This window comes from Notamacropus eugenii, chromosome 3 (genome assembly GCF_028372415.1).
Source record: "Notamacropus eugenii isolate mMacEug1 chromosome 3, mMacEug1.pri_v2, whole genome shotgun sequence".
Taxonomy (NCBI): Eukaryota; Metazoa; Chordata; class Mammalia; order Diprotodontia; family Macropodidae; genus Notamacropus; species Notamacropus eugenii.
Genome location: NC_092874.1, coordinates 149,380,595 through 149,524,773, shown reverse-complemented (window position 1 = coordinate 149,524,773; position 144,179 = coordinate 149,380,595). Strand labels below are relative to the sequence as shown.

The 144,179-nt window shown below is 37.2% G+C and overlaps 1 protein-coding gene and 1 long non-coding RNA gene across 2 annotated transcripts; one reads left to right on the top strand and one right to left on the bottom strand.

Moving 5' to 3' along the window:
- Positions 1-65,930: 65,930 nt before the first annotated feature.
- NAMPT (nicotinamide phosphoribosyltransferase) lies at positions 65,931-114,745 on the bottom strand. The gene is made up of 11 exons (XM_072653076.1): positions 114,401-114,745; positions 98,746-98,902; positions 96,346-96,449; positions 93,377-93,505; positions 87,965-88,123; positions 86,782-86,918; positions 78,577-78,802; positions 76,758-76,877; positions 72,631-72,771; positions 71,329-71,463; positions 65,931-68,850 (listed from the first exon to the last, which is right to left on the bottom strand). Exons 1-11 carry the CDS (start codon positions 114,743-114,745, stop codon positions 68,740-68,742), a joined length of 1,764 nt encoding a protein of 587 aa, XP_072509177.1. The 3' UTR covers positions 65,931-68,739.
- A 124-nt stretch (positions 114,746-114,869) lies between these two features.
- Positions 114,870-124,607, top strand: LOC140533414 (uncharacterized). The gene is made up of 2 exons (XR_011976912.1): positions 114,870-116,119; positions 116,495-124,607. It is a non-coding gene; the product is annotated as an uncharacterized lncRNA (long non-coding RNA).
- The last annotated feature ends 19,572 nt before the right edge of the window (positions 124,608-144,179 follow it).

The window sequence follows — 144,179 nt, the reverse complement described above, 5'->3', positions numbered from 1 at the left end:
GGAGATAGTTGCACTGTAATCTACCCTCATCCCACAGCATCTAGAGTGTCATATTCAGTTCAGTTCACTTCTCTCAGACTTAGTTTCCTCATCTGTAAGATGGGGATAACAAAAACATTTACCTCACAGGGCTGTTATGAGGATCAAATTAGATAATATTTATAAAGCATTTTACAAATCTTCAAGTATCATATGAATGTTAACTGATATGATTCTGGGAACCACATTTGAGGAATAGCTAGAGTGTCTCAGAACACGCCAGCTAAGATGGGAAAGGGCCTTGAGTTCATATCACGTAAAAATGAGTCGAAGGAACTGATGTTGTTCAGCCTAGAAAAGAGAAAGTGACAATTATATTTAAGGATTTTAAGGTCTGCCCTATAGGAAAGAGATTGGAATTGGTCTTCTAGGCTTGGGAAGATAGAATCAGCAGCAATAGCTGTCAGTTGCAGAGAGGAAAATTGGTTGGAGAAACTTTCAAAAGTGGAATGGCCTCCCTGGGAAGATAATAAAGACCTCCCTCACAGGAGGTCTTCTCAAAGCCTGAATGACCACTTGTAGGGAAAGGGCCTTACAACTCATATCCTGGAATTCTAAATCCCACTCCATTACCCTCCTTTGTCCAGTGCTATGCACACAACAGGCACTCAGGGGAAGATGTCAGCCTAAGAGGTATCTAAAGATGGGGTGGGGTGAGGAGATATGGGTTGGAATTCTGGCTCATTTGGGCACTAGGTGACTCAGGGAAGGTCCATTAACTAATTTGATTTCTTATCAGCTACATGAAGGAATTGGATTAAATGATCCTATGATAACCTAGCATTGAAGGAATCTTGGAAAGATGACAGTGACTTGGACGGGAAGGGAACATGAGCATCAATCTTCTACACACACACACACACACACACACACACACACACACACACACACACACACACCACGCACACCCATCTCATCTCAACCTCTCACCTGTTCATATTTACTCGAATATTGTTGCCCCTCCTTTGTTCTCCAAGAGGACCATGACATCAAGGAGGTGATACCATGACTTACAAGTGAATTGGATTTAAGTGAGATAGGGCTATGCAAAGTTATCAGCCTCACTTTCTCCTCTGGAGTCATCTGCGTCCAGTGGCAAGATACAGATCAGGATGACTAGAGATTCCTTTTTTAAGCTAAAACCTTGGCCTTTTAAGTTAAAGTCTTTAACGGGTCTCAGTTTGACTGAGGCAATACCCATTCAGTGATTAAGGTCTTAATCACTCTCCTGCACAATTAAGATAGAAGTTGAGGTGGAGACTCATTCTAGAAACTAAAATACCACCTTAACTATAGCACAAAGGTTGATAGCAACCATTTTCATAGCATACACTTTTTGATGTAACCATTGGGTCAAAGACTTCCTCCTGGGGTGGCAGCTAGGTGGCTCAGTGGATGGAGAACTGGCCTTAGAGACCAGAGGACCTCAGTTCAAATCTAGTCTCAGACACTTACTAGCTGGGTGACCCTGGGCAAGTCACTTAATTTGGATTGACTCAAAAGAAAAAAAAGAGACTTGTTCCTGACACTACCTTCTGGGGACTTCCCAGCTGTTCTGGCTCTTTTATCTAATGTTTTACATTACCCAGTAGTAGCACCAAGCTCAGAAGGCATCCAATATAAATCAGATTTTATTTAAATAGGTAAGGATGCTGAAAGGACTTGCCCTTGATTGCAGAGAGGGCTATGGCTACAGCTTCCTTCTGTCTGGCCCTCTTCTTGGCTTGGTGCTTTTCTCTGTTGGCTCCTCCCTATGTTGGTAGGTGCCCTGCTGTTTGGCTCGCCTTCTACAGATGCTCACTAATTACCGCCTCTTTCCACGAGCCGGTGCCAGCTCTCAAACAGTTGAACCATGAAGGACTTATGTAGATCCCAGTCTATAGTGTTACATGCCTTTCACAGACACTGCATCCCCAGGGCCAGAATGACTCCAGGCTATTTACTCCTTCTGTTCTTTTGCACCTGATCGCACAGTTCCATTCTGCAAACAAAGGGACTTTTCAGTTGCTGTGAGAAGTGCCTTTTACTCATCTTGCTTAACTGCATCTATTATTTTTTGTTTTTGTTGTTATATTTCCCCCCATTCCTGGCAGAGCCAGAATGAATCAGCTCCATTTATCTTTTTCCTCCCAGAGCATCTAGGCATTTCTTCCTTACTGGCATGTTGGCATCTCTCACTGGATCTTGGGGAGTTCAGAAGGCTACTTCATTTCCTCTTCCATTGATCTTCCCTTTCACTGATGTCTTTGTTAGGGATATTTGACCTGGATCATGCAAATTACTTTGGGGGATACTTCTTAAAACCCCTAGAAAAGAAGAAGATAGAGACAACCCTGCATCTGAGGAACCTAGGACAAATATCACTGCTGCCCCACAAAATTTAAATTTCTTCGAATATTATAGATCACTTGGTTGAGGCATTTGAAATGACATAAAGTGCAAATTAGGGGTTAACATGTTCATTTGTAAGTAGAATTAACATTAAGCATGCTCAAGGTAATCTGGGAAAATTATACTTAAGAGTTAATTTCTATGAAGTCTTTAGGAACAAAATGCTTTGTTTGGAGACCAGATGATTCATTTACAGAGTATTCTGGATGTTGACTTCAGTTCAGATTTCAGTTGATTTCAGAAGATATAGGATAGCTCCCCAAAACTGGGAATATTGTGAAATATATCCTTAAATCGTAAATAGTATTAAATTAGCATAATAATTAATTACTAATTAAACAACTTAATCAATTATTTAATTTAAAAATTAAATTAAAATATTAAATAATAATAGTAATTTAAATTACTAAAAAAAACCTTAAGGTTTTACACTCACTATTTCATCTAATACTATGAATATATTTTACTAATAATTCATTTTGTTATTTTTCTCTTTCATTCTGATAAAAAAGAAAAAAAGGTAAAGCCTCTAGAAATATAGAGGTGAGAGAGGGAATGAGGAAGAGAAAGAAGACCTCTGTGCTCCAGAGGAGGTAGATGAGAGTGGAAACCATCTGAAGTGGCAGCTGAGTCATAGGAAGAATAAAAATATGAATTTCACTTTCCTTCATTTTTCTTCAGCCTTGGCTATCTTGAGTTCTTCTTTTGGATCTGCTTCCAAACTCGACTCCAGAGAGAATGGAAGACTTCCAAGAAAGGAATACACTTTAAAATAGGTTCAAGACAGAGCAACCAGGTGATGTCAATACTGAGAAATCAATATTTCTTACAGGAAGTTGTACTTATTAGCTAATCATGATTGGAAGAGATGAGAAAAGTTTAAATTACTTTTAGACTTCATTTTTCCAGCTCTTCTTGTCCCTCCATTATCACCGAAAGGCAAAGAATGATTATATGAGTTTGACACACTCTGTTTCATTATTGAGTTGTGGTTAACACACACAGTGATTCAGCTGTTACAAGGAAAGAGAAGAGAGGCAATATAATGTATATAATAGAAAAGAATACATGTTCAGAAGAATTAGACATATGAATTGGACTAAAAGGGGCTAAGTACAGTGCAGCCAACCAGGAAGTCAAATCACATTATGAAATTAATGAAAATAAATTTGAAAGCCAAAACACAGCAATCCTAAACTGTCTTTCAAAAAATACATTAAAAAAGTTGGCAATGTTAGATTTAAACATGTCTGTAAGTTTCAGTTATTGGTGATGACAGAGATAGTGAGAAAGGTGGTGTGTGGAGTGTGAGGTGTGGGTGGGTGGGGCGTTCCTCTGAAAAGTCACAAGAAATATAGTAAAGGTAATATCTCATCCATTTATTTATCAGAAAACCTATTAAGTGCTTGCTATGTATAAGTCACCATGAAAAGCTGCTGGGGAAACAAAACTGAAAAATAGTAGTCATAGGATCATAGATACAGAGTTTAAAGAGAACTAGGTAGTCATCTAGTTCAATTCTCTTATTTTACATAAGAGGAGACTGAGACCCAGGGAAGTAATTTACCTGCCCAACATCACATAGGTAGTACATGGCAGAGATGGAATTGGAGTAGTAAGGGGATAAAATATTCACACAAATAAATGTTAAAAATCACTAAGAGAAACATGCACAAGAAGCCACCAATTCATGATGTGCCAAGGCCATCCGTGCTCACTTTTCTGGTTATTCTCTGAACTTTTTTACTGTGAACTTCCAGAGTTTAGTCTAAGAAAGACAAAGGGAATTAGATTGTTTGCAAGTTTATTTTTCTCAAAGCAGGAAGGGCCTGCATGCAGAGCTGCAGTCACAGCACAGCTCCTTTTGGGGTTAGGTTAGGGTTAGACCAATGTCACTCCATTATCATTTCACTCCTGGTTGAGAAAATACCTCTATACCAGGCCACTCCCAGCCTTGGGTTATCTAGACAAAAGAAACTGTCTCCACCAAGAATGAGTAGAACATATTTAGATCAAATTCCTTGCAAGCTTGGGTGTGGGCTGACGGGAAGAAGAAGGGTCAATCCAATCTCATTATCAGTAATGTTTCTCTGAAGAAAAATTGAACTTAAAAAGACAAGTCTTTAGAAGAAGGCAGGTGGGAAAACTCTGAACCTCCCCAAGATATTGGTTATTAGTAATCAGTTTGTTATAGTACTTTGGAAGGATTGCTGGGTTCAGCAATTGGAAACTGCAAGGACCTCAGGTAGGTTGAGCTTGAGAGATGCTCAGTTTGCCCCTTGATTGGCTGAGTCTGATCCCCAGATCAGTTTGGTCTCTGGATAGTAAAGAAGCTCAAGCAGATCAAGGTGGTCATTAAACCATTCTATTTTCACAATTTTCACACTACCTCCTTCCCAAGAGAACCCTTTATGCCTCTTCTTCATTCTCATCTCTCTTTTAAGGTGTTCACCATCGGAAAGTATACTTCTTGAGGGTAAAGGCTGTTTTGTTTGCTTGAATTAAATGTTCTATCTGTTTATCTAGCTAACTATCCCTCCATTTATCCTCAATCTATCCAAGGCCAAATGGAAGCATGAGTAATTCAAGAAGGATCTCATCCAACTCCAACTGTAGGGATTCATAGAGGGCCATCTCCAGTTGTCCTCATCTATATTTTATTGAGGACTCCTAAAAGAAGACGACCTTGTCTTTGAAAGTAATCCAGTCCCTGAATTTTCCCATATATTTCAGCAGCCTGGATCACTGGGGCCTCTGCCCAAGGCAACTGGCCCACCCCAGCCCAACTAGATCTCCTAATTAGCTTACTTGACATTCCTTTTATGGTCACTCTTGTCTCACAGCAAACAACTAGCATATTAATCCCTTCTAGATCACCTAATTAGCCTACTTGATGTCCTTTCACTCTTGTGTTTGGCCCACCTTGGACCACTTAGCACTCTTAAATCCTATCCTATCCTTGTCGCTGTCCTTTTTGTACATAAACATCAATCTCATCTTCATTAAGTTGCAGTTTCACTAGGAACCCTGCTGTCACTATTGGCCTTACAATAAACCTTGTCATTTGACTGGAAGATTGTTTGAGTAAGTAAATTCATTCCAGGCCTACACCGCCCTATATCCTGACATTTTGAGCTTCCCAGCAACCCCAAACCGCATCATTACCACTGGATCCAAATGGCTCTGAGTGACCTTGCACAGCTGTCCCTCACTTAAATCCATTTCACTTGCAAGTCATGGCATCATCATCTTCCTGAAGTCAAGGTGCTATTCAAGAATGAAGGACAAACATTAACAGGAGATCATGGAAGGTCGCATGGAGGAGGAAGGACTTGAACTAGGCCTAGAAGTGATGTGGATAGAAACAGTGCCCTAAGAGTTAAAAATAATATTAATCGACTTTGTGAAGCCCTTGGTGCCCTACAGTCTTACCTTACCACAACTTTTCCTTATCCTGGGCCATAACATTCCCTGTCCCCATCCCTCATCCTGGGGAATGGGATTTCCTTATCTTGTGTCATTCAGAGTCCTCACCCTGCGCCTTTATCTTGCAAGATTTTTTTATCTTGCAAGACTTACCCTGGATGTCTAATCCCTACAAAGAAACCCTAAAATCATTTTATATAAGTTTGACCCTTTTCCTATACTATCCTTTGTTTAGCTCCTTGCTAAATCTCAGGCCAGCTGCTTTTGCATCAATAAAGCTCCCAATGGCTACAGAGAAGGTCTAAGTGAATTCATTCACATTTTGAACCAGCTCTCCCCTCTCTCTCTTCAACAGAAGGAAGGAAGGGATTTCAATGAATGGAGATATAGAAGTATATTCTATAGATGAGAAGAAAGGACATGGGAAAAGGGCATAAGAGATGGAGGAATGGCCACTTGTCCACTATGACAGAAAGATAGAATGTGTACAGCTCTGTGTGTTCACCCTTCATTGCTGAAGAAGACCATGCCATCAGAGAAATAATGACATGACTTGCATTTGACTTTGTTTTGAGTGAGTGAGGGCTGTGCAGGTCACCAGCCTCACTTCTCCTCCAGAGCCATCTGAATACAGTGACTAGATAGTCTTCAGGATGACTGAAGATGACCCAGGAAGAGGCAATTGGGTTAAGTGACTTGCCCAAGGTCACACAGCTAGTGAGTGTCAAGTGTCTGAGGTGTGATTTGAACTCAGGTCCTCCTGACTCCTGCACTGGTGCTCTATCCACTGCACCACCACCTAGAGTAAAGCTGGAGTCAAAGCATGGTGGACTTTGTCTGTGGAAGAGTCTGTGTTTTGTATTGGAAAGTCACTGAAATTTTGTTTGTTTGTTAAGGAAGTGATCACATTTACAAATTGTTGTTCGGTCATTTTCAGTCACATCTGACTTTTTGTGACCCCTTTGGAGTATTCTTGACAAAGACATTGGAGTGGTTTGCCATTTTCTTCTCCTGGTCATTTTACAGGTGAAGAAACCGAGGCAAACAGGGTTAAGTGATTTGCTCAGGGTCATACAGCTAGTAGGTGTCTGAGGCCATATTTGAACTCAAGAAGATGGGTCTTCCTGTCTGCCACCTAGCTGCTTCTACTTAATAACTTAGGAAGACTCATTTGAAGGAAAGTTAGAGAGAGCAGAACCTAGAAACATGCAAAAGAAATAACCATTTTATGAAATGCCCAGGCTATCCATGTTCACTTCTCTCCTGATTCTCTGGACTTCTCTACCTTCTTCTCAACTGAACCCTTAGAGTCCTTCCTTCCCCTAGAAGTAGGTGGACCAGTCCTGAGACTTTTATAATGGTACAGGTGAGAGAAAAGGAGGATTGGTGGCAGTAGAATGGAAAACAGAAAGAAGGGGACAAGAATGGAGAAATGTTAGGGGGACAAGCAGCAGGATTTAGCAACTGTTTGGGGTACTTGAAGGACTTGACCTTGAAAATGATGCCAAGCTTTTGAGCCTGAGTGACTAGGAAAATGCAGTATTGGCAACAAAGAAGTTAGAAGAAGGGGTAGATTTTTGGGGGGGTGTGGAGAGGGATCAGTGGGATATCCCAGGTGAAGAGATCTGATAGGCATAGTATGATATTGTAAGAGAAGTGCTAAAGGAGGGGAAAGGAAATAAGCATTTATAAGGTACCTACTAATTGCCAAGAGTTTTACAAATATTTCATTTAATCATCACAACAATCCTGGGAGGTAGGTATTATTATTATCCCCATTTTACAGTTGAGGAAACTGAAGTAGAGCCTAATTGACTTGTCCAGGGTCACACAGCTAGTAAGTGTCTGAGGCTGGATTTGACCTTAGGTCTTCCTGATTTCAAGCCCAGTTCTCTATCCAATGAACCACCTAACTGCCTCAGAAAGAGCTGGAGTTAGCTATGAATGCAATGAACAACAGAAAGGATAAGAAGGCTATTGGACATCTCCACTTGAAAGTCTCATAGGCATCTCAAACTTAACATATCTGAGATGGAGCTCTTTATCCGTCTCCTGAAAACCTACTCATCTTAACTTCTGTTGTGGATACCACCATTCTTCTAGTGACCCAGACTCAATTTTTCCTTACCCTATATCTGATCAGTGCTAAATCTTATCTGTGTTATCTTCAAACATCTTACACATTCATCTCCTCTTATCTATTCAAAGGTCCACTACCTTTCTTTGTAATTTAGTATTTTATTTTTGCCCACTTATATGTAAAATGAATGTTTAACATTTTTTAAAAAAAATGTTGAGTTCTAAATTTTCTTCTTTCCTCCCTACCTCCCCTTTCCTATGAAGAAGTCAGGCAATTTGATATAGGTCATACATGTGTAGCCATGCAAAACATATCCATAATAGTCATGTTGTGAAAGAAAACTTAGAAAACTGCCCTCCCTTCTATCAAACCCTCTCCTCTCTCCCCTTCTCTTATCTCCTTTCCTTCCTATTTTCTTGTAGGGTAAGATAGATTTCTATATCCTATTGAGTGTATATGTTATTTCCTCTTTGAGCCAATTTTGATGAGAATAAGATTCATTGACTCCCCCTCACCTCCCTGCTCTTTTCTCCACTGTGAAGACTTTTTCTTGCCTCTTTCATGTGAGATATTTTGCTGCATTGTACTTCTCCCTTTTTCTTTCTCCCAGTATATTCCTCTCTCACCTCTTAATTTTATTTTATACATATACTCCTTCTAACTACTCAGATATTGAGAAAGGAAATATCATCTTCCCATGTAAGAATGTAAACAGTTTAACCTTATTAAGTCGCTTATGATTTCCCTTTTCTGTTTACCTTTTTATGCTTTGTTTGAATTTCATATCTAAAAGTCAAAATTTCTATTCAGTTCTGGTCTTTTCATCAAGAATACTTGAAAGTCTTCTATCTCACTGAATATCTTTTCCTTCCTGAAGGGTTATACTCAGCTCCCTTGCCCTCTAGAATATCATATTCCAAGTTCTCCCCTCCTTTAATGTAGAAGCTGCTAAATTTTGTACTATCCTGATTTACAGATTCATAATACTAACTGTTTCTGAGTGCTTGCAATATTTTCTCCTTGACCTGGGAACTCTGATATTTGGTTACAATATTCCTGGGAGCTTTCATTTTGGGATCTCTTTCAGACAGTGATTGCTGGATTCTTTCAATTTCAATTTTACCCTCTGATTTTAGAATCTCAGGGCAGTTTTCTTTAATCATCATCTTGACAGATGGTATCTGGGCTTTTTTTTGGATAAGGGTTTTTGGGTAGTCCAATAATTTTTAAATTCTCTCTCCCAGATCTATTTTCCAGGTAAGTTGTTTTTCTAATGAGATATTTTACTTTCTTTGTCTTCTATTTTTTCATTCTTTTGGCTTTGTTTTATTGTTGCTTGATTTCTCATAAAGTTATTAGCTTTCATTTGCTCCATTCTAATTTTCAAGAAATTATTTTCTTCAGTGAGCTTTTGGACCTCCTTTTCCATTTGGCCAGTTCTGCTTTCTAATGCAGTCTTCTCATTAACTTATTGGATGTCTTTTCCTTCTCCAATCATTCCTCTATATAGAGGCCAACATGATATTCCTAAAGCATAGGTCACTCCCCTTCTCAAGAAGTTTCTGTGGCTCTATATAAATAGAAATTTCAACCTGCCTTTCCAGACTGATTTTCTTTTTACTTCCCCTCATGCATTCTATGTTCTGTTCAATCTGGCTCATTTGCTGTTTCTCACACATAACATTCATTTCCTGGAAACTGTGCTTTTGCACTGTTTCCCATGCAAACATTTTTCTTATTTTTTTTAAAAGGAAACTTGGAGTCCTGGAAAAATTCTAGCATATTTTTTGCTTATGTTTAATTTGTGCTTTCTCTGGCTTTCTTTGGGGCTAGGAGCATACTGAAGGTTAGTGGATTAGCGGTAGATATGGCTAAAAGATAATAAATAAAATATATTTTTGAAAATGTACAGAAGAAAACAAAGTTACTCCTTGCTAGAAATATTGTTCTTCTTGATACTGGATTTTGAAAATCAAATAAAAGAGGAAGAGGAAAAATTGGGAGAAGTGAGAGTGATGCAAGAAAATCATGAAAAAAGAGTCAAAGTGCAGAAGATGACACACACATTGAGTAACTTTATTACTGTACTTGTAAATTATATATTTATGTATATGAGTATACACACATCTATTTTGTACATATGTATGAATATATACATGTACATGTGTGTGATGTGTATATGTGATGTGTGTGTGTGTGTATAGGAATATATTTATATGGCATCCCAAAAAGTCTTAATGTAGTTTAAAGCTAAAAGTTATGGCTTAAAACTATGTTAAGACTTTTGGGGCACCCTATATATGTATTTATGTACCTAATGGAGGGTAAGCATTTGGTTCTTTATCCCTCCCCACCCTGCAGCTGATGTAATTACAGAAATATGGTGATAGTAGCAATAACCAGATATTGATATGGTAATAAAGGAATAAGAATAGCTAGGATTTTTATAGCTCTTCCTAAGGTTTGCAAAGTGCTTTATAAATATTATCTCATTTTATCCTCATAACAACTAGGGGTGTCCCCCTTTTACCAGAAGTTAAATGACTTGTCCAGGGTGGCACAGCTGAGAAGTACCTGAAGTGGGATTTGAACTCAGGCCTTTCTGACTACAGGCTGAATGCTGTACCATTTAGCTGCTTCTGGGCAAAGACATGTCTAAGACTTAGTTCAACATAGTGCCTGGTACAAAAGTGCTTAATAAATGTACTATTTATCCATCTATCTATACGCCATTATCTTATATGAAGCGTGAAAATGTCTGATTGAATTGGGAAGGGCAACTTTTGGCCCGGAAAAGATTGTTCATGTTCTTGGAGGTCTTTAAGCCTGCCAAGCCCAGGAGACAGTCCAACTGTTTGAGAGATGAAGTTGCTTTGAGGATATGACCCCTCAAAACCTCTAGCAGATGACAGTAGGGGAGGGTAGGAGATTTTCTCCACTTTCTTCTATTGACCATGCCTTCATGAAGGTAGGAGATGCCATATCTAGCAATCAGCAGTTCAGAGATGCAAATAGTTTGAGAGAGTTAAGGTTTAGTTAAGATGCATTTAGCAGGGAGCAGACACCCACACTCTCTACAGAGACACCATTACTAAGAAGAACAACATTGCTAGCAGAAAGTAACTTCAATAAACATGATTTCTGGAAGCAGAGATAAATATGGATCTAAAGCAGAATGAATTCTGATAATGGAGAGCTGAAGTATGATAAATGAAGAGCAGTGGGTGACCTTCCAGCAGATATACTGCCCCAAGGGAGGAGCAGCCTTAAGATACCAGGAGAAGAGAAGGAGCTTTGGGATCCTGTGGTACCGGGGAACTGAGTTGCCTTGACTCCATAGCTTCCCTGAGTGTGCCTAAGTACTAGTGAACTGTTTGTGCCTGTTTCTCCCATGTATGCCATATATATTTGTAGGAGAATGTTCCCTAGGTTTATAGGGGAGAATGTTTTGTATTGTTCTTATATTGCCACCTTAGTAAATACCTTTGCTTTGAGTTAATTGTACCTATTGATTGACAGATTTGAGAGACAGATGGTAAATCAGATAGATAAAACATTTATTCAGTATTTACAATATGCCAGACTGTGCTAAATTCCAAGGACACACATACAAGTAAGCAAGACAGTTTCTATGCTCAGAGATCTTATATTTTAATGGCAGAAGACAAGAATACAAAGGGGAGCTGGAAGAAAGGGTGCTAGAGTAGGAGGAGAGGTACCCAACAATGGAGCAAATTAACTTGAGAGAAGGTGAAGTCCAGAAGGAAGTAAAGCTAGTTCAGAAACATGAGGACCCTTCATGATAGGATGATCTGGGCTAAGGAGTCATCAGTCAGAACAGCAGCCTCAAGGCTGAAGTTTTTCTTTAGGATTCTGATGAGGAAGTAGAAAAATATGGAGAGGTAGTGGACTAGAAGCTACTATTAAAAGTAGACTCTTCAATGGAGTCTTCTAAGTTAAAGTATTAAAAGTATGGACCCACACAACACCTCTGAAATTCATGGGAGTAGACTTACATTACATGGGGATTCAACCTGGAATCTGCTGAGTGCTGAGTTGAGGAAGTAACTCAAAGGCGATGCCATGTATGTAGACATTTCTTTTTCATTTTACTTTTTTTCCATTAATTAATATATTTTTAGTTTTCAACATTCACTTCCACAAGATTTTGAGCTCCAAAATTTCTTCCCATCCCTCCCTACCCCAAGACCTTGCATTCTGATTACCCCTTCCTCCAATCTGCTCTCCCTTCTATCAAACCCCACCCCTTTCTCTTACCCCCTTCCCCTCTATTTTCTTGTAGGGCAAGATAGATTTCTACACCCCATTTATGCAGACTTAAAAAAAAAAAAAGAATTGCGTGTAACAGAAGTTCATAGTTTCTTATGCAATCCTTTCTTTTCCTATTTAGATTTATACCCTGTCTTTGTGGGATGGAAGCAGGGTTGGTGCTACCTTTTGATCCTTGCTCTGAGCATAGTTTTCAAATAAATATTACCACTAATCTTCCAAAGTGTATGCCATTTGGCTGACTTAACCTATCAACTCTTTATCTCTATGAATCCTTAGATAGTTTCTTCCCTGGTCACTCCCCTATTTGTGTTGCCTTCCCCTATTATAATGTAAATCTCTTGAGGAAAGGGACCATCTGACTTTTGAATTTGTATTCCCAGAATTTAGCCCAATAACTGGCACAGAGTAAACACATAACATGTTTTTTTCATTTGTTTATTCATGTGTGAGGTCATTCTGGTCCTTGGGGAACCTTGACCTCCAAATATTTATTAAATCAGATCCCAAGTCCAAACTCTCTACTACCTCTAGCTCCAATTGTTTGGAAAGTAAACACTTACACCACTGGTACTTTTCATCATTAGAGAACCCCAGACTGTAGAATTTCCAATTAACCAGTACTTTCCCAGATTTAGAGCTAGATAATTTGGATTTCTAGTTCCCCTACTTGGTATAATACAAAATCATTGTCTCCCAAGGCAGAAACATCCTTCCACTGCTACTGCTTCCCATATGCTCACTCCATCCATCCATCCCTGGTTCCTTTCCCTCTCTGACTCCCCTTCCTTCTAGAACCCCTACTCTCTATCATTTACAGATTTTCCATTATCCTAGATCCTTTCTCTCCTTTTCATTCATCCAATTAACAAGTATTTATTTTCTTTCCCTTCTACCGCATTCCTCAATTTAAAACAAAATTCCTCAAGAAAAATCAAAACTCTCTGGCAAATAAGCAAAGTCAAGTAAAACAAATTCTCACATTATCCACACCCAAAAGTGTATGTTTATTTTGCTTTTTGAACTTACCACCTGGATTCAGGAGATTGTTAGAGTAGTTTATCCTCATTCTTCTCTAATCAGTTTTGGTCACTCTATTGATCTGAATTTAGTCTTTCAACATTTTTGTCTTCATGCTGTTTTGTTATTCTATGACTGGTAGGGACTTTAGATATGGTATAGCTATAGATCATAGGAATGGATGAATGAAAACACATTTATTAAGAACTTATTGTATGTAAAGCACTGGGCTAACTGCTGGTTATGTTGCTCAGGAGTTTCAATTGTCTCCAACTCTTTGGGTTTTTCTTGGCAAAGATACTAGAGTGGTTTTGCCATTTTCTTCTCCAGCTTATTTTACAGATAAGGAAATTGAGGCAAATTGGGTTAAGAGACACACACCTAATAAGAATCTGTGGTTGGGTTTGAACTCAGGTCTTCCTGACTCCAGGCTCTGAGTTCAATCCACTGCATCACCTAGCTGCCCAAGTGTTGGTTATTCATATTAAAAATTAGAGACAGCCCTTGCTCTTAAGGTGTTTACATTCTAATGGAGGACAAAACACATTTGAGAGGTTTTTAGCAGCAAGTCAGATGGAAAGGGCCCAAGGGTACAGTGTACCCTAAAAGCAGATGGTAATGTCTATTCTTTACTGTCATTTCACCGATAGAACCATACCTTTTTCTAATGCTGAACCATTCAATGGTACCAAAGATTCTAGAGATGAAAACTTTCTCTTCTGGGCATTGAAGGGCTGTGGGGTGGATAATGGGCCCCTTCTCCACAGGGGTTGCTTAACTAATGGCTTTGAGGTCTGAGCTGGATATAGAGATGGTCATATGTTGGAGGCATGGAACATGGCTATTCCCAGGGCTCTTGGCCTCAAGGCTCTTTCCATCAGGATTTGAGGAGAGGTGACAGTTGAGGTAAAAGTAACAGTTTGACTCCCTTTGGTCATCTGCAGCCTCCTATCTCTCTCTCAGAGTGCCTTGTTGCTTTAACTAAGCTGGCTAGAATCTTTGAATATCAGAGCTGAGTGAAAAAAATCTTAATGACATCTTTTTTTTTTATGGATGGAAATAAGCATTTATTAAGCACTTACTACATGCTGTGTGAAGTGCTTTGATAATACTAACTCATTTGATCTTCACAACAACCCTGGGAAGGAGGAGAGTACTATAATCATCCATTTCATAGTTGAGGAAATTAAGGTAGACAGAATTTAAGTGACTTAAGAGATCAAGACAGTAAGTCTCCAAGGTCAAATTTGAAGTCAGATCTTCCTGACTGTAGGCCCTGTGTTCTATCCCATGCACCACCTAGCTGCCTCATGGAGGTACCTTAAGCCCCTTGCTAAGATTCAGGAATCAGTGGAAACTTAACATGATATTCCCATTTTGTTTTGTTTTGGTTGGGACTTTAGCTTTCTTTTTTTTAAGTTTAAATTTATTTATTTTTCTAATTTATAGGCTAAAATAAAAATTTTCATAATACAATAAAAAAGGTGATTGCACATGAAATCGAAATTCACTGTGTACAACCTACTATTCCTTTTACATACACAACAAAGTTATCTTGTATATTTCCTTCCTCCATCCCCCATCCCTGGGTTTTTTCTTTCTATTGGGGAATTGCCTGAACAAGTTTTGGTATATGACTTTAATGGAATACTACTGTGCTATAAGAAATGATAAACTCAATAACCTTAGAAAAACATGGAAAGACTTGCATGAAATAATGAAAAGCAAAATCAGCAGAACCAAGGGAACATTGTATACAGTAACAGCAATGTTTTTTAAGAATGACTTTGAGCAAATACGTTATTTTGATTATTATAAATATCCAAATTAACTAGAAAGGACATATGAAGAAAGATGCTACCTGCATCCAGAGAAAGAATTGATAAACAGATGTATAGAATAATTTTACATTACATACACACACACACACACACACATATATAAATATATACACATACACCTATTTGTGTCTAATGGTAGCCATCTCTGGGGGGCAGGGGAAGAAAAAAGGGAAGGACCTTAGCTTTCTTTAGCCTAAGGAAACCTCCCAGCATGTAAGTTCCTTACACCATTGCATATCAACAAATCTAAATTCATTGTTTTAGAGTTGCCTGGGGCATAGTTAAAGATTTGCTCATGATCACACAGCCAATATATGTCACAGATAGGACTTTCAGTCTCCAAGCTAGCCCCTTATTCACTCCTCTGCCCTGCTACACATCTCTGGATTAGGATCCTGAGTGAAGTTTGGAGATTTCTGCATCTGGCCTATCCCAATCCATCCTTGGTGATTCTTCCTAATTTCAATTTCAGTGATGTCTTTGACTTTGTCTCCAAATTCCGAGTATTCACTGATTGGAACTTGTGCATTGACTACAATCGTCCCTTCTGATTTATTTTTCATAAGAAACAAATCCAGAGAAGGAAAAAGAAATGAGTAGAATGAATGTGTTTATTATGTGCTGAGCACTGTACTAAACACAAGGGATAGAAATAGAAAAGTAAAAGCCCTTGCTCTCAAAAAGGCTCCATTCCAAAAGGAGGTTACAGTCTAGTAGACAGAGTTCTGGCAGTTAGAGTGAAGAAGACTTGGATTCAAAATCTGAGAAAGACTTTTACCAGCTGTGTGACCCTGGTCAAGTCCCTTGACTTTTCTATGTCACAGGAAACCAGAGAAGATGAAGATCAGCGTTGGTAGAGGCAACTCCTTACTGGGATTCCCACATCAATGGAATCACAGGTACCATCAAAAAACAAACCTGTGCTTGTAGGTTCATTGAACAAGAAGTAGAGGAGACCTTGGAGGCCATTTAGTCCAATACTTTCATTTTACAGATGAGAAAACTGAGGCCTAAGGATTTAAGATTAATCTTTCCTAAAATTACAGAGATGGTGTCAACATTTGTCAAGAGGGAAGTGTGGGGAGAAGAGTTCTTGAGCGGTGATGACAATATATTGTTTTCAAAATGATTAATTATATTTATTAATGTTTTCAATTTATATTTAATAAAATTATTTTAAAATGTGCCTGGAACTTCATTCTACTCCCTGATCCAGGTAGCTGATGTTGACTTGGTCCATTTTCCACTTCTGTTTTGGTATGAGGTAAGAGGGCAAGTGAGGCCTTTGAATTTACCAACACAGGAAGTCTTCTTGTGCAAAATCCCAGAAACAACTGCAGCTGAAAAAGACAGTTAGGGTTTAACTTCCAAGCCTATAATCCCAGACTCTGGACTTGTTCCCAAGTTAACTATTATATGGTGATCTCTGTGCTATGAAGCAGGTTTGAATGACCTTAAATCGCATATGGCTCCCACATACTGGCTGTTTTGAGCTAGCTCCCTGTTGTCAAAATCTTTTCCTTCACTGGGTGGCTATGGCAAAGGAGAATGGCAGACCTTTCTCCCTCCAGACTGAGTTCTTGAGATAGAAAGTGAATAGAAAAAACAGCTTTCATTGGAATGTCACATCAGGCTTCCAGGAAGATGTGTATTTGTGTGTTGGGTGAGGGAGATGGAAAAGGGGGAGGATGTGGAGAGGAAGCATTAAAAAAAATTACTTTTTCAAGTTGTGCATTGAATTCTGATCTCAGGCCAATGCTCAGAGCTGTCTGGGAGACGACCAAGACTAATTCTCAGAAGATCACCTTAGGGAGAGGTGACTTCTCTGTTTCTTGGTTGAAAAATGGACAAGGAAAACAAACACTTGGTCCTTTTAATCCACCAAGCAGGTGTTTCCCCTAAGGATAATTTCTTTTCTTCCCTTTCCCAGAGTTCCTTCTTCATTGCAAATAAACTGGTAGTCAGTACAGAGAAAGTTGCAACCTTAAAATAGATTAAAATCAAGAACTGGCTCCTTTCTCATGCCAGAGACTTTAACAAAGAAAAATATTTTTTCTTTCTTTCTTCTTTTTTTGTTTTTTTGAAGTGGTAGTTAGAATCAAACAAACCATGATATGGTTGAAAGAGCATTGGACTAGGAGTCAGGAGATTTGGGTTCTGGTCTTTTTTATTTGGGCAAGTCTCTCAAGCTTTGTGGGCCTTGGTTTGCTCATCCGTAAAATGATAGGGTTGGATCCAGGGTAAATGTTTAACAATAGGCTTTCTAAAAGAAGACATGGTAGCACTTTTAAATTTAATCTACAGTATTGATATTTTCTGCATCACTTTCTTAAGTCTTTTTAATTTAAATTTAATTTTTTTAATTTTTAAATTTAATCTGCATTATTAATATTTTCTGCATCACTTTCTTAAGTCTAGACAGTCAACAAAGCAATCAATCGAGAGTGAGTTGTAGCGTTTGACTATTGTTGAGGTATAAATGTTCACCATGAAAATTTTACAGTGGTTCAAGAGTCGCTTTGAGGGGACTCCAGCATATTCCTCTTAGATTGATCAGCTTTCTAAGATCAGTTCAGGATCTAAATTCTAAAAAGGAGATGTTTCTTCCTGGTCAGTTTCCCATCACCTCATCACATTTCACCTACCAGTACTCCAGGATGTTAGAGCTTTGGTGTAGAAACTGCTTTTTAATTCCTTTACTCCTTGACTAAAAAATGAAGGTGGGTTTCTTTCAGTTCAGGGAAAAGAAATGGGCAGCCTACATTGGTATCCTTGTAAAGAAAGTTAAGGAAGGACCCCAACGTGTGAGATGACTTCTGGGGAGGGGTTTATATGTGCAAACATGGATAAGAAAGTCACAGGATGAGAAGATATGGATGGGTTACAATCTGCATTGATCCTCACCAGGAGAAGGTATACCTACATTAATGGGGTCATAGATCACTTAAAGTAATGAAGTTGTGTGTGTATGTGTGCATATATGTGTAGTTAGAAAAGGATAGATAGAAAGATGGATGGGTGGATAGAAAGATAGATTGATAGATAGATAGATAGATAGATAGATAGATAGATAGATAGATAGATAGATAGATAGATGTAGATCCCACATGTTTAGAGAGGCCCACATGTGGTGCTGTGTGGCTCAAAGAGAAGTAGAAGACATCTCTAACCTCTTCTCCCCTCAATCTTTCTCCAAGGGAGACTTTCATTTCTACCAGGAGAGGAAGCAGGAGGTTGGGACTGGAGGCCACTACTCTGCTCTCCAGAGAGATGGGTACAAGGAGAAGGTGTGAGAGCAATCTGTGATACTTGAGGTACTGTACTACAACTGGATGGATGTATAAGTTGAGAACTTGGGACTTCCACCAGACAGCATGCCAAATGCATACACAAATCTTGTGACATTGAATTAATCTTCCTTGCTGCATGACTGGAGGTGAGAACAGATGGCTGATGAAGGACTAAGAGAAGTAATACAAACCAAAAAGCAGAGTAATGATCCCACTCATCTGAAGTTCCACCTTTACTTCTGAGACAATGGCAGGAGTTGGAGCCATGTGGTGGAATGCTGAATCAAACCAGGACTAATCACACACTGGGAAACAGGAAGCAGCTGGTGCTACCCAAAGCTTCCTGCTTAAGAGACATAAAGGCCTTGTATGATGACTTTGTACATATGGGTCAAGAAAGGGCCCTACAGCTGGCAGAAGATCTGTGACAGAAACAACAAATCCCTATGATGCCAGAGTACGGTGTCAAGACCTTCATCAAGGAAATATAGTTCTATTGAGAAACTGGAATTCAAGGAACTCACAAGCTAGTGCGCTGATGGAAAGCTCACCAGTAGAAAGTAAATGAGAGATGTGGAAGCTTGCCTTTTTACAAAATAGCCCGAGATAATACAGGGGGACCTAATGGAATTCCTAGGGGACAAATTCAACCAAAAGAGCTTGAATATGCTGATAGTGAAGGTGTAGATATACAAGTCTACATTGATCCTGATGATTAGCCCATACCAAGTACTAGCTCTGGTATAGGAGCAGAGAGATCAGTCAGTGATAGGAGAACTAGGCCTATTAGACCAGTCACTAGGTTAAGTTATGATGTTATAGGTAAACCTGAAGAAATAGTTAAACATTTCTCTGGGGCAGCTAGGTGGTGCAGGGGATAGAATGCCAGGCTAGAGTTAGGAGGATCTGAGTTGAAATCTGGTTTCAGACACTTAACTGTGTGATCCTGGACAAGTCACTTAACACTGTTTGCCTCAGTTTCCTCATCTGTAAAATGAGCTGGAGAAGGAAATGGCAAACTACTTCAGTATCTTTGCCAAGAAAATGCCAAATGAGGTGGAGTCAAACGTGACTGAACAGCTAGGCAATAATGCTAGACATTGCTCATGTGAGAACTGCCTTGAATGTAATTGCATATGTTTACTACTATACATGTAAATTACTGTAGGTTTCAGTATGCTTGTTTATTATTTTACTGTTATGTTTATGGGACTATGTTCATGTTATGACAATGCCTGTTTGCTCATTGTTTGGCATTTATACTGCTTCTTTCTTGTTGTTTTGTATATATAGATCTATTTCTAGTGCTATTGTTGTAGCTAGTTAGATTCCTTTGTTAGTTAGCCAGGCTTGTTGCTTTTGATGATTCCTGTGTACCACGGATATGCACGTACTTCCAAAACATGCGTGTGTTATGTATCCTGTAGGTAGTCAGGCATGTTGTCACTGTAGTGTCCTTGGAGATGACGTTCGGTCTAGTGCTGTGTCCACTGTACAATTGTCCATGTGCATTTGTTTTATTTCAGTTTCAACAGTGCTTTTGACACCAGGAAATTCATCTTTGTTATTTTAAAGTGCTTGTGTTTATATTGTGTATTTCCAGGTTTTAGATCTACTTCCAGCTGATCTTCACAAGGGACTGCAAAGAGTTTCAGCCCATGGGAGGAATGTTAACTGTTCTCCCAAAACCCACTGGTATAGGACTCTCCTTATTAGCGGGGGATGCACACATGTATACACTCCCTGCCGCCCCCCACCGCCCTACCCCGACACACACAGTCACTCCCGCCAACACCATCCCTGGTAAGGATGGGCTGGTAAGCAGGGGCTCCAGGATTAGCAGTTATACCCAGTTTGACAAAGAGGGAATACTAAGTGAAATCAGCCCTCAAAGGAGGGAAAAGAAAGGGGAGAAAGGAGGGGAGGAGGTGAGAGGTTTCCCAGCCTCAGGAGTCCTTAGAGGCAGCAGCTGATACCTACCACACCTACAACTCCCTTCGGCAAGACCATGAGAGTGTACATCTGAATGGACAAGCAAGAAAGTGTGTGTGACAGTCTGTATTTTATTGTGGGCTTTTATCCCAGGAGCAGAACAGCTATTGGAGAGAAATCAGCAACACCAGGCTTGTCTTACCCTGCCCTAGCCTTCTTTCCATCTATGTTTTTCTTAGGTTTGTTCTGTTAAAGAATACATTTGACAGATTTAATATTATTTCTCAAAAACCCCTGGTCAACCCTATCCTTATATTGCTAGCTATCCCTTTGTTTGCAGAAGGTGGGCTCAGTGGGAGCCAGGAAGGAGAGAGGGATCTTGCCTCAGACTGAGATCCCACCTGTAGACCATTGTTAGAGTTTGCTCTTTAACTGGAGGCATAAACACAAATCATTTCACAACTACCCTTCATGCAGAATTGCTATGAATTTGGGCATAAATCTATCTCTTACATGCAAATTATGTTGCATCTAAATGTATATTTATACACACATATGTCTGTATAGGGGCATACAGATACACACATACGTACCGATATATGTACATATAGAGGAATATTTTCTTGCTTTAAAAAAAAAGCACCACTTCTTTGACAATCCCTGTCAGTTCTCCACCTCACTTCTTGCCTTCCATAGAGTGCTCACAATTTCCAGAATGATCTCAGATACCAGGTACAGAATATTTTTTTAAAGAATACTTTAAAAATCTCATATGCTAGTTTCATTTTCATTTTTAGATATCACAAGAAGACCTTACCACTTGAACACATTGCATTGTATTGAATAAAATTCATCTTTTCCCACAGTTACCAACTTAAACTGGAATAAAAATAAACCACCTGTCTTCTTATTTTACTATATGGAACAATTTTTTCATTATACTGGTGGCAAAAAAAAAAAAATTGGCTCAGAAGAAATGAAATTTTGAATATTGCTGCCCAATACATAGAAACCAATTTGCAGAGAGACAAGCATCGACATGCTTTGAAAGAGGACCATTATTATCATGGGGGATGTCAAGTTACCTCTGAATTGTGATAAGTTGGAAAAAAATGAAACAAAGAACCCTTTGATTATGTCTGTGAGACCGTCCTGTTCTGAAAAATTTACTCAGGCGTCTGTGAAGTATTTATGTGTGGTATTTATTACTTGCAGCTCATGTCAGAGATAATAGTCTTAATGATTTTGAATAATTTTAATGATTGTCTTCATTTGGTCAAAGTATAGGTTTTTCTTGCTCTGTAGTAAGGGATAAATGTACTCAAAAACATGTTTCCTGTAAAGAATGGCTATCTAAAAAAAAAAAAAACAACAGACCCAAACTTCAATCTCATAGTCAAGAGGGAAAGGAGAAAGTGCTGGGTAAAATTGTTTTGTTTAGTTTTGTTTTTACTGGACGTAATTTCCTATATGTGGCAAAATTTCCTATATGTGAAAACACCTTCATCTCCCAAGTCTGAGTCTTTGTTCATGCTCCCCCATCCATGCCTGAAATGTTCTAGAATGTCCTCCCTACTTATTTATTTCTCTTGGAATTCCAAGCTCTCTTTATGGCTTCCCTGAAATTCCTTCTTCTGCACAAACACTTTTTTGATTCTTCCAGTTGTGAGTGCTGCATCTTACACCACCATGAGTTTTTTAAAAAAAGATATTTGCTTTCCATATATTTTGCCTCTATCTTTATACATTTTGTTTACCATAAAAAGAATGTGTAGTACTCCCTCTGAGATATACCCTCTTCCTCATGGGTTGAGTAGGTCTCCTGGGAGATGGCTACCTCCTCTTTAAAGAGCTCTGTGAGTATTAGCATTCTTAAAACTGTAGCTTATGAGCTTGCACAGGTACTTCTTGTCTCTAGTTAATCAAAGGACACAATTAGCTCAAAACAAAAGCATTCACTGGAATAACTCACTAACAAGAGTGGCAATGAAACACTTTCCCCGGAAATCTGGGGTATGCTTTCCTACACGTATATACCAAGTCTCAGTGAGAACAATGGATATAAAGAACTCACAAGTAGAAAGGCACATCCACAGAGAACAAGGGGGCCCAAGGCAACTTACCCTTTGAATTGCCTCCAGGCCTGGCAAATGTCTTGTTGCATTGCTTTCGAAGTATTCCTTGGGAGGTGCAGAATCTCTTCTGGGTACATCATTTTGCTGTGCTCCCTTTGGTTTGCTCCTGGGCAAACCATGAGGCTCTGATGAATATCTATGGTCTCTACTCACTAGTTTTGGGCTCAATTCAAATTCTGGCCTAAGGTATTGCTATGTACCTAATTAAAGAAACTACTACTTCTCACTCCTTAAAACCAGCAAGAGTCTCAGCTCTGGGTTCTGCCATCTCTGAAATGGAATCCCAGCTTGAGATGCCAGAGTCTCCTCTCCTTGACTTCTTTTTTACTCATTTGAATTTTAAAGCTAGACACTCTCATGAGCTTATGTTTCAGCATGCCATTGCTGATGAGTCAGGTGGGAAATCTCCCTTGTACTCTTCAAGAGGCACAAAAGAAAAGCTGAAGAGATCTATCAACACCTGAGTCCTTACACTTACCCAGGCTCTCTTCTCAATTGACCACAAAGCTTAAGAACCAATAGGATTTGTTCCTGTGATTTTAAAATCTCCGTTCTCCCACTTTGACCCTATAAGTGGGTCCATTGCTTTAACAATTGTCAACTATGTTTCCTAACCTTTTTTATGCGCATAGGCCACTCAAGATGGAAGGCCTTTGTTAAGATGCCCACCTGCCCCATCTAACCTCTAGTTTCATCAAGTAGATTGATCTGACTCAATTGGTCTGAAGTCCCCTAATCACCCTACTGTTTTTAATATAAACTCCTTGTTGGCAGACACTGTTTTCATTTTTGCCTTTGTAACCCCAGTACCAAACATGATGCCTGGTACACAACAAGTGCTTACTAAGAGTTTGCTGCATTTAAACAAGATCTCTGTTTTTTTAGATAGTTAACTACCTGGAGCCCTGAGTTATCAAGTGACTTGCCCATGGTCACAAAAGTAGTACGTGTCATAAACATGACTTGAATCCAGGTTCTCCAAACTGTGGAGGTTAACAATAACTGAGGAAACAATCTGAGCTATATGATTTATTAGCAAAACAGGCATGATACTGACTGTCTACTTAGTCCAAAGACCCTGAAAACAAAGTAAGACAGATTTTTATGTATTGATAACAATTAGTCAAATAAAACCAATTAATTATAAGAAAATTAACCAGGCTACAAACCAGGATACAAAATTAAGTAATCTGATTTCTAATTGGAGGAAAGATTAGGGTTTCCTAGTTGGGAGGGGGAATGAGTAAATTTTGGTTGAGTTAGGAGGGGGATGAGTAGGTTTTGGGGTCTTTCTTTTCCCAAAATTAAGAGATACTGATTAATTGCATCTACCTACATTTATAAAGCAATAGATGGCTTACACCATCTAGTTTCCCATGGATGATTTGCAGAAAAACAAGATGGAGCAGAATACATGTGATAACACAAGATGGAGTCAGTGTTCACGAGATAGATTCTAATTTGTTCTCTCAATTCCCACACCAAACCAACTCCATTTTGTAGCTGACCTTTACTCCATCTCATCATGACTACAAGGGAGGCCTTTTATTCACTAATTCTCAAGACTGCTCAGGGAAAATTATGAATCCTAAAACCAGTACATTTTATTTTTATAAAATAAGAAAAAAAGCATGTCATATGCAAGAAAAAAATCATATAAACTTAAATATTGAAACTTAAATAAGAAAAGAAAATAAGAAAAGAAAAAAACATGTCATATGCATAATAGAACATGAGAGGATTCAAAATATGTAGCTATACATTTTCATTTCAAGAAAGTCTATATGATAAATACTAAATGTGGTGTTGAGAGCTGTCCTTTTCTTTGCTTTCTTGCAGGTTTTCTTTTGTTCTTTGCTGTGTACTTTGTTCTTTTTTCCCTTTTCTTCCCCCCTCCTCAGAAGGTCACAATTAAGTGCAGATAGATTTATATATAGATATATATATATATATACACATAAACATATATACACATATACATACATACACACATACATACATACATAGATATATACTTTTCCTAATAAATTCTACTCCTGATCTTTGTTTTTATGTTTGTATGTATTTCTTATTTCCTGTCTCTCTACTTTACGTCTACCCTATCACTTAGTCTAACCCCCCTCCAAGGAGCCCTCCCCTATCCTCCCATTCCCATTGATCTAAACACCCTTGTATACCCACCTTTAACCTATTCCCTCACTCTCCCCTCTAGAGATCCCTCCCTTATCCTCCCCCTGCTCCCTTTCCTCTTATTGTTTTATTTCTTCTGAATTTAGAAGACTTTTATACTCTTCTAGATATGTATGTATTATTCCCTCTTAAACTATTCATAATAGATTCCCAGAACTATTAGCCCTCCTCCCCATCTAATTTGTCTGTGTTGATTCTTCCTCTTACATCTCATTTGTATAAAATAATTATTCATTTTAGCTGTATCATACTCAGGTCAACCCAAATCTTTCTTTCGAACTACCCAATGACAATTTTAGATGTAGGTTTTACATTTTACATATATAAAAAGTAAACAGTCTGTCCTTATTAAGTTTCTTTTAATCTTTGGCATGTACCTTATTGTTTCTCTTGGCTCTTGTATGTCAAATCTTCTATTAAGTTCAGGCTTTTGTTTTTTAATCAAAGTCCTGAAAGTCTGACAGTTGATCAAATGTTCATTTTTTTCATGTAGGATTATGTTTAACTTTGCTGAGTATGATATTTTCACGTGGAAGCCCAGTTCTTTTGCTCTTTGATATAAAGTATTCCAAGACTTGTAGTCCTTTAGTGTCTCTATTGCTAGGTCTTGTGTGATTCTACTTATGGTTTCATCATATTTACATTGTTTTATTCTTGTTGCTCTTAACATTTTATCTTTGAGTTGAGGGTTTCAGAATTAACTATAATATTCCTATGAGTTTTCCTCATAGGATCTCTTTCAAGTGTTAATTGTGACAGATTTTTTCCTATTTCTCCTTACCCACCATATCCCCTCCCCTCCTTGTTCTAATGCTTCAGGACAATTTCTTGAATTATTTCTTGTATTATTGTATCAAGATTCTTTTTTAATCATAGCTTTCAGGTGGTCTGATTATTTTTCTGTTTTCTTTTATTGATCTGTTCTCCAGATTAGTTGTTTTTCTTATAAGATGTTTTACTTTCTCTTCTATTTTTTCATTCTCTACATTTTGTTTAATCATTTGTTTTTTTGGTCTTTTATTTTTTTCTCTTTTATTTATTTTCAGTGTTCTACAATCACTACTATATAACTTAGATTTTTCCCCTCCCCCCCTACTTCCCTCCTCTCTCACTGAGATGGCATACAATTTTATATAGGTTCTACACATACGTTCCTATTAAATACATTTTCACCATAGTCATGTTGTAAAGAAGAATTAAAATGAACAGGAGAAATCATATAACAAACCAAAATGTAATACAAAAGAAAATGATCTTCTACATTCTGTGATTGAATCCCATAGTTCTTTCTCTGGACATGGAAGACTTTTTGACTTAAAAGACCATTGGGAATTTTTGAAGTCCTTGCATTGCAATGAAGTTCTAAGTCTACCAGAAAAAATCTTTGCACGCTGTGGTTATTGCAGTGTACAAAGTTCTCCTGATCCAGTTCCTTTCACTCAGTAAGAGATCATGTAAGTCTTTCCAGGCCTTTCTGAAGTCTTCCTGTTCATCATTTCTTATAGGGTAATAATATTCCATTATATTCATATACCATAATTTATATAGCCATTCCCCAACTGATGGGCATCCCCTTGATTTCCAGTTTTTGGCCACCACAAATAGAGCTGCTATAAATATTTTTGTATACGTGGGACCCTTTCCCATTTTTATGATCTCTTTGGGATACAGTTCTAGAAGCAGTATTGCTGGGTCAAAGGGTATGCACACTTTTGTAGCCTTTTGGACATAGTTCCAAATATCTCTCCAGAATGGTTGGATCAGCTCATAACTCCACCAATAATGAATTAGTGTTCCAACTCTCCCACATCTTCTTCAACATTTATCATCTTCCTGTTTTATCATGTTAGCCACTCTGATAGGTGTGATGTGATAATTCAGAGTTGTTTTGATCTGCGTCTCTCTAATCAAAAGTGATTTGGAACTTTTTTTATATGACTATAGATATCTTTAATTTCTTCCTCTGAAAACTCCCTGTTCATATCCTTTGACTATTTATCAACTGAGGAATGACTTGTATTCTTGTACATTTGACTCAGTTCTTTATATATTTTAGAAATGAGGCCTTTATCACAGATACTAGTTGCAAAATTTTTTTCTCAGTTTTCTGCTTCCCTCCTAATCTTGGTTGCATTGGGTTTGGTTGTGCAAAAACTTTTCAGTTTAATGTAATCAAAATTATCCATTTTGCACTTCATAATGCTTTCTATCTCTTCTTTAGTCAAAAATTCTTCCCTTCTTAGTGATAAATACACTGTTCCTTGCTCCACTAATTTGTTTATAGTATCAATCTTTATACCTAGACCATGTACCTGTTTGGACTTTATTCTTGTGTATGGTGTCAGGCATTGGTCTCTACCTAGTTTCTGCCTCATCAGTTTTCCAGTTTTCCCAGCAATTTTTGTCGAACAGTGAGTTCTTATTGCAGTAGCTGGGGTGCTTGGGTTTATCAAACAGTAGATTGCTATATTCATTGCCTACTGTGTCTTGAGTACCTAGCATCTTCCACTGGTCTACCCTTCTGTTTCTTAGCCAATAACAAGTGGTTTTGATAACTGCTGATTTATAACACAATTTGAGATCTGGTAGAGCTAGGCCACCTTCCCTAACATTTCTTTTCATTAGTTCCCTTAGTTCCCAGCTGTTCTGGACCTTTTGTTCTTCCAGATGAATTTTGATATTATTTTTTCCAGCTCTAGAAAATAATTATCAGATACTTTGATTGGTATGGCACTAAATAAGTAAATTAATTTAGGTAGAATTGTCATTTTTGCTATATTGGCTCAGCCCACCCATGAGCAACCAATATTTCTCCACTTATTTAGATATGACTTTATTTGTGTGAAAAGTGTCTTGTAATTGTGTTCATATAGTCCCTGGATTTGTTTTGGCAGGTAGACTCCCAAACATTTTATAGTGTCTACCCTAGCTTTAAATGAGATTTCTCTTTCTATCTTTTGCTGCTGGGCTTTGTTAGTAATATACAGAGATACAGAAGATTTGTGTGGGTTTATTTTGTAACCTGCAACTTTGCCAAAGTTGTTTATTATTTCAAGTAGTTTTTCATTTGAATCTCTGGGATTCTCTAAGTATATCATCATATCATCTGCAAAGGGTGATAACTTAGTTTCTTCTCTGCCTGTTCTAATTCCTTCAATTTCTTTATCTTTTCTAATTGCTACAACTAACATTTCTAGTACCATATTGAATAATAGTGGTGATAATGGACATCCTTATTTCACCCCTGGTCTTATTGGAAATGCATCTAGCTTATCTCCATTGCATATAATGCTTGCTGAAGGTTATAGGTAGATACTGCTTATTATTTTATGGAAAGTTCCCTTTATTCCTATGCTCTCCAGTGTTTTTAATAGGAATGGGTGTTGTATTTTCTCAAAAGCTTTTTCTGCATCTATTGAGATAATCTTGTGGTTTCTATTAGGTTTGTTTTGATATGATCAACAATGCTAATAGTTTTCCTAATATTGAACAAGTCCTACATTCCTGGTATGACTCCTACCTGACCATAATATATTATTCTTGTGATAAGTTGCTGTATTCTTTTTGCTAAAATCTTATTAAAAATTTTTGCATCTACATTCATTAGAGAAATTGATCTATAATTTTCTTTCTCTGTTTTGGCTCTTCCTGGTTTAGGTATCAGAACCATATTTGTATCATAAAAAGAATTTGGGAGGACTCCTTCTTCCCCAATTTTCCCAAATAGTCTATATAGTATTGAAATTAACTGTTCTTTAAATGTTTGATAGAATTCACTTGTAAATCCATCCAACCCTGGAGATGTTTTCCTAGGGAGTTCATTGATGGCTTGTTCAATTTCTTTTTCTGAGATGCGGTTCTTTAAGTATTCAACTTGCTCTTCTGTTATTCTGGGAAATTTATATTTTTAAAAATAATCTTCCATCTCATTTAGATTGTTGAATTTATGGGCATAAAGTAGGCAAAGTAATTTCTAATTATTGTTTTAATTTCCTCCTCATTGGAGGTGAGTTGACTTCTTTCATTTTTGATATTGGTAATTTGGTTTTCTTCTTTCTTTTTTTTTAAATCAAATTGACCAAAGCTTTATCAATTTTATTGTTTTTTAAAATTTATTTATTTAACTTTTAACATTCATTTTCACAAAATTTTGGGTTCCAAATTTTCTCCCCCTTCTCCCCTCCCCCCACCCCAAAATACCAAGCATTCTGATTGCCCCTATCACCAATGTGCCCTCTCTTCTATCATCCCTCCCTTCCCTTGTCCCCATCTTCTCCTTTGTCCTGTAGGGCCAGATAACTTTCTATACCCCATTACCTGTATTTCTTATTTCCTAGTAGCAAGAACAGTACTCGATAGTTGTTCCTAAAACTTTGAGTTCCAACTTCTCTTCATCCCTCCCTCCCCACCCGTTCCCTTTGGGAAGGCAAGCAATTCCATATAGGCCATATCTGTGTAGTTTTGCAAATGACTTCCATAACAGTCGTGTTGTGTAAGACTAACTATATTTCCCTCCATCCTATCCTGCCCCCCATTGCTTTTATTCTCTCTTTTGATCCTGTCCCTCCCCAAGAGTGACTTCAAATTGCTCCCTCCTCCCCATGCCCTCCCTTCCACCATCCCCCCCAGCCTGCTCATCCCTTTATCCCCCACTTTCCTGTATTGTAAGATAGGTTTTCATACCAAAATGAGTGTGCATTTTATTCCTTCCCTTAGTGGAATGTGATGAGAGTAAACTTCATGTTTTTCTCTCACCTCCCCTCTTTTTCCCTCCATTAATAAGTCTTTTGCTTGCCTCTTTTATGAGAGATAATTTGCCCCATTCCATTTCTCCCTTTCTCCTCCCATATATTTCTCTCTCACTGCTTGATTTCTTTTTTAAGATATGATCCCATCCTCTTCAATTCACTCTGTGCATTCTGTCTCTATGTGTGTGTACGTGTGTGTGTGTGCATGTGTGTGTGTGTAATCCCACCCAGTACCCAGATACTGAAAAGTTTCAAGAGTTACAAATGTTGTCTTTCCATGTAGGAATGTAAACAGTTCAACTTTAGTAAGTCTCTTATGACTTCTCTTTGCTGTTTACCTTTTCATGCTTCTCTTCATTCTTGTGTTTGAAAGTCAAATTTTCTTTTCAGCTCTGGTCTTTTCATCAAGAAAACCTGAAAATCCTCCATTTCGTTGAAAGACCATTTTTTCTCCTGAAGTATTATACTCAGTTTTGCTGGGTAGGTGATTCTTGGTTTTAGTCCTAGTTCCTTTGACTTCTGGAATATCCTATTCCATGCCCTTTGATCCCTTAATGTAGAAGCTGCTAGATCTTGTGTTATCCTGATTGTATTTCCACAATACTTGAATTGTTTCTTTCTAGCTGCTTGAAATATTTTCTCCTTGACCTGGGAACTCTGGAATTTGGCCACAATGTTCCTAGGAGTTTCTCTTTTTGGATCTCTTTCAGGAGGTGATCAGTGGACTCCTTGAATACTTATTTTGCCCTCTGGTTCTAAAATATCAGAGCAGTTTTCCTTGATAATTTCATGAAAGATGATGTCTAGGCTCTTTTTTTGATCATGGCTTTCAGGTAGTCCCATAATTTTTAAATTGTCTCTGCTGGATCTATTTTCCAGGTCAGTTGTTTTTCCAATGAGATATTTCACATTATCTTCCATTTTTTCATTCTTTTGGTTTTGTTTTGTGATTTCTTGGTTTCTCATAAAGTCATTAGCCTCCATCTGTTCCATTCTAATTTTTTGAAGAACTATTTTCTTCAGTGAGCTTTTGGACCTCCTTTTCCATTTGGCTAATTCTGCTTTTTAAAGCATTCTTCTCCTCATTAGCTTTTTGAACCTCTTTTGCCAATTGAGTTAGCCTATTTTTCAAGGTGTTACTTTCTTCAGCATATTTTGGGGTCTCCTTTAGCAAGGTGTTGACCTGCTTTTCATGCTTTTCTTGCATCTCTTTTATTTCTCTTCCCAGTTTTTCCTCCGTCTCTCTAACTTGATTTTCAAAATCCTTTTTGAGCTCTTCCATGGCCTGAGCCCATTGAATATTTATTTTGGATGCTTGGGATACAGAAGCCTTGAATTCTATGTCTTTCCCTGATGGTAAGCATTGTTCTTCCTCATCAGAAAGGATGGGAGGAGATATCTTTTCACCAAGAAAGTAACCTTCTATTGTCTTATTTTTTTTCCCCCTCTTCTGGGCATTTTCCCAGCTGGTACTTGACTTCTGAGCTTCCTCTCCACACCCACCTGGCCTCCATTTCTGCCCAGCTAGTGCTTGGGGTCTGAGATTCAAATGCTGCGTCCCAGCCTTAGGGCTTTTGGTGGTGGTGGTGGGGCTGCTATTCAGTGTGAGATTAAGTTTGGCTGCTTGGGTGGGGGCAGGGCTGCCACAAGGGGCTCAGTTCCCTCAGGGGGTTTATGCAGAAACTTTCAACAATGGATCCGAGCTCCTGCCTCCTTTGGGAGCCCCTGTCTGCTGCTGCCTCTGCTGCTGCCTCCTGAGGGGGCCTGAGTTATAGAGACACCCCGCTCCCCTCTTAGCGAGCTGAAAAGACCCTCTCACTGACCTTTGGTGCCTGTGGGTGGAGGGACCTGTGGGGCCGCTGGAGATTCTGTCCCTGAAGCCTGCTCGGATCTGCTCCTCTCAGTGAGGTGCAGCCAAAGCAGGGCTTGGCTCTGCACCGGGTCTGGTGCGCAATAGACCTTTGATGTTTGTTTTTCGGGTCCCTCTGGAACAGAAATCTCCCCCACTGTTGTTCTGTGGCTTCTGCTGCTCCAGAATTTGTTGGGAGTTCTTCTTTACAGGTATTTTATGGGCTGTGGGTTCGGAGCTAGCATATGTGTATCTTTCTACTCCGCTATCTTGGCTCCTCTCCCCTGGTTTTTTATAAAGCCAACTATTGGTTTTATTTATTAGTTCAATAGTTTTCTTAATTTCACTTTTATTAATCTCTCCTTTGGTTTTCAGTATTTCTAATTTGGTCTTTACTTGGGGATTTTTAATTTGTTCTTTTTCTAGCTTTTTCAGCTGCATCCCCAATTTATTGATACCCTCTTTCTCTATTTTATTCATGTAAGCATTCAAAGATATAAAGCTTCCCCTAAGAACTGCTTTTGGAGTATCCCATAAGATGTGGTAGGTTGTCTCATTATTGTCATTTTCTTGAATGAAGTTGTTGATTGCTTCTATGATTTGTTGTTTAGCCCACTCCTTCTTTAGGATGAGATTATTTAGCTTCCAATTAATTTTTGGTCTATCTTTCCATGGCCTTTTATCACATATAATTTTTATTGCATTATGGTCTGAGAAGGATGCATCTACTCTCTCTGCCTTTCTGCACTGGATTGTGAGGTCTTTATACCCTAGTACATGGTCAATTTTTGTATAAGTGCCATGTAGTGTGGAGAAAAAGTATATTCCTTTCTAATCCCGTTCAATTTTCTCCAGAGATCTATCATATCTACCTTATCCAGAGTTTTATTCACCTTCTTAACCTCTTTCTTATTTATTTAAAGGTTAGATTTATCAAGTTCAGAGAGGGCAAGGTTGAGGTACCATATTAGTATAATTTTGCTGTCTATTTCTTCCTATAACTCCCTTAACTTCTCCCCTAAGAATCTGGATGCTCTACTACTTGGAGCATATATGTTTTGTAATGACATTGCTTCACTGTCTATGGTGCCTTTTAGTGGGATACAATTTCCTTCCTTATCTCTTTTGATTAGATCTATTTCTGCTTTTGCTTTGTCTGAGATTAGAATTGCTACCCCTGCTTTTCTTACATCAGCTGAAGCACAATATATACTGCTCCAACCTTTTACCTTTACCCTGTGTGTATTCCCCCATTTCAAATGTGTTTCTTGTAAACAACATATTGTTGGATTATGGCTTTTAATCCATTCTGCTGACTGTCTCTGTTTTATGGGAGAGTTCATTCCATTCACATTCACAGTTATGATTACAATCTATGTCTTTCCCTCCATCCTCTTTCCCACCATTTGTGCTTTTAGTTCTCCCTTCTCCTCCACATTAGAGTTTTAATTTTTGACCACCACCTCCTGCAGTCTTCCCTTCCTTCTTTAAGCCTCCCTCCCTTTTACTCCCCTTTACCATTACTACTTCTTCCCTCCCCTTTAGCCTTCCCTCCCCTTTCTTTCCCCCTTCCCCTCCCCACTGCCTATAGATGCAGTTAGATTTATGTACTTAATTAAGTTTGTCGTTCCCTCCTCGAACCAAATCAGATGAGAGTACCTCTCAAACAATGCTCATCTCCCTCCCCTGTTTCCCTCTACTGTAATATAATTTTGTACTTCTTCCTGTGATGTAATTTACCATTTTCTGCTTCCTCCTTTTCATGCCCTGTCACAATCCCTTCGCATGCTTAAATCACATTTTTATCATCACATAATTTACTTTACACCCGTTCCCTCTGTCTATGTACATCCCTTTTTGATTTTATGATAGATGTACAATTCTCAAGATTAACAAGTATCATCTTCCCTTATAGGGAGGTAAACAGTTTGCCCAAACTGAGTAACAAGTTTTTCTTTCCCCCTGTTTACCTTTTTTTGCCTCTCTTGAGACCTGCATTTGAAGATCAAATTTTCTATTGTACAGGGAGCAAGCCTCAGAGTCAGGTTCAAGTTTCCTTTGACAGATAGTGGCCATATAAATCATTTAACCTTTCAAGACCCCAGAAAACTCTCTAAGATTATAAATTATGGAGTACATATTGATCTATTTTGGTAGAAGAATCTCTTTTTTGGGAGCCTCTAAGCTCTATACCAGAGATTTCCAAACTCATTTGACCTACCACCCCCTTTTAAAGATAATTACTCAGTCTTCCCCAGAAATCTATTTTCTTTAACCCTTTAATGGTTTTTTGAAATTTGTATCACTTCAAAAAATATAATTTTAAAAAAAAATGATGCACCTTAAATTTAATAATTTATTATAAACTTGTTTTTTTCCTGCATAGAAATTTTGATGACACAATATTGCACCATATAATGTTATAGTATCATGTTGTAAACAAATCATTACATGTACATATTCCTGCCAATACTTGCTGGACGTCCTCTCAATGTGCAGCATACTGGCCTCCTAACACTTGCTTGTTAAGATCTGTAGGTGGACTTGACCACTGATTTGTTATAACTTGCATTTTGTATGTTTATTTGGAAAGTAACGTAATCACTATGACTTTAACATACAACAGATGAAACATGTATGAACAATTTTTCAAAATGTTATCTTGTCTTCTTTACTTATACTTCCACCACTGCCTTATTTTCATTCAATGACCCCCAATTGCACCTAAGATGCACCCCTACCTACTGTTCCCTTGGATCATACCTCCAGGGGGAGGTATCACCCACTTTGGGAACATACGCCTATTATACCTGAGATGCCTTGGTAGTTGAGAAATATGATTATGAGAAGAGGACAAACAAAGCAAGAGTCCTCTTGCACGTATCTAAATGACCAAGGAGGGTGAGCAAAGAGAACAAGCCACTGGATTTTTGTGGTACTAGGCAATAGTGCCATTCATATATCAATCTGTGGGGTGAGGATAGAGGTGAGATAATATGAAGACCAGATATCATTATTTGGTCTCAATACTCTAGCTACTCCATGGTCTACATGCAATGGTAAGATGATTTCTGCCATATATATCACATGGAATCCTTCTTTCTCTCTTCCCTCATGCCCTTTCTGTCTTATGACTATGCTGGACAACTCAGGCATCTCAGAAGAACTGCAAAGTTACTTGCTAAGGATTGTTTGATCCTGTGCATTTGCTATAAATAAATTCCCCTTTTAGAAACTGGGTCTCCTATTCAGTGTTTGCAGTCCCTAAGTATTAACCAATATATGTAATTTCCTTTCAACACTATTGGCAATGGGAAGCTTGAAAAATCCTTTCTTCCTCTTCTCCTTCTTTTTCCTCTTCTCCTTCCTTTTCCTTTTCTTTTTTCATTTCCCTTTCCCTTTCCTTTTTCCTTTCCTTTTCTTTCCTTTCTTTTTAAACTATGATGATACATTTTGCTTAGATGAGTCTCTTGTTCAACCAGTCTTGGTCTCAGGTGCTCAGGAAAAGCAGTTGATGTTCATTCCCAGTATGAATAGCTAAAAAGTGTTGCAAAAATTCTAGACACACCATTTCCACAACTGGTGAATCATAAGATTCTGTTCACCAGAACAAAAGTCATGGGTAGCCAAGATGGCAAGATGAACAGTAAAGGAGACTTTACTGAAAGCCAGATCAGCAGAGCAATGGAAATGGAAGACATAGACATGAAATTTGGGAAACTGGCAATCTATTCGGGAAGACAGAACACACACATGTACACACACACAGAGAAGCATATGAACAGACAAAACCAAATAAAACTAGTTACCAAGTACCTAAATAGTGGCAGAAAACGATTGTCTATACAATGATAATAGCTTCATGGAAAAGAATAATCTTGAAAGATTTTAGGATTATGATCAGTGTAATGATAAATCACAAGTCCAAAAGACCAAAGATGAAACATGCCTCTCATCTCTTGCCAGAGAGGTGATGGACTTAGATTGCAGGATGAGACATATATTTTCAGGCATAGACCATCTGGGAATTTGTTTAGCTGTACTACACATGGTTATGATTTTTTTCTTTCTGTTCAATGAGGGGAGAGTAGAAAATATGGATTATAAATGCATTTAGAAATATACCACATTATTTTTAAAATAATGATTGTGTGCTAAATGAATTAATGCTGAAATTTTAGTGAGAAGATCTGGATTGATTTAAATCTTCTGCAACATTAGGCAAGTTACATCATTTATCTGGTGCTTAGTTATCTTATCTATCAAAAGGGAGTTGTGGTATCATACTGGATGATTTCTAAGGTTCCCTTCAATTCAAAATCTGTGATCCTGGGATACTCTTGATACTCAAATGTCAAAGAGTCATGGAAGATGGGATTAGTTGGGTAGGGTTGGAAAAACTAGGGACTGAGGGTCAAATCCTCCCCTCTGCCTGTTTTTGTATCAATGAACTAAGAATAATTTTTACATTTTAAAATAAAGTTTTACTGTATTTTAAAATGTAAAAACCATTCTTAGATGAGTGCATAGAAAAAGAAACAGTGGGCCAAATGAGCCATAGTTTGCCAACCCTGGGTTAGAGAGACGTGAAAATAAACAAGCTGTGTTTACTGGAGAAACTGAGTATTGAAACATCATTTAAAAACCTTACATTAACATTATGGCCTTTGTCTATATAGAATAAAACCAGGAGTGCATTAGAAAATATTTAACACTTGACTCTCCAGGAAAAAAAATGCATGCATGACAAACTTTTAGGTTGAATCTACATTATTACCATTTTCTCCATCACTTACTTAAGTCTACCAGGGGTGGGGAACTTGCTGCCCTGAGACCACATGTGGCCCTCTAGGTCCTCAAGTGTGGTCCTTTGACTGAATCCAAACTTCATAGAACAAATCCCTTTAAGAGGATCTCCCTAGCATTAATCATACAAGACAAAGATTTGGCAGTTGCTGGATTTTCTTTTGTTCATGATCAGACATAAGACATATAGTCTGGTTCTGGGTGTGCTTGGGCAATCTGATCAGAAGACGAATAGCAAATAACCAAATGGTTGTGGTGGGGCAAGTTAGTCTGTAGGTTTTCCTATCTCTTCCTCTTCAAAATTAGCAGAGAGCACATAGAAGGGATAGCAAGCATCTCGTCATTAATGGGTGCTACAAATCTGCTCCACATCCTTGTAAAGCCCTGGAGCCTGAATGATGTGACTTGACCTTGCCACTGGTACTGGATGGCATCTCCCATCTTCATAGCAGTGTTATCCCAGTGGGAAGTTCCAGAACTCAGGATTATACTACAACCCAATCTCAGTCATAAATGTAAATCAAAATTCTTATCCTATATGCCTCTCCCACTCACTTCTCCCTTACTTTCCATTCTTATTGCTAGCATTGAAAAGTTGAGCCTTCATTATTTCATGTCTGGATTACTGGTAGCTTTCTAAATGGTTTCCCTGCCTGCCATCTCTCTCGTCTAAGCCAACTTGCACACTTCTACAAGATTAATCTTGTTAAAGCCCAACTTTCACCTTTTCATATGCCTGTTCAAAAACATTCAGCGGAGAGTCACTGCTGCCAAGAAGTCCACGTCAGCATTTCTGGATATTACCAACAAAACCTAGCAGCAAGAAATAGAAACAGAAATTCTGTTTAAAATAATTACAGATAGTATAAATACTTGAGAGTCTACTTTCTAAGATGTACACAGGAACTAAACACAATTACAAAATACTCTTCACACAAGTAAAGACAGATTAGAGAAATATTAATTGCTCATGGGTAGGCAGAGTCAATATAGTAAAATAGACAATTCTACCTAAATTAATTTACTTAGTGCCATACCAATCAAACTTACTTTATAGAGCTTTAAAAAAAATTCATCTGGAACACTAAAAGGTCATGAATATCAAAGGAATCAATGTGAAAAATAGAAGGAAGAGGACCTAACAGTACCAGGTCTCAAACTATACTACAAAGCTGTAATAATCAAAATAATTACGTATTGGTTAAGAACAGAGAGTCTGATCATTGGAACAGATTAAGTACACAGCAATCTCGAGTTTAATAAACCATTGGAGCAAAAACTGATTATTTGACAAAAACTGCTGAGAAAATTTGGAAAACGGTCTGGCAGAAATTATATTTCATGCCATTCAATCCATCAGTAAACCTATATTAAGCATGTACCATATGCCAGGCACTGCACTAAGCACCAGGAGTACAAAAAGAGGCAAAAGGCAGTCCCTGCTGTCAAGGAAGTTACAATATAATGAGGGAGACAATATACTTACAACAATATACAAAGTAAGCTATATACAGGATAAATAGGAAACAATTAGCAGAGGGAGGCACTGGAATTAAGATGGGGATTTTAATTGGCACTTAAAGGAATCCAGGGAAGTATGGGAGATGGCAAGAGAGAATGTCCAGAGGTGAGAGATGGAGTAGAATATTTTTCAGCTTTTATTTCATACTCATCAAATTGGCAAATATGACAAAAGAGGAAAATGGCTAATGTTGAAGAGGCTTTGGAAAAACAAACACTGATGCACTGTTAGGGGAACTGTGAATGAATTAGTCCAGCCATCAAAGGTGGAAGTTTGGTACTATACCCCAGAAACTACTACACGATGTATACCTTTTGGTCTAGCAATAACTCTATTAGGCTCATACCCAAAGAAACCAAAGCATTAGGGGAAAAGAGCACTATGTAGGAAGACATTTACAACAACTCTTTTCATACTACCAAAAACTAGGAAGTAAAGGGATGCCCACTAATTTGAGAATGGATAAACAAATTATGGCATATAGATTAATGGAATATTATTGTTCCATAATAAGTGATGAAATGGACAATTTCAAAGGAAACTAAGGAGAACTCTGAATTGATACAGAACAAAGGGAGCAGAATTAGGAATAGGATTTTATAGAAAAGCAACTTTGAAAGACTTGAGATCTCTGATCAATGCAATGATCAACCATGATTCCTTAAGAACCAAAGCTGCATCACATTAGCCATCTCCTATTAGAGAGGTGATAGACTGCAAATACAGAATGAGACATACATGTTTGGACATAAATTGTTATGTTACTCTGTATTATATTGTATTTAAAATAAATAAAATAAATTGTTAATTGGAAAATGGAAAAATGGAAAAAGCAACCACAAAGAAAGGATGCAGGAGCCACACATTTACAGCTGGAAGAGACATCAGAGGACATCTAGACAAGGACCTCCTCCTCCATTTTACAGATGAAAACGCTAAAACTAAAGGAGGTTAAGTGATTTGCCCAAAGTCACACAGCTAATAAGGATCAACAGTGGGATTTGAACCCATATCCTCTAATTCCAGAGCCAGTACTCATTCCACTGTGTCATGAACAGCTTCATGGAAGAGACAGGATTTTATTCATTCCCTAAAAAATTTGGATAAATAGAAATAGGGAGAGCAAGGAGGATTAGGTAGTACATTCCAGGTAGAAAATTAGCATTCACAAAGGATAGCACGAACCCTGAATTCTTTAAAAACAAAACACTTTTCTCTTTTTTTCCCTTTTATGTATTTTATTTTTATTTATTTTTAAAGCATAGTCATGCAAAACAAATTTTTGCAATAACCATATTAAAAAAAAAAAAGGAAGAAAGGTTCACTGTGAGTCCTTGAAATGATGATTAGTCATTGTATTGGTCAGAGTCCTTATGTCTTTGAGAGTTAATTATCTTTATGAAATTGCTGTAACTGTGTGGATTGTTTTCCTGCTTCTGCTCATTTTGCTTTTCATCAGTTCATACAGGTCTTCATAGATTTTTCTCAAACCATCCTCTTCATCATTTCTTAGAGTGCAACAGTCTTCCATCACAATCATATGCTATAACCTGCTCAGCTATTCCCCAATTGATGAGTAGCCCCTCACTTTCCAATTCTTTGCAGAAACAAAAAGAGTTGCTACAAATATTTTTGTACATATTGATCCTTTTCTTCTTTCTTTGATCTCTTTAGGGTATAGGCCTATTGGTGGTCCTTTTGGACATAATTTCAAATTGCTTTCCATAATGGTAGCATAAGTTCACAGTTTCACCAATGGTGCATTTTATGTAACTGCTCTCCTATATCCCCTCTAGCATCTGTCATTTTTGTTTTTGTCATCTTAACCCATCTGATGAGTGTGAAGTGGTAGCTCAGAGTAGTTTTAAAATTATTAACAACTTAGAGTATTTTTTCATGTGGCTATTGATTTCTTCCTCTGAAAATTGACTATTCATGTAATTTGACCACTTATCAATTGGGGAAAGGTTCTTATTTTCATAGATTTGACTCAGTTTCCTGTATATTTTAGAAATGAGAACTTCATCAGTGCAACTTGATATAAAGAGTTGTTGTGAAAGCTCCAAGGAGAAGCCTGTTTGACCCAGCCCAGCAGGGAATTGGCAAGGTTCCCGCGGCACAGTTGTACCACAAACAAGAAAGCAACTTGTCCATCAGGCATATCACATCCAGAAGCAAACCAATAAAATTGTTAAAGAATTATTTTATAAAGTTAGAAAATTAACAATGAAATACATTTGGAAGAACAAACCAAGAATTTTAAATGGTATAATGAAAAAAATGAGGAAAAGTAACCTAACAGTACCAGATTTCAAACTTTTCTACGGAGAAATCAACAAAATGATTCGATACTAGTCGAAATATTGAGAGATGTATCAGTGGAAAAGATTAGGTATACAACATGCAGAAACAAACAGTGCCATAGTGTTTGATAAACCCAACATCCCAGCTACTGGAGTAATGAATCTGTGTGGGAAAAAAAAGCTGCTGGGAAAACTGGGAAGCAATATGGCAAAAATCAGATCTAGACCAACCTATCACATAGCTTACTAAGACAAATTCCAAATGACTAAGACCTAAAAAGTACTCTTGACACCAGTTGATGGATCTTTATTGATTTTTCTGAACTTTTAAAGTTCCCAAGTTTGTAAGCGTGTCTGTTCTGTCTCTGATACCATTGTCCTAAGAACGGGACCAAGGGACCAGTAGACAAGTAGAAAGAGTGGTGCATGATATTCCTGGTCACATGGTGGCCCAAGAGGGGCTGTAAGGGGGCAGTACCTGCTGTTAGCTCTGTCCCAGTCCAAAGACTCACATAATTTCTTCTTCCTCATTCAGAGGCTTCCTTATAAGCTTTATTCTGGTTAAATCTTGTATACATACTCATTTTCAGCTCAGCAGTCCATTAAAAGCCTTTTTCTTCACAACATGGTAAGCCAAAAGGTCACAAGCCCATGCTCTGAAGTGAGAAAAAGGGTCTTTTCATTACTATTTCCAGAAGGAGGTTCAACAAACCTCCATGTGGGTTAACACTAGATAGAGCACACAGTATATATGCTCTAAGGACTGAACCTTTTTAATCATGTACCATTATAGTATCTGTTCCATGTATGTGTATACCTTGTAGCTCTTGCCAAGCTGTAACAAATTGATCATTAAACAAGTATTTATTATCTATTATGTGCTAGGCAATGGGGATACAAAAACACAAATTAAACAGTCCTTGCCCTCAAGAAGCTTATTATATTCTTCTGGATGAAATTTACTCCACAGTTCCCGAGAGGTATAATTCCCCTCCCTTCCACATATATACCATCTTAGTCTCTAGAGATGGGGAGAAGATTAGGTTTATCACCTCTTATCTCAGTTCCCATACAGCACAGTTCCTGTTTCAAATCCAGAACCACCCTTGAACTTGAGTCCCAGGTATCCTGGCTTCTCAGGGCTTCCCTGATGGACTGACTGGTCGCAACTTCGCACTTTGGACTCCTGGCTCCAAAACTGTTACAGCTCCAACTCCCTGTCTCAGGTGGAGTGGGGGGAGGCTAGGGGCAGGGTCACCACCTGCACCTAGAAACACAGGACAAACAAAACAGAAACAAACAGCCACAGGACTTTATCTTGGAACCATGGAATAAAAAGGAGGATCAGTTCATGGTGACCCAGTTGAAGAAGGCTGGTCCCACCCATGTGGTAGGGGTACATAGGACTATCTCCCAGAAGCAGGTCCCTGGCATATTTCATTTTAGGTAACCTGGGCATACACAAAGGAAGCCCCCATTATACAAATAAGTCTGGGGCAGCTAGATGGTACAGTGAACAGAACACTGAATCTGGGAATCAGAAAGACATAAGTTTAAATCTAGCTTCAGATCCTTACTAGCTGTGTAATACCAGGCAAGTCACTTAACCTCAGATTATCTCCGTTTTCTCAGCTGTCAAACATGGATAATAACAGCACCTACTCTGTAAAGCATTTATCACAGTGCCTGGAACATAGTAGGTAGTATATAAATACTTATTCCTTCCCCTTCCGAAGGTGTGGGCATTTTTGTGTACATGGGTCATTACTTGCAGTTTAATATTTCCTTAGAATATAGTCCTAGTAGTAAGATCTTTGGTTAAAGGTGAGTGAATAATTAATAACATTTCTCGAATAATTCCAGATTATTTTCCAGAATTGTTGAACCAATTCACAGCCCAACAGATTTTTATCAGCTTAATATGATCTGTTGTGATTATTTTGATCTCTAATGATTAGTGATTTGGAGCATTTTTTTTTTCATATTTCCTTTTCAGATGGCTCTTATATCCCTTTCCCCAGCTAACCATACTGGAGACTGGGGAATTTTCCCTCAGGTGGGATCTAGAATTCTCTCTCTCTTGAGCTGGGATATGTAGATCCCAGTGGCAGAACTTACTCACTTTGTGTTTTGTCTAGTATGTTTTCATCTGTGTAACTTCTCGGACTTTTCCTTGCTTTAGGCTTGGATAGATGGCTTTCCTTCCTTTTTGTGATATATGGTCTTTGTGTAACTGGCTTTTTAGTGGAAATCAAGCCTTTGGCTATAGAGTCAGGGCCACTCCTTTGCCATTAAGGGAAAATGATCAAGAACAAAGCATGAATATAAAAAATTATTTCCCTAACCTAGAAAAATATTTTCAGGGGAAGAGGGAGATATAATTCTAGCCTAGTATCCCTTCTCTGAGGAGAGCACAGTGTCTAGCTTCATGCCTCCAATCTTCTTCTCCCCTCCTGAGTAAGAATCAAAGTCTCCATTAGGGAAAAACTAGATGGAGACTCTATCTCCTTCCTGTGAGAAGCCTTCCTGTGAACCACATCTAGACAGATCCATGTTTGTCATTAACAATGACATAAAGACATGCTTTATGTTTATGTATGACCTATAACACATAACATATCTTATTACATCGATAATTATTGCTTTCTAATACACTAAGATCTGGAGTGCTAAGCCCCCTTATACCTACTTTTTTCATCATATCCTTTGATATTGGTGACCTCTTATTTCTTCCAGTAAATTTGCTTGATTTATCCAATTTCATAACAATATTCCTTTGGGAACTTGATTGGTATGGCACAAAATTTGCAGAGTAATTTGAGCAGCATTATTTATTTACTTCAGTGGGGTGGCCCAGATGTGAACATTTGATTTCTTTCCAGTTATGTAATTCTTTCGTTTATTTCTATGAAAGCTGTTTTGTCATTGCATTGTATTTGTATGTCTCATATCTGTGCTAGTACATTAAATTTCAGATATTTAAGGTATTTTATTGCTACTTTACATGGAATTTCTATTCCTATCTCTTTTTCTTGGATTTTGTTAATAATATGCAGAAAAACCAAAAACTTACAGACTATTCAGAAGCCTCTTATGCATCTCAAGCATCTCATGTATAGATCATGCATACTTTCTTCAAGAAGAAATTAAGAAGGTGCTAGACATGGCAAGTACCAAGTGGTATCACCATAAAAACTGATTTTGTTCTAATGGTCAGAAAGCAACTAGTTATTTATATGTCAGTCATTTTTGAACCATCTTCCTGTGTAGTAAGACCATCAACTGTAAAGATAAAAGTCAGTTTCAAATTAGAAGAACAAAACTGAGAAGATATGACATGCAATTGAAATGATTCCAACGTAACCTGCTGAAAAGTGGGAAATGGATAAAAAACAGACAAGGACACAAATTATCACTGTAAGACAGACAAAACACAGCACACTTGAGGGCTGCTAGCACAGGTTCACTCTTGATCTGGTCAGACAGGAAAGACACTAAGAAGGGGCTAATAACCTTACTTTATTCTAGTCTAGTTTTCTCAGAAGAGGATTGTTGATAATGAGAGCACAAACTCTTACAACATTCCCTAGTCACCCTTCTCACAGGGGTCAGTGAGAAGGGAGGGCAACCATCCCTACATCTCGATAGGGTCAATCGAGACAGGCAACCTTTGTGCTTCCCCTAAATCCCCTCAAGCCTCAATGGGGCCATTTGAGTCACACATATTCCCCCCAACCCTTGATAGAGGACAATCAAGGCGCACACAGCATTCCCTACTTGTGCATTCAATCCTAAGGTTCCCCCCATGACTCCCCCCAAGCCTCAATGGGCACCAGCTGAGGCACACACAGCATTTGTACATTCAGCCCTCAGGTTCTCCATTTACTGACCAGTGACTATCTGCTTTATAGGGCATCAGACAAAGAAGGCATGTTGCCAGCAATGGCCTCCCAAGTTTACATCACCTCATCCCTGTATCCCATTGTGCAGCTGCAGTGGGTGTTTATATTATTTACCATTACATAATGCTGCACAAACATGGTGATGTTTTGAACCATAACTGTGGGAATTCATATCTAAGACCTGGGAACAGGAGATTCTTATGGCTATGGATCCTGGGAAAGGGAACTCTAAGAGATAGTAACAAAAATTCACTTTACACACACCAAAATCCACCTTACTTACACTAAAATTCACCTTACATTTAATTGCCATGTCCTAAGTTTAACGGAAATAAATCAAGGACACCAAAAAGGTTGAGAAACCATATTAACCAGCACACTTGATCTTTAAATGGACAGATATGACAATTAAGGATAAGAGCAGTTTAGAATATAAACTGTTTTTTTAAAAAAATCTTATGAAGACAGATGATAGAAGTTTATGGGCTGTGTCAGTTCACAAAATAGCAAAAAAGAAGTAGAAAAAACCCCACACATATAGTTGCCTACTGTCACATGCAGGCTCCTAGAATTAATTCAGATTTGCCATTTATCCAACTCCCTAATTTGCCAGAAGTAATCATATTACCTCAAAACAATGACACTAGTCATTTAAAAAACTACAATCTCCCAAACTTCCCTGGAATGTAGTTTCTGAGTCTTCTTGGTTCCAATTGCACACTGGTTTATTAGCTAGTCATTTTACTGTAGTAGAACAGGAAAAACACTCTACATACTTTTATGTCAGCATGCTTTGGCAGCTCTGAGCCCAAGAACCTCAGAGTCTGGAGGTGTTACATCTCAACAGTAGATCTGTGAAGCTCCCTCCAAGTGAATCTTTTAAAGTTTTGCAATCCTTGGCTTCTCAGGATAGGAAATTCAGCTGGGACCATACCTACAGTCATTGTTTCCTGGAATGGAAGAGGGATAGCTTCCTTTAACTCTGGGAGGATTGCTATAGCTTCAGGGCAGCTTTTGGACTCCTAATTCTAGTTTCCTCTTCTTTCTTTTGGCAACCTACATGAAATATACTTATCCTCAACTTCTCATAAGAATTTATACTCAGTCTATCACTAGGCATCCTGCAAACATTCTTGTCCAACCAGAATACAGGCTAAGGTAGTATTCCCACTCATTATGTTCCACACAGACTTGAGGAGGATAGAGTTCTCAGGGAGAACATGTTCCCCTAACATCTTAGTAAAACAAAAACAAAACTCAAAATAGCAATAACATAAGAACACATTTTATTGAAGCCCTTTGTTTAAACAAATTAGGTTTAGACTAGCATCTCATGCCTTATATCATAATAATTATCAAATGGTTAAGTAATCTAAACATAGGAAGTTAAATCACAAAAAAATTAAAAGAGAATATAAATCAATTATTGTTGTTGAGTCATTTTTAGTTGTGTCCAACTCTTCAACCCCATTTGGGGTTCTCTTGTCAAAGATTCTAGCGGGGTTTGCCATTTCCTTCTCCAGATCATTTTGAAGATGAGGAAACTGAGGCAAACAGGGTTAAGTGACTTGCCCAAGGTTATATAGCTAATAAGTATCTGAAGACAGATTTGAACTCAGGTCTTCCCAACTCAAGACCTAGTGTTCTATCTCTGCAACACCTGGCTGCCCCAGGTAATAGCACTTATTGACTGGTATTATGTGAAGCACTTTGTAATTATTATCTCATTTGATCCTCACAACAATCCTGGAGTAGAAGTTATTATTTTGGACTCTTAATTCTAGTTTTCTCTTCTTTTGGAGACCTATCTGAAATATACTCAACCTCTACCTCTCATAAGAATTATGTTTATTACTATCCCCATTTTGCAGATGAGGAAACTGAGGAAAATAGGTAAGTCACTCACCCAGGGTCATCTGAAGCTAGATTTGAACTCAGGTCTTCCTAATTTGAGATCTGACCATTCACACCAATACTTTCAAGTTTTTTAAAATAGAAATTATTGTTGAACTTTATCAAAAGCTTTTTCTGTATCTACTGATATAATCATATGATTTTTAAAAAACTTTTATTATTGATGTAATCAATTATGTTAATAGTTTTCCTTATGTTAAACTATCTCTGCATTACTGATATAAGTCCCACTTGATTTACTGTTTAATCTTTATAATATATGGTTGCAATCTTTTAACTAGTATTTTATTTAGGATTTTTGCACCCATATTCATGAATGAAATCGGTCTCTAATTTTCTTTTTTCTGTTTTTACTCTTCCTGGTTTAAGTATCAATATTATATTTGTTTCATAAAAGGTGTTTGGTAGAATTCTTTCTTTACCTATTATTCCAGATAATTTATATAATATTGAAGTTAGTTGATCTTTAAATATTTGATAGTATTCACTTGTAAATCCATCCAGTACAATTAAATTACCAAAAAATTGCTTCACTGAATTAGAAAAAAATAATAAAATTCACTTGGAAAAAAAAGTCAAGAATATCAAAGTAAATAATGAAAAAATGTAAAAGAAAGAGGATTAGCAGTACTAGACTTTAACTGTATTATAATGCCATGATTATCAAAACTATCTGGTACTGGATCCAGCAATACTGCTTCTAGGACTGTGTCCCCAAGAGATCATAAAAATGGGAAAGAGTCCCATATGTACAAAAATATTTATAGCAGCTCTCCTTGTGGTGGCCAAAAACTGAAAATCAAGGGGATGCCCATCAATTGGATAATGGCTGAATAAATTGTGGTATATGAATGTAATGGAATACTATTTTGCTATAAGAAATGATGAACAGGAAGACTTCAGAGAGGCCTGGAAAGACTTATATGAACCGATGCTGAGTGAAATGAACAGAATCAGGAGAACTTTGTACACAGCAACAACCACAGTATGTGAAGAATTTTTCTGGTAGACTTAGTACTTCATTGCAATGCAAGGACTTAAAAAATTCCCAGTGGTCTGTTAAGGCAAAATGCCTTCCACATCCAGAAAAAGACCTATGGAATTTGATCAGAGAATGAAGCAGATCATTTTCTTTTGTATTATGTTTTGGTTTATTTTATGATTTCTCCCATTCATTTTAATTCTTCTATGCAACATGACTAAGGTGAAAATGTATTTAATAGGAATGTATGTGTAGAACTTATAGAAAACTGTATGCCATCTCACAGAGGGAGTGGGGAGGTAGGGAGGAGGGGGGAGGGAGGGGGGAGAAATCTAAGATATATGAAAGTGATTGTAGAACACTGAAAACAAAAGAAAAAAGAAAAAAAGAAAAACTATCTGATACTGGCTAAGAAACAGAAAGGTAGATCAATGGAATAGGGTAGATAGATATACAATTTATAGCAGCAAATATACATAATAACCTTGTATTTGGCAAATGTAAAGACTTAAGATTTGGGGATAAGAATTTGTTATTTGATAAAAATTGCTGAAAAAACTGGAAAGCAGTATGGTAGAAACCAGGCATGGACCAATATCTCACACCATTTACCAACATAAGGTCAAAATGGATACATGACGTAGATATAAATAGAGATTTTACAATAAAATCAGAAGAACATGGAACATATTATTTATTAGACTTATGAATAGGCCCACAATTTATGAATAAATAAGAGACAGAGAGTGAGGTATAAACTTGATAATTTTGATTACATTAAATTAAAAAAGTTTTGGACAAATAAAAAAATAGCCAAAATTAGAAGGAAAGTAGAAAATTGGGGAAATTTTTTATAGACAGTTTATCAGATAAAGGTCTCAAACTAAAATATATAAAGGACTTTTTCATTTCCCAATTGTTCATGGTCAAAGAATATGAACAAACAGTTTTTCAATGAACAAATCAAAACAATTTATAGCAATATTAAAGAAAATGCTCTAAACCATTATTAATTAGAGAAATGCAGATGAAAACACCCTTCAGATGTTATTTTATACCAACCAGATTGGCTAAAATGATAGAAGGGGGAAGTGATAAATGTTGGAGAGGATGTGGAAAAATCAGGACACTAATTCATTCTGGGTGGAATTGTAAAATGATCCAACCATTTTGGAGAACAATGGGATTATGCCCAAAGAATTATTAAATTACCTATAGCCTTTGATCCAGCAATACCACTATTATATCTATTTCCAAAGATGATTAGGGAAAAAGAAAAAGAAGCTATCTGTTCTAAAATGTTTATAGCAATTCTCTTTGAGGTAGCAAGGAACCAGAAATGGCAGGGATGTCCATCAATTGCGGAATGGCTAAACAAGTTGTGGTATATGATTGTGATGAAAAAATACTGTGGCATAAGAAATAATGACCTCAATGATCTTAGAAAAAAAACACAGAAAGACTTCCATGAAAGGATGAAGAATGAAAGGAGCAGTACCAAGAGAACACTGTATGCAGTAACAGCAATATTATATTAAGAATAACTTTGCAAATAAGTTATTCTATCTATTATAAATACCCAAATTAACTATAAAGGGCATATGAAGAAAGACACTATCTGAATCCAGAGAAAGAACTGATAAATAGAAGTATGTATTGAATAATTTTACACACACACACACACACACACACACACCTATTTGTATCTAATGGTAGCCATCTCTTAGGCAAGGGGAGAGAGAAGAAAAAAAAGAAAGAAATTTACATGATAATTTTGTTGTATATTTGAAAGGAATAGCAAGTTGTGCATAGGAGACTTGCCGTTTCATGTACAATTATCTTTTTTATTGTACTATGTTATGGAAATGTTTGTTTTATTCTATAAATTTAAAAATGTAACTTTGAGCAATTAAGTCATTTTGACTATTATTAATACACAATCTAACTACAAACAAACTATGAAAGAAGACACAATCTGCATCCAGAGAAAAAACTGATAAATAGATGTATAGAATGATTTTATATATATATATGTACATACACTCACACACTCATGTGAGTGTGAGTGTATATGTGTGTGTGTGTGTGTGTGTGTGTGTGTGTGTGTGTGTGTAATGGTAGCCTTTGTAACTCCAAGGCCAGCAATCTATATGCTAAACTGTACAACATTTGATTAGAAACGTCAGAGCCAAGATTAGAACCCATATTCTGACTCTGAAATCAATATTCTTTTCATTGCATTTTGTTTCATTTCAGATAATAAATTGCGCATAATGTTGACTGAATGAAAATATAATATGTGATACTGTAGTATGTGTACTTACATATGACTTATCTATGTGAACCATTGTGTGAAATTCTACAATGGAGTATTATTGTATGATCAGTATTTTGCATGTAATGATACTATATGGGGACAGAGCCAAGATGGCAGAGTAGAAGGATGGACCTGCTCTAGCTCTACCCCCCTAGCCCATAAAATACTTGTAAAAAATGACACTAAACAAATTCTAGAGCAGCAGAAGCCACAAAATGACAGAGTGAAGGAGATTTCCAGCCCAAGACAGCCTGGAAGGCTGACAGGAAAGTTCTATAGCATCAGGCTCAGAGCACAGTACAGTCCACAGAGTGAAGCCCAGACTTGGCCACATTGTACAGCACAGACAGGACTGGAGCAGGATTCAGGGCATAGAACCATGGGTAGCAACTGTGGTTCTTAGATTTCTCAACCTACAAACACCAAAAATAGCTTCAAAGGTCAGTGAGAAAACTCTTTCACTTGGGTGAGAAGGGCTCAGGGTCTGACCCTAGTCCTAGCCCCAGGGTGGTAGCAGTCAATGCAGTAGCATCCATTTTGGGAGCCCTCAGCCTAAAGACCCTGAGGGAATCAAGTGGCTGATCTGAATCTCAGCCCTGAGTGGAGGCCCTGGGGGGAGGAGGAGCACTGGCCTGGTGGAGCTGGAGGCAGTTGTGGAGAGAGAACCCTACTCACAGATCCAAGACCAGAGCACAGGAGAGGAGTTTCCCTTGATTGTGCCACCTTGGAGGAACTGAAAACTTACAGGTCCCTAGAGTATATGCTCCTCTTGACAAAGGACTCAAAAGTCAAGTAACTGGTTGGGAAAATGCCCAAAAAAGGGGAAAAAATAAGACTATAGAAGGTTATTTTCTTGGTGAAGAGGTTTTCTTCCATCTTTTTGAATGAAGAAGAACAAAGCATACCACAGAGGAAGCCATAAAAGTCAAGACTTCTACATCCAAAACCTCCAAAAAAAAAATGCAATGGTCTCAGACCATGGAAGATCTCAAAAAGGATTTTGAAAATCAAGTAACAGAGGTGGAGGAAAAATAGGGAAGAGAAATGAGAGAGATACAAGAAAATCATGAAAAGCAAATCAACAGCTTGCTAAAGGAGACCCCAAAAAATGCTGAAGAAAATAACACCTTTAAAAATAGATTAACTCAAATGGCAAAAGAGGTTCAAAAAGTTAAGGAGGAGAAGAATGCTTTAAAAAGTAGAATTAGCCAAATGGAAAGGGAGGTTCAAAAGCACACTGAAGAAAATAGTTCTTTAAAAATTAGAATGAAGCAGATAGACGCTAATGACTTCATGTGAAATCAAGAAATTACAAAACAAAACCAAAAGAATGAAAAAATAGAAGATAATGTGAAATATCTCATTGGAAAAACAACTGACCTGGAAAATAGATCCAGGAGAGACAATTTAAAAATTATGGGACTACCTGAAAGTCATGATCAAAAAAAGAGCTTAGACATCATCTTTCATGAAATTATCAAGGAAAACTGCCCTGATATTCTAGGACCAGATATTATACACACACACACACATACACACACACACACACACACACACACACAAATATTGAAAGAATGCACCAATCACCTCTTAAAAGAGATCCAAAAAGAAAAACTCCTAGGAATATTGTAGCTAAATTCCAGAGTTCCCAGGTCAAGGAGAAAATACTGCTAGCAGCCAGAAAGAAACAATTCAAGTATTGTGGAAATACAATCAGGATAACCCAAGATCTAGCAGCTTCTACATTAAGGGATCAAAGGGCTTGGAATATGATATTCTACAAGTCAAAGGAACTAGGATTAAAACCAAGAATCACCTACCAAGCAAAAGTGAGTATAATACTTCAGGGGAAAAAAATGGTTGTTCAATGAAATAGAGGACTTTCAAGCATTCTTGATGAAAAGACCAAAACTGGATAGAAAATTTGACTTTCAAACACAAGAACCAAGAGAAGCATGAAAAGGTAAATAGAAAAGAGAAATCATAAGGGACTTACCAAAGTTGAACTGTTTACATGGAAAGATGATATTTGTAACACTTGATACTTTTCTCAGTATTTGGGTAGTTGGAGGGATTATATACATATAGACAGAGGGCAAAGGGTGAGTTGAATAGAAAGGGATGATATCTAAAAAAATAAAATTAAGGAGTGGGAGAGGAACATATTGGGAGGAGAAAGGGAGAAATGGAATGGGGAAAAGTATCTCATAAAAGAGGCAAGAAAAAGTTTTTTCAATGGAGGGGAAAAGGGGAAGGTGAGAGGGAAAAAGTGAAGCTTACTCTCATCACATTTGGCTTAAGGAGGGAATAACATGAACACTCAATTTGATATGAAAATCTATCTTACACTATCTTACACTACTAGGGGAGATGGGGATAAGTGGGGTATGGGGGGAATAAAAGAAGGGAGGGCAAATGGAAAGAGGGAGTAATTAGAAGTAAACACTTTTGGGGAGGGACAAGGTGAAAACACCTTGTCTTTTGGGAGAAGGATAGGATGGAGGGAAGTATAGTTAGTCTTTCACAACATGACTATTATGGAAGTCTTTTGCATAACTACACATGTATAACCTATATTGAATTGCCTGCCTTCTCAGTGGGGATGGGTGGGGAGCGAGGAAAGGAGAGAAGTTGGACCTCAAAGTTTTATAAATGAATGTTAAAAATTGTTTTTACATGGAACTGGAAAATAAGATATACAGGTAATGGGGTATAGGAATCTATCTTGTCCTACAAGAAAAGAGAGAAGATGGTGGTAAGGGAAGGAAGAGATGTGAGAGAAGGGAGGGCAGATTGGGGGAAGGGGTAATCAGAATGCACAGTGTCTTGGGGTGAGGAGAGGGGAGAGATGGGGTGAAAATTTGGAATTCAAAATCTTGTGGAAATGAATGTTGAAAACTAAAATTAAATGAATAAATTTTAAAATAAAATAAGATAGTGTATATAATTGTAAGCAGCAATCAGTTGAACCATTTCTCTTTTTCAATTCCTTTCTCTCCTGTTTGAGAGACCAAGGAAGGCGGCAAGATGACTTATATGCTGCTAGGAAAGGGACTTGCTTTATCATAATGTCATAGACAGAGGTACATGTGCAAAAAAGAGGAGCAGAGGGTTTGCAGGAGTAAAGATTCCTGGGAAGAAAAACCAGGAAGAAAAAAAATTCCCAAAGTTGTTTTTATAGCTATTAGAAGAGGTAAACTGTAGATATGAATGGGATCTAAGGGTGATTTGGTGACTATTGTAAACCACAGGAACAATACCTGATTTTGGGGAGAAGAAGCTGAGTGGCAATCAGGAATATAGGATTTGTTCTTGCCACAGGATCATCCATCCAGTACAGTAAGGCTCCTGGGACTTTATTGGTTTTTATGAGTTTTCTTTGATTTAAATTTTTCATTATTTTGACTCAAGAGATTTTCCAGTGTCCATATCCACACTGTTAAAAAATACAGTCCCTGAAAAAGCATCGAACTGCCTAAAAGCATGATTGCAACTGAATATACAGGCTATTATTGTTTACCATTTGTTAATAGGATTATTTTAATTTTTTTGTTATGATAATCATCTATTTACTAAGCAGAGTAACAGATTGCATTCACTTGAAGGTGGGACACAGGTAACTATTCTTTTGTTAAAAAGGTTAGCATATTAGTTACTTCTCCATCAATTATTGTCCTGAATATTCTATGCTTAAATGGGCATTGTTAGCCTGTTGACAAGAATACAATTCAATACCTCTAAGGAAGAATTCTGATGAGTCAGAAGCTAATGTACATAGAGAAGAGACTCTCTGAAGTAGGGGGCACAAGTCAAAAAGAGTATTTAATTATTGAAAATCCCTCCAGATTTAATTTGGGTCCATTTAAACTTCAGTTCTGAGCAATGGTTACAATTTTATTCATACTTCTCAATTTTGTTGTTGTTCATTCATGTCCAGCTTGTTGTGACCCCATTTAGAGTTTTCTTGGCAAAGATACTGGAGTAGTTTGCCATTTCCTTTTCTAGCTCATTTTACAAATAAGGAAATGGAGACAAACAGGGTGAAGTGAGACTTGCTCAGGGTCACATAGCAATAAATACCTGAGGCTGGATTTGAACTCAGGATGAGGAGTTTTCCTGACTCTAGGGCTGATATTCTATCCACTATGGTGCCACCTAGCTATCCTCCAAGAGGGTTGTCCTTGCAGTCAAAAAGTCCTGGATTTTCCCATGTCCATCATTTATTAGCTGAGCAAGTTGCTTAACTTTTATGTGCTTCAAGCAAGTCCCAAGGACTTATCTATTAAACTATACAGATGGGTTGTCCATCTATATTGGGGAAAGGAGTTCTCATACCTGGAGTCACCTGGAGTTATCCATGTATATGAAGCTGCAGGTCCTACATGTGTGGAATCCATTAGGATTAAAAACAAACAAAAAAACCAAATGCAATAACATAAAAAGAATAGCCTTTTGCCTCCTTCATATTGCTCCCCCTTGACATGTTTCAACACATGCCACCCTCTGGGTCTAAATGATATATTCATAATGGGTGTCAGGAATTTTAACACTCTGTGTCCAAGGTCACACCATTCAACTGACAACTGACAGGCTAGAAATGAACAGTTTGGGTGATTTTTCCCACCATTGCAGAGTCTGACCTCTGAGTAAAAATATTACTATTTGAATGTGATATTATTTAATATGTTTGTCCTTGGAAAATAGTTCACTTTCTGGTTAGTAAGAAGACTCAGTGATAACTCTCTCAGTAATAACTCTCTCAGCCTTATTTCACATACAGAACCATGTTGCAGAGGAGTTATTTCTTTTAGTACAAGGTTTGAGACTAGAGTCTCTACTCTTTGTGAAGGAGAATTAGTTAATAAGGTTAATGCAAGCTCTGTCCCATAAATGGGCTATGAAATTGTATCTGCTTAAATCTGGAACTACTGTCAGTTGTTAGCAGAGTAAACTTTCCTGAGTCTAGAATTAGACAACTTTTTGCTACCATCGAGCAGTTTACAATATTCTAATTACTGGAATGTGGCAGAAAGATTCCTAAAACTGGAGTCAAAGAATCTAGGTATCGTTACCATTTACTAGCTTTGTGACCTTGGACAAATGAGTGTATCATTCTGGTTCTAATTTCCTAATCTTTAAGATGATTCAGTTCATAATCTATGATACTAGGATAATTAAAAAAAAACCTCACATTTTTAGAGCGCTGTATTTTCACCAGCACCAAAACCCAAACCCCAAAATAATAAGTCCAAACTCTGTTTGGTAGTAGAATAAATGTCTATTGTACCCAGTTTACAGACGAAAAATTGAAGCTCATAGAAGTTATATGACATGGTCCATGGTCTCTGATAGAAAGCATCATAGGCAGTGTTCATATGTGGGACCTCCTAAATTTAAGCCACTATCAACTATATGACAATGCCTCTCTTGATGTCTTAATGTTTTTTGTTTATGTATTACATTTTACTTTTCTTTTCATGGAGGGTAAGAGAGGTAGAAGGAAAATATTTTGTTCATTAAACAAAAATAAATTAAAAAATAATTGCTTGTATGTGTAAGCTGCTTTTAAAAAAAACATTTTTTTTCATGAACAATAATCTATTTCCCCTCACTTCCAACTTACTCCCATAATGAAAAAATGAAAAGACTTTTATGGCAAATATGAATAGGCAAGCAAAACAAATTCCTACATTGGCTATGTTAAAAAAAAGTATGTCTTATTTTTCACCTTGAGAACAGTAGTTCTCTGTTGAGAGATGGTTAGCATGCTTCGTTATCAGTCCTCTAGAATCCTAGTTGGTCACTCCATTGATTAGAGTTTTCAAGACTTTCCAAGATATTTTTTTGCTCAAAAAAATAAGTTTTGGGCTTCTGTGGATGGAGTCAATATGTGGAGTAGAGGAAGCTCTCATCTGAGCTCTCCCAATGTTATCCTCCAAACAACTTTAGAGTAACACCACAAATCAAATTCTGAAATGTCAGAGCCAACAAACAAATCAAGGTGAGACATTCTTACAGTCCAAGATAAATTAGGAGATTGGAAAGAGAGATCTGTGACATGGATGTGAAGGCTGGCCTAGAGCCCACATCGATGAAACGCCAGTGGTGGGACTAGGTGGGGGCAACAGAAGCAGTAGCAGCTTTGAGAGTTCTCAGACCAGAGACAGTAAGGGGAACTGGCAACTGGCTGGAAAGATATTACAGGAGACCCCTGTGGATGCAGGAACAGATGCTGTTTGGCAACTCCATACCCACTTCTGGGTCATAGTTCAATGATAGAGAGGAGCACTTTTGGTTAAGAAGGAATGGGAGTTCTGAGGCACAGCATTGCTTTTGATCATAAGGGATCAGAGACTCTGAGGAACAGTATCATTTCTGGTCACAAGGGAGGAGGAACTCTGAGGAGTACTATTGATTACAATCCCAAGAGATCAGGGGTCCTTCCTGAGAACCAAAGTACAGACCAAAGAACACTTCTCCACAGATCACACCACCTTAAAAGAATTGCAAACTTCCAAATTCCCAGAACCAGCTCTGAAAAGAGCAGTGTGAAAAACACTGAAGCTTGAGACAGTGCTCCTCTCCCCCATGCTGGGAACAGAGATCAACATTAAGATAAAGTTCCAAATCAAGAAGTACAATGGAAGAATGAGCAAACAACAAAAAAGAACCTGATCACAAAAATCTATTGTGTTACAGGGAAGATAAAAATCCATACTCAGAAGAAGACAATGAAGTCAAAAGAACTACAAAAAAAGTCTCAAAGAAAAATAAGAATTGGACACAAATCTATCAAGAATTCTTGGAAGAGTTGAAAAATTATTTTAAAAATCAAATAAGAATGGTAGAGAAAAAATTAGGTAAAGAAATGAGAACAAAAGAAGAAAATTATGAAAAGACAATTAACAGTGTGGTAAAAGAGACACAAAAAACCTGAAGAAAATAATATTTTAAAAAGCAGAATTGGCTAAATGAAGTAAGAGGTACAAAAGTTAATTGAAGAAAATAATTCCTTAAAAATTAGAAATGGGCAAGTGGAATCTAATGACTTCATGAGGCAGTTAAGAAACAATAAACAAAGTCAAAAGAAGAAAAAAAGAAGAAAATTATAAAATATGATTAGAAAAACAATTGACTTGGGAAATAGATTGCAGAAAGAGAATTCTTATTGTAATAATAATTATAATTCTTATTATTGTACTACCTGAAAGCATGATCAAAGAAAGAATACAGACATCATATTTCAAGAAATTATCAAGGAACAGTATCCTGATGTCCTAGAATCAGATGGCAAAGTAGAAATTGAAATAATTCAGTGATCATTTCCTGAAAGAGACTCCAAAATGAAAATTCCCAGAAATATTATAGCCAAATTTCAGAGCTCCCAGGACAAAAAGAAAATATTTCAATCAACCAGAAAGAAACCATTCAAATACTGTGGAAGCATAGTCAGGATCACACAAGATTTAGTAGCTACTATTTTAAAGGAGCAAAGGGTTTAGGATATGCTATTGCAGAATGCAAAAGAGCTGAGATTACAACCAAGAATAACCTACTTAACAAAACTGGGTATAGTCTTCAGGGGAAAAAAATGAATATTTAATGATATAGAAGATTTCCAAGCATTCCTGATAAAAAGACAAAGTCTGACTTTCAAATACAAGATTCATGAGAAGCATAAAAAGGTAAACATGAAAGAGCAATCAAAATATTTAATAAGTTTAAACACTTTACACTTCTATATGGGAAGATGATACAGGCAAGTTCTACGAACTTTATTGTTATTAGGGAAATTTTAAGGATTTTACATAAAAGGGGTGTGGAAGTTGATTATGTTGGGATGGATATAAAAAATAGGAAAGAAAGAGGGATGTTTTGGAAGAAGGGAGGAGAGAAAGAATGGGGAGAATTATCTCATAAAAAATAAATTTTTATTGATATTTTCTTTTTCTTACATCATCCTAGTGTTCCATGTATTCTTCTCCCTTGTCCTCTCAGAGAGCAAAAGGAGACAAAAATCAGCACAACTGATAAAAATAGTAAATTTAAAAAGTCCAAAAATGTATGTAATATAGAACACTTGTGGACTTTCTATTTTGATGAAGAGGGCAGATTGGGGATGTCTTCTCATATCTCTTCATTTGAATCTCACTTGATCTTTGTAATTTTATTATATTTACTTTTGATATTTTAGTGTGTCATTTCCTCCCAGTTTACATCATGGTTAATGTCTACATTGTTTTCTTGGCTCTGCATGAGTTCTTACAGATATCCCCATGCTTCTATTCATCATACACATCATCCCTTATAGCGCAGTAATCTTACGTTACATTTATGTACCACCATTTGTTTAGCCATTTCCCAAATGATGAGCAACTACTGTGTTTCCATTTTGAAACCATTACAAATATAATGGGTTGGCATATAGGGGGACTATTTTTTTTCTAGCTTCCTTGAGGCATAATCTCAGTAATGGACTCTCTAATTCAGAGTATGGACATTTTAATCATTTTATTTCCAAAATTTCCATAATTCCAAAATGGTTGTCCCATTAACTCCACCAACAACATATCAGTGTGCCTAGACTCCAAGTTATTTTGACCTGCATTTCTCTTATTACTATGGATTTAAAACATTTTTTCATGTGATTGTAATACAATAATACGATAATATTTTGAATTCTTCTGAGAACTGTTTATTCATATCTTTTGACTATTTATATAATGGGGAATGGCTATTAGTTGTATTTATATATATGCATGTGTAAAATATGTATTTATGCATAAATATGTAATATATGGTAAAAGTAATACATAACATATAACATATACAAATAAAAATTGTTTATATGTCTTAGATACCAAGACCTCATCAGAGAAATTTAACACAAAGATTCTTTTCCTATTTGACCACCCACCTTCTTATCCTAGGTGCACTAATGTTGTTTGGGCAGAAGTTTTTCAGTTTTAAGTTCTCTTTCTTCTGTAGACATGGTATTATGTTCCTTCAGTTACTTTTTGTTTAAGGTGGCTCTGTTCCCACTGGTTCTCTTGCCCTCATCCCTAATTCCCTCTTCTTGTCTGATATTCTCCTTTCCTCTCCTTTAGTTGGTCCGGTTCCTTGATTTTTAAATTTCATTTTTTGTACGGAGACCTCACTTCTGAAGGGCAGGCAACTTCTGAAGGGTGTGAATTAGTAATGGAATCACTCCCAGTTCCTAAGGCAATTTCTCTTTAACCAGCTTGGTCTGGACCCCTCCCAAGTGGGGATCTCCCCCCCTCAACACACACCCTTTTGTTTATCCCATAAGCAGAGAGAACCAGCCCCAAAAGACCCTCCTGAGGGGATGTCTCTTGCCCTTATTTTTCCTTTCTCAAAGTGAGGGAGAGATCAAACCTATGGGGAACCTGATTGAAATGGTTTTTGTTTTTTTAGCCAAGAATGCTAGAGGCACCTGGGTCTCATAAAGCAACTAGTATTTCTTAAGTGTTAGACAGGGTGTAATCAGCTCCATCTGAAGGCCAGCCCACTTTCCCCAGCAGCAAACTAATCCTAGCACTTGAGGGGGTGGGGCACCATGATATAGTTGTTTGTCCTTTGTTTTTGGAGAGGACCAAAGTCCATCATGGGGTGAACTGGATTTACGTGAGGCAGAGTTGTACAAAGTCATCAATCTCACTCTTTCTTCCAGTCACCTAAGGATAGTGGCAAGACAAAAGTCAAGATGACTGGCTATGGCTGGGTTGCAGTGGTTGACCTTAGCACTTTCTATGTTTGATAAGCTCCCCCAAAATGAAGTAATAGGAGGAGCTGAGGACTCAAACTAGGTTTAAAATGCCCTGTTGACCCTCACTCCTGGTCTTTGGTTACTGAAAGAGACCAAAGTCCCAATGTATTCGTTACTACTAGCCTGGCTACTATATCGATTGTGCCCAGAACTTTGTTTCTCAGGAGTTCTATCCTGACACCTACCCTTTATCAGGCTGTATGGCCCTGTTAATAAATGAGAATTGGTGTGAACTGCCTCAGTTTACCCTTTTGTTAAATTTCACTCCTGACACTTTTCATTGTTACCTCTACTAGATTTCTGCCTTTACCAGTCTCCTTGTGACATAGCCTAGGGCAGGCCATTCCCACAATCAGGAGTAGGACTTCAGACCAGTGATTTCTTGATACCAAGAATGAAAAACTGAAAGCATGTCACAGAAGTGGACTATTCAGCAATTGATACAGCTGATTTAAAGTGCTTCATGAGTAATGGGAGGTTACACACATAGGCATGACAATCCTTAATGATGGAGAGGATGTAATGTGTAGTTTGTACGCAACTGAATTTTTTTTTATTAGACGTATAGTAAAACCACCTTTTACTAGGATTTCATTGGCATAGGGAATTCCCAGTATGGAAACTTCCTTTATCAATGCACATTTGCCCGCAATTTCTAGCTGTAATGAGTTGCTTGGGGGCACTGAGAGGGGCTTACCCAGGGTCACACAGCCAGTACGTATCAGAGGCAGGATTTGAAATCAGGTCTTCCTGATTCTAAGACTGACTCTTTATCTACTACTCCAGAAGGATCAAATTCAGCCTGCAAAGTGCCTGCTAGAACCAGATTAAAATGTAATTATGAAATGTTTAACAAAGTAAAAATAGACTACAACATAGAAAATGTTAATTTGTGGTTTTCTAAGTCAATATGTGGCCAGGATCCATTTCTATTTGAATCTGACACCATACTGCCTCTCAATTTGTTCCACGTCTAGGATTTATGTACTTTTACCGGTCCCTGTCTTTCCAATTGTCTTATATGTGAATCTCCTCCACACTCTTCAGTCCAACTATGTTCATCTTGCTCTTCCTTGAACTCAACACTCTTATCTCCTGACACTGTGCCTTTGTACCATTTCTCATGCCTAGAATGCCCTCCCTCCTCAATTCTGACTCCTAGCTTTCCTGATTTCCTTTAAGACAGCTCAAATTCCACTTATTGCAGCAGGCCTTTCTTGTCCTTCTCCTTTCCATTCCCAAAGCTTTTCCTCTTGAGACTCTTTTATTTAAATTGTTTTTTAAAAAATCTTGAATGTACAATTGTTTTCTTATTGTATCCCCCATTAGAATGACTTTTTACAGTGGATATGTGATTCCATAAAGGAATGAAGCATTTTTATAGAATTTATTTTGTGAAAAGCACTGTATCCCTGGGGATACAAATAGAAAAGATAGCTACCACTTTCAAGGAGTTCACATTCTAATGGATGAAGACACCACACGTGGAATTTCACCAGCAAATCAGATAGGAAGATCCCCTGGTCCCTAAGGGGTACAACAACAAAGCAGAGGATAATGCCTACATCCACTTATCTATCCATTCATTTATTTCTTGTGGCAATTGGGGTTAAGTGACTTACCCAGGGTCACATAGCTAATAAGTATCTGAGGTTAGATTTGAACTCAGGGTCCTCCTGACTTCTGAGCTGGTTCTCTATCCACTGCACCACCTAGCTGTCCCAATTCCTTTTATTTTAATATCATTTCCACTAATAAAATATCAGTTTTTTGATGTTGAATCATTGATAGTAACAAGAACTTTCTTTTTGGGATCTTCAAAAGACATGACTCTAGTACTTGCAGATAGTTCAATGACTGGCAAAGAAATGATTTACAGAGGTGGGGTTGAAATAGAGCAAGACAAAAAAGTATGGAGAGACATAGCAGTGGAGGAGTTTTTGCTTCAGCAAATAGTTCTAACTCTGAATGAAATGGAAAGGGGTAGAAGGTTGATTGACTTGTTTATATTTTTAATCCGTAGGACTGGGAAATTGCCAATTAACTGGAGTTTTCAACTTCTATAGCCTATGATAATGGAGGGTGGGGTTGGTAATGGAATTCTCTGTAAATAACAGATGGAATCAATGGACAGTTCAGGGCAGGTGTTTGGGTCAGTAAGTACTAGGAGGATAGGTTTCCAGGAGCTAGACTGAAGCCATACACAACACCAGAGGAGGGTCAGCTAAAGATACTATGGGGGGAAGAAGCACACCTAAGTTAGACCACACCTTGAGATGCACTATGCACTTGGATAAGGCAGGCTTTCCTCTGAGGGCCTGCTCCTTTGGGTCACAGATCTGAGCCATGACACTGCCATCCTCAACAATCTTTAGTGACTCATTGTACAATAGATTTCTTAACCTTTTTTTGTATTGTGGATCACTGTGGCAGCCTGGTAAAGCCTATGGACCCTGCCCCAGAGCAATGCTTTCAAATGCACAGAATAAAATATACAGGCTTACAAATGAAACCAAAGGTTAGTAAAAATAAAGATTGAATTATTTTCCCATCCAACTTCAATTACTTGCAACCTATCCACAGTGCCCTTGTGGGGGAGGTGTAACTTTGGACCCTAAATTAAGAATTCCTGCTCTCAAGTAACAATGAAATACCCCTTGGCCTGTACTGTGGAGTACTAAGGTATTCCACAACCTGGTTCCAACCAGTGTTTCCACTTTTAACTCATATTACTCCATCTATTACAATCCAGCCAACTGGACCACTAGGTATGGTCCTGAATTTGACATGCTATCTTACATACCAAAACATTAGTATTGGCCTGTGCCATTGACTGGACTGCATGTACATCTTCATCTCAGTCTTTCAGACTCCTTTAACCTCATTCAAGGCTCGACGCAGATAGCTCTACCTCTTCTGTTTAGTTTTCCCACATTTCCTCAAGCTGAACATTTTTCCTTTCACTTCAAATTTTCTTATTTTGTCTAGATCTCTCCTTTACTTCCTACCTTGTATTATAATGATCTGTGTCCATTCCCTGTAGCACTACCTCAAACTTTGCCCCCCTGGAAAGTAAGGTATTTGAGAACAGGAACTGTCTCATTTCATAGGTTTGTGCCTATTATCACTTACCATACTGCCATGCATGTAGTAGAGAGGTAATCCATGTTTGATAAGGAAGGAAATGTGCATTTATTAAATACTTATTACATGCCAGGCACTTTCCTAAGAGCTAGGGTTACAAATACAAGCAAATATAGTTATTGCCCTTAAGGAGCTTATATCCGAAAGGGGAAAGACAACCAAAAGAAGGGGAGGAGAGGAGAGAGGAATGAAGGTCAGTCTAAAAAAAAGTCAGAGCAGGGGAAGTGGGGAATGAAGCCTGGCTGGCTTGGGTCTCTCCACAAAATGGAGGCTCTAGTAGTAAACTTACCATTGGGAGAAGGGGACTAGTCTAAAGGAGGAATATTCCAGGGTTAGGAAGCCCCAGGTGTTGAGAAGTTCTAGCAACTGAGGTATAGTTTTGAAGTCCAGAAATGATGAATAAATTTAACAGATGGTTTTCAAGATCTGTTGCAGCAGAAAAATTCATCGCCCTGTGGCTAAACTGGTGATAAGATTGACAAATTCAGTGCCTAAAACACAGCTATGCCTGTCATCACCTTGTTCACAAATTTGGACGATTCACCTTTTCCTACAAAATCAAATCCAGACTCCTTATAAAGTCCTCTACTGTGTGAACCTATCCTCATTCCAGCTAAACATCATCCTGACACATGCCACTGTTGCTCCAAATCTTTGCTCCCTCTTCTTTTCCGACTGAAGACCACTTGTGCTTCTATTGATCTGTATCCTACTTTCTGTTCAAGGTCTAGTTCAAGTCTTAACTCTGTCCCCGCAACCCTTTTTCAAATCACTCCAACCTGAGTAATCTCCCTCATTCTGAATTTCTCTTAACACTCGTTATTTAGGCTATTTTAAATTTGTAGCATTACTGTTCTTTTTAATCTAAGTGCCAGAGGGGCAGAGGCTGCCTTTTTTTGTACCACCAGAATGTATTTCTGTACTTTGCATGTAGTAAAAACATTTCATATGGATAGAGCACTTTCATGGTTTACAAATCTTCTGGCAAAGTAAATAATGTGTTATGGCCATTTTACAGATAAGGCTGTAAAAGCAGATTGGTAACAGAGTAAGAAAGGCCCTGAATGCTAGGCTAAGGAGTTTGTACGGTAGGCAGCCAGGAGCCACTGGAGATTTCCAAGCACAGGAGTGATGGCCAGATCTATGTATAAGAAAAACTATTCTAGAAGCAATAGGAGAATACATTGGAGGGGGAGAAAGTGAATAAGCCTTTATGTAGCACTATGTGCCAGGCCTTATGCTAAGAGTTTGATCCTCACTAAAAGCTTGTGAGGCAGCTCCTTAAAGAAAATAACGATTTTTTTTTTCTCTTGCTTGTATTTGTATCCCTAGCACTTAGGAAAGTGCCTGACACATAAGTACTTATCCCCATTTTACTGTTGAGAAGACAAACAGGTTAAGTGACTTGCCCAGTCACTAGTAAGCATCTGAGGCTGCATTTGAATGCCAGAGTTCCTAAGAGGAGGCCCAGCATTTTACTGCACCACTTGCTTCTAGGCAGAGACATGTTAGAAATCTACCGCAGAAGTTCAAGTTGGGGTAATACTAGTGCCTACACCAGGGCAGTGGCATTGGCAGAAGGTGATGAGTGGGAGATTGGGATGTGGTAATTGCCTGGAGATGGGAGAAGAGGGATGAGGTATTGGTGATAGCCCAAGGTTCTGAACAGGAGATTAGCCCTACAAAAGGATACTTGACTCTTGGTCAGAGAAATAGGCTGGGTTGTCCACAGAACTATGGGGGCAGTGTGAGAGAAAGAGAGGTTTAGAGTAGCTTGAGGAAAGAGACAGGGAGTTGACAGGGGCAGAATAAGGTTGTTCCATCCGTAGTGGGCAAAGATAGCTCTATTTAATGATTCCCTCTCTAGGCACTGGCCGGTTCCTGGACAAAAGAAATCAGATGGTAGGAATTACTCTGAGATAAGGAGAGTCAAACTTCCTTTATTTGAAAAACGTCTGTTTCTTTCTATGACCTATGGACCATCAAAGCACTGAGTCTTTGGTCTCTGCTTCTTAGACAGTTCTTCTATTCAACAGGCATTTATGAAGCACCTGCTGTCTGCTTCACATGCAAAGTTGAGATGAATGGGTGAAAGTAAAGCATTCACAACTTCTGTCAAGTTCTGTGCTAAGTGATGGGGATATCAATACAAAAGTGAAGACAGCTGCTGCCCTTACAGATGGCTAAGGATCATTCTCAGAGGTAGAAAGGCCCCCAGCCTAATCAAACTTGTTCCTCAACAATAAACCCCTCTGTTACCTATCTGACAAGCAATCATTCAGTCTTTGTCTCTGTTGTGGGGAGTTATAATTGTGAGGATCCTAAATTTGGCTTGGAGACTGCCTCCCACCGCTCCCATTTCTGCCTTCTTAAGCAGAATGTGTCCAATCCCCCTTCAAATACCTTGAGAGTTAACAAATTTCTGCTAAATCTTTTCATATCCAGGCTAACCATCCCTCACACCTTTGGCCAATCAAGACCCTTTATCCAGCTCAGTGTCTTCTGGATGCTTACCGGCTTATCACTGTTATTCTAGATGATCAATTCTGTGGTACAAAACAAAACAATTCTCAATATGATCTGATCGGGGGACTATTACTTTCCCCATTCTGGACATTTTCCCTCTTATAATAGCCTAAAATCACATTACCTTTTTTTGGTTGCCAGAACATACTGTCTCATAATCTACTTAAAGCCCTCAAGTCTTTTTTAGATGCTTCATAGCTAGTAATACCTCCTCCAACCTGTACTTGTGACATTGTTTACTTGGACCATTACACTTAACAATTAAACATCCTTTTTTAGAGTCTGCCCAATGCTATAACCTACTGAGATCGTTTTAGATAAAAATTAGTTGTGCCTTCTACCTTTTCATCATCTACAAATATACGTGTCACTTATGCCTTTATGCAAATCCTTCATAACCATATTATATGGCACAAAGCCAAGGGCAAATCCCTGGGATGCATTAGGAGAGACCTGCCTCCATTTTCACATTAACCTTTTAATATTGTTAAGTCTAGACATTCAACTAGTTCTGAATGTACTTAATTACCCTATAATCTATTCTATATCTCTCCATAGTGCCCATATGGTTAGCATGAGAGGCTGCAGTGGTATAAATGGATAATATGTTTGACTAAAGAAATTAGAGTTAGGAAGACCTGGGTTTACATCCCAATTCTGACACATCCTTTGTATGACGATGAGTAAATCGCTTATTCCAGTCTTGGTCTTTCATCTGTACAATTATTATAATACAGTAGTATCTATTGCAAATGATTTTTGTGAGGTTCAAACAAGAAAAATACTTTGCAAATGTTAAAGCACTCTTACAAGTGCCAGATACTATCTAATAGTGGCAAACCATACCTACAAACATTCCTCTGATCTACCAGTTCAGCAGTCCTGTAATAATCATATGGAAAAAAGAAATGGTGAACTTTCTCAGTTCTTTTCAGAGATTAACCTTTAACAAAGGAAGCTGATCTGGTATGATCTATTACAGATGAAGCTACACTCAGTCTTTGTGATGGCTACGCAGCTCTGAAGGATTTCTCCAGGGATACTCCAAGCATTTCTAGATAATTCTTGGGAAACCACTTCAGCTTATGCTGTTATTCTATGTTCTTTAAGGTGCTAAAAGTGGCCTTTGGATGACAGTCACCTATTTGCATTGAATCAGAATGGTGATCCCCTTTAAAGAATCAGGAGGAAGGGTAAAAATATATTTATATAGTATAATTGGAAATATTTGAAGGCCTGCCTGCCCTAAAATGTTTCCCTCACTATATATTACTCCTTTGGAATGTAGAAATTATGTTCAAAAGGTATTAAAGTACAGATCTGCAAGGGTTAATGTAAACAAATACTACAAAAACATGGTCTTATGAGTGATACTAGATTATGATACTGCTTTCCTTTCAGTGTAGTGAAAGTAATCCAATTAGGTGTAATGGGGTACAACTGAAAAAGGCTATGTCACTAAATTATGATGTTATTAGTTAAAGCACACAGTCATATTAATGTTTCACTAACATAACTAAACTTTATTTCCATGTTTATTACAGGTTTATCTTTGATGCTGAGTACATATTAAGATTGCTTTAACATATGATTTAGGAGAAGTGTTACTTTCTCCACTGAATGGGTTAAGAAGGAATGTAAAACTACAAAAAACTTTAGTTCTGAATTTTGGCAAACAGAACAATAAATACCTTTCTATTTTTTTTCCTTCTAATCGTCCATGATGGATTTCTTTACAAAAAAGTTTTATATCAATTTCATAATAATTCATTTCAGAAAAAGAAATAAGGAATACTCATAAAAGCCATTTTACAAATAAATTAAGTCAACACAAAAAACTCCCAAATCCTATTTGAATATAAATATTTTATGATATTATTAAATGTGGGGAATTAAAATATATCAATAACTACAAATCTAATGACTTTAAGCAAACCCAAACATGCTGTTTGCTTCTGTTAAGAAGAATTAGGATATGTCAAGGTTTAAGCACAGCAGTAAGGGTTCTATATTTGACCTGGATATTAACCACTAGTGCCCAGGACGGGGATTGCCAAACACTAAGCACTTAGTGACAGAAATTCAGGGTTAAATCAGCTTTAAGTACTTAAGTACTAACTTAAGAATAATGATTTTCAGGAAAACTGACAATATACACTGATGAACAGCTTTGAGCATTCATAAAAAAAATCTCAAAATAAAATTCAAATCTAGATGTACGAAAACAAAAATGCTTGTAATTAATGGTACACGAGAAAATAGTGCATTTGTAGCATATCTCCAGTGTTTAATCAAATATAAAAATATCGATTATGGGTAGTCAAGTTATCAAAAGTTGTTATTGGTACAGAATTTAATGCAGCTTTTTTTTCTTTTTCTTTTTTTAAACTCAACAGGACAAAATTCTCTAGTACGTTTTGTGGAGAAACACAAGCTTTTTCTCTGTACTACTGAACTAATAGATACATTTATTAATTGAGTTTAAAACATATTCTGGCCTAATGTTGCAGGAGTAAGGCTTTCCCTGGGAGTGAGAAATGCTTACAGTTCTCATTTAAAGTATTACTATCTAAAGCAGTCCAGATGCTAGTGTTTAGATCATTTGAAAAAAATCAAACTGTTTCTTTCCATCACCCTCAAAAGTCAATTAATTTTAGAATCCACTACCTAATTAATAATCTTGTCATTAGGAAAGACATAACATTTTGTCACATGGCTCTTTGACAAGACAAACAAGTTATGGCTTTTCAATATTAGAAATTTCATAATTACAGTATCTTGTTAAATCTTTTCCAAACTAGTCTCCCAAATGTCAGCTTTCTAATGAGATAAAAATTGAAATTAAGTAAAACCTAAGCCTGATAGCTCTTCCAAAATGAATGAAAATTCCAATATGAATATCAGCCTTTCTCTCTCCTCTAAACTTCAAGGCACATTCCTTTCAACAGGAGACTAGTCCAACACAGTAGAACAATATGAAAACATTCTGTAGCTTCTTAGATCCACTGGTCATCTCACTGTCTAGCAGTCATTCAATCTAGTAGATGCTGAGGGTGATCTTAATTTGAATTTAACTTTCACTGTTAGTTCAGGTTTCATTCTGCCAATACCTGTTTTATCTCCATATTTTCACAGGGCAATCTGCTTTCAGATAAGAGTATGCTTATATGATGTTGTATTGAAGTGTTGTTTATTTCTTTTAAAAGTTGATAAAATATATTTGTACAATTCAATATTCATTTTGACAAAAGGAAGAAAAATCCTAATGAGAAATATAAAAGTAAAAATGAAAACAAAATAGTGTACTACCCAGTCCAGTATTTCACTCTGAAATCCTGTTATCTATAGAATATGAAAAATAAATCCAGAAGTGTAATTACGTCAAAATACACCACTTCCACATCTGTCAATATTTTACATATATGTATATATTCTACAGTGGAAGAGGAATTTTCTTAAAAACATTATCTCTTTAAAATCTTGAGGTGCATATTAGATCCATAGGCAATATCTGACATACAAATTGCAATACTGTCTCCTTTCAAATTTGGCATTTCACCTGTATACCTTTCACCATCAGGAAGGTATGGTCTCTGTGTATAGTGCCTAAACATTCCAGTAACAACAATAATTTTCTTTAATGTAGAATGGTTCATAAATTCTACATGGGGCAGTGAGGTCAGTAATTCTAGAGGGTACAGTCCTGATTTAATTTTCAAATGGTACAATAACACAAACAACTTTGTTAAGGCCATGTTTTATTTGCTGATTAATGGACAAAAGGCAATGAAATTTATCTTCAAGTATTTTCTTGAAAGTCTGTGCTCATAAAAATCATGAAAAGTTGGAAAGACGGTTAAATCACTGAAACTTTAAATATATCTTACACAATATTGTTTGTACAAAAATACAAGTTAAATATAAACATAAAGCAATCATGATAATTTTATGTAAATCTGTTTTATGTGAGATTGTTATATATAAAAAAGTTTTTCAGTTCTCTGTTATTTGTGAAAAGATCAATACCAGATTGAATCACTATCTATTGGCAAAGGGCCCTAAAAAGCTTACTTCAGCATTAAATCTTTTACACAGTTAAGTGCCTTTTCCTAATTTGAGATCTCCTAAAGACTGGCAGAAAATAAAATAAAATAAAATAAAATAGGGCAGTATGTCCATAAACCAACAAATAATTTGGCTGTAATGTATCATAAAACACATAAACCCCACACACAGATCTGTACAATATTATCTATGCATCACACATTCACACACGCAGGCGCGCACACAGTCAGAGAACAAAGCTTAATGAGGTGCCGTTTCCAGTTCACTACTCAACTGGGCATTTTTCCGTACTTCGTCAAATGAATAGCTTTTTGTCACCTTTCCATTTTTGAAGACGGTATGGAGAAGATCCTGTACAAACAGACCAATTTAATAATTTAGTGATGAGAACCATAAGAACGATAGGTTATTAAGGATTGTAAAAGTCTTTTAATATTACCTAGTCCCATTTCCCTGATTTTACATCTACCAACTTAAAGATACTGACACACAACTAATGACTATCTCAGCTAGAACTGGAATCTCAGTCTACAAATTACTACTCCACTGCTTTTACTCTTATAATATGTTGACATTTAAAAGGGTGCAAGAGAAAGGTAGATAAATGATTTAAGTACTGCACAATTAAATCAGCAAAATTTTTAAATTTAGGAGTTTCTTGGTGAGAAGTCCTACTCTAATGCTTCATGGCATAGAAGTGACCCCAGAAAGCTTGGGCAGGTCCTAATGAAGATGAAAAAGCATCATGTACAAGCATAATAAAAGACTATATCTATTATTTGGTGACCAGTCTAAGTAATAACCATGTTAGTAATAGCCCATATTTTAACAGCACTTTGGAAGTTTTCAAAAACACTTGTCATACCCTGTTTCATTTGATGCTCTAAGTCCAATTCTAGCCCATTTTCTTCATCCTTTTTCATTTCTGCTCCCAATTACCTGTCCACCTACATGTAATGTCTGTTCCAAACACTATGTATGGATGTAGTAGAGCTCAATAAACTGGCCCCTCAAAAACATGCCATCATTATTATTAACTCCATTTTACATGTGAGGAAACCAAAACTTTTGGGATGAAAGCATTTGCCCAAGGTCATACAGCAAAGCATTTGAGGTAGAATTGAAACTCCTATCTCCCTGCCTCATCACAGAAGGCAACAGTGGGACACATCCTCTGTGGAAGATTTATGAACTACATGGGCAAGAATCACTCAGTATGGAGGGATTGTGATTTGTGCCAGTGAGTGGAATACCCAGATCATAGATGCAATGTAGTATTTAGGAACTGACAGTCTTCTCAAGACTGAGAACTAGGATTAGTGTGATCCTTCCACCAATCTTCTGGCTATAAAGTAAAATAATGGGTATAACCAAAAAAATTCACCAATTTGCATTTTGTAATCACTGACATGAGTCTTACCAAGAAAAATACAGGAAACAATTTTTTGAGAATACTCAGGGTTCTACAGTTACTCATTTACTGTAAGTCAATAGATTTCTTTTAAAATAAAGAGTTTAAGAAATTAAGCTTTCCTTAACTGTGCTGCCAACTTTTAGGTTGAAAAAGAGATTTTTATATATTGACTATTTTATGTTGATAACATTCTTCATACCAACATACAACTATTCTAATAAATTAATTTCCCATCTGCTTGCCTCATTTACACATTTAGATGAAAAAGGGTAACAATAATTAATATTTATTAATTGCATTTTGAAGTTTTCAAAGCACTTTCTTTACCCCAGTCCTATGAGATAGGCAGTGAAAGTAATTTTTCTATTACACAGGTGAAGAAACTTAAATTTAGACAAGTTAAATTACTTGCCTATGGGCATACAGCCTATAAGTATCTAAGGTGAGTCTCAAACTTTATCCCTCTTGTGCAAATCTAATTTTCTTTAAGGAAGCTAGTATAATCTAGACTGCCTACTCCATAATTACTACAAATAATGGAACATTTTATTGTCAAATCAATTTTAAAAATATCTATGAAAAAAACTTTCAAAAGTTTTCCCTTCTTGGGGTCTTTCAAAGCTGATATTGTTCATTTTTCTTTCCAATGCTGACTGACTTGTATTTAAATAGATATTGTTTCTTGTCTGCAATATGTTCATCCTTTGTTGCCAAAGAAGACCATGCCATCAGAGAAATAATGACATGACTTGCACTTGACTTTGTTTTTTGAGTGAGGGAGGGCTGTACAGGTCACCAGCCTCACTTCTCCTCCAGAGCCATCTGAATCCAGTGACCAGATATTCATCAAGATGACTGGAGATGGCCCAGGATGAGGCAATTGGAGTTAAGTGACTTGCCCAAGGTCACACAGCTAGTGAGTGTCAAGTGTAGGTGAGATTTGAACTCAGGTCCTCCTGACTCCTGCACTGGTGCTCTATCCACTGCACCACCTAGCTGCCCTCTTGTCTGCAATATCTGCTTGCACAGGTCAGTGTGTATTTACACAAAACATTTTTGCTCTTCATTCTGTGTATGCACACACACTAGGGCAATTTGTGTTCAAATTCCACTTCTTGAATTCTAAGTTTTGAAAAGACTATCAATTCTTAAACTTGAAACTGACTCTGGGAAGTAATTTCATTTCTATGTGCCTCAAAAGCAGATATTTAGAATTTATTCATTGAGTGTGATTTGCTGATAGAGAATTCTCTATAATGACAAAAATGAGAGATGTATTACCATCACACACACACGCACACACAGACACACACGATAAGTGGAAATCCTAAACAATGGGAGGAAAAAAAGAGACCCTTTTTACTTAGTATGGAGAACCAAACTACTACTACTAAAAATTCATTATAAAGACATACATGACCACATTCTTCAAGATCTCCTTTTCCTTCCTCAAGGGTAAGAAAATTTCCAGTAGGTGTCCTATGTAGAGATAATCGGCCCTTTTTTGACCTTTTGTTTGGATCAGCAACTGGATCCTTAAAGACATTAATCTGAAATCCAAAGTCAGAAAATTAGTGAAACCCAAGATATGGATTCTTGTGCTATCCTAACTCCCCAACTCATCCCTCATCAATACATCCACACATACATTTTATGTTTTACAAAATAGGTACAAAGTTCAAACACTTCACTTCTGGCTTCTAGAATTCTCTTTAAAAATGTCTTTGTTTCTAATTAAATGTCCCCAGGAATCATAACTATTAGGAATATATTCTATCCTTCAACAGTGTATGCATGTGTCTGAGATAGATTCTATGCTTGTCAGAGAAAGCAGACTGTTGCAAAATCATGGAGAGCTTTTTTACTCTGAGTAATGTGTGGAAAGACAAAATATCTCCCCTCTCATATAATACCAAGTTGGATGATGCCATTCAAAATTATTGAGAGCAGATATTCTCAATGATGTTTATATACAGTAGATACATAATGAATGCTTGTTTGACAACTGGTCTAGAGGGGTAATGAATTTCTAGTTTTCCAGAGGTCACTGCTGGCTAGTTCCTTTACTCTGCTTTGCTTACTTTGCTTTTCAGGAATAATGTATTTGTACTGGTTCTATCACACTGAAAAACATGTGTGAATCTGATCAAATAAATGAATGTGAGAATTGTTTAGGGAGAAACTAGTTAATTTCTAAGGATTTTCTACTGCCAAAACTTGTAGCTATGTTTTTGATAAATGCTAGTTTGACTGTGACATTCACAATTAAACATCATACCAAGGACTTCTCTATCAGTCCAACTTCTCTATCTCACTCTCACCAAATTTTCTTCTTAATGTGTCTCATTCTCTCTCCCTTCCCTTCTCAGTCTTTTCAGGTTTCTTTTCTTCTCTGATTTTTCCTGGGTCAAGGTCAGAGTAATTATAACAGTACCAGGACACTGTCTTTTACTTGATTTTTTGTACTCCAGTATAGCATAGTTCAAGAGTGGAATAATCTGAGGTTCAAATTCTGGTTCTGACACTGTGACCATGGACAAGTCATTTAGCCTCTCTGAGCCTGATTAATGAAGTGGGCACAACAATACTTGCATTACCTTCTAACAGGACTGCAATAACAAGTGTTAAAGTTTAGTTATTATGAGCACACCTACTGCCTAGTTTCTCCACAAAAATGTTGCCAAAATGAAGACTGAACAAACAATTATGGGACATACCCCAAGGCCATTGGTAACCACATAACTGCATTTGAATGAACAATTCAAAAGATCTCTGGTTAACTTCTGTAACAAAGCTCCACCAGAACCAAAGGAAATATTTTCAATACTCCACTTCTTTTTCTTCATGCCTTCAACAATCTATGGGATAGAAAAAAAGACATACCAAAATGATTTCTCACCGACAAATTAAAATAGTTATAGACAAAAAATATTCCCTAATAACTAACCAATGAGGTCCAACCATTCTGGAAAATACTCTGGAATTATGGTGAAAGAGTATTTACTAATCCTTTATTCCTGAGACCCCACTGCTAGTATATACCCCAGAGATCAAATCAATTAATCAACCAACATTTGTTAAGGAGCACTCACCATATGCCAGGCACTGCGCAATCCTTACTCTAAGAGCCAGAGAGGTTCTATATATATATACCAAAATATAGTTACTAGTACTTTTTGTTGTGTTTATGAACTGAAATAATATAGTGTCTCACTGACTGGGAAATGACTAAATAAACCGTGGCCCATGAATGTAATGGAGTATCAACAAATAAATTCAGAGAAGCACAGGAAGACAGAATATGAGTGAAGTAGTGTCAGGAAAACAACAAATGCAGAATAAATGTAAATGGAAAGAACCCCCCCCCCCCCCCCCCCAAATCAAAGCAAATGCTTTAGTGTGGCCTCTGAGAAGAACTGAGGAATTGTACTCCACTCCCCTTATCTTATGTCCTTGAAAAGATTAAGTACATCATTGTCTAACACTGCATGTACTCAGGTAATTTGTTGGTTAGTTTTGCTGAGCTACTTTTATCTTTTGTCACAAAGAATGGCTTACTGGTTAGGGAAGAATATATTTGAAAAAAAAAATGATATAAAAATACAAGACAGGAATAAGAAATTTTTCAAGTCCAATTAACCAATCAAGACCTGGTCTACTAAGTCTTACTTAAGGGATGCCAGGCCTAGAACAAATCATATTATGTACTCCCCTCTGCACTCAATTGGGAAAGCTGAGAGGTCTAAGGACAAAGGGAGGTGCTATCTTATCCACTTCGCTTTGCTGATGGGGGAAAAGAGCTCATTGGTAGTTAGAAGAACATTTCATTTTTAGCATCAACTAAAAGAAGCCAAGTCTTTGACTCCACTAACTACATATTCTGGTTAGCTGGTACAACAGAAAGAACACTGATCCAAAGAGTAAGAAGACCTGGGTTTAAATCCCAATATTACTACTTGCTTGCTGCATGACTTTGGTCAAGTATGTCCCAAAGCAGTGTATTTCCACACAAAGGAAAGGGGAAGGGCAGGGCAGTGAGGGATGATAGACCTAGAGTTGGAAGGCACCTTAGAGCCAACCTCTCATTCTATAGATGAGGAAACTGAAAGGCTAATTGACTTGTCCAAGGTCATAGAAGTAGTAGGGAAAGACTAGGGAAAAGATGAATGAATGGTAAGGTGTCCATTAAAAGCAAAGGCAAAATGACAGGCCTGCCAACTAATTTCAGAGCTGGACCAGAGGTATCAGAATAAGTAGATTAACAGGAACAGTAAAACCAGAAACAATGTTTTTCTTAAAGATTTCTTCAAGTACAATTTATTTCTTTAAAAATCCCATGAATTACCTTGTAAATTAACTACAAACCTATATTTGGATAAATTCTGCTATTAGCCTTTATAAAGTTAGAAAAAACAAACTTGACCACTTAATTAAACACACTATTTATAGGGAAGTCTGAGTAGATAGAAGCATGGTATTATAAAATTATGGTATAACAGAGTTCATGTTGTCACATCACAGAAATAGCTCTATTTTTAATAGTGAATATTGAAATTATGTTATATTCTGAGGTTAAAAATACAAAGAATATTAACAATTCTTACTACTTATATTCTAATGAGGAAAATAAGTAAATATTAAGTATAGACAGAATGAAGATGAGGAGAATAAATACAAATAAAATATAAGGTAGTTTAAGAGGGAGGGAGGCATTAGCAGCTAGAAGGATCAGAAAGATCTCATAAAGTGGTTATTTGAACAGTAGCTTGAAAGAAGAGAGGGATTCTATGAGGGGGAGCTGAGCAGGAGGGCATTCCAGGCAAAAGCACAGAAATAAGAGATGGAGTAAGGAAGAGGAAAGCCAGTTTTTTGGAAGTGGGAATAATGTCCAACAATGCTAGAAAGTTAGGTTGGGACCAAGCTGGTGAAGGGCTTTTTAAAGGTAAACAAGGGAGTTACATTTGATTAGAGGTAATAGGTAGCACTGGAGTTGAATAAGAAGGGTGACATGGCCAAAATCTGTACTACAGACTGTCCTCTGAGGTTAGGAACTTGGGAGAATAGAAGGATGGTGGTAGTACATCATTAGGGAAATTTGGAAGAGGGTTGGTTTGAGAAAGAGAGAAGAAAATTTGGACATATTGAGTTCTGAAACATCTCAGAGACATCCAGTTTAAATGCCCAATAGACAAGATGGTGATGTAGAGCTGAAGGGGAGAATGAAGCTTGATATGAACATCTGTGTCATTTGTCTAGATAATCAAACACATGGGAGCTGATGAGATCACCAAGAAAAAGGGCATAGAAAGAAAAGACCTGGGACAGCAGGGAGCCTTGGGAGCACCCACTTTTAAAGGGTGTGATATGAATAATTAGCCAGTAAAAAGGACTAAGCCAGACAGGTAGAAGAAGAACCAGGAGAGAGAAGTGTCACAAAAAACCACAAGGAAGCCAATGTCCAAGAGTGTCAAATGCAGCACAGAAGGATGACTCAAAAATAATTATTAAATTAGAAAATTAAGAGATCATTGGTAACTGTACAGAGCACAGTTTCAGTTGAGCAATAAATCAGAAAATGGATGGCAAAGGGCTGATGAATGAGGAAGGCAAGTAGAGGCAGTGAATCTAGACTCTTTTCTAGAAGAAAGAGGATGACTAGGAGTTTCCCAAGGACAAGGGTTTCTACAGATTTTTTTTTACTACCCTGTTCTAGACCTCCAAAACCATTACCAATGGCTTATAGCTGAGGGAACTATGAGTTCATTGTCCAAAAGATAGCTGAAATTTGCTCTCCTGACATTACTGGTGAGGAGGTTTACTCCTGGCATTTCAAGCTGAACTTCAGAAGAATTTTCTATTATTGATACTGTTTTACATAGCGGTTCATTTTTATAGCTATCCTACAGTACTACTGGTACTGCAGTACATTATGGTTTGGTCTAGGTACCTTTCCATTGATTTATGCAAACATTTGAGAATTGATTCCATGTACCATGTTAACATTGTTTATAATCAGAGTTCCAAATGACAAACTTCTGAAGACTGCATTTCAAAAAAGTTGTAGACTCCCTATGCTGTAACAGAGCCAAAAATTTGTTCTTCAAGCAGAAAATCATATGACCCTTTGACTTATACCACTTGAGTATTGGGTAATGGCATATACTTGATATAAATTTTTTATACTAAAATACTGCTTAAGTACTCTACCTTTGTTAATTTGGATTTGAATGTGTCAAGGGGAGCAATGAGGTTTTAAAGTAACTACAACATAGTTTTAAAGTACATTAAAAACAACTTAGGCATTAACATTTAAAAAGTTATATAGTCAAACATTTAAGATTTTAGTGAACAGGTAGATTTATGATACTTACACTCAACCTTCAATTAGTATTGCTTTCAAAGATGCCTCCCTATTTACTTAATACATACATATATAGATCCACACACACCTATATATGAGAAAAACAGATTTATGGCAGAGTATGATGTTGAATTAACCAAGCATCCTCTACTTTGTTAAATCTGAGCTCTAGCAGGGCAGGGCCAGGATGTCCTCCGTACAAGGAATTGATCTGGGAAATGCTTTCCCTTCTTTGTTAGCTTCACTTATCATTGTGAAACTTTTCTAGTTGCATCTCCAGGGTGGCAAAGCAAGTCTAGGAAGAGTAAAGTAATGGCTGCTTACTAATGCTTTTAAGATAATACCATGTCTGTTTTTAAACCATAAATTATTCAGAGATGGACATTCTAGGCATCAATATAATTAACATTCTGGTGTCAGATCTATTCATAAGTCTAATTGTTTTACAATATATTGTTAGGAGACTTTGGGTGTGACACATACCTCTTGTAAGGTGTTGATATCAACTCCATCTCCCTGAATAACTCTGAGGTAAGGTGGTAATAATTTATAGCCTTTTGAATTTTCAGTAACTGGAAACTTCTTACCTAGAATGTCCAAAACCTGTGAGGAAAAAAAGGCAATAAAAACATTCAAAGTTAAAAGAAAATAAATTGTTTTCTAATAAAAAAGATTGTTTTACTGTCATATATAGTATATGCACATACACAAATTCACTAGACTCAGATCAGGGTTGGGAAAGCTTATCTAGTCTATCAGAAAAATCTGGAAAGTTTATCACATGAACATCATGCTAAGTGAAATGAGCAGAACCAGGAGAACATTACACACAGTAAAAACCACAGTATGTGACAGACTTAGACCTTCACAGCAATGCAAGGACCTAAAACATTCCCAAAGGACTCTTGAGACAAAATGTCATCCACATCCAGAGAAAGAACTATGGAGTCAGAATGCAGAATGAAGAAGGCTATTTTCTCTTGTGTAATGTTTTGTTTTTTCTCATAGTTTCTCCCATTCATTTTAATTCATCTATGCAACATGAATAATGTGAAAATTGTGTTTAATAAGAATGCATGTCTAGAACCAACATAAGATTGCATGACATCTTGAGGAGGGAGTGGGAGACTGTTGAAAACTGAAAACAAATAAATTAAACAGAAAAAACATGATCTAGTCTACCTGACTTGTTTTGTATATAAAGAAAATGAAGTCCAGTGAGGTACAGTTACTTGTTCAAAGTCTCCCTTGCAATAAACAGCAGAGCCAGTATTCGCCTAGAAGTACTATATGTACAAAACCAGGTGCTCTTTCATTCTTAGTATTAGGGAGAGAGGTCGTAGTAGATGGTGATTGATATAATCAAATAAAACACACTGTAAGAGCTATACCTTTTCAAGTGAATGAATAAAGATCTAACTTCTGATTTGGTCTGTTCTTATGCCTATAAGAAATCACCTTCCTGGATAATTGTATGACTTCAAAGACTTTACATTTTAGAAAGTACCTCATCACTTTTTAGGAGTTTTAAATTTTATAGCCAGAGAGTTTAAGGTCTCCTCAGTTTTCTGTGGCACCTAGTAAAGTTTTACTAGTTCTCTTTACTTCTGACAGCAGATCCTTAGAGAATATATAATTTTTATATATCTATATCTATATACAAATATAAATATGTCTGTATTTTGGGAAGCACAAGTGTCTAAAATGTCTTCAAATTGTTTTTTTGCTATATGCCATGGACAAAAATTTATCAATAACTTGTGCTGAATGATAGAAATGAAACACAGAAGAATTCTATCACCAAATCATTTAATTCGACATGTTTGAATGAAAATGGCATAATTTCTTTAGATAATTTTCAGTCATTGCAGACTAGATAGAAGACTGTTTTTGGAACAGAGAAGACATCAGTTTAAGTTCTACCTCTCTCTTTCACACACACACACACACACACACACACACACACACACACACACACACACACACACACACACACACACGCAGGCTATATAACATTAGAAATTATTAAAGTAATCTCTCAGCCAAGTCTCGTAAGATTATAACTGCAATGAATTTGCCAGTCTGCATTCCTGAAAATTCTCACACTACTGAGTTGCCCCACTGGTAAAAGAAAAAGTTTAGTTTAAAAAAATATGAAGATAATCAAATGCAAAAGATATAAGCTTGAAAACAATTTTCAGATTTTAAAATTCAAGAAGAGAAAGCAGCTAAATATAGTAAGTTGTTCTAAATACATAACACAGGCATTTTTATATTTGAGTAAAATAATTTTTAAATTTACCTTTAATACAGTGTCAAGAGGATTTCCAGAATCCGGCCTAATTATTAGTGGTGCTTCTGCACTCCTTGATACAATTAAATGCCGTAAATCTTCACCCCAGATTTTCTCACACGCGTTATAAATATCATAGCTATCACTGACCACAGACACAGGCACTGATGAGAACTGTGTTACTATATGTTCAAAAGCATCTTTTTCATGATCTTTGCCCCAGGCTGTAATGGTACTAGGGGAAAAAAAAACCCACTAAGAATTAATTTGCTTAAACAGTTATAATTGCATTATTGTTCTATCCTAGAGATACTCTAATCTTTTTTACAATACTTGCTATCTCACACATTAAGTAACTCAAGACAAGCAGAGCAGTTTAAATTAATGTACATCATATAGTGAACTGAATGTATAAATTAGCATCTATCATCCAATTTGTTTCAAAAATGGCAAGAACATAATTTCTGTTTTGACTTTTAAGCAAGTTAAAAAGAAACCACCTTCAACTTTTCAAATTAGATTTTGTTATCCTGACTTCATCTATAATGAACTCACAATTATTATAGAATACCTGATATACTTAAATGTTGTATAATATATGTATATTATTATATTTTAAGTTGTTAACATGTTTTGCTTTTTTGTTAAAAGAATTTACAGTTTACCTCCAACATGTGAAAGAAATTAAGCAAAATTAATAATAGTGACTTCATGTAAAAGAGGACGTAACATTCCACATTTGTAGTACCCTTCTCCTTTTCAACTTCTTTCTTTCTAAATTATTTTTAATGAACAGTCCTATTTTCTTTGCTTCTCACTCCCCTGCCCCAGTGGAAAAACAAAGACAAATTCTTGATAACAAATATGCACAGTCAAGGAAAATAAATTCTCTCATTGGCTATATCTCATTCTGCATCCTGAGTTTATCCCTTCTCTGTCAGGAGATGGGTAGCATGTCCCCTTCACTGACTCATTGAAACCATGGAGAGTCATTGTACTGATCACAATTCAGCTTTCAAAGCTGTTTGTCTTTACAATGTTATTATTACATAAGGTATTCTCCTGGTTCTACTCATTTCATTCTTTATCACTTTATAAAAGTCTTCAAAATTATTCATTTCTATTATAATTATAATAATATAACTCACTTATAAAAGAGATTGCTGGCAAACTATCTGAGAACACTATTCCAAGAATACATTCACATCATTTTGGGACTCTTTACATTACTTTGAAATTACTCTACCTATCCTTCAAGGTCTAATTCGAGTGCCATCACATTCACGAAATCTTTCCTGATACCCTAGACAGAGAAGATCTTTCATTCTTCAGACTTAGGAAAAGTAAATGTGGAGGCTTTTTATTGTTTTAAAAGAATTTCCATAAAAATATTTATAGCAGCTCTTTTTGTAGTGGCAAAAAACTATAAATTGATGCAAAATGAGCAGAATTAGGAGAATATAACAGCAACATCATTTTAAAGATAAACTTTGAAAAATATAAGAATTCTGGTCAATGAAACTACCTATAATGCCAGAAGACCAGTTATGAACAGTGCTACCCACCTCCTAACAGGGAGGTCATGGACTCAAGATGAAGAAAAAGACATATTTTTGGACATGGCCAATATGGGAAATTGTTTTGTTTATAATTATTTGCTTTTTTGTTGCAAGGGCCTTTCTTCTTCTCTTTCTTTTCAAGCAGAAAGGGAAATAGGAGGGAGAGAAAAATAAATGTTTGTTAAGTTAAAAAACTAAAATGTAAAAGCTACATAGAAAAGAACTCCAAGTAAAACACAAACATTTATGAGATTATCTAGGCTACGGTTCCCTTTTACCTTTTCATAAGGCTATTATAATTTTAGCATTGACTTTAATAATTCAAATCAGCAAGTATAATGAATAAATTTACTTACACCTGTAATATAAAAATAATAACATATGAAAGATCTCATAGTTGGAGTCTAATGCACTGGACAGTATCATTTTTCCACACCTTTTCCTTTAGAATGTAAAATAATACTCTAAATCTTAAACCCTTGAAGAATTGTTGTATACTTTCAAAATTATACCCCACTTCTCAGTTCTTCCAAAGAATAGAAATTGAGACAATCATGTTGTAGTGAAATGTAGCTCTTTTAATTGCATTTATAAGGTATATTCAGGCAATATCTAGTATACTTAAGGCATTGTATTGAACTATTAGCTAATTAGATTATAGATAGGAATATCTGCTTAAAATAACAACAAACTATGACCCCTCCCTTCTATCCAAAAGACATCTTACTTTGAAGTTTCATCCAATAAAAATAAGAACTTGAATCAGCACAATGCTCTCTTGTTAAATACAGGGTAGAACACCAGGTGGGAGAAGAGGCTTAATATGTTTATTTTTACGGACAAGAGATTTTCTCCACCTATACAGATATCCATCAGATATCTACACAGACATCTTCTATTTGTGACAGAAGATTAAAGTCACTTCTACTTGGCAATAAGCAAATAGTCCCATGTTTTCACAAAGCAAGTGCCTATTTCAAGTAGACATAAGCTGGCTAAAACACAAAACAAAGATATAAAATGGAGAAATACTTTCCTTTTTAGATTTAAATCAATTCAACAACGATTTAAATTGTTCAGCTATTAAGAGCTGGGCATTATGCTAAGGTGCTGGAAATACAAAATACAAAAATTAAAATAATTACTGCCTCAAGAAGGTTACATCCTATTGGGAGAAAAAGCATGTACTTATATAACATGCATAAAGTATCAAATACATGCAAAGTAAACACACCTAGGAAGAGTTACTATTAACTCCTAGATCAAAGTGGAGGTTCACATTAAATAAAGTGGACATAGACTTTAAAGGTGCTTTGACTATACATTTTACATATATTATATATTCACTATATACTGACTATATGACTAGAGAGATGCAAGCTGTCATTCACTACATTATAACTAGCAAAATTTAATTCTGACACCCAGACTCAATTTAAAGTGTCAGATCTTCATAATTTTCCAAAGTTCGTAAGTATAGGTGTGTGTTTACACACATTTAATATAAATAAGTAAAATTAATAATTCCAATAATAATGTTCTAGGATTCAGTTCTTTAGCTTACAAGAGCTGGAATTTTAAATCAAAGAATCTCAGTTCATATCCTTTTCATAGGCTGTCTCATTAGTCCTTCAAATTCCTATGACTTAGAAGGATACATAAGTAATGCAAAGGGGTCAAATAACTGACCCAGTGTCATTTAGTAACTCAGCTACTAAAATTTCTTCAACTTGTAGTTTCCAAATTCTTGATCAGATTATATTCCAAGAATATTAAATCTCAGGAATTAAAATACCAGATATCATTATTTCAACTCACACACTGAGGCAACAATCACCTCTACAGTGTTTTCCACAAATCATCATTCAGTCTCCAACAAATACCTCCAGTAATGGAGAAGCCATTTTATGTGTGAAAATTCTTGTCAAATTATTAAGTTTTAATGATTATCTTTTTATATCATTTTCTAATATCTTTGTGTATCATTTTTCCTTCAACACTGAACTGTACTCCCCTAGTCACTATGAAAAAATTAAGCAAAATCAACTAAATAACTGTATCTGATTGCATTTGCTACAATTCATCTTTTATCTGAAATAGTTGTTTTTACATGATTGAGGTTTCATTTTTAAGAGCTTCCCAGGTTGCTTGGGTTGACTTTCTTTGTAATCTTTTAGTGCATATGATGCTACCTATCCTTGTTTATTGTGGTGTGGGATATTAGATTTAAAGCAACACTAAAATGTCATTTTTTTTTTTTTAAAGGAGAAATGATGGGAACAATGGGGATAAGTGATATATGCTCTGGACATGTGCTGTAGTTCTCTCTGCCAAACGTAACAGACAATAATTTCTTCCAGCAAATTCTTTTAAAAAATGACAACTGAAAAACTTTTGCAATGAACTATAAAAAAATAACAAATAAGAAAAAGCCCATTTAAGCAAACTCTACTAAGTGACTTCTTGGACCTCTGAAATGAAGCTCTGCCTGTATGATTTTGGAAGCAAGAGGTGTAAGGTGATCCAAGTACTAAGTGGCAGATTCAAATTTATGTGCTTTGATTCCAAATTCAGTACTCTTTCTACTACATCATATAGCATGAGTTACTAATTGTTCTGTTTCCAACCAGGAATTTTTGTCTTGCAATTCAAGTAACTCATCTTGTTTGACATGGGGAGAAAGTGAGTTTTAAACAAAGGAAAATCTGAACTATATAAACCTCACCAAAAACCAAGATTACCATACTATTTATGCTTTGCCTCTTTCTTGTTAAGCAAATATAATACTCTTCAACTAACATGGGTGAAGAGGAAAAGGAAGAAAATTCAACTGATACTAAAAATGTGAGCTTGTAGAATTCTAGTATAATTCCCTTACCCTCATCTGAAAGTTAAGGGCAAATAAAGAATACTTAACAATTCCTCTTTTCATCAAAAAGGTGTACTTCCTACTTTATAGCTCTTTCTAAAAAGTCTTCAAAAAGAAATTCTGGCTATTCTTGATAAGTACTATGGTAAGACAATACACAGATGAACAATTTTGAAGGGGGAAGGGAAGATATCTTGAATATATGTTACCTTGATTTTACACACACACACACACACACACACACACACACACCCATGTATCTAGATATAGACAGATATAGAAAGACAGAGAGAGAATATGCACACTTTTAAACACCAAAGAATGAATAGTAAGACTTCTAAAAACTTGTTTTGGGGGGGCAGAGCCAAGATGGTGGAGTAGAAAGACGCACATACACATAGCTCCGAACCCACAACCCATAGAATATCTGTAAAAAGGAACTCACGGCGAATTCTGGAGCAGTAGAGGCCACAGAACAGTGGAGCAAAGGAGATTTCTGTTCCAGAGGGACCTGCAAACCTCTCGCAAAAGGTCCGTCCCACTGCGGACACGGAGCCCAGCCCAGCCCTGCCGCGGCCACGGCATGGAGAGGAACAGATCTGAGCGGGCTTCAGGGACAGGATCTCCAGCGGCCGCGTGGGTCCCTCCACCCACAGGTGACAGGGGTCAGTGAGAGGGTCTTTTTGGCGGGTCGAGAGGGGAGTGGGGTGCCCCCATAACTCAGGCCCCCTCGGGAGGCAGCAACTGAGGCAGCGGTAGACCAGGGCTCCCCAAGCAGGCAGGAGCCTGGATCCATTGTTGAAGGTCTCTGCATAAACCCCCTGAGGGAACTGAGCCTGTGAGGCGGCCCTGCCCTGACTAGAGCACCTGAATTTAATCTCACACTGAATAGCAGTCCTGTCCCCGAGGAAGCCCTGAGGCTGGGAAGCAGCATTTGAATCTCAGACCCCAAGCGCTGGCTGGGAGGATCAGGAGGCGAGGTGGGTGTGAGGAGAATATTCAGAGGTCAAGTCACTGGCTGGGAAAATGCCCAGAAAAGGGAAAAGAAATAAGAAGGTTACTTTCTTGGTGAACAGGCATTTCCTCCCTTCCTTTCTGATGAGGAAGAACAATGCTTACCATCAGGCAAAGACACAGAAGTCAAGGCCTCGGTATCCCAGCCCACTCAGTGGGCTCAGACCATGGAAGAGCTCAAAAAGAATTTTGAAAATCAAGTTAGAGAGGTGGAGGAAAAGCTGGGAAGAGAAATGAGAGACATGCAGTCAAAGCATGAACAGCAGGTCAGCACCCTGCTAAAGGAGACCCAAAAAAATGCTGAAGAAAATAACACCTTGAAAAATAGGCTAACTCAATTGGCAAAAGAGGTTCAAAAAGCCAATGAGGAGAAGAATGCTTTCAAAAGCAGAATTAGCCAAATGGAAAAGGAGATTCAAAAGCTCACTGAAGAAAATAGTTCTTTCAAAATTAGAATGGAACAGATGGAGGCTAATGACTTTATGAGAAACCAAGAAATCACAAAACAAAACCAAAAGAATGAAAAAATAGGAGATAATGTGAAATATCTCATTGGAAAAACAACTGACCTGGAAAATAGATCCATCAGAGACAATTTAAAAATTATGGGACTACCTGAAAGCCATGATCAAAAAAAGAGCCTAGACATCATCTTTCATGAAATTATCAAGGAAAACTGCCCTGAGATTCTAGAACCAGAGGGCAAAATAAATATTCAAGGAATCCACAGAACACCGCCTGAAAGAGATCCAAAAAGAGAAACTCCTAGGAACATTGTGGCCAAATTCCAGAGTTCCCAGGTCAAGGAGAAAATATTGTAAGCAGCTAGAAAGAAACAATTCAAGTATTGTGTAAATACAATCAGGATAACACAAGATCTAGCAGCTTCTACATTAAGGGATTGAAGGGCATGGAATAGGATATTCCAGAAGTCAAAGGAACTAGGACTAAAACCAAGAATCACCTACCCAGCAAAACTGCGTATAGTACTTCAGGGGAAAAATTGGTCTTTCAATGAAATAGAGGACTTTCAAGCATTCTTGATGGAAAGACCAGAGCTGAAAAGAAAATTTGACTTTCAAACACAAGAATGAAGAGAAGCATGAAAAGGTGAACAGCAAAGAGAAGTCATAAGGGACTTACTAAAGTTGAACTGTTTACATTCCTACATGGAAAGACAATATTTGTAACTCTTGAAACTTTTCAGTGTCTGGGTACTGGGTGGGATTACACACACACACATGCACACACACACACGTACACACACATAGAGACAGAATGCACAGAGTGAATTGAAGAGGATGGGATCATATCTTAAAAAAATGAAATCAAGCAGTGAGAGAGAAATATATTGGGAGGAGAAAGGGAGAAATGGAATGGGGCAAATTATCTCTCATAAAAGAGGCAAGCAAAAGACTTATTAGTGGAGCGATAAAGAGGGGAGGTGAGAGAAAAACATGAAGTTTACTCTCATCACATTCCACTAAAGGAAGGAATAAAATGCACACTCATTTTGGTATGAAAACCTGTCTTACAATACAGGAAAGTGGGGGATAAGGGGATAAGCAGGGTGGGGGGGATGATGGAAGGGAGGGCATGGGGAGGAGGGAGCAATTTGAGGTCGACACACATGGGGAGGGATAGGATCAAAAGAGAACAGAAGTAATGGGGGACAGGATAGGATGGAGGGAAATATAGTTAGTTTCATACAACACAACTATTATGGAAGTCATTTGCAAAACTACACAGATTTGGCCTATATTGAACTGCTTGCCTTCCAAAGGGAAGGGGTGGGGAGGGAGGGAGGTAAAGAAGTTGGAACTCAAAGTGTTAGGAACAACTGTCGAGTAATGTTCTTGCCACTAGGAAATAAGAAATACAGGTAAAGGGGTATAGAAAGTTATCTGGTCCTACAGGACAAAAGAGAAGATGGGGACAAGGGAAGGGAGGGATGATAGAAGAGAAGGCAGATTGGTCATAGGGGCAATTAGAATGCTTGGTGTTTGGGGGGGGAGGGGATAAAAGGGGAGAAAATTTGGAACCCAAAATTTTGTTAAAATGAATGTCAAATAAATACATTAAAAAAATAAAATAAAATAAAATAAAAATTTGTTTTAAGGCAGAGGTGACTATAATTTGACATTATTTATCTGCATACAATAAACTTGTTATCTCTAAGGAGTTTTTGCTAAAATGGTAAATATGTCTTTGGAATCTTTTTTTAAAATCCAACATTTCTATCCAAAGTAGGCAAAAGCAAAATCCAATCTGGCCCATTATATAAAACCCAGAATTAGTACAGTCCAAATTAACGACGTTTTGTGTGTGTGTGTTCGTCCTTCGTTGCCAAAGACGATCATGCCATTAGAAAAATGATGACATGACTTGCACTTGACTTTGTTTTGAGTGAGGGAGGGCTGTTGCAGGTCACCAGCCTCACTTCTCCTCCAGAGCCATCTGAATCCAGTGACCAGATATTCATCAGGATGACTGGAGATGACCCAGGATGAGGCAATTGGGGTTAAGTGACTTGTCCAAGGTCACACAGCTAGTGAGTGTCAAGTGTCTGAGGTGAGATTTGAACTCAGGTGCTCCTAACTCCTGCACTCATGCTTTATCCACTGTACCACCTAGCTGCCCCTAATGACGTTTTATTACAGTACTAAACTAAGGTCAAACAAAATATTATTAGGTAACAAAAGAAACAAATTATTTTTATTAATTTTGATAATAATTTTAAGGGATTAGAGCAAGAAAAATCAGGATTTTTACCTATGTTCTGCAGCCGGAACAGAATATCCAGGCACAGGGTCTTTTGTTCCATAGTATTTTTTAATTAAAGCAATTCCTGCTACTGTATCAGTTCCCTTGAAGTTAACCAAATGAGCAGATGCTCCTATACCAGCTGTCTGAAAACATGCATAAGTACATATTACATATACACACACATATATATACACATTCTTATAAATATACAGTGCAAAAAACAAAAAAAAGATCATTTTTTTCAGTAACTAGTGAAGCAGTATGTACATCAAATATGCTATAATTATCTATGTAACAGTTCAGTTTTCCTAGTTATATATTTATGTAAGTATTGTATACACACACACACACACACACACACACACACACACACACACATGCACACATAAAAATACTTATATAACTTAAGGTTTCAATGATCAGTATCCATTGTTTTAAGCTTTTGGAGAAGCAACCTAAAAGATTGTTTTCAAATTTTATTTTCTATAATCAAGGGTCAAGCCATAAACTTTCATTAATAAATTCTTTGGGGGATGAGGGGAGACTCTTACTAACAAGTAGCCTAAGCAAAAAGGGTGTTGAGGTAAATTTTAGTTTCCTGAATCTAAATCTAATCTTCCTGAATCACTAAATCTGGGATGTTGGTACTGACACTAGTATAAACCTTCTGAAAGTACTCCTGGACCTCAAACATTAGGGTCACCTGGAAGAGTAAGAGTTGACCTTCAAGGTCCTTTCTAGCTCTACGTGTTGCCATCCAGATCATAGTTAGCTGAGTCCTTATCAGGGAGACTGGGCAGAAGAATATGCCCAACTGTGTCAAAAGGTCCATTGAGTTTCTAACCTAGGGCAAATAGAGGAAATGCCCCAACTAATGTACAAATGGGAAAGAAATGCATGTCTTGGACTTGATGCACTGGGTCTCCTGAGGTTATTTCTATCTGATAAAGATAATGACAATAAATGAGTGAATAGAACACATCCTCTTAATAACAGAGCAAGAAACATTATTCTACTGAACAAAATTCCTATTTTGGGAAATGTACATCTCTCCATACAACCTCACTGGGATTTCATGAATGTAATTAATTAGAACCAATGTCATCAACACCTTCCCCTCCCCCTCATCACAAATTTGCATTAATATTCATTTGACTCAATGTTCACAAAACTCCTAGTAATCACATACCTCTTGTGAAGAAACTCCTCTATAGCCAAAATCATGTAATTTGTACTCCAGGCCATCTAGGTTACCAGATGTTTCCATCAAATATTTTGCCAAAATTTTCTTCTGCTCTCTGGAATTTGTAGCTACTGTGATTGGATACCAGGACTGAACAAGTATTGTCTATGTATTTATAAGACAAAACAAACAAAAAAATCAAACGTATTGATGCATGAAAACTTGAAGAAATAAAGTTATGCTTGGTACTGCTTAGATAGTTATATCATCTTGGGCAGGGATTCTTAATTTGGTGTCTACAAACTTGTTTCTTAAAAATATTTGATAATTTTATTGCAATATAATTGGATTTCTTTGTAATCCTAAATATTTTCTGTATTTTAAAGAGCTTATTATGAAATGGGAGCCCACCCATAAGCTTCACCAGATGGGCAGAGGGGATCCTTGATAAAAAATGATTAAGAATCCCAAATATGGGGTAAGAAAAAAGAACTAAAATTTGAAAACTTTTGAATTTAAAAAAATAGAGAATCTTTCCTCTTAGAAACTTGTTGAGGAGACAAGAAATAACAGAGAAAATAACCTTTGGCATTACAACATTCTTTCCATATCAAAGGAAAATCACCAGAATCTTAAAACCATCTTTCACTAGCAGTTCATTAAAGATAAAAAGTTTGGATTTATTCAAGACTTTTTTGGGAGATTTTCTAAGCAATAACTGCTTACCCACTAGGGTCACATTTCCAGCTAAACACTAAGACTAGAGCCATTTGAAGACAAATGCTGTTAAAATAATGATTCCAAGCAACCTGAAAATTCCATCTAAGAAAATATATCACAAACTCCAATAAAATTACTGGCAGGTACTAAATTCAAGTAGAAAAAATTGTCTCATTGGGTTTAAAGACCAATATCATGCTCTTTCAAATAATACCTAGTCTCATGGAATATGATAAGCAAATTTTATAATTTCATTAATGCATATAGTAAGTAGTCTTCTACTAACACACTAAAAAAGATATACTAAGAAATTCACTTATTTTAATAAGACTATGGCATCATTATTATTGAAAATGACACTGAATTTTTTAAATTAATAAATTTTAACTCATAAAAAGACAAACCTATTTGCATTCCACTAAAAAACTAAGACTAATTGTTTCAGGTTGAAACACATGGCTTAGGATCCAATGTCATATATAAAATTTAAGATGAACTTGAAATACTTCTTTTAGTCTAACTAAAAAGCTAAGACTATAAAATCTAAAGCAACAGTACTACAACTAGGCAAATATACAATTTAGTAAAAAAAAGTTACTAATAGTAGTCAGTAAAAGCTTTATATCTATTTCATATATTCTCTCATAGGAATGAGTGAAAAATATTCATCATTTATGAGTTTCCAAGCACTGTGTTAAGTGCTAGGTATATAAATAAAAAGAAAAAAGCAAGAGAGGGCTTGTTTCCAAGGAGCTTTCATATAAAGAGGAAAAAATACATAAGAGAAAGGGGAAGGGTGATTTGGTTTGAGAAGACACCATTACAGTAAGTGGAACAGAGCTGATGTGACATGCACTTTGTAGGAATAATGGCAGTATTGATTGGATAGTTCCAGAGTTAGGAAGTTAAGAGGAAAGAGTATTTATAGCATAAAATAACAGGAAGTTCTAGACCTGTAACAATACATAAGGATGGTAAATGGTGGCCAGTGAAGATGCTTTTTATAGACCCCTTTTAAGCCTGCCACCACCAAACAGTGCTCTCCACTCACAAAAAAATATGGCATTAGAGATGTAATAACTTCAGGTAACAGTTCCAAATTTGTTTCTCAATCAAGAAGCATGGATACATTACTGCTCAAATTGTATACAGAGTAGTATTAGACTTTTTAATAAATGAGCCATGTTTTCCTTACATTGGCTTACACCTCCCTTAACTCTATGACAAAAGTGTTTAAAATTTTAGAAGCTAATAACATAAGCTAAATTAGACTACCAAGCTGTCTGAGATTATAAGTAAAACTAGAGGATAAGAAAATCGGCTCCTTGAGGGCAGAGACTGTTCACTTCTGTCTTCTTATCTCCAATGCCTAACACAAAGAAGACATTTCTTATATACTTGATCAATGAGTAACTAAGTATGGTCTGTATAATTCTCTTTAAATCACACCAAATTCTTGGTGAAGTATAATAAAAATAAGTAAAAGTATGAAGCATACGCCTTGTAAGGAAATATTAATAGGACTACTAGTTATTTAGACCTTGGAAAAAAAGGCTAAGGGGTTAATTTCCTGTCTTCAAGTACACAAAGGAAAGCAGGATGCTGAACAATTACTTTCTAATTCCATAAAAAGCCCAAATGGATTTAAACAAAAAAATAGACCTAAATTTCACTGAAAGAGTCTGGTTACACATAAGACCAACTTCTTGACTGAAATGGTGATTAAACCTTGGAAGAAGGTACCAAAGCAGAGCAGGGAAAATAAATTATCAGATGATTCAATATTGTAAAAAGTTTATTATGTATGAATAACCAAATCTCTAAGATGGTTTGATATTCAATGAGAAGACCATACTAAATATCCTCAAGTTGTCATGTAATTTCGTGATTCTCTGAACCTCCCAAAATACATTATGAACCACATAAGCTACACAAATAATGGACAGAACTTTTGAGGTATCCACCTATAGCTCAATCCTATATTGTACAACATATATATAGTTCTCACCACCACAAAAAAAAATATGTTAAAACTTGCAACGATTCACTGGATCAAAAGAATAAATACATGCTCTATCATGAGTGAATGTTTTTGCCACATATGGGCACTAGATTATGAATAGTTAAAATTCTTGAAGGGGGAGAGTCAAGATGGCATAGTGAGAGGTAGCACTTATGCCTCAGCTTCTCTACAACAGCACAGAAAGCATGCTAGACTGAATTCTGAAATTCAAGGAATTTCAATGAAATTCAATAAAAAGTTACAGTGGGTCATTTTTTCCATCCCAGGACAGCTTAGAAAAACAAAGGTGTGTGGACTCTAGAGTGAGGCTGGACAGGAGCACAGCACAGAAGTGGCAGGGAGCATTCTAGCTATCCACAGATAGTATTGCAACTGAACATTGGGGCAGGAAACAGTACAGTAGAAAGAGATACCAGGGGACCCCCTGACAGGGGACTACCACTGGGAGCAGAAACATATGCCATCTGACAGCTGTCTCCCATTACCCAGTCCTGGGTCATAGATCCAAGGTAGAGAGGAATGGTCTTGAGGGAACATATAAAGAGACAAAAGCTTTGGTCAAACATCCCCTCCAAAAATGAGCAGTACACAATACTAATACAAAGTCCAAAACCAATAAACAGGCTAGAAAAATGAGCAAATAAACAAACAAAAAGAATCTTACCATAAGAAAAAGCTACTATGGTGACAGGAAAACAAGCTATAAGGAGAGAGTGACTTGGAATATCTACAGCAAAACTTCAAAGAAAAATGCAGACTAGATAAATAGGCCAAGTAAGAATTCTTGGAAGAATAAGAACAAAAAAGAAGATTTAAAAATAAAAGGGTGAAAGAAAAACTGGTTAAAGAAGTAAGAACTATGCAAGAAAATTATTGAGACTTAATAGGCCAGCTAGTGCTGCAGTAGATAGAAGACCAGCCCTGGAGTCAGGAGGACCCAAGTTCAAATTTGACCTCAGACACTTGATACTTAGTAGCTGTGTGACCCTGGGTAAATCACTTAACACTGACTGCCTTGGAACAAAAAAAAGAGAAAGAAAGAGAATTAACAAGTTGTTAAAAAAAGGGTACAAAATGACATTGAGGAAAGTATCTTCTTAAAAATTAGAATTGGTCAAGTGAAATCTAAAGACTCCATGTGACATAAAGCATCAAGAAGCAATAAAACAAAGTTGAAAGTTTTTTAAATGTTAGAAGAAAGTGAAATATCTCTTAGGAAAAACAATTAACCTGGAAAAACAGGCAAGGAGAAATCATTTAAGAACCACTGGACTACCTGAAAGATGTGAACAAAACAAAAAAAAAGGCCTAGACATCATAATTCAGAAATTTTATATATAAAAGATAACTGCCCAGATAACTCAGAACCAGAAGGTAAAGTAGAAACTGAAATACACTGGTCATCACCTGAAAGAAATCCCAAAATGAAAACTCCCAGGAATATTACAGCCAAAATCCAAAATTTCCAAGTTGAAGAGAAAATACTACCAAGAAGCCAGAAATAAAGTATTCAAACACTAATGAACCACAGTCAAGATCACAAAAGATTTAACAGCTACTACTATAAAGGAATAGAGGGCTTAGAATATGATATTGGAAAAGGCAAAGGAGCTAGGATTATAGCCACCCAATAAATAACCCACCCAATAAAACGAGTATAGTCCTACAAAGGGAAAAAATGGACATTTAATGATATGGAGGGCCTCCAACCACTTTTAACGAACAGAACAAAGCTGAAGAGAAAATTTAACACTCAAACACTGCTATTTTGTACTTAAAGCAAAAGATCAATATTTTAAAAGGATCTGTGACATTTTAGGCAAAGATTTGTCCCTTCAGGATGTATTTGCTTCTTACAGAATATCACACAATCCACTTCTTATAGAAGTGAATGTTAAAAACTAAAAATAAATTAATAAAAAGAAAAAAGAACTTTAAAAAAAAAGGAAATGACAATCTACTTTAAGAATTTCACAAAATTTCAGTAAGTTATCAGTTTGACTTGAAATAAAATATTTCCAAGACAGATTCTTGGAGCTCATTTCTCAAGTAGTTTTCAATCTTCTCTGTGTAATTTTGTAAATATATTTCACATAAAAATAAAAAGTGAATAATAAACAGGCTAACACCTTATTTGGGAGAGGGAGAAAGAGAGTAAAGAGATATAAATCAAATTTGAAATGCAGAGAATCACAAAGGAAAACAATTAGTAAAATCTAGTCATAAAAATATTTTTAAAAAATTGATGGACCCCAAGTTAACATCTTCTGTTCTAAGGTAATATCTCTTATGGATAAATCTCTCAATGAAAGCACTAAGAGGTTTAAAGTTAGTGAATAAATATCAAAATCTGAAAAATAACATTGCTCAAGTGTAACTGTGAGAAAGTTGATAATACAGATTTGAAATCTAAACTCATGACTCATAATTTGAACCCCCAGACTTAGAGAGCATTTAGTTCAATCTATCCATTTTACAGATGAGAGAACAAAAACCCAAAGAATGACTTGGTCACAAAGGTCACTAATGGAGTAATTTGGGATGATTATCTAGCTATAGCATATGAATATATATGTGTGTGTGTGTGTGTGTGTGTGTGTGTGTATCTCAATTTATATCTCTTTTCTTGATACCATTCTAATTAAAATCAATGAGACTCACAAATAAAAATTCACCTCAATCCAATTTGTAAGCCAATAGCATTCTGGATCTGTGTTTTCCACTGTGAAGAGAACATTTCCTCTGGGAATGACAGAACCCTCAGGAACTGCTTTTACTTCTATCGGAAGATGGCCATCATATTTCTGTTAGGAAATAATAACTAATTTATTCATTCAAAAACACAGTGAGTATCAACTAGTTCAGTAAGCAATTTAACTTTACTAAAATTACCTATATGGTTCTATAAATGAATATACTTTACCACATTAAAACCAACATACCAGTTCAAATTATTGCAATATCTATGGTATAGAAATTAATTCAGTAATATTCTGTGAACAATACTTAAAAGAAGTAAAGTAACTGTTACTAGAACATGCAGCTAGTTTCAAATTCATTAAAAAAAACATTAGTTGCTTCTTTACATTTAAATAAAGGATGAACTTATTATATTGTTACATTTCCAAAAGTATATACCTTCCTGCTATAGCAGTTCTAACCTTGAAATAACCACAGGTAAGTAACAGTACAAGGAAAAGTTAAAAGGTGATTTCTTCTGAAGATGGGAAAAGATCATCATGAATACTTTCTTTTGTTGGAAGAAATTAACTACGTTTTTATTTGTTAATCTTTTAATAATGGATGAAAGTACTTATAGGAAAAGGAAAACTATAATTGACTCACAGAACTGGAAGGGCCATCAGAGGTCATCCAGTATAACAAAGAACTCTTCTATGACATACTCAACAAAGCCATCCATATATTGCTATAAAACCTCTCTTTAGTGAAAGGTAGCTTACTATGTCCCAAGTCATCCCCTTCTATTTATGGATAACCCTAATTATTAAAAAGTTTTCCTTATATCAAGTCCTTGTCTCTGTAGTTCTACCTGCTGCTCTTGGTTGTGCCCTCTTGGATCCTGTAGAATGTGAAGACAACTATTAGATCCCTCTTCTAAACATTCTCTTCTCCAAAGTAAACACTGCCAGTTTCTTTTACCAGTCCTCATTTGGCATGATCTTGAGGCCCCTTTGCCCTCCTAGTAACCTTCCTCAGGACACTCGCCAGTTAATCAATGTCTTTCCTGCAGTTACTGCTCTGAACAAAATATAATACTCATGGTATGGTCTGATAAGGTAAGGAGATATCAGTACTATCCCCTCTCTAATTTTAGGTACTATAGCTCTCTTAATACAACTTAAGACTGCATTAATTTTTTTGGTTTTTATCACACTGACAATTCATATAATTTTGCAGCCTGCTAAAAATTTTTTTCAGATGGTCTGCTGCCTAGTTCTGTCTTCCCAATCTATTATCTATGAAAGTTGATTAACCTCATTGATGACTTGTACCAAACTTGCAATCTACTAAAAACCCAGTGTCTTTCACAAGAAAAACCATTTAGTTATGTCTCACTATCTTGCACTTTGGTTAAAAAAAAAAAATCGACTGCTAAAGCATCTGTTCCTATAATTAAAAAAATTATGAGTAGTCTATAAAATTTCATTATTCTAGTCTGTCAAGTTATTTCTGGATACCAAAGTTGTTAGCTGGCTCTCTCAACGTCATGTTATTCAAAAAGTGGAAAAGCATGTTTGTTATATTTTAATAGGCTTCCTAGTCTTTGATAGAGAGCAAAATTTGGATCCAGGTTTGACCTAACTGAATTTCTAAATTCTTTGCCATACTTCTCTCCAAAATCAGATTCAAGGTAAGCCTTTACTTACCATATCTAATATACATTTTATCAGACTTTATATGGATAAAATTTAATTTATTGATAAACCAAGAAAAATTTTAAAAGTCTGAAATTTTGTTTCGATGATTCAGACAAGATGATTAGTAAAGGTAAATGAGGTAAATGACATGTATGAAAGACATATGGCAACTAATGAAACAAATAAATATGTACAATCAGACAATGAAGTAAATTATCAATGACCATGGATAATAAAATAAACAGAATGATAACACTTATGAAATGCTTGTTAATTAAGTAAATCCAATAGGCAGGACTTGTAGAAGGATGTGAAACTTGACCACTGAAACAAGTGCCCACAATAATGAGGTCACAGGTTCATTAAAATACTGAAATATGCTATCCCTATATACAAAATATGCTGGAGATATCTATATGTATATGTATATAGATATATATATTTCACATAAACATATACACATTCACAGACATGCACAATATAATGAAGAAAATCAATAGAGCAAATAAATCATGATTCGCTTTCTGAAAAATCACTTTGAAAAGGATTAAGTGCTATACAGATGAAATGCTCCATTCTTCTAAGTGCTTAGGTGTTCAAGTAATAGATTCATTCATGTAATAAAAATTGACATTACTAACCACATAGGGAAAATAAAAGACAGCAAAAAACTTCACCCAACTGTTCAGTCTATCCCAAGGAAAACTGATGTGCTATGAATTTTAAATAACAAAAATCCATCATGTTAGTAAGAATGAAAGTTGCAGGTAACCCAAAGGTCAACAGAAAGATACATGTTGTCCATATACAGGTTGCAGAATATTATGATGACAACGGACGTGGAAGAAGTAGCCTTAGGGAGATCATTTAAAAAAAGTTCAATTGGTTACGTAGCAATAGCAAAGGATAACAGTTTAAGTGTTGCACTGGTACCCACAAAATATAAAAAGTCCTAAAGAAAGGCCTCTAGCATGATAAACCGAACTGCAAAAGCTTTATGGGAGAATGTGGACAAAAATCTCACAGGATGAGTAGGCACTCATCATGAGCAGCAATCCTCAATTAACAGAGGAAATAGTTATACTGCTATACCTTGATGACAGATCTAATGAACTATTTTAAATTATCTTCACCATAACAGCTTTTCTGATAGCTTTTGTATTCAAGACACAAAATCTTAACTATGAATCTGAGAATTATCTTTCCATTCTAAGTCCTTTTGCAAGAGTCCTTGAATTAAAAAAAAAAATCAAAACAATTTTTACCTCAAGAATATAACTCCATCCCTTTTCATTAAAGACATCATCTTGAAAATGCTCTCTGTAGACCTCTTTGGCTTCCTGGATTTTTTCTTTGGTCACTACTTTGCCTAAAAATAATAAACAACTCCTGTTTATATTGCTAAAAGGATTTCATGTGCTACCTTTTACCTAAAATGTGTCTGTCCTGGGGCTAACCTTTGAAATACTGTCCCCATTTTATAGACAGAAGAAACAAGAACTGAGAGTTTAAATTACTCATCCAGAGCCAATGGCAGAGCTGGAAAAGGAACTCAGAACTTCCAACTTCTAGTCTCTTGCTCTCTGCATAAAAGATAAATCTTTATTTTAATAGGGGATATTATATATATGTACACACACACATATATATATATATATATACACACTCTTTTGTTATTTAAATATACACCATGCTTTTTTTTTTTTTTTACAAAAATTAAATTTGGGAGAATGATACAGCTGATATGCAATCTAATACATATCCCCAGGTGAACCTCTCCACCCTCAACCTCCCATTTTATTTGAGAAGAGTGGAGAGAGAACTGAATTACTTTAGGAACTGGCAACAGATTTAACTATTTAGGTCACCAATTCTCATACAACCCATGTCACAGGAGACTGAAAGGCATTACCATCTGATGATGTTTGGTGGTCTATATGAAGTGAGTTGTTGGATTCAGTCCTGTTCTTGGTGGACAGATGTCCACAACAAAGCCATAACACCACCTGGCAACCTTGGTTGACACTTAGCAGAGAAGCCAAGGATTGACTGTGGTCTCTCCCAAACAGTGGTGAGGTACATTGGCAGGGCGGTGTGGGGAAAGCTTGAACTGCTATCTGTGATGTACCTGCCCTGGGGTTAAAATAAAGGATTTCAGTCTCCAGGACTGGCAATCCAATGACTTTCACAAATACTAATTTAATACCAAATAATATAAATTTTAAATATATCTCTATTTTAAAGACACGCTTATGTTGAAGAATTTAATCAAATGCCCTCTCAGTCTTTGATAGTTTCCAGTACACAAGACAGTGGTTGACTCATTAAAAAACACCTGGGCTGGGGGAGAGGGGTCAGTCATTGTTAATGGTTTTAAACCTCTGCATTTTAGCTGGGTTTTTGGTCAGTATGTCCTTTCTAAGTTGTCTAGTTTTAAACAACAACCCTAGAGAAATGGGACTATTATTGCACAGAATTTAGTATCAGAATCTGTACTCAAGTCAGAAGATATTTCCTTATTAGAGAATTGTAAAAATTGAGATTTTCTGAGATACGTGAATATCTTGGCAAAGAAATGTTAGTCCCTTTGAAGAACACTTAAATATTGTGAGACAAAGGACAGGTTGAGAAGGGCAGTGAGTTGTGTGAATGTGGGAGTGTGGAATAAAAAAGATAATGGGAAGGGATTAAAGGATGTAAGGGGAGAAGAGGGCAGTTAAGGTTTGCACAAATATTGAAGGTTAAAATGTAAAATAATCTATAGATTTTACATTATTCCCATATAATGAGAAAGACAACCATCCATCAATAAATTTAAAAAGACATAATTTTAAGATATAAAGTATTAAATGTTATATAATACATTATAATAAGTAGTTATAATTTAAAATTTTCCAGATTAAAAACAAATTCGTTAACAGGAGTTAATGGCTTATTTATGTATTAGAAAAAATATTAACATATGACCATAATTTTTTTCTCCAAATTATAACTGAATTTTAAATTCCACAATTTTGAGGTCTAAGTCCCCCAAGTTAAAGCTTCTGATATCAGAATAGTAGTTATGCAAAAAAATTTCATAAAATAAAGTATGTAAAGTTAAGCTGGGGCGCCTTAACATTTTTTGTGGCATGGACTCCCCTTGAGCAGTCTGGTGAAGTCTATGGACTCCATCTCAGAAGAAAGTTTTAAACGTATAAAACAAAATACATAGCATTACAATTTCATTTACAGATCAGTGAAAAGAAAGATTTAAAATTCTTCCCATTCAAGTCCATGGATTCCCTGAAATATCATATATCACACACATATATACACACACACACATATACATGTAAATATATATGTGTGTGTATGTATACATATACATGTATTACATATGTCCAGGACCTCCAAATAAATAACTTATCAAAAGGAAGAAGTCCAATAATAGGCAAAGAATAATTAAAAGAAGCTTAAATTATAAAGTTTAACCACTTTACAAAACTTTTTCTAATTCTGAAAAATAAGCTAGACATATTAAATAAATTTAGTAAACATAAAAAATTAGGTTGCTCAGGAAATTATTTTAACTCTCAGAATTCAGCACGATTGGAGAAAGAATTATGAAAGTTTATGTTAAAGGAATGGCTTAAAAAACAAACTGGGAAAAGAATAAGTAATACCTTTTAAGTACTTATTAAGAATGTACTGCAACCCGTAAAATACAGTTTCCTCATATTTCACCTTCCTTACTTTGGAGTTTTCAGTCTTCTTTTCACGGCATTCAAAGTAGGAGTAAACTTTACTTGTATTGGGTGGATACTGCTTATAATGAGTAACCTATGTGAAGAGAAGCACATTAGTAAAGATACTGTTTGATATAAGCAAACATATACACACACATATATAGACACACACACACACATATAGACACACACACACATATATAGACACACACATACATATACACATATATGTAAAAACTTTAAAAAGTTGAAAATATTTCAAAGCTTCAAAAGAGAAAGCAAGATGCAACAGTGGAAAGAATGCTACATTAGAAGTTAGCCCCTACTACTTAGACAAACCAGTCTTACTGGGCCTCAGTTTCCTCATCTGTAAAATGAGGGGATGGAATAAGTAGATGAATTCTGAGGACATTTCCAGTTCTAAATCTATGATTCTAAACAATTAAATCTGGCATATGACCCCTTACTGACTACTGACCAATCTGAATATTATTGTTACTAGGTGATATTCATACTTCGATGAAAAAAATGTTTACACCAGAGTCCAGCCCCTAATATGAGCAGCAGCTGGGTGATGCAGTGGATAGAGTGCCAGGCCTGGAGTTAGGAAGACCTGAGTTCAAATGTAACCTCAGACAATTACTAGCTGCGTACCCTGGGCAAGTCACTTAACTCTGTTTGCCTTAGTTTCCTCCTATGTAAAATGATCTGGAGAAGGAGATGGCAAACATTCCAGTAACTGCTAATAAACCCCGAATGAGGGTCACAGAGTGAGTGAGTCATGACTGAAATGACAGGTCTAAAATCCAGGAGCAGCTGAAAAAAAATTTCTCATGCACTGGTTACATCACTAAATTAATTTTCTAATTGGGATAGATAGGGCACCAAAGCCTGCACAATAAATGTCAAACCACATATCTTGATAAAAATAAGAGATATTTTCACACAAACTTTCTTTTCAAGAATTTGGGTGAAAGAGTTAAGATTTTTCTGCTTCTGCTTCAGACAAAAATTGTAAATAGTAACCAGGCTAATTTTAAACACAATTTTATTCCAGTGCCCAAATATGTTTTGTCATATTAATAGTACCATTTTAACAACATAAAACAAATGGAGACTATGTTCATTTTCCCAGCAGCAAAGTAAGAATATACTAACTTGCTTTCTTTTTAAAAAATGTTTATTTATTTTTATTTTTCAACATTCATTTTCCCAAAATTTTGAGTTCCAAATTTTCTCCCCCTCTCTCCCCTCCCCCTACACCAAAACACCATGCATTCTGATTACTCCTTTCCTGAAACTGCCCTTCCTTCCATCACACCCCTCTCTTCCCTTATCCCCATCTTCTCTCGTTTCTTGTAGGGCAAGATAGATTTCTATACCCTATTACCTGTATTTCTCATTTCCCAGTTGTATGCAAAAGCAATTCTCAACATTCGTTCCTCAAACTTTGAGTTCCAACTTCTCTCCCTTTCCTCTCTCTACCCATCCCCACTGAGAAAGCAAGCAATTCAATATAGGCTATATACATGTACCTTTGCAAAAGATTTCCATAACAGTCATGTTGTGTTAGACTAACTATATTTCCCTCCATCCTATTCTGCCCATTTATTCTATTCTCTCTTTTGATCCTGTCCCTCCTCAAAAGTGTTTACTTCTAATTACTCCCTCTTCCCATTTGCCCTCTCTTCTATCATCCCCCCCCCCACTTATGTACTTCTCCCCTACTTTCCTGTAGAGTAAGATAGATTTTCATACCAAATTGAGTGTGCATGTTATTCCCTCCTTAAGCCAAATGTGATGGAAGTAAGCTTCACTCTTCCCTCTCACCTCCCCCCTTTTCCTCTCCATTGAAAAGACTTTTTCATGCCTCTTTTATGATAATTTGTCTCATTCCATTTCTCCCTTTCTCCTCCCAATATATTCCTCTCTCACCCCTTAATTTTATTTTTTTAGATATCATCCCTTCCTATTCACACACGTGTGTGTGTGTGTGTGTGTGTGTGTGTGTGTGTGTGTGTGCATAATCCCTCCAACTACCCAAATACTGAGAAAAGTTTTAAGAGTTACAAATATTATCTTTTCATGTAGGATTCTAAACAGTTCAACTTCAGTAAGTCCCTTGTGATTTCTCTTTCCTGTTTACCTTTTCATGCTTCTCTTGACTCTTGTGTTTGAAAGTCAAATTTTCTATTCAGCTCTGGTCTTTTCACCAAGAATGTTTGAAAGTCCTCTATTTCACTGAAGACCATTTTTTCCCCTGAAATATACTCAGGTTTGCTGGGTAGGTAATTCTTAGTTTTAATCCTAGTTCCTTTGACTTGTGGAATATCATATTCCAAGCCCTTTGATCCCTTAATGTAGAACCTGATAGATCTTGTGTTATCCTGATTGTATTTCCACAATACTTGAATTGTTTCTTTTTAGCTGCTTGCAATATTTTCTCCTTGACCTGGAAACTCTGGAATTTGGCTACAATACTGCTAAAAGTTTTTCTTTTCAGATCTCTTTCAGGAGGTGACTGGTGGATTCTTTCAATATTTATTTCTCCCTCTGGTTCTAGACTAGCTGGGCAATTTTCTTTGATAATGTCATGAAAAATGATGTCTAGGCTCTTTTTTTGATCATGACTTTCAGGTAGTCCCATAATTTTTAAATTGTCTCTGATGGATCTATTTTCCAGGTCAGTTGTTTTTCCAATGAGATATTTCACATTGTCTTCTATTTTTCATTCTTTTGGGTTTTTTTTTTTTTTTTGTAATTTCTTGGTTTCTCATAAAGTCATTAGCTTCTATCTGCTTCATTCTAATTTTTAAAGAACTATTTTCTTCAGTGAGCTTTTGAACCTCCTTTTCCATCTGGCTAATTGTGCTTTTTAAAGCATTCTTCCCCTCAAAGGCTTTTTGGATTTCTTTTGCCATTTGAGTTAGTCTATTTTTAAAGGTATTATTTTCTTCAGCATTTTTTTGGGTCTCCGTTAGCAAGCTGTTGACTCGCTTTTCATGATTTTCTTGCACATTCTCTTCCCAATTTTTTCTCTACCTGTCTTACTTGATTTTCAAAATCCTTTTTGAGCTCTTCCATGGCCTGAGACCATTACATATTTATCTTGGAGGTTTTGGATGCAGAAACGTTGACTTTTATGTCTTCCTCTGATGGTATGCTTTTTTCTTCCTCATCCAAAAGGATGGAAGGAAATACCTATTTACCAAGAAAGTAACCTTCTATAGCCTTATTTTTTTCCCCTTTCTGGGGCATTTTTCCAGTCAGTTACTTGACTTAGTCAAGAGAAGGGCATACTCTAGGGACCTGTAAGTTCTCAGTTCTTCCAAGGTGACATAATCAAGGGGGAGGAGTTTACTCCTCTCCTGGCCTGCACACTGGACTGGGGGCAACCAAAAACTTTTCTGCCCAGGATCTGTGGGTAGGGTTCCCTCTCCACAACTGCCTCCAGTTGTACCATGCCAGCACTCCTCCTCACCCTAGGGCCACCACTCAGGGCTGAGATCCAGGTCAGCTGCTCAATTCCCCCAGGGTCTTTAGGAGGAGGGATCCTAAAATGGACACTGCTGCTGTAGAGGTTGCTGCTGGCAGGGCCAGACTGCTTTCCCTTCTCACCCAGGTGAAAGAACTTTCTCACTGACCTTTGAAGATATCTTTGGTGTTTGTAAATTGAGCAATCTGGGAACTGCAGATGCTGCTGGGGATTCTGCATCCAGGGGCCTGCTCGGGTCCTGTCCCTGCCATGCTGCAAGGCCCACGACAGACATTTCCTATCAGCCTTCCAGGCTGCCTTAGGTTGGAAATCTCTTTCACTCTGTCATTTTGTGGCTTCTGCTGCTCTAGAATTTGTTTAGAGTCATTTTTTACAGGTATTTTATAGGCTATGGGGAGAGCTTTAACAGGTTTGTCCTTGTATTCCGCCTTCTTGGTTCTGCCTCCCCCATTGCTTCTTAATGAACTAGGTAGATCATTTCTATGGTAGAAAAGACTTTCAACTACTTTGTTCAATATATTTTTAAAATTATAAAAATAAACATTTCCAATGACAATAGGATGAAAACGTACATTCTCCAAACTGTGTGTTCTTTCACTACTGAGTTGAAGTAGCTGAAAAATTTCATCATCTAGTGGCCAACCTTGGCCACCAGATTGTGAAAAAATGTAGTTGTATGAAGTTATGATAACATTACATCTAATGATTTGGGAGACAGAAGTCAGGAGATATACTCTAGCAAGACTAAAGTCCTAGCTCTGCCACAGAGTATCTTACAAACTTGGCAATAACCTAAGTTCTTTGAATGTCAGCTTCCTTCTCTGTAAAAGATGGGTAACAGCACTTGTATTTCTTCACAGAGATGTTGCAAGGAATAAATAAGAATGTTTATAAAGCATAATATACACACATGCATGTATAGATTTATATGCATCTCTATACAGATATATAACTAGACAAACCTGTTATTTCATTGCTATCAGTAATTCCCAATGAGAAAAATCCTCTATACTAATAATTAGTATCTGCTCTTCAACTTTGTCTTAGATTTGCCGGAGGCACTAAGAATTTAAGGTCCACTTCAAAGGACAACCAACCACACCTCTCTAAGTAGTAGTGGTAGCTACCCCACAGGGGACCCAACTGCAACTGGCCAGTTGGGCAACACAGCCCAGCCTTTCCCTTCCCTTCCCTATCCACAAAGGACATCATACCCCTTACCTGCAGGTGCCCCACCCAGAGGAATGTAAATTTCGATCCCTGAAAACTCTCAAGACATCTTGGGAGAGTTCTTTCTTAAGAACCAGGCCTTCAACTCAAATCATTGGGACTCTCATTGATTAGCCAACAATAGGTCCCAGGCCAAGCCCCACTGAGTGGTCAAAATTTAGACCCTAGAGTGAATGTAAATAGCAATTGTTTCTGTTTTGGTCAGAAACCCTGAGGGTCTTCCTCTCCCAGATGGATTTTTTTCTTCTGACTAGGTAAAAGAGTCTCACTTCTTATTGAACCTTAATCATTAAATGAGCATTGCCTCAGTCAAAATGAGACCTGGAAAAGAGCTTAGGTTCAAAAAGGCCAAGGTCCTTCCACTGCATCCAGGGCCATCTCCAGTCGTCTTGATCTCCAGCTTGCCACTGGAACCAGATGGCTCCAGAGGAAAAAGTACGGCTGGTGACTTTGCACACCCTTCCCTCACTTAAATCCAATTCACTTGCATGTCATGACATCACCTCCCTGATATCATGATCCTCCTCGAGAACAAAGGACAAACAACAAGAATTTGAGTGACTTGCCTATGATCACAAAGCCAGTGGATCAGATACATTACTTGAGCCCATGTCATTGACTGAGGCCAACTCTGTATTCAAGACATTATGCTGCCTCTCAATGTATATAAAAATAGTTTTGTTTTGTTTTTTAAAGGCGATTTGGGAGCAAGTAGAAAAGAAATAGGGAAAGGAAAACAAAAACATTACTATGGTGAAAATATTTTTAAAAAACCACTCCACTTATGTTGAAAAATCTTGTGGGAATTATTAGAATCTTGCAGTTAGCTCAATTACATAATGTCTGTGGATAAAGGGCTGGATATATTGTAGATAAATGTATTAGCAGAAGTCGAGTATCATATAGTGTATGTAAGGGTCATTTATTTTTCTCCCACTTCTTGACAAGACTGAATAGGTTGTACGTAACCATCCTTTGGGACAGATAGGTGGTACAGTGGAAGCCACCTCTGAGTTCAAATCTGGCCTTAAGACACTTACTAGCTGTGTGACCCTGGGCAAGTCACTTAGTCCTATTCACCTTAGTTTCCTCATCTGTAAAATGAGCTGAAGAAGGCAATGGGCAAACCACTCCAGTGTCTTTACCAAGAAAACCTCAAATGGGGTTTTCAGATACAATTGAAATGATGTAACAGAAACAAAATACGTTACATGATTCTAAAACTTCATATGGTATTTAAAAGAATACTGCCTACTAACAATATCTATTCTATAAACTAAATAAAATTTAATAAAACCTTCATAAGAACGCTGCCTAGTGAGATTGTCTAGTCTCTAAATTAAATTGCATTTAGAAAAACACAATATGGCCCACACTCAAAGTCTGAACATATACTTTTAAAATAAACTGGGAGGGCAAATAATGTTATTTTTTTACCCCAGTGTCTAGGATAATGCTTGGCACTCAGCAGCCACTTAATGACTGCTGAGCAAAAGAATCCAATTTTAGAATATCAAGCTTTTTGAGGTGGCAAAGTATTTTAGTATTTACCTAAAAACAACAACAAATTAGTCAAGCAGACTAGGCAACTTTTTCTAACATCAACAAATTTAAGAACTTGGTATGATCAGCAAATTTCCAAACCAAAAGTTTATGTGGCAGAAAAATGGCATCTCTATCTGTCCGTAACCTGTATCTGTTGGTGTCTGAAAATACCTTTTCCTTCCTTTCCTGGTCAGGAACTGAGTACATCTTGTGTAGGAAACCCACAGTACAGAAATCTACTACACAATGCAGATAAGTTACTATCTGTAATTTATGAATTAAGAATTACTTTGGTGTACTGAGAAGTTAAGTGATTTGGTAGCAAGGTAAGAGTAGTGGATGGAATAGTAGATGGAGCACTGGGCCTGGAGTCAGGAAGATTTGCTTTCACATGCAGCCTTGGATACTTACGAGCTATGTAACACTGGATAAGTCACTTAATTTGTTTGCCTCAGTTTCCTCAACTGTAAAATGAAGATATAACAGTATCTAATTTGAAGCATTCTTTTGAAGATCAACTAAGACATTTGTAAAGTGCTTAGCATAGTGTCTAGCATATAACAGGTACTTTATATGTGTTTATTTTCTTCCCTTCTCTTCCTCTATGGCCATGATCGCAAACAGTAAGAGACAGAACTTGAATCTAGGTCTTCCTGATACCAATGCTGATTCTTTCTTCACTATGCCTCATTGCATGTCACATATTTTTTTAAAAGTCAAAAATAGCTTATTTTCTCAGTTATGATGCATAAAAACAGGAACTCTGTACAAATAGTTCTAAGAACACAAGCAACTTATGATTAGTCAGATGATTATCTAGTTTTCCTGGGCCCCTGTTTTAATTCCTTTCTTTATGCCAAATAGGCCACTGTTTTTCTCCTTATAACTTACATTAGGAAGGCCCACAGGTCCAAGGAAAATTCACACAAATCAATTCTCCAAATTTCTAAGTATTTGCTGAAAAATATTAGAGTTAAGAGATCATCAAGTTCGAATGACTAATTTTACAAGCCAGAAAACCTTGGAAAGGCAAAGTGATTTGCTTAAGGTCACAAAGCTAGTAAATAGTACAAGGAATTGAATTCACACTCTTTCTCAGTCCAATCATCTTTGCATCATGTCACACTTTTCTTGAAAGGGGTGAAAGGAAAAGATTGTTGTTGTTCAGTAGTTTCAGTCATATCTGACTCTGTGACCTCATTTGGTTGGGGGTTTTCTTGGCAAAGATGCTACTTTGCGATTTCCTTCTCCAGTTCATTTTACAATGCCATTTACAGGAAATGTAAGTAAACAGGGTTAAATGATTATCTAGGGTCACAAAAAGGAAAAGAAATTTTCAATAAGAAATTGTGGAAATTTGTATATTATTCCCCTTAAGGTCCTACTCTGATGCCTCAGGGGGGTGTAAAGGTGACCTGACAAGGTTCTCAAAGCCCATGCAACTGAAGCACAAGCTCTGATGGATCACACCAAACAAGAAAAGCTTTAAGTGCAATCTCCATGACAGACTGTATACCTGCCATATTGGAAACAGTCGTTTTTCACCATACCATCAAATTAATCGTGTGGGTGTATATGTATATATATTTAAGTGTGTGTGCACTCCAGAGTGCTACAGCAACTCACAGACAACCTGTTTGTTAAAACTTGGGGTAGGGATGATCTATATTACTAGATTATCTCAGTATTGATGAAATCAGAGATCCTTTAAGTATGGAAACACGTGACTATTCATAACAAGAACCACACAATGTAAGGTAGTACTGACACAGAAAATAGGAAACTGATAATAACCTCCCCCAAAGAAGGGCATCCCTAGGAGTGTCTCCTATATCAGTTTAGATAGATCATGAATTAGATTGTAATCATGGTATACCTGTAGCACAAACACATACCTACACTTGGTTCTAAATAGATCAAAATGGAATTATGGTCAAAGAACTGACACATACATACAGCCTGGTGTAGGAATATATTTAACTCAACAGGGAAAAAAGCAGGGGTGGAAGATGGTGGTGTGGTGGTTAAATGGGAGGATAATACTATGTCTTATTGAGGAAGAGGGAGTAATTGCAAGCAAAAATAACTTCCTGATTGTGAAGGATTAATTGCTGCAGGGGGTGGGGAAGGGAAGGGGAGGTAGCTGGAGAAAGAGCAAAAAATCTAAGGAAGTGTCTCAAATTCCCGATTAGACAATTTGGAGAATGAGTACATGAATGTAATGGAATATTTTTGTGCAAAGACAAAAAAATGATTTAAAGAAATATTCAGTAGCATGAAATAACAGCGTGAAGTGAAGACAACAATTTATACAAAGATACTGATATTGTAAGACTCTGGTCAATGTAATGTCCAACCATATTTCCAGAGGACCTATAATGAACCACGCTACCTACCTCCTGACAGAGAGCTGACGGACACAAGGTGCAGAAAGACACATGAAAGCACATAGTCTTTGTCTAGATTCAGTTCTGCTTAAGAATGGTACTCATTATGAGCTGTTTTTTCTTTCTCTCTTGGTTTTTAATTGGGTGGTGGTTGAGGGTAGAGAAGGAAGGCTTGCATTAGTAACGCTAAAAGAAAGGCCACTGTGTAACAATTTTTAAAATATATACTGAAGAGAAAAGAAAAAAGTTCAAAGGAAGCACAGACAAGCAGGATAGTTTTGATAGTTATGTCCAGACTTTATTATCCTTAAAAAGAGCAAGCATCACAAAATGAAAATTTGCAATTTCATGTACACTAGTTTGCCTCTGCTGTGTGTGTATGGAAATGTTCATTTTGCTGTTTAAGTTCAGAACAAAAAGTACTTAAAAAATAGTATATGACTTACTCCAGAAAAAAATGAATTAAAAAAATTGCCTTTGTGCTAGTATAATATATAGCTCTTCAAATTAAATAGGTTCCCTGTTGTAAATCAGTTTTTTGTTGTTATTCAGTCATTTTAGTCCTGTCTAACTCTTTGTGACCCCATTTGGGGTTTTCTTGGCAGGGATGCTGGAGGGGTTTGCCATTTCCTTCCCCAGTTCATTTTACAGGTGAAGAAACTGAGGCAAACAGGGTTAAATTACTTGTCCAGAGTCATACAGCTAGGAAGTGTCTGTGGCCACATTTGAACTCAGGAAGATGAGTCTTCCTGACTCCAGGCACTCCATCTACTGCACCACCTAGCTGCCATAATAAATTAGTACAACAATACTATTTCTGTGAAACCAGTCTAATTTTCTCAAAGGTGTTTTTAAGGCTATCAACAGTTTTCCTATTATCATATGGCCAAAAGTGATTACCATTCTACTTTTCCCATTTTGCTTACTGTCTATTTATTACATACTAGGAGATATTTAGAGCCTACCATTTTATAGCCCCAAGCAGTAACAAAATACTTTATTTCATGAATGTCTACATGACAGCATGTAAAGTCATCTGCAGAAACATCAAGTCAGTGAAATTCTGAATCATATTTACATAATACTTTTCTTCCCCAAAAAGCAATAGGAACTGGGTTATTCACACTTGACTTTAACACTACAATTAACGAAAAACTCTATTGCTGGTTACAAAAAAAAGAATAGCTGAAATGTGGTTTTATGATTATCAGTTCATTATTATTTCAGAAACACTGAATGTATATTTGAGAGCCTTTAAATCCTTAACGATTTAGTGTCTAGACATATCCCTCATTGTGCTCTAGAATCATCTCTCACACTGCCAGTTGGGTGATTTGGCACAAATCATTTAAAATTCCTGGGGTTCATACACTATAACATAAAGGGAGGATGGGTAAATCAAGGGATCACAACCTTTTCAAATGAGAAATTCTTTTTAACATATAAAAGTTTTAAGAACTCCTAAGATAGCAATTTTACCATCTACACATTGAGAAAATATAACAAAGCTAATATGAATTTATAAAGGCTTTTAAATGAATTCGTATTTTAGTACTTATACCTACATCAATTTGAAAAATAACAACACATATAATGTTAGACATCAGTCACTCTACAGAACTCTGCTTATTTGTTATGAGTCATGGCACAGTTTTTTTTGGAACTAAGGACTGAAATGCCAATGCTTGGTGCACAAGAGCTACTGAAAGGTTAAAAGGCTTGTCACATAGTAACTGTGAGTCAGGATTTGAACTCTGGGCTTTCTGATGTCAAATACAACACTGTATCCAATATGCTACATTGGGCTTGTTATGAAGAAAATATTCTGTTAATCTCAGGTTCAGTCTGAAAGGGGATAAAGTAGGAATTGGAGAAAAAATGTCTCATTCTTCTTGGGTTTCTGTTTCTTGTCTCTAAATAGTACAGGCATTTGTTCAAGAGCTCCATAAATTGTTAGCATTGAACTGGGAAGGTCACATACAATCATGACTGATAATTACATAGCACTTTAAATTTTAGAAAAAGCTTTATTTATATTATTTCGTTTAAGCTTCAACAACCTTGTGATATAGGCACTATAGGTGTTACTATTCCCTTTGGAGAGATGAGAAAACGAAACCTTCAAATATCTGTTGCATAATAAAAATGATTGTATTTTGGTTTTTTTTAAAGTAGGAATAGAACTCCAATATTACACTAAAAATAAAACAGCATGGATTAGACATGCAAAATTTTACTTTAAGCAAAACTTTTTAGGAATATATCCATTTGGCAAAAATAGAAAAAGTCAAAGCAACACTGACCAAATGTCAGTCATCAATGTCTTTTTCTTTGTGAGAAAGAAAACAAAAACAAAGCAACTTGGGAGTTTTAAAAGAATGTGTGTTCGGAAAAAGAAGGGAAGAATCCTAATGGAGGTGGGAGTAGATTCCCGGGTAGAACTGGCTTGCATGCCCATATACAATTCCATTCCACCCCCCCCCCCCCCAATATATTGTTTTCCTTACTACCTCAATTTTCTCCACTTCATTTTGTTATTGCCTGAAATTCCAGTAATTTTAAAGTTGCTGGAGTTTGCATCTTCCTTTAAGATTTAGAATCCTGAGAATCTAAAAACTCTTTAAAACACTGTTTCTATGAGAAAATGAACTACAAGTTGTAAAAAACGCCACTTAATAAATTACTTTTTAGAACAACCTAAGTCAAAGACTAACTGTACTTGATAATCAGATTTAGTAACAAACCTGTTGAAGACTATATACTGACTCAGTACGTTTTTTAGATAATATGCAGCTCTGATCTTCAAGGAAAAAAATATCTAATCAGTGTATGATATATGAAGATTCAATTAAGATTTAGCTATTTCCAGCTAAATCTTTTTACCCTTATTTATTAAGGTAAAATAGGTTCATAACCCTGTATAGTATGTTGAAGTACAGGTTTGAGAAATCAAGATAATCCCTTAGACAAATCTTTAAGGAAAGAGGTTTGATACTCAGATCCTAGGGAGGAATAAAAATCTGTTCATTTTCAAGATTCTCCAATGCCAAGATGATATGACATAAGCATGTTCCCATTGAACATTATCTGCCTGGTCTAGCAAACTGTGAATGTGCTCTTCCCATTTGGTTGGCATGATTATAGGGCTTAAGAAAAGAAGTTCTATTTTATGACTGGCATTTTAAGATTCTTAGCAAAAGAACAACCCAGATGTAATACTTCCATGTGATGTATACATCTTAATAATGTTTAAAAGCTGTATGTTGAATGAGTGACAAAGTGTAGTGGCAGGGTCACCAGGTAAACAGGGTGCAGAAATATATGTAACATAATGTAGTATAAAATCCCTGTGTTAGTCCTGAATCAGTTGCTCTATATCTTTATAAACTCAAGGGAATTTTAACTAGTGGTCTCCACTAAAACTAACTCAGGATGATGTTCATTTCTATGTGCAAATTATGGGCATACAAATCCACTCTTAGGCAATTTCAAAATTAATCTGTTAAACTATCCCAAAAAGTCAATGAATTTTTAAACTGAGAGGGCCTTTCCACTATATTATTTTGAACTAGTCTCTCAACTGCCAGGAGATAGAGGAAGAAGAGTTAGGAAACAACAAAGGAGACCAATACAAAAGACCAGACTATTAATCATCACAGTTTAGAGATTAAAAGGTGCTTGAAGAATTCATAAAATCTTCCATTTTATATCAGCATTTAATTAGGTTTATAAATATAAAATCTAGTAATGAGACGCAGTAAAGCATTTGAAATCAGAAAGACAGTAAATTTCACCTCAGACATATATGTGCTATGCAACTATCAAAGTCAATTAATTTCCCTAAACCTCAGTTTCCCTATCTGCAAAATGGAGATAAAAATAGCACCTATCTGACAAGATTGATGTATCAAATGAAGTGATTGTGCAAAGCACTTTGCAAACCTTAACTTTTAACCCATGATATAATATGCAATTCATTTCATAACCTTTTGCTGCCCTGTGTGGCACAAAATAGATTTATCATATTAAATGAAAAACATATTAGATCACGAAAAGGAAAATGACCATATCATAATAATTATTTCATAGTGTTTTATGTTTATTACCTTATTTAAGCAACTAAGTTTATATTTGCTTAAAGAGTTGTAGGAAAAAACTTAAATGTTAAAGTACACTAAGATATAAGAAAACAAACTGCTTTTTAAAATGACATACCAGAAAGCTACTGGCTCTACTTGAAAGACACCTCAATAAAGAACCTTACAGACACTGAGTGGATAAAGCACTGGACTGGGAGTCAGGACACTAAATATCTTCTAATCCCATCTCTACAGTACACTCGCTAATCAGTTGTGAAACTGGAGGCAAATCACTTCTTTGTCTTCTCATCTGTAAAATGAAGTAGTTATACTAAATGAACTCTATAGTCCTACAATTTTTGTTTTATATACTATGGTATAAATATTGCCTTGTCAGGAAATTAGAAAAATATTAGTTTAATATAGTTTATAATTCTACTAAAACTAATGGGGAAGCACATTAAGTCCATCATAAATTACATTATTGCCATATTTAGCTTTTATTAGAAGGCACTAAAGGAAAAAAATAATGTTAAGTGTTAGATCAATCTTTTCTTCATTTATAGCTTCACTTTTTAATGAAAAGAGGATATCACATTTACCTTATTATGAAAATGTTTGTATTTTAAAGGCTAGGTTAATAAATAAATCCTTCAGATCTAAGCACTAAAATATTTATATAGCTAACATTTATATAGAACTTTAAGGTTTGCAAAATTACTTACATAACAACTCTGTGAAATAGGTGGTATTATTAAAAATAGGTGATATTATTATCATAATAAATGAGGAAATTAAGGCCAAGAAAGGTTACCTGACCGGTAGGTATCTGAAGCAAAATTCAAACTCAGGTCTTCCGACCGAAGTCTCATACTCTTTCCACTAGTGGAAACTTAGATACTAATGGTTCTACCTGCAGGCAAGTGAGTGGTGAAGTGGATAGAACTTCTGGCCTGGAGCCAAAAAGACATCTCCAATCTGGTCTCAGACACTTCCTAGTTTTAAGACCTTGGGCAAGTCACTTAACCCTGTCTGCCTCAGTTTCCTCATCTGTAAAAGGAGCTGGAGAAGGAAATGGCAAAGCAGTCCAGTATCTTTGCTAAGGAAATCCCAAATGGGGTCACAAAGAGTTGGACAACTGAACAGCAAAAAGATGCCAAATATCTACTTAAGATCTGCAAACTCACCACTAATCCAATGGAACTGGAGCGATCTAACACAACAATCTAATTGTTTCAGAGTAGTGAGCTGTTTACTTTCAGTATGGAAGAGCATGGATGGACTTTGGAACCAAGGCTCCTGCTTACTTCCATGAGACTTCGGTTAAGTCATGAGCTCTCTGGGCAGGCTTCCTTAAAGGGACTGAATTAGATTACTTCTAAGGTCCTTTTCAGCTCTAAATCTATGATCCTAGGATCTCCTAGTAACGAAGAGCCATACTATTCAAAATTTCAGGGGTCTTACTTTAATGATCCATTAACACCACCTGAACCAACCACCTAGGATTCTAGGTCTCAAAACATGGTAAGTTTCAGAATCATAAAAAGTATTAAAATAACCTGGTTCAAGCCACTGTCAGGTCAAGGGGAAACACAAAATAAACACTAGGATGACTTACACAAAGTGAAACATGACTCTAAACGATGTTTTGCACTATTGAACCAGATAGCGGCTATGTGAAAAGAATTGTACTCAATTTAAAAGTACTTCAGAACCACCATTTTAACGGTTAAAAGCCTACATTCCTCAAGTCCAATGAACACATGTGAGTTTCTGTCCACAGTCACCCTAATAAAGCCTAACAATGTGTACAATGTTTCACGCCAAGCTTACTCCTCATCAGACATCCCTCTGTTTTCGAAGCAGTAGGCAAGGGGGCAAGCATCAGCACACGTGTTTAGTGAGAAATGAATTCCACAAGCCTCCAGGGCTCCGCTGCTTTCACTTTCTTTTTCTAACTTTCTCTTCCTAGAAGTCCCAAGTTAGAGTTTCTGTTTCTCCATGGGGAAAAGCACACCGCTGAGGACAGACTTTTAGGACCAAGGAGGGAGGGTGCTGTGGACCAGAGGCCAGGGGTGGCAAGGCAGCGAGCCCAGAGCGGGGCTGCCCAGCCTCCCTCGGCCCGGCATCACCGCCCCCAGCCTCCTTCCAGGGGGATGTACCTGTACCTGCGGACCACGCCAGGGCCGCCAGAGACCACAGACGTTCGTTTCGTTGTTTCTTTAAAAAGAGGAAGGTAAAGGAATGGAAAATGAAACCGGCAGCACGCTCCCAGGGCAGGCTCGGGGAGCGGGGCGGCCCGGGGTTCCCCCGGCCCCGGGCTGGCTGGGGGAGGGGGTGGCGGCGCGGGCAGATCCAGGCCCCCCCGCCGCCGCCGGCGCTGCAGCCGTTACCTAACTGACCCGCTTCCCCAGCAGGATGCCCGCCCTTCCTCCCTCCCTCGCTCCCTCGCTCGCTCCCCCAGGCCCGGCCAGGAAAGAAAGGGGCGCGTTCCTGGAGAGGCCCGGGCGCGAGGGTGCGGAGGTGCGCATCCGCGCGCGGTCCCCCCCCCCCTCGCCCGGCCTCCCACGCCCCCTCCCCGCACCCCGCGCCGCCCCGCCATCCCCTCCCCTCTGGCAGGCCCCGCCTCCTCCCTATCCATCTCAGTCAGGGAGCCCCGTCCTCACCTGCCTCATCCCCAGCCGCGGCGGCCTCCCCGGGCCCGACTCCGGCCTCAGGCCGGGCCCCGAGCGGGCTCACCTGCCCCGGGCCCCCCGCAGCAGCGCAGCCCGGCGCGCTCCCCCCCGCCTGGCTGGCCGCAGCCTCTCCGCCCTGTCCGTCCGTCCGTCACCTGCCCCCACCCCGAGCCCCGGTACCTTGTAGGAATCGGTGGCGAGGAGGATGTTGAACTCGGCTTCGGCCGCACAATTCATCTCGGGGCGGAGGGCGTGCGGGGGGAAGGCGAGCCGCGGGCTCGTCGGTGCTGCGAGGAAGGGGAAAAATGGGCTTCGCCGCGCTCCGTTGCTTAAGTCACTGCACGGACCGAGGGGGGAGGGGGCGGAGGAGGAGGAGGGGAGGAGGTGGGGTGCAGGAGCCGAAGCGGGAGTGGGAGCAGGAGCAGGAGGAGGGGTCGAGGGAGGGAAGGAGGGCCGGGATTGGGGAGGGGAAGAGCCGTGACGCCAGAGGAGGCGGTGGTCCTTGCGGCTCCCCAGTCCAGGCATTCGGCTCCTCCCCACCCCATCCCTTCGCCCCACCCCCCGGGGCGGGGAGCGTCGCGGAGGGGAGTGGAGGAGGAGCCGTGCGCACGCGTTAGGATTCGGAGGTCAGGGGGAGGAAGCCGGGGACGGGCTGGACGTGAGGCACGCGCTTTTCCGCAGGGATGGCCGCCTCCCGGCCTCCCTCGGGGGCGCACGGGGGCCACAGATAACCGGAGCAGCGGCCCCGACACGTGACTTCAGAGGCGCGCGAGCCCCGCCCCTCCTTGTCCGGCGCAGGCTCCCGGAGGGGGTGGGGGCCAGGGAGGCGAGCTGGGGGACGGGCTTCCAGCCCCGCCCCGTCTCGGAGCTGCTTTGGGTGGGGCGGGGCGGCCTGGCTTGGAGTGTCCCTGGCCTTTCTTGCACCTTCTCCAATCACGCCACAGAGTTTGGGTGCAGAGCTTCTTCCTCCCCTCCCCCACCCCCCTCGGCCCGGTGGTCCTCAGGCTGTGGGAGGGGGAAACGCGTTCCTCATCTTTTGTTTTGGACGGAGTCTGCCCTTTCCCCCCTTCCGTTCTCCTCTTCCATTTCTCGCGTTTCCTAATTCTGAAGAGCCCGGAGGAAGGAAAGACAGCCCGGGGGTGACGCGGGGCTTCCAGGGCCCTTGGCCCGAGCTCTGGAGAGCCCAGCTGGCCCAGCCCTTGGGGGAAGCCCTGAGAGCGAGCGCTCCTTGGTCCTGAAGTAGAGCCCGGCCCATGGGGAAGGAACAGGCCTGGGGGCCGCTTAGGGCTGGAACAAAGGGTCGTGGCGCGGCGCGGCTGTCCGCCGTAGCGGGCGCTCCTCTGGAGGGGGCACAAAGGTCCTCCCTGCGGAGCGTCCTGGAGGGCGGCTTCACCTCCTCCCGTCAGAAGCGTTTCTTCAGTGCTGTTTTTAAAAGCTTAGCCCTCGCCTTATTCCTGCCTGGTTAAGTTGTTTAGGGAAAATGAACACAGTCACCGTAGCTCGGTTCGCCTGACCCAGCAGATGGAGCGGCGTGCCCGTCCCACCCGAGGCCTCGCCTTTCGCTCTCTGCCTCAGCTTCCCCTTCTGCAAGTCCTCCCTCTCCGAGGGCTGGTGAGGACAGAATGGGGACTGGTTTAATGCTTTCTAAAGCTTGTGCTTTTAAACCCTAGCTAGGACTGGGAGCCTTTTCCTCTAGATTCTACTTTGTCAGGAACTGACCGCCCAGAAAACTAGCCCATGGCGGGGAAGTTTGGGGGAAAGAAGGAAGCTAGATCCCCGGCTATCCTTTGGTCAGGACAAATTCTGGATCATTTCCTGTAGACTCAGCTGGATCTGGCCGAGGAAAACCCTGAAAGCTTCCTCGTTCAACCAGTCAAAAGTTTAGTCTTCAGTCTGAGGGTGAGAACTTGTGGTCTGTGTTCCTTCTTTCCCTTCCCTTTTTTTGCCTTCTCCCCTCTCCCTTTCCCTGCCCTGGGTCCACATACCTTCTAGGGCTCGGCCCGAAGGAATGTAGATTTTGATCCCTGAAACCTCCCAAGATGTCCAGGCTTAGGGGCTACATTTCTTTCTCAAGCACCAAGCCTTAAACCCAATTCCCTCAACGACAGGTCTCAGGCCAAGCCCCAGGCAGTGGTCCTCGTTTGGGCCCCCACGTCTCAGAGTGAATTTAAATAGCCATTGTTTCTGTTTTGGCCAGAAACCCTCAGGGTCTTCCCCTCCCAGATTGAGTTTTTGGTTTTCTGATTAGGTAAAAAAGTCTCTTTTCTTCGGTAGCCTTGATCACTGAATGGGCATGGCCTCAGTCACACTGAGACCTGGGAAGAAGACAGCTCAGAAAGACCACCGCATCCGGGCCTGTCTCCCGTTGTCTTGATCTGCAATAGCTTGCGGCTGGACCCAGATGGCTCCAGAGGAGAAAGGGAGACTGGTGACTTCACACCCTTCCCTCACTTAAATCCAATTCACTTGAATACCCTGGCATCACATGATCGCATGGCATCGCAGTCCTCTTCAAGAAAGGACAGACAGCGCTCTGCCTCCAGAATCCTTTGCCCTCTTATCTGCTCACATCTTGCTAAACTTCAAACTTGGATTATATATGCTACTTGCCTCCTCTGTTACTATGCATAAACTGTTGAAAATAGCTAGAAATCTTACAGCCATGCTGATTGAACATGTCACCAAGTTATGTTATCCAATCTTAGCTGGGCACTTAATGTAGCAAAGGGGAAGGTGGCACAGTGGACTGAGTCAGGAGTCGGGAAGATCTGAGTTCAGATGTGATCCTCAGATGCTTACTTTTTATGCCACCCTCAGCAAATCACTGAACTTCTGGTTCAGTTGCTTCAGTGACAAAATTGGATAATAATAATACCTTACTCACAGGGATGTTGTGAGGAATAAATGAAATAATATTTGTAAAGCACTTAGGAAGGTATTGGCACATAGGTTCTTAGTAAATGTTTTTCCTTTCCTTAATTGATTCCTTCACTTCTCCATAGAAGCTATTCCAGACTTTCTTTTCGTTCCATAACTCCCTTCAACTCTACATCTCAGCTGAGAGTCTTTACTTATTTCACTGAAAAAAATAGAGGCTTCTGAATGGAACTTCTGATTATGAACTCTAGATTCCCTAAACTTACCAAGTTGCCTGGGCACTCTCATCTCAGAATACTTGTGCCTAAGAGCAGGAAAGAATAAGCACAAAAAACCCTCCAGAGGCACCATTTACTCACAAACACTTAGTGGGTAGGTAGAAGAATGTGTCTGGTTCTGAACTTACTTCAGAGTAGTTCTTGTTCTTCACAACTTCAATGGAAAGACACTCAGAGATCTTCTTTGTATGTATACTCAATTTAGGTCCATAGCCACGTGAGTCACAAGTTATTCCAGTTTTATATTCAAGGAGAAGACTTTTTTTCATCATGCAGTGCTGACCTCTTTGTCATTTATAGCTGGAAACCAGCTCCCCCAAGTTTCCACATGGTTGGATAGGAAATAGGCAAAGAATATCTGCATATGCTTCAAGGACTGCACTTCCTTTCCCAATCTTTCTCTCTCAACTACAGGTCAGCCCAGCTTTATTACACTACTGTATAGTCTCTAGGTAATCAGTTCTTAAATTTTTAGGTTTCAGGACCCCTTTAAACTCTTAAAAATTATTGAAGCCTTCAAAGAGCTTGTGTTTATATGGGTTATACTTACTATATATTTACCATATTAGAAATTAAAACAGGATTTTAAAAATATTCATTTAATTAACTTAAAACCAACAATAAACTCATTATATTTTAACAAAAACATTTTAATGAAAAATAAGGTTTCCCCCTAAAAACGTTAGTGAGAAGACTGGCATTGTTTTATATATTTTTGAAAAGCTTTCTTATGTCAAGGTAATAGAAGACAGATTCTCAGAAGGGTTGCTGCATCTGCATTCACATCCACAGTGTCCTAGAACAGGGCTAGTACAAAATCTAGGGTATCCAATTAGAGTAAATCCTGAAAAAAGGCTTAATGCTTTTTCCTAAACCAGATCATAAGGTCCCCACCCCTGCCACGGTGAAATGGGAAGAACTGGTCATTCCCACTTCAATATCTCTTGTGATATGTTGTTTTAGCTGAAGCATATGAAGAAAATCAGGCCTCACACAGATATGTAGTTGCAAAAGGGATAACTCCTGTATTTTAATTGGCAAATAACATTGCATTAGTGTTATGAAAATAATTTTTACCTTGAGGACTCCCTGAAGGGCTCTTAGGGATCTAGAACCATACCTGAGAACCCTTAGTCTAGAACAGGGATGGGGAACCTGTGACCTAGAGGCCACATGTAGCCCTCTAGGTCCTTAAGTGCAACCCTTTGAATGAATCCAACCGTCACAGAACAAATCCCCTTAATAAAAGGATTTGTTCTGTAAAATTTGAACTAAGTGAAAAGGCCTCATCTGAGGACCTAGAAGGCCACATGTGGCTGCAAGTTCCCCATACCTGGTCTAGATATATAGAACTGCATAAAAATAGTTTATGTTCTGCAGGATTTTACTAAACCAGGGCAATTATGTTCACTATCCTTAAGGCAACAAATTCTATCAATATGGTATGAAATGATTTTCAGCAGGGTTTGAAACATAACAAGTTTTTTGATTAACTGTCAGGTGACCACTAAGTCATTGATATGCAGAATACCATACTAAATCATTTTTATCACAGCCCGCACAGAGGAGGAGAAGAAAAATTATTTTTGGCCCTAATTTAGCATTTTTTCTATGAACTTTAAAAAACTTCCATAGATGATTCAAAGAACAAGTGCTTGCTTGTTTATCTTCCTACAGGCACTGTACTATACAGTAACCTTTGTTGTATTCTGCTTTGTGTAGAGAAAGAATTGGATTGGATTACAAAATGACTATAGCCAATGATGGTGTTAAAATCAGAATTATCACAATCTAGTCTTAAAATCCTAAAATTCATCTTCAGTTACAAAATGGACAAATCTAGTATAGGCTTACAGTTGTTGAGTTATTTTCAATTGTGCCTGACATTTCATGATCCTAGTTGGGCTTTTCTTGGTAACTATACTGGAGTGATTTGCCATTTTCTTCTCTAGCTTATTTTACTGATGAGGAAACCGAGGCAAACAGGGTTAAGTGACTTGCCCAGTGTTACACAGCTAGCAAGCGTCTGAGACCAGATTTGAACTCAGGAAGATGAATCTTCCTGACTCCAGGCCCAGTACTCTATCCACTTAACCACTTAGCTACCCAAGTTTTTAATAAATAATAGTAATTATAAAGATGTTACTTACAGAAAAGCATTCTATACTACTCTGGAATTGGGTAAATTTATTCTAATATTCTTTAGTGTCATAAATGAAAATATCGAATAGCTCTACTGAGATCAGTTTTGAAATAATCAAAATTCATATTATGAATTTATTATCGAGTCTGAAGTCAAAGGTTTCATTTTTTAATTACCTTCATTGGAGGAAGTAATTTAATAGCTATCTTTAATTGACCTATGAATTTAGTAGCTATCTTTTTCTGGCCTATGAAAGATCTAAGATACTATTTCCTAATATGGAACTCTAGAATGAAAAACAACAATTTTGATAATATAATAGGGGCTGCATGGCATGGTGGATATACAACTGACCTCAGAATCTGGAAAACCACATTCAGTTCCCATATCTGACACATACTGGTTGTGTGACCCTGAGCAAGTCCCTTAACTAGTCAGTGACCCAGGCAATGCTGTAAGACTATAAATTGCGAACCATTTGTTTGTCTGAATTAGCTAAAGAAATTTCCTCACATTGGATCTCTACATATTGATGAGCTCCTATAGGCCCTGACTGGCATACACACAGACACACAGACACACAGACACACAGACACACACACACACACACACACACACACACACACTCACAAACAAAACTCAAGCAATATTTACGTGTTTATTCAATGTCTACATTGTGTGGAATAGTGTGTCATGAGCTAGGGAGGTGCAAAGTTTAGGTAAAACAAAGTCTCTAACCTCATAGAATTCAAATTGATTTTATCTCATTCAAAGCCTACTACTCTCCTTTGTATCCTCAACCTTATTTAATAGAAAAAGAAAACCCTTGTGTCAAATATACATAATCAAGCAAAACAAATTCTCATATTGTCTAGGCCACAAGATGTGTCTTATTCTGCATCTTGAATCTTCTATCGTTTCTCTATTAGGAGGTGGGCAATGTAGTCCTATCATCAGATTATAAAATAATAATAAAAATAGCACTTACATATCACTTTAAGGTTCACAAAACACTTTTTATGTTTTATCTTATTTGGTTCTCACAGCACGCCTATGAAGTAGGTACCATTATGATCCTTATTTTACAGATGAGGAACTGAGTCTTAGAGAGGTTAATTGACTTGTTTTGGATCCCGTAGTTAATAAGAGTACCAGGCAATATCTGAACTCAGGTCTTCCTGACTCTAAGTCCAGCACTTGCTGTCCCCAGACAACTACACACAGATCCTTTAGTGATGGAAGTAAATGTTATTCTTCACATCCACAGTGTCCTACAACAGGGCTAGAACAAAATCTAGGATATAAAACCAGATTATAAGGTCCCTACCCCTGCCATGGCCAAACAGGAAGAAATGATCGTTCCCACTTCAATGTACTCGTTCAGCTACCCTTTTTGACTTCTTTAAGGTTGATGTTGATACTTATTTTTAATGTATATAGAGAAAGAGAGATCCTGTGTCTCAGTACTTTTTACTCTTCTCAGGCATTTGCTATACATAACAAATCCCATGGAGTGATAGTATGTATTCAAATTTGCACCATTTGCAGTTATAATTATGTAAAATACGGTCATTGGTTCCAGCCCAGAGGGAGACCTGCCATGCAAATTGAAATAAAGAGACCATATCAGGGTATTCATTTTCACACTTATCAGGACTTAGCTATACTCTATTTTGTATTGTATTCATCTCCCCTATTCAATTTTAAGCTCTTTCAGGTGAGGGATATAGGTCTTTAATATCTTCATATCTCTCCTAAGGTCTTTAAAGGCATTCTATGTACAATAAATGCTTCAAAATATTAATTGAATTAAAGAACTTGTCTAGGAAATTGTGTCCTCCTCAAGATAGCTCTAAGTCAATTCAGCCTAAAAACTTCTACCGAGTACATATTCGATAAATGTTTGTTGAATGAAGCATCACAGGCTTATTTTGCAATGGATTGCTCTTTCTCTCTTCAGTAAAGAACTTAAAATATCCTGATTTGAACTGCAAAAAATACACAAAAGTCCCCTACACAGAGAATTCTTGAAGCATCTAGGACCATCTCATGTGTGTATTATCTAAGGAGTATATAGGAATTGGGAAATGGCTGAGCAAATTATGATATATGAATGTAATGAAATACTATTATCTATTAAGAAATGATGAAAGGGATGGGTTCAGAGAAACATGGAAAAACTTGTACAAATTGTTGCAGAGTGAAATGAGTAGAACCAGGAGAACAAGTTATACAATAACAACAATTGTCAAGATAAGCAACTTTTAAAGACTTAAGAACTCCATTTAAGGCACTGACCAAACATGATTCCAGAGGATTGATGAGAGGACCATGTTGCCCACCTCCCAAGAGAGAAATGATAGATTCAAGATGCAGAATAAGACATATATATATTGTGACATAGAGAGTATGAGAATTTATCTTGCTTCACTACATATATTTGACACAAGGGTTTTGTTTTTCTATTAAATGAGGATGAAGATAGAAGGGAAAGAAAGTAAATGCTGAAAAATTCACCAAAATGGGAAGGGAAGCACTGAGATAATTCGTAGATGTCAGGGAAACTCATGATATATTCTCATGAGGTCAGTAAGCTAAAAATCAATCCCCTAATAGATGATAAAGTAATAGGATCTGTGTGTCATCCTCAGACTTTCCATCTGTTTATAAATTTTATCTGTACCAATGTTAATGAGTGTTGCTGATATGTTTACTTTATTTATAAGCCAATTTGACTGTATTGTATTCTAAGGGCGGGCAGCTAGGTGGTGCAGTGGATAAAACACCAGTGCAGGAGTCAGGAGGACCTGAGTTCAAATCTTACCTCAGACAATTGACACTCACTAGCTGTGTGACCTTGGACAAGTCACTTAACCCCAATTGCCTCATCCTGGGTCTTCAGTCATCTTGATGAATATCTGGTCACTGGATTCAGATGTCTCTGGAGGAGAAGTGAGGTTGGTGACCTGCACAGCCTTCCCTCACTCAAAACAAAGTCAAGTACAAGTCATGTCATCATTTTGCTGATGACATGGTCTTCTTCGGCAACGAAGGATGAATGCACACACACACACACACACACACTATATTCTAAAAAACTAAATTTGTAAGACCTTATGTAAAATAAAAGCATATACAGGGAGGCTCATATTTGTAAGAAATATAAGAGAATTGTTTGGTCCTCATGTTTCATGACACAGACATGCAAGTAATGGGGCTGCAAGTTTCTTCCCATCCAGTTCTGTGTTCTGGTAAGTACCAGACAAAACTCTCACATGTGGTAATGGTCATTCCCATTGGTGGATAATTTCCTGGGCTTTTGCCTCAAAGGTTTACCTCCTTTACTTGGTCTAGCAGTATATATACATATACATATATATGTATATATGTTTAAGTATATATCTTCCACATACCTATTCCTGTTTAGCAAATACTTGAATAATAAATCAAACCAATGAGAAACTATGGTAAGTGGCTTCTTCCACTCTAAAACTGCACAAAAATTAAGCCAGAAACCCACAAGAATTAGGAAAAGTGGTTGCCAGTAAAGCCAGCACCATGGCAAACAAATTGACAACCACCCAATTCAGCCAGAGATGTGTCAGAGACACATGCAGCTTTCAAGTCTCAGTGTCCCTAGGAAGCAAGAGTAGAAGACTTCTGCAAAAAAGCTCCATGGTGGTTGAGAACTCACAGCAGGAACCACTGAAGTCAGCATAAATGACAATAACTGCTTTTGGTCAATGGCTCAACCACTTTCAAACCGGAAAATCTCAGGTACACAGCAATTTTGACATTCCTAGCACACTGTTCTGATACTATATTAGGACCCAGGACACTGAACATCCAAGATTGGAGAGTAAGTGAAGGATAGAAAGAAAATTAATCTTCAGAAAGTAGAGGTGATCCAGGGAAAGGGAAGGCTGACCATCTCACCCATTAGTACAACTACAAGAACTAAAGAAGGAAAGATCATTTAATCAAAGACACCAACTAAAATTAAAAAAAAATTATAGATCCAGAGATATACAAGTATCCTGTGTAGAAAGAGAAAGTAGCCCTGTAAACAGACTCATTAGAAGTAAAAGTAAATTTCCTAGGACTACATCAATACCTAGCAGAAAGAAAGTGAGAGATAAAGACAAATGAAAGAAAAGCTCTTGAAGAAGGAGTTTGAAGGAGATTAGTTTAGAAGAGAAGGTGGTACTCTAGTAACTTACTCTAGTAACAGATGACCTGTAAACTAAAACAGATCAAAGAGAAATCAATGACTCCATGATATAGCAAGAAATGTTAGAACAAAATAAAAAAAATCCAAAAATAGAACAAAATGTAAGATATCTGATATTAAAAGAACTGACTTGGAAAACAGGCCAAGGACAGAGAATTTAAGAATCATTGGACTCCTTGAGGACTATGATTTAAAAAAAAAAAAAACAGTCTGAGCACTATATTTCAAGAAATCACTAATTAAAACTACCAAGATCTATTAGAGTCAGAGTGCAAATTAAAAGCAGAAAGAATAATATATCTCTTGGAAGAAACCCCAAGAGGAGCTATCCTAGTAATATCATAGCTAAAGTTGTGAGCTCTCATTTCAAAGAAAAAAATACTATCAGCATACAGAAAGAAGCAGTTAAAGAAATCACACTGTGGACCATACAAGATGTGGTGGTTTCTATATTAAATGAGAGGAAATCTTTTTTTTTTTAAATTGAATTATTTTATTTGTTTTCAGTGTTCAACAATCACTTCCATATATCCTATATTTCTTTCTACTCCTTTCTCCCCTCCCTCTCCACTCCCTCCCTGGGATGGCGTGCAATCTTATATAGGTTCACAAACAATATTCCTCGCAATCTTTCGTGGAAGAAAAGAACTTTCAAACATTACTGCTTAAAAGACTAGTACTGAGTTGGAACTGTAAAATACAAATACATGAGTGCAGAGAAGCCTAGAAAGGTAAATTTACTTGAGCACTTGGAAGGGTCTATATGATGATGTGGTGCCAACATTTTAACAGAGAGAAAACAAATGAGTTTCAGAACTTTAATATCTTCAAAGTGTATCGAAGGATTAAACAAGAAAACCAGAAGAGATAGTTGTGGATTGGTTTGATTTTGAAAGTTTTAGGAGATATAGAAGGGAGAATAAAAGGAATACACTAATGTAAAGAGGAGGAAGGGGATAGAACTTGCTGTATCATGATTGGAGAATGTGAGAGAGTATATAAAGATAAAGGTGGGGCAGAGTGGGCATGAAGCGAATCTCATTTATCGATATAGACAAGGAAGGGTTAAGGCATTATTTTGTGAAGGTTGTCAGTTCGAGAAAATCAATCAATATTAACAATTAATATATGCAATCCATTTTCAGGTTACTTTATTAACACCAAACTGTTCAGTAGGGATGTTATTACTCTCTTCTAAAATCACTTATTAAGCATCTTAAACAGTTTGTACAGCTTATTGGCTTACAATCAAAGACAGACAAATTGAATTAAGTTTTTACATTATATTATATATGTGTATATATGCATGCAGATATGTATATATGTGTGTATATCCATATAGACAAGAAATAAATACATTTCATGGTGCTGGGTAAGAGGTTTCAGTTTGATATCACATTGAATCATTCACTAAATCATCTTTCCCTTGTTTTAAAAGAAAGTTAAAAAAACAAATCCCTTAAAGGCCAAAAATTTGTTGTTAATTTCATGTAAAAGTGTTTTTGAGCTAATGCTTTGGATTGTACTCATTTGGAGTGTAAGAAGGGATAATAAACAAATGGAAAATTTTGTGCGAAATTCTCCTGCATAAATATGTACCTCTTAGTCAGAGACCAAAATTTAATTTTCATGACCTTGGTGCCCATACCCCAACCAGTGACTGATGTTTCTAGGGTGCTGAGCTGAAATTCATGACCTTAGCATGTGATGTTTATATATTGACTTTGACAGACTCATTCTATCATGCACATGTTATTAGAATGTCATGGTGTCTTTCTGCCAAGTAAATGTCAGTTTTGAAGACAGTTTTTTGGATGTTAACTGCTGTCTATTAGAAACTAAACAGAAATAATAACTTCATTTCCCACATGGGATTGAAAAAGTTGTCAATTTGAGAACAGCTGATCTGAGTCAGATTTTAACCAGTGAAAGATAATAACTTTAATCTGCGTTTTCTTAATCTTTAATACCATTTAGTCTGCACAAAAGTAATTTTCTTAGACACAATAAACCACCCACCATACCATGACACAACTCCATATTGGAATATTAGTCCACCTGTGACATTAGCAGGGAGACCAAGGACAATCTCAATTAAAGCTACATGACCTGTTGAATAGAGCACTTATCCAAGGCTCTATTGTCATGAGTTCAATTTCCCATTCTATTAATGATTTTCTGTGTAGAAAACTTGTATCTAAGAGTGACAATGGGATATTACCCATTAAAAAGTGATTGGAAGTAGCAACTAGAAAGAGCCTCTAAGAGTAAACAAGATGAATGGCTGATCACACTTTGGACTCTGTAGAGCACTTGCACAATAGCGATAAGGCTAATACATAGGTCTAGCATGTAGACTTTTCAATTGCTGACTATTATATTCAGATGAAGCACACACAAAATAAAAGGTGTCTGAGTTGTTTTATGTTTATTTTCTATTTAAAACTGCCATTTATTAAAAGGTTTTTTTAAGGATGACTCTGAAATGAATGGTTATTATAATTTTGCAGATCATTACATTTCTTTCTAATTGGCTATTTCAATACACATACTATTTATCAGGAAAGGCTTGTTTGCATTTTCAGGTTGAAAATGATGTTATCTGAGGGCTCATGCTCAGAAAGAAATAGTTGCTATTGGGGCATAAGAAAAAAGGATCAGAAGAAAGGGAACTTTATTCCCAGCCCCCTTCCTCAGCGCCCCCCCCCCCCCACATAATAGTATTTTATTTTTTCCAATTACATGTAAAGATAATTTTCATCATTCACTGTTAGAAGTCATTGAGTTCCAAATTTTTTTCGTCCTTCCATCTTCTTTCCCCTCCCCAAGACAGCAAGCAATCTGATATATACATATATTGATGTACAATTGTATTAAATGCATTTCCACATTAGTCATGTTGTAAAAGAAGAATCAGAACAAAAGGGAAAAACCTCGAGAAAGGAAAAACAACAAAAAGTGAAAATAGAATGCTTTGATCTTCATTCAGACTCCACAGTTCTTTTTTTCTATATGGATGGCATTTTTCAGTTCCAAGAGCTGTCTTAAATCATTGGGAACAACGTGGCTGTTACTGTGTACAATGTTCTCCTGGTTCAGCTTTACTCAGCAACAATTCATGTAAGTCTTTCCAGGTTAGAAAGGAAACTTTAAAGTCTTAGGTATTCTGCAATCTAAGATGTAGTTTATAGCCAAAGCCAACTAGATAGACTAGTGATCTAGTGATCAAAACTTGGAAAAAGTTATACAAGAACCATGCTTTTATATGCATCTAGGTGTGTGTGTGTGTGTGTGTGTGTGTGTGTGTGTGTGTGTAACTGGGCGAATGTGTCTAAAAGGTAAAAACCTTGACGTAGGCATAGTCATTAAAATAATTTTGAAAGCTAAAAGCTTTAGCGTTAGTAAAAATAGTAAATTATTTACTAAGAACCTAAAATGACACATATTGTTTAATATTTTTATACACATATGAAGTACTAAATCTAATTAATTGCTCAATTATATGGCACAGGTAATAAATGCTGTTTTATAGGGAGGGGCAAGAAAGAGATCGATTTGTGATAAAATCTTTATTAAAAAGGTAGAAATTGTGAGGCTCTGAAAATATTGAGATAATAAGTACAGGACACATAGGAAGCCACTTTGGGCAGGAAGAATGACATGAATAAGAATATATGATTGTCAGGAGGTGGAGCAGAGAGGGTAGTAGGAGATAAAAATACATATAACTTGGGAAAACTGTGGAGAGCCACGAATACCAAGGTGAGAAGTATCAATTTGATTCTATGAACAATAAAGAGACATGGTAGATTTCTGAACAGGGTTGATAGGTTTAAGGGAAATTAGTCTGGTGTCAGTGGAAAAAAGAATTGGAGAGACTGGAGGTAGGAAAATAGGTAGACCTATTATAGACCCCTCCTTATGCAGAGCTTTAAATTTTAATTTAGGATGAAACTAGATTTTAATACATTAACAAAAATGAGTGACATATATTACCTTTGGCTCAGGATATATCCCTCTCGCTTCTGTCCTCTCCATCTCCCCTCCCCCAAGTCATTTAACCCTGTTTACCTCAGTTTCCTTTCCTGTAAAATGAGCTGGAGAAGGAAATAGCAAACCAGTACAGTATCTTTGCCCAAAAAAACACAAATGAGGTAACAGAGTTGGACAGGATTGAAACAACTGAATGATAACAGTCATTATAAACATTGTTTTTCTGATTATTATGTATATTTTACTTTTTGTTAATTATTCAGAGCAATATTTCATATAGGTGCTAATACTTTGCAGTTCTTTTGAGAATTCTTTTGATCACTTATCCATTAGGAAATAGTTCTTGGTCTTGTATATTTGTGTTAATTTTTATTTTATACAAAGTTTTTGTGGCTTTTCCCCCCTCTTCCTAATCGACAATTTCCTTAGGGGGAACCCTAGGTATATTGATTTTGATTGTGGGAAAGATTTTTCAGTTTTATATACTTAAAGTTATGTATTTTATCTTTTGTGAACTCTTCTATTCTGTTTTGTTTAATTTCTTTTAAATCACCTTGGCATAATATAATAGGAAGTCTAATGTCCCTGGACACATTTTCTTTTTGAAGGGCTTGGGTGAATGGGTGACCAGTTGATTATATTAAAATCATAAAATTTTATGATTTTATGTGATATGTTCCATGATAGTAAGATGAAGTAAAGTAGTTGGTTCCAACCTTTGGAGAATGTCTGCAGCTGCAACTTCAGAAACATGAATGAATGAATGACAAAGCATTTATTAAATGTGTTCAATTTGCCAACCACTAAATATGAAAGCAGACAGTCATTGCCTTAGCTTGCATTCTAATGAGGAAGTGGTGGTCAGGGAGGGGCACTTTGGTTCAGAAAGTTATAGAGATGTTCACTGGGACTAGAGTAGAGTAGGTTGACACATTCCATCCAGGAATAGTAGCAAAGTTGGTTTGATCATGGTACATAGTCCCAGAATTGGAGAAGTCGGGGAAAAAAAGGGTACTCATGGATAGCAAGGCAATTCACAAGGGGGTTGTGGAGGAGATGGCCAGAGAAGGGGAGTGAATGAACTATTGGTGGGATTTTCCTAAAATAGAAATCAAAAGAGGCAGTCACCCATCAGAAGAGCCAGGTCTCAGAGCTAAAGTTCCTCCAGAGCATTCATGGACTATGGGGTGGTTGACTAGGAGGCCAGAGAGACGGAGGTGGCTCAAGACTGGGGTCATGTTTATGGTACTATTACCCAAGAGAATTTAATCAGACAGTATTAAACTTGACAACATACTAGGTCTTCTCTAATATAGTTGTTCAACTGGTTCCAGAGCTATAGCTAAGAAGGGCCTAGCTCATTTTTGGCATGGTGCTAAAACATCCAGATAAAGTGGCAAAATACCAGACCTGGCCAATTCTAATAACAGTCTCTAGAGTTGGAAATCACAATTTTAGGTTTAAATAGTGTGAGAGATATGAAATAGTTAAGTTTCCACACTGCTAAAATCATCAATCTTGGGGGAAACAGAAGTTGTTTAGATAAGATAAAAGTTATCAGTCAATCAGCAGCAAAGCCTGGAGGCTCAGAAGCCATAAACTCAAGGATCCTAGCAAACCAGACCAAGCCAGTTTGGGGTCTTGAATGGTCAGCCATTCTTTTACTGTAGCATATGCTTAATTAACCTCATGCATGTAACTGGAAATTCCCTGCATAAAATTAGTGCCTCATTAGAGCATCATGCAATGCATGACGAAGGAGGGAATTCATGCGAGTGGGAAACATGAGGGAATGTATGAGGAAGAATGTAATTTGGAAGAATTAGGACCAATCCTGATCCAGAAGGAAGGAGTTGGGATTATTAACCCTCTAAAGCTTGCTCTCACTTTTGTATTGACACTTTCCCTTCACTATGGGATGTGTCTGCTTCTCCAGAATGGAAGGGAAATGCATTTCAACCTTTCTAATAAAGAAACTTTGAGACACCAGTCTTCTGAACTGAGTCTGGGGTCATTCTTTAAAACAGATAGTGTTAACCAATGTCTATTTTGGGAAGGGAGAAGGGAATAGTGCAAATAGCAACAAACTGAATCACACAATTTCATGAGTTCATTCTAATAGTAGGTTTGTTTGGTCCTTTAGCTAGGTTCTCTTCTACCTCAAGCTCAGCCTTGACACTCAGTTAGGGGTGCTGCTCTGTATTCTTCCAGAAAGAAGAGACCCTCTTAGTCTAAGATTATAAGAAACCTTCCCAGTTTTGCTCTCTTTGTGCCCCATCTCTGAGGCCTCTGGCCTGCTAAGCAGGAGGTCAGAGTGAGAACATGGTTTTTATGACAAGCTAAATCCTTAGGCTTATAAGCCTTTCCTTTTGACAATTATTCCCAGAACAGGGCTAGGTCTCCTTTGGTGAAGACCTCACCCTAACTTATGGTGACAATTCAGCTTACTTCTTTAAAGTTTATTTCTACAGTCTAGACTATAATGAGGCAATGGTCATTTTACCATTAGTCATCAAACATCTTTGGGGTTTAGAGTTTCCCATTTTTTAAACTAAAAGTTATTCTTATTTGTTTATGCAAATGAAAGTGGAGAAAAGCTATAGATGTGATATTTTGCCATAGGGAAAGTTAATTTTTTTCTGCTATCTGTTCAGCATATTTCCTGGACTTTTCATTTTCAAATGAGCTACTCAAAGTCTCATATCCTTTATTAGGTGGAAAATAGCTTTTTCAGGGTTTAACAGTCTTTACAAGGTACAAAATTATCCCACTCAAAATATGACCATTCTTGTTCTGAATGAAGTGTACTTTACATGTCATTGGTTCTATTATTTGTCTTTTGAAAATGTGCCAACATCTGAAAGGGGAACACTTTTATAGATACATCTATGCAAGTCATTGATAAAAATGTTAAACAGCATAACTTCTAAGGATAGACATTGCAGAGCTGGAGACTTTCCAAGTAGCCAACAAAATAATCAGTTACTACTGTGTGTATTGTATATGCATGTGTGTCTTTTCCCCTGCTTATTAGGTTGTAAGTTCTTTGAGAGTAGAGTTCCATCTATTTACCTTTGTATTTCTAGTGCCTAATATAGTGTCTCGTACATAGTAGGTACTGAATAAATGCCTGTTAAGTAATTGAATTGGACTTTGTTAATAGTAGTGAAATTAGTAGTGAAATTCTCTCTGCTCTTTGCAGATATGGGAGACCATGGGTATGAAATAGATATACTGTCAGAAACAATTAATGTGTTGTTTGGTTTTGCTTAACTAATTTTTTCATTTTCTAAATTCTTGTTATAAAGGTTAGCTTTTGGGGGTGGAGCCAAGATGGCTGCATAGAAGCAAGGACCTGTTAGAGCTCTCCCCCAAATCCCTCAGAAAACTTATAAAAATGACTAAACAAATTCTAGAGCAACAGAAGCCACAAAATGACAGACTGAAGGAAATTTCCAGCCCAAGACAATCTGGAAGATTGACAGTAAGGGTCTGTCACAACAGGCTGGGAGAGGAGTGCAGTTTGACATGGGCTGCACCAGCAGGCACAGAGATGGAGCAGGTCTCAAGAGACTGAATCACTGGGAACTGTTGCAGTTTCCAGACTTCTCAACTCACAAATACCAAAGACAGCTTCATAAGTCAGTGGGAAGGGTCTCTCACCTGCTGAGAGGGGAGCATGGTCCAGCCCCAGTCCCAGCCCCAGGGTGGTAGTAGCCATTGCTGAAGCAGAGGTTGATTTTGGAGCCCTCCATTTAACAAAGAGCTAAAAAATCAAGTAATTGATTGGGAAAATGAGCAAATGGGGAAAAAAGAAACAGATTGTAGATTTTACTTTCTTGGTGGAGAGGTATTTTTTTACATCATTGGTGATGAGGAAGATCAAAACATTCAAGCAGAAGAAGGCAATGAAGCCAAAGATCCTGCATTCAAAGTCTCTAAGAAAAATACATTGAAGCCACTGAAGAGCTCAAAAAGAATTTTGAAAATCAAGTAAGAGAAGTAGAGGAAAAACTGGGAAGAGAAATGAGAGTGATGCAAGAAAATCATGAAAAATGAGTCAACAGCTTGCTAAAGGAAACCTCCCAAAATGCTGAAGAAAATAACACATTTAAAATTAGACTAACCTAAAAGGCAAAAGAGGCCCAAAAATCCAGTGAGGAGAAGAATGCCTTAAAAAGCAGAATGGGCCAAATGGAAAAAGAAGTTCAAAAGCTCACTGAGGGAAATAATTCCTTAAGAATTATGATGGAGCAAATGGAAACTAATGACTTTATGAGAAATCAATAAATCATAAAACAAAACCAAAAGAATGAAAAAATAAAAGACAATGTTAAATACCTCATTGGAAAAACAACTGACCTGGAAAATGGATCTAGGAGAGATAATTTAAAAATTCTTGGACTACCTGAAAGCCATGATCATAAAAAGAGCCTAGACATCATCTTTCAAGAAATTATCAAGGAAAACTGGCCTGATATTCTAGAACAAGAGAGCAAAATAGAAATGGAAAGAATCCACTGATCACCTCCTGAAATAGGTCCCCAAAGGAAAACTCCTAGGAATATTGCAGCCAAATTCCAGAATTCCTAGTTCAAGGAGAAAATATTATAAGCAGCCAGAAAGAAATAATTCAAATATTGTGGAAACACAATCAGGATAACAGAAGATCTCGCAGCTTCTATGTTAAGATATCAGAGGGTTTGGAATATGATATTCCAGAGGTCAAAGGAGAGAGAATTAAAACCAAGAATCACCTACCTGGTAAAACTGAGTATAATACTTTAGGGGAAAAAAATGAACACTCAATGAAATAGAGGACTTTCAAGCATTCTTGCTGAAAAGACCAGAGCTGAATAGAAAATGTGACTTTCAAATACAAGAATCAAGAGAAGCATGAAAAGGTAAGCAGGAAAGAGAAACCAGAAGGGACTTACTAAAGTTGAACTGTTTACAATACTACCTGGAATGATGATATTTGTAACTCATGAGACCTTTCTCAGTATTAGGAGGGTTGGCAGGTATGTGTGTGTATTTGTGTGTGTATATGTATATAAATGTATGTCTGTGTGTATATAGAGAGAGATAAAGAGAAGAGGGGAGAGAGAGAAAGAGAAAACACAAGGTGAACTGAATAGGAAAGGATGGTATCTAAAAAATAAAATTGTGTTGAGAGGAATGTACTAGGAGAAAGAGAAAGGGAGAGATAGCATGTAGTAAATCATCTCACATAAAAGTGGCAAGAAAGAGCTTTTACAATGGAGGGGAAGAAGGGAAGATGAGATGTAATAACATCCAAGTTGGTATGGAAGTCTATCTTACCCTATAGGAAAGCAGGGAGGAAGCTGATAAGAGAGGAGGGATAATAGAAAGGATGGTAGATTTAAGGAAGGGGTAGTTGGAAGCAAACACTTTGATAGAGGGACAGGTCAAAGGAGAAAACAGAATAAACGGAGAGTGGGACAGGATAGAGGGAAATATAGTTAGTTTTTCACAATATAACTATTGTGGAAGTGTTTTATACGAGTACATATGTATAACCTTTATTGAATTGCTTGCCTTCTCAATAAGGATGGATAGGGAGGGGGGATGGGAAAGAATGTGGAACTCAAAGCTTTAAAAATGAATGTTAAAGATTGTTTTTACAAGCAACTAGGAAATATGATATATAGGCAATAGGGTATAGAAATCTATCTTGCCCTATGGGAAAATAGAAGGGAAGGGGATAAGGGAGGTGGGGGTGATAGAAGAGAGGGCAGATTGGAGGAAAGAGTAATCAAAATACATCTGTCCTATGATGAGGGGAGAGGGGAGATGGGGAGAAAATTTGGAATTCAAAATTCTATAGAAGTAAATGTTGAAAACTGAAAATAAATATATAAATTTTAAAAAAGAAAAAATAAAGGTAGCTTTTTGGATAGGGGAAATAAGAAGGATATTTTCAGAAATGAAACAGACATAAAAATAAAAGATAATAACAATTACATACAAATATAGTTGCAAAAGAGATTAAATTAGAAACAATAGGAAATATGTACAAAAATATTTATAGCAGCACTTTTGTCATAACAACGCACCAGAAACAAATTGGGGACAACAATTTTTCTGAACAAAAGGGGGGACAATGATAATGGACCAGACTGAGATCAACCACAGAGATTTTATTTGCTATGAGAGAATACAGAGTTGGATTTCTCTATTATTCCAATTGTGCAAGGAATAGACATAAACTTTTATAGGCTTCTGAGTGAGTGTTATCCCATTGACAAGGAAACTATCTCTAATGACTAGAACATTTTTGTAGGATTTGTTGACATATCCTGGAAGAGAGAAGAAGAACAGCTCCTGAAATGTTTTGTTTCATAAACAATTTCTGGCACTGCACAAAATTATTTAACTAATAGAGCTTTTTGTTCAACATAATCATCCTTGCTTGTATTTCTCAGTCTTTCCCTTTTGTTGAAGATAACCAAGTTTCTTCTCACTAAACTAGCATCTTCATGTTGAAATCTAGATCTCTTTTGGCTGGAAGGATAAGCTGGTAGGCTGGGGAGTAGGAAAGCAAGTGACACAAAGCTGGGCACACATGGTCTGCAGAAGCATCCTCTTGAGAAGGTCTCTCAAACCAAAAGAAAAGTCAGCTCATCATGAAGGTTGATTTTGTGTTCCTACAAAATGATAAACTTCTCCCTTCTCCCAACCTCATCACCTGTGCAGAAGCTGGGACTGATCCATCTGCAATCTAGAAGGGATGTGAATCCAATGACAAAGTGACCAGTGTGGGTAGAGTATGTTTAGGACCTGATGTACCTGATGAGAGAGCCAACAGTCAGTGAAGTTGCTTATTTAGGCATAATCAAAGCTGGAAAATGGAGTGGACTGTCCAACTTTGAGAAAGTGTCAAGATCAAGGAATGAAGAATCCCATTAATCTCAGAAGCTGCCATATCTCCTTGATCCAGTGGAATTGGCTTTCTGCTTGTGAGCAGAATCAGGAAAGACCAGTATCAAAGTGTCATTGTAAGAGCCCATTACCTGTCACTAAGGAATCATTGTTCCACGATCTTGGGAATGAATTCTACATGCCTTATCTGTGGTGAGTGAACTCTGAAGGGGCAGTTCAGCCTGTTTGCATTGTGAGGAATGTACCCAGTTAACAACACCTACAAATTTGACAGTGGTTTAAGCAGTTAACAGTACTTGTAACAGGTACTTTCTATCTCAGGTCTAATGTCCTTTTGTACAGATGTTTCTTCCAATAAATTTAGTCTCAGGGTTTGTGCAGTGGGCTATTCACTGGGGCCCAAGGGCAGGCAGCTGAAGCTTTAGTAAAATTAATCTGAAAAGCTTCAAATATAGCTTTACAGTAATCTAATATTGTAGAATGTACTACAGAAGAGTCAGTAGGCACTGGCTTAGCCTCCTTGGCTAGCCTGTTACTATTTCACAGAGAGATAAATGGTGTGATCTTTGAGGGTTAGGTCTTAGTATCACATAGACATCTAGCAGGGGTGGGGTGGAGAAGCTGAGAGGGTGAGGGTGGGGATAGAGAGGAGTCATTATATAATTTGGCTAGTCTAAGTTTCAGAAATCCATTAGAACTTTTAACATTTCCTGAGCTCTGGGGGTGATATGGTCAGTTGAAGGATTGAAGAGTGGGAAACTTTTAGCTGCTGTTGAATGACCTTTCCTGTGAAATCAGTTCCCCATTCACTATATATTTGACATGAAATTCTTCATACAGGAAATATCCTATCCAAAATAACCTTGGTTACTGTTATGGCTGTAGCCTTTTGCACAGGAAAGACCTGTCCAACCAGAAAACACACAATGATAATTTAAATATACTCACATCTTTTAGATTTTGGTAATTTTAAAAAGTTTAATTGTACGTGTTTGAATGGGAGAGTTATTCTCATCTTTGCCTTGTCTTTACAGATTTGTCAGGATTATACAAATTACAGGGAGAATAGGAGGATGCTACCTTCTTCACCATAGTTTCTTTAAGTCTCCATCAGAATATTTTTGTCCAATGCATTAGGCTGTGTAGGACTGTTGCTAACTGGTGTGGAGTGGAATTATGGACCACCCGGTGGCTGTTCCTGGACCTCCATATCCCATCTATACCAATGAAAGGATTGTTTTGGAACCAAATCTGTTTCTCTTTAGGTGAGGCAAGTATGCATTTGTCTTTTCCTTTAGCTGTTTAGCACCTTGGTATGGCTAGGATCGTTTGAATCTAGAGGATAAATTATCTGGACATAATAACCTGAAGCAGAAATTATCAAGGATAGCAAATTTAGCTTTCATATCTACTGGGTTATCTTTGACTGTTTCTAGGTCTAGTCTACTATGGGATCGATAGCTGACTAAGCTGCAAACATATTGACTTCTGTGACTTATTAGCATCTTTCTTCTCTGTCAAGCCTTCTTCACAATTTTTACCAATACTTTCCAAATCTATCATGTCTGAGGTAACTCAATCAATTTTGTCTTTTTTTTTTTTAATATTTCTGATACCTCTCTGCTGAACTCATATCAGCATCTGTCACACATTCAGTGGCCAGAACGTGGTGAAAATGTCTTAGCAGATGGGCTAAGCCAGGTTGAGGCCTCAAACTTATTCGTGAGTTAGAGGAATGTCTACTCCAAGCATGTTAAGATTTTCCCTGGTGGAAAGGGCATATGAGAACAATTTGTTCTAACAACCATGAAGGCTACTGAGGTAGGTGACATAGAGTGCTTAGAGTTTGGTCAGGCATCGAGGAGGACAAGGCTATCCATTGCCTCCTGGGCTATCACCAGATACCCTGACTTGTGTTTTGCTACTGTACTTCAATGACACTGGAAGAGAGTACAAGGCTGATGACTTTGTGCAACTCTGTTGCACTTAGATACAATTCATCCATGAGTCAAGACATCGCTCCATGATGCTATTGGTCCTCTTTGAAAACAAAGGACGAATGACATTGTCAGTATCTGATGATGGACAATTATTCTGTAGTAATAGAGGTTCTCTAGTCCTTAACTGATTTATCTTTTTTCTGCATACAGCCTCAGTCTCAGTGAAGGTGGCAAGGAAGTGATCTGCATTACTTTCTTTTTGGTTTATGCAGTGTGAGGGTGCATCATTAAGGCTTATTGAGATACAGTGTTCTGATCCCAATCTTCCTTTTTAAGCTACTTTTTGACCACTGATGGTAAAAGCATCACTCTAAATAATGGAGAAAGTCTAGGATACATACTTTAAGAAGAAGTTCTAGTCCTTTCTTAAATCTTGAGCAGTCATCTTTTGTTTTATCAAAATCCTTAGCTATTACCCTAAGTTCAGATTTTTTTAAAAAAACTTTGACTTAACCTCTTGCCTGGGGCGACTCCCGGGCCTTCGCCTTCTACTTACCTATCCCCGGTCTTCGGACGTCTCTGGCCCCTCTCCTGGTTGGGGGAGGGGAATAAACAGGCAGAGCACCAGAAAGGAGTTGCAGCCAGCAAGCTTTATTGCGTTTCTTCTCCCCCAGCTCTTGTGGTCATCCCCTTTTGTTATCCCCTGTCTCCTCCCCCGTACCTCCCATGGGCGGGCGAGCTCCTCCCAAGTGCCTCCCCGTGGGTGGAGCCAGCCTGTTACCAGGGCCATCCCAGTACCCCACAAGGGGGCAGGTTCGGACCCTCAGGCGTCTCACGGTCCTCACGGGGGACCCCGGTCCAGAGCTGTCCCCCAACAGCCTCTTTTCTGCATCCATATACCAGTCAACTTATGTTCTCCATTGGGGATCCCTGGTTTCTTTATTCTCTAATGCCTGTCTTAAATGCTTTAGGATGGAGAGAGAGAAAGATTAAGAGACTACTGTAATTTTTCATTATTTGTTATTAAAAAATGCCATTTTCCCAAATACTTGCAAGTATAAGACCTGTAGTTTTCAAGCATATACTTAGCGGGGGTGCCCTTGAGGAGTTAGAAAACAAGCATTTATTAAGCACCTGTTGTCTGCCAGGCACTGTACTAGATACTTTACAAATATTATCTCATTTGATCATCATAACAACCATGGGAAACAGGTACTCTTATTTTCATCACCATTTTACAGTTGAATAAAATGAGGCAAATAGAAATTAAGTGACTTGCCCAGGTTACACAGCTAACAAGTATGTGAGACTAGATTTGAACTCAGGTCTCCTTGACTCCAGGCAGGCCCAGAGTTCTAGAGCAGGTTGTTTCTATTTTATAGATTTTTTTTTTAAAGAACCAACAAATAGACAATTATTGGACAGTTTCCCTTTAGTTGGTTTTAGATGTATTTTCCATGTCCAATTATGGGATTAGAACCTAGTCTGTCAGGACCCAGAAACTAGACAGTCCTGGACTTAGTGGTGGCTAGTCATTCAGTTTTCTAATTTACTTAGATACTTGGAAACTTAGAGATTTTGAGACCTTTGAGTTATCAGAAAGTCAAAGCCTTCTTTACATCTTTAATCTTTAGAAAAGTTCTTTCTCTTTGAGAAGGGCTTCTACTGGGCAAAAGCATTCCCTCTGGGTCTTTATCTCCAGTACAGATGACAGACAAGGGCAGCAGTAAATTAGAAAGAGACAGATACAAAGGCAGTTACTGAATGGTGGCTTAGTGAGAGCAAACGCTTACCAGTCCTGCTGCTGGTACCCACAGAGGTGTCTGACTCAGAGGGCCTCTGAGATGCATTTCTTCATTGATCAAGTCTACATTGTTTGGTGGCAACACAGAACAGAGCAGATCTTGGTGGAAGCTTCAGTATTTAAAATGAACCACACCTAAGCCAGTCACATAAATCAATAGATTTTAATAGTTAAAAATGGTAGATGGAATCATATTGTTCTGAGTAATGGGCCAATTATGTTAAGTGAAGTGTAGAGAGGATTCTGAGTCTTACCTTCATCAACAAGGAAAATATCTACAAGGATACTAACATTTTGTGGAATTTGTGGATATCTCTGAAACAGAGAACAGTTTCCAGAATGTTTTACTTTATAAACAACTTACATAGTTGGTATTGGACAAGGTCATTTCACTAATATAGTTCTTTGTTCAGCATGGACTTAGTTCTGCTTTCCTTTCTTAGCTGTTCAAATTATGGCACATGAATTGAATGAAATATGTGTTGTGCTGTAAGAAATTATTAAAGGGCCAAATGTAGGGAGACAGAGAAAGTCTTATATAAACTGGTGTAGACTGAAATGAGCAGGAACAGATCAATTCACACATTCATTATAATACTGTAAAGGAAAAGAACTTGGAAGGACTTAAGAAATCTGGACTAATGTACAATGACCAATCATGACTCAAGGAGACTGATGATGGGTCATGTTTTCTTTTTCTTGGCAGCAGATTGATGGACTAGAAGTTCAGAAGGAGATGTCCATTTTCAGACATGGTCAACGTGCAGTTTCATTTTGCCTGACTGTGTGAAGAACTGTACTGTCATAAGGAAAGGCTTTTATTTTTGAGGGGGAGAGAGTAATGAGGAGGAAGCAATAGTGAAGTGCAAAAAAAAAAAAGAAAAGAGCATTAATGAGACATTGAAAAAACACACAGAAGAGAACAGAATAAAGTTCAGAAGGGGGCACAGACAACTGAGGTTCTATCATTTTGATTTTAATTTATGCTTTAAAACAAACAAAACAATACGTAATATAGATTAATAATTTTATGAAATTTTTTGCCTATTATTTTCTGTATATGGAAGTGTTTAATAAAAGAACTAATTTAAATTTAAAAAATAACACTGGAGAAAATGTTCGCCAAGAAAAAGCCTGGCATAGTTTGGGAGCAATAGATATTTCTAATTTGCTTTAGATGTTTGTGTATTTCATAGTTTTATTTCAAATTTTCTAATATTTTAGCATTCAATCATATTGATGTAGCAAGATACAATGTATTTGGCTTTATAAAATTGACTTGAGGACAAGGAGTTATATATACTCTTCCAGTCACAACCACATTGATTCCAAGCCAGATGGAAAGTTTAAGTTATTTTTAAATGGTGCCCAAACTTAGAATAAAAAGCAATTAAAAAGTCAAGTAGTTATCTTTTCTTTATTATATCTACATGTTTGGTTGACTTTTGTACTTTTCATTTAGATGTCTAGTCATCATTACAAATTTTGATATTTCAAGACTTGAACTCATGGGGAAGAAAATGACAAAATCCACACAGGAGTAGAAGACATGATTAGGTTATACTCTGAGCTAATGGAGAAAGTACTCACTTATTTGAGGTTAAAAAAAAATCCATGAAAAAACTTGACATTACTAAAGGGTTACTCTGATACTTTGTGATGGCATGGAGGTGACTTCAGGTTCTTGAAAGCTATGTATGTGTTCAATCTCTGTTAGGCATTACCAAGGAAGGAAGCCTGTGTGTATGAATACAGTGGAAGTCTTTGATTTATTGTCTGAGTATCACTCTAGCTTCAGCAAGTGCAGAAAGGTTAATTTCCCTTCAATAGATTTCTTTTCCTTCAAGTATCTAGTTCCTTCCTGCTTTCTAAATTTTTCCCTTTCATCAAAACAGAAAAGATACTCTCATCCTGTTATCAGTTATACTTCATTTTAATGTTTTTCTTTCTGAGGAATTTATGTTTTAGACATTTTATCTTACATTCTGGAGTTAGTCATTGCATTTTAGAGTTAGAAGAGCTTGTAAGCATTTAGAGCTCAAAGGAAAGACAGAGAAATAGAGAGAGAAAGGGGAGGGGGGAGAGACAGTGAATATTTAAGTGCTTTCTATGTGCCAGATACTGTACTAAATGTTAGAAACACAAGCACAAGCAAAAAGAAAGCCTCTGCCTTCAAGAAAACTTACATCTTAATAGACATGGACAACACATAAAATTGCCTCTGGAAGACAATATATGAAATCCAATTCCTGGCAGAGTCCAGGGGTTGAGCTGGGTTTCAAGTAGCTATGGCTAGCATAACTACTTCCTCAAAAGAAGGTCCCAGGGAAGAACTCACCAAGCAAAACAAGAAGCAAAAAAGATGGAGGAATTGTTAAACTGAGAAGGCCAGGAAGCTAGGCAGCTGGAAAAGTAGTCCTCTGGAATGAAGGGCTAAGCAGGTTTGAAGAGATCACCTTACATGATCAACTTAGAGATCATGTAGTCCACACTTCTTATTTTATGGATGAGGAAAGGCAAAATTGTTTGCCTGAGGTCTTACCTGCTGTGAAATGTGAATGGAATAGTGGATAGAGAACCAATTCTGAGCCAGAAGACCTGGGTTTGTCTTGCCTCTGACACATACTGGCCGTGAGACCAAGGGCAAGTTACTAAAATTCTGAGTTTTCTAAGCAACTCTCTAAGATGATAAGAGAGACAGAAGGTGCCAGCTTGGATTAGTAGGAAGAATTTCCTCATCAGACAATTCTCTATGCAAAAGAAACGATAAAGTCATTTACATGGATTTCTTACTATTTTTACCTAATTACTATGCTGAACAATAGCTATTTTACATGCCATTGAGAATCAGATTAATTTTATTATAGTTTTATTTGACTACATTAGTTTATATGTATAGTTAGGCTTCATCAGCTATTGCTCCAGAAGTCATCCATTCATCCCTGAGAAAATATAAGAAGGTTATCATAGTGTGGTGCCTGGTATTCTGAACCTTTGTTGATCCCTATCTACCCACAAAATTTCCTTATCTTGTATGCTGTTCCCTCAGGGTGTGTGTTCAGCTTTCATTGTCGAAGAAGACCATACCATCAGAGAATAATGACATGACTTGCACTTGACTTTGTTTTGAGTGAGGGAGTGCTGTGGAGGTCACCAGTCTCACTTCTCCTCCAGAACCATCTGAATCCTTAGTCGGATGACTAGCTATTTCTATAAAATGAGTTATTGGTTGAGAATAACATCATTTATCATTTTCAGATAAAATATTTAGCTTTTAACACCCTTCCCCACTATAGTTTTAAGAAGCAAGAACCATAATCAAATAAACTCTGTTGTCATTCTTCTTAGATGGGACATATCAATCTACTTCCCTGTCACCCAATGGTTGTTGTCTTTCAAGGCTGTATCCTGGGACCTCTTCTCTTTTCCCTCTATACTATTTTGTTTAATAATCTCATCAGTTCCCTTGGATTCAATTATTATTTCTTTGCAGATGATTCTCAGGTCTATTTGTCTAGCTCTAAACTCTCTCCTGACCTCCAATCTCACATCTCTAACTGCCTGTTAGATATCTCTATAGGATATTTCATAGACATCTAAAACTCGACCTGCCCAAAACAGAATTCATTACCTTTAACCATAAAACTCTCTCCTCTTCTAAGTGGAGCAGTGGATGAAGCACTGGACCTGGGATCAGGAAAACCTGAGTTCAAATGTAACCTCAGACAATTACTAGCATCATGACACTGGGAAAGTCACTTAACCTTGGTTTACCTCAGTTTCCTCAACTGTAAAATGGGAATAATAATAGTACCTAAATCTCAGAATTGTTGGAGAATCAAATGAGAAAATATTTGTAAAGAATCTAGTATGGAACAGTCACTTAATAAATTCTTATTTCCTTCCTATTTTGTTTCCAGTCACTCTAGACCAATATGCCCCTCTCTGGCCTCTGCTCCCTATATGTGTTCTCTCCCCCTTTTATAATGTAATCTTTACTTTTAATTTGTTACTCCAATATTTAGCACATAGCAAATCTTAATTTGTTTTGTTCATTAATTATTTAATTAATTCATCAAAAAAGCAGCTGACAGTGGACATTTTAAGAACCAATACTGATAGAGAAATTTTTTTTTTGGTTGAATATTTTTCAGTTTTTTAAATCACACGTTTAGGTGGCTGCCTACTAAATATATTGATGTAGATAAATTTTTGTATCTATATGGCTGATTACTAAATTGTTAAATTAAGAGGTCTTCAGTATAGATTTTTCAGTCTGGAGAGAACTTTGGTGGGTTGAGTGCTTTCCAAAATTATTTATTTTATTTATATTATTATTCATTTTATTAGGTTATAATTTATATTATTATTTATAGTAATTATAATAAATAAAAATAACTTTTAAGGGAAGAATTGGGGGATGAATATGAGGAAATCTATTCATCATCAATATTAAATTAATGTGCTTCTTTTTAGTAAGGCTTATTAGGAATATGACAATATTTTCTTTACATGAAACTTTTCCTTTGTACACTTAGAAAATTTACAACCTCTGAATGTAAAATGAATGATGTGGATGTAAGAGTGCTTACTAAATAGCACCAATTTTACTTTTGAGGAAGTGAGTAAAGGATTATGAGAAGAGAATGAAAAGAACTGGACAAGATTAAGGAAGTTCATAAGCAGAAAAAAACCGTCAAGGGCAGAATAAATGAAACACAGAAGTCAAGGAGTAAATGAAGCATAGAATTAAGGATGATAAAGCTATAAGAGATAAGAGCAACCACATTCTCCAAATGAGAAAATGGAGACCCAAAGAAGTTTCAGTGAATACGAGAAGTGGCATAGTTTATTAATGGCAAAGCTTTAACTAGATTCTTAGTCTTATGATCCTTTGCCCAGTACTCTTTCAAAAAAAGTTTTAATTAAGTATGAAACAAATATAATTAAGGTCAATTTCAATTTATAGGAATATTGATTTCTGGGTATATGCTGGAAGTGTCTTTTGGTTAGGGTTGAATAAGCTGAATAGTTGATTAATTAAATATAGAAGTTTCCATCTAAGAAGCATGTCTGCTAGTAGACTGTATTTTATTAACTATCATACAGACACTTTCACAATACTATGCTGAGGGGATGCAACCAATCAAGCATGGAAATAAAATCAGACTAAAAGCGTCCCAGGCATTCCATTAACACCTATTGTACTTTGATAAAATCATATATGCTATAATAAAATGAAAATAACAGAAATATTCTCTGCACCTTTAATAAATGTTCATTTAAATGAAGAGAAAAAGAGTGAATTATATATATATATATATATATATATATATATATATATATATATGTTATTTATATAATTTTAACATTTATTGATGTTCCTACAATGTGCTACCTTTCTACTGGGCATTATACACACTCACTAGGTGTGTGACCTTGGGCAAGTCACTTATCCCAGTTTCCTCATCCTGGGTCATCTCCAGTCATCCTGAAGACTATCTGGTCACTGGATTCAGATGGCTCTGGAGGAGAAGTGGGGCTGCATAGCCCTTCCTCACTCAAAACAAAGTCAAGTGCAAGTCATGTCATTATTTCTCTGATGGCATGGTCTTCTTTGGCAATGAAGGATGAAAAAACACACACATACATAGAATTGTATAATAAATGTATAGCATGATGGATAGCCAGGTACTACTCGACACTGAACATGGACTGGTGACCTTTGACCTTTACCAACCTGTGTCCTTTACCTGTTCTTAAGATTTATTCTGGATCCATTGGCTATCT

Excerpts from the sequence above, each read along its gene's own strand:
- NAMPT (XM_072653076.1), bottom strand. The coding sequence starts at position 114,745 with ATGCCTGGACTGGGGAGCCGCAAGGACCACCGCCTCCTCTGGCGTCAC. Across the intron at positions 93,506-96,345 it reads GATGGAGTTATATTCTTGAG|AAATATGATGGCCATCTTCC; the intron begins GTAAAAATTGTT and ends ATTTCCTAACAG. Across the intron at positions 68,851-71,328 it reads ATCTTGAAGAATGTGGTCAT|GATCTTCTCCATACCGTCTT; the intron begins GTATGTCTTTAT and ends CTGTTTGTACAG.